Source organism: Malus sylvestris, chromosome 10 (genome assembly GCF_916048215.2).
Source record: "Malus sylvestris chromosome 10, drMalSylv7.2, whole genome shotgun sequence".
NCBI lineage: Eukaryota > Viridiplantae > Streptophyta > Magnoliopsida > Rosales > Rosaceae > Malus > Malus sylvestris.
Window position 1 is genome coordinate 22948906 of NC_062269.1, and position 126997 is coordinate 23075902.

The 126997-nt window shown below is 37.9% G+C and overlaps 8 protein-coding genes, 1 long non-coding RNA gene and 1 pseudogene across 20 annotated transcripts; 5 read left to right on the forward strand and 5 right to left on the reverse strand.

Moving 5' to 3' along the window:
* Positions 1-6160: 6160 nt before the first annotated feature.
* LOC126586620 (probable protein phosphatase 2C 60) lies at positions 6161-10867 on the forward strand. Its single transcript, XM_050251527.1, has 5 exons — positions 6161-6505; positions 6984-7422; positions 7863-8230; positions 8983-9219; positions 10258-10867. Exons 2-5 carry the CDS (start codon positions 7104-7106, stop codon positions 10525-10527), a joined length of 1194 nt encoding a protein of 397 aa, XP_050107484.1. The 5' UTR covers positions 6161-6505; positions 6984-7103; the 3' UTR covers positions 10528-10867.
* Positions 10868-35260: 24393 nt separating this feature from the next.
* Positions 35261-39066, reverse strand: LOC126584327 (uncharacterized; annotated as a pseudogene).
* A 2354-nt stretch (positions 39067-41420) lies between these two features.
* Positions 41421-45798, forward strand: LOC126587648 (protein ALTERED PHOSPHATE STARVATION RESPONSE 1-like). The gene is made up of 4 exons (XM_050252736.1): positions 41421-42909; positions 44127-44353; positions 44444-44661; positions 44757-45798. Exons 1-4 carry the CDS (start codon positions 41997-41999, stop codon positions 45598-45600), a joined length of 2202 nt encoding a protein of 733 aa, XP_050108693.1. The 5' UTR covers positions 41421-41996; the 3' UTR covers positions 45601-45798.
* A 744-nt stretch (positions 45799-46542) lies between these two features.
* LOC126587649 (protein CHAPERONE-LIKE PROTEIN OF POR1, chloroplastic-like) lies at positions 46543-48577 on the reverse strand. The gene is made up of 3 exons (XM_050252738.1): positions 48140-48577; positions 47262-47622; positions 46543-46858 (listed from the first exon to the last, which is right to left on the reverse strand). Exons 1-3 carry the CDS (start codon positions 48467-48469, stop codon positions 46683-46685), a joined length of 867 nt encoding a protein of 288 aa, XP_050108695.1. The 5' UTR covers positions 48470-48577; the 3' UTR covers positions 46543-46682.
* Positions 48578-49430: 853 nt separating this feature from the next.
* Positions 49431-51428, reverse strand: LOC126587920 (uncharacterized). 2 transcript variants are annotated; one of them, XR_007611263.1, is made up of 5 exons: positions 51292-51428; positions 51006-51164; positions 50647-50745; positions 50482-50548; positions 49431-49628 (listed from the first exon to the last, which is right to left on the reverse strand). It is a non-coding gene; the product is annotated as an uncharacterized LOC126587920 (long non-coding RNA). The 2 variants fall into 2 exon arrangements; XR_007611262.1 differs by lacking the exon at positions 50647-50745.
* A 26877-nt stretch (positions 51429-78305) lies between these two features.
* On the forward strand, positions 78306-83609 carry LOC126585809 (V-type proton ATPase subunit B2-like). Of its 2 annotated transcripts, none has more exons than XM_050250343.1 (15): positions 78306-78464; positions 79155-79219; positions 79479-79534; positions 79643-79741; positions 79926-79985; positions 80112-80223; positions 80311-80525; positions 81043-81171; positions 81291-81428; positions 81636-81786; positions 81878-81960; positions 82432-82479; positions 82579-82632; positions 82726-82809; positions 82911-83609. In XM_050250343.1, exons 2-15 carry the CDS (start codon positions 79162-79164, stop codon positions 83094-83096), a joined length of 1473 nt encoding a protein of 490 aa, XP_050106300.1. In that variant the 5' UTR covers positions 78306-78464; positions 79155-79161; the 3' UTR covers positions 83097-83609. The 2 variants fall into 2 exon arrangements, with proteins under 2 accessions (XP_050106300.1, XP_050106301.1); XM_050250344.1 differs by having other exon boundaries at positions 78312-78460.
* A 383-nt stretch (positions 83610-83992) lies between these two features.
* LOC126585808 (probable hexosyltransferase MUCI70) lies at positions 83993-88104 on the reverse strand. 2 transcript variants are annotated; one of them, XM_050250341.1, is made up of 8 exons: positions 87940-88104; positions 87278-87384; positions 86941-87117; positions 86239-86316; positions 85951-86150; positions 85225-85640; positions 84953-85137; positions 83993-84775 (listed from the first exon to the last, which is right to left on the reverse strand). In XM_050250341.1, exons 2-8 carry the CDS (start codon positions 87357-87359, stop codon positions 84357-84359), a joined length of 1557 nt encoding a protein of 518 aa, XP_050106298.1. In that variant the 5' UTR covers positions 87360-87384; positions 87940-88104; the 3' UTR covers positions 83993-84356. The 2 variants fall into 2 exon arrangements, with proteins under 2 accessions (XP_050106298.1, XP_050106299.1); XM_050250342.1 differs by lacking the exon at positions 87278-87384 and having other exon boundaries at positions 87940-88101.
* A 1193-nt stretch (positions 88105-89297) lies between these two features.
* Positions 89298-92296, forward strand: LOC126587332 (uncharacterized). Of its 2 annotated transcripts, none has more exons than XM_050252370.1 (5): positions 89298-89461; positions 89740-90436; positions 90531-90713; positions 91160-91243; positions 91952-92296. In XM_050252370.1, the coding sequence occupies exons 2-4, from the start codon at positions 89765-89767 to the stop codon at positions 91178-91180; spliced, it is 876 nt and encodes a 291-aa protein (XP_050108327.1). In that variant the 5' UTR covers positions 89298-89461; positions 89740-89764; the 3' UTR covers positions 91181-91243; positions 91952-92296. The 2 variants fall into 2 exon arrangements, with proteins under 2 accessions (XP_050108327.1, XP_050108328.1); XM_050252371.1 differs by having other exon boundaries at positions 89299-89461; positions 89756-90436.
* Positions 92297-94281: 1985 nt separating this feature from the next.
* LOC126585970 (transportin-1-like) lies at positions 94282-106846 on the forward strand. 4 transcript variants are annotated; one of them, XM_050250602.1, is made up of 29 exons: positions 94284-94645; positions 95159-95446; positions 96161-96250; positions 96495-96572; positions 96661-96741; positions 96988-97038; positions 97388-97473; positions 98284-98350; positions 98452-98508; positions 98600-98629; positions 98719-98778; positions 98941-99054; positions 99712-99825; positions 100465-100563; positions 101346-101471; positions 101562-101636; positions 101751-101822; positions 101911-102021; positions 102517-102612; positions 103554-103661; positions 104001-104102; positions 104318-104380; positions 104461-104535; positions 105085-105156; positions 105238-105362; positions 105632-105683; positions 105776-105844; positions 105931-105990; positions 106211-106846. In XM_050250602.1, the coding sequence occupies exons 1-29, from the start codon at positions 94460-94462 to the stop codon at positions 106298-106300; spliced, it is 2697 nt and encodes an 898-aa protein (XP_050106559.1). In that variant the 5' UTR covers positions 94284-94459; the 3' UTR covers positions 106301-106846. The 4 variants fall into 4 exon arrangements, 2 of the variants coding, with proteins under 2 accessions (XP_050106560.1, XP_050106559.1); XR_007610710.1 differs by lacking the exons at positions 105632-105683; positions 105776-105844; positions 105931-105990; positions 106211-106846 and having other exon boundaries at positions 94282-94645; positions 104492-104535; positions 105238-105314; XR_007610711.1 differs by lacking the exons at positions 105238-105362; positions 105632-105683; positions 105776-105844; positions 105931-105990; positions 106211-106846 and having other exon boundaries at positions 94282-94645; positions 104492-104581; positions 104624-105157.
* A 793-nt stretch (positions 106847-107639) lies between these two features.
* On the reverse strand, positions 107640-110038 carry LOC126585971 (uncharacterized). Of its 5 annotated transcripts, none has more exons than XM_050250605.1 (7): positions 109871-110031; positions 109479-109550; positions 108964-109004; positions 108763-108866; positions 108517-108671; positions 108283-108364; positions 107640-108106 (listed from the first exon to the last, which is right to left on the reverse strand). In XM_050250605.1, exons 3-7 carry the CDS (start codon positions 109001-109003, stop codon positions 107993-107995), a joined length of 495 nt encoding a protein of 164 aa, XP_050106562.1. In that variant the 5' UTR covers position 109004; positions 109479-109550; positions 109871-110031; the 3' UTR covers positions 107640-107992. The 5 variants fall into 5 exon arrangements, with proteins under 5 accessions (XP_050106562.1, XP_050106563.1, XP_050106561.1 ...); XM_050250606.1 differs by lacking the exon at positions 109871-110031 and adding an exon at positions 109328-109374 and having other exon boundaries at positions 109479-109556; XM_050250604.1 differs by lacking the exon at positions 109479-109550 and having other exon boundaries at positions 109871-110030.
* Positions 110039-126997: the final 16959 nt, after the last annotated feature.

Below are 126997 nucleotides of genomic sequence, written 5' to 3' on the forward strand. Positions count from 1 at the left end.
ATCCTCTAGCTTTATCTCTTTCTTGTAGGGATAAATAATTACCCTCCGAAGTTGATTTAATCCCCTATTTAAGGTAGGCTTAAATAGGCTTTGGAGACGATTTATTTCCCTTTCCTAGAAGAATCTAATTCCAAGTCCAAGAGAGAATCTGCATCAAAATTGGAGATCTCTACACATGTTGCCCTTTCCTACGAGCAGCCTAGCAAGTGTGGGGGCATTTGTGGAGCAAAAAATAATCAAGAGACGACAAGTGGATTTTTGGGCAGAAATGACACAATTACCCTTGAGGAGCACCAGAATTCCCATGCGCGAGCAATGGACAATCATCCTATAATCAAAAAGTGCCCAAAATAGGTATTTATTCAAAACCTATTTCATCCATCTTCTCCACAAGGTAACCCCCAAAACATTCCTTTTAAATTATGTTAATTATCTAATTAATAGATTTATTACCTAATTAATCTATTAATGGCTAATTAAACTACCAATTAACTACAAAATACAATAAAAAACACCACAAAGGGACGGCCACCTTCTCCCCCAAGGAGGCCCGCCATGCCCTATATATACTACCCCATTTTCTCTAAAAACCTAGGTCTACACTCTTGCTAAATACTCAAAATTCTCCAAACACTTTTCCATCAAAATTCTAAATTTGGCATCGGAGATTCTGCCCTCCCCCCTCAAAATTCATTGTGGGCGTATGAGGCTATTGGCCTTGACCTAAGGTGTTATTTGTTTTATAGGTGCAATTTTGTCCAAGAGTAAGGAGGAAGAAATTTGCATCCACAATTACTTCTTCGGTACTCCTTCCACTAGCTCCCAAGCTGCCCTTCCACAGAGTGCATGCTTTGTTGATAATCTTCCACAGATTGTAAACACCACCACATTCTTTCGGTTGGTGTTGGAGTTGGAATTGAACTTGTCAAAAATTTTAGTTCACAAGACCTTTTTATTTTGATTTGTGCTGCCAACACCATATTCGTGAATAGAAACCCATACGAAGCACAAAGCGATATCTTCATCATTTGAGCAATTAGGTCCTATAATTTGATATGTTGCCATCTTGAAAATTTTGAAAATGGACAAAATAGTTTTGGAAGTGGGCAGAAATAGTTTTGAAAGTGGGAAGAATGTATTTATAAACTGTTTTTGCCATCTTGAAATTTTTTAATAATATATATTTTTTAAATTGCTATAGCTGTTGGATTTAGTTTTGGGCACTTGATCTTATGCGATTTCAGCTGTCGAATTTAATATATTTATGAATTAGATTTAAAAAATAGTAATTTGAATATGGACTATTTGTTGTTGGTCCAATCATGTGAGCCGTTAGATGAAAAACTAGTCGTTGGACTTGGTTTGGGTGATCGATAAAGCTGTCAACGTGGATCCCACCCGCTGCAACTCTGTTGCATGCACGCGAATTGGGTGTGTTAGTATGCCGAGTGTGGTTTTCAGGCATGTGCGTTCATGCACATTTGTGGGCCAACAGCTTAACCTTGGTTGGTATTTTGGTTGGAATTTAACCCTAGAACAAATTTTAGGTTTTACCCAAAATTTAGCCCAATGATTAGAAGAGCCTTGGGGGTGTTTAAAATTTAAATTTTAACCCAACCATTGCACTAGGTCTTACAACATCAAACAAACTTTAATACGAACCTCACATCAAGAGCATCATTAAAAAATTCAAAAGAAAATTAAAAGTAAAAAAGTAAAAAGATCTAAAAGTTTGACGAGAGAAGAGTAATTGTACACGTGTGTGCAAAGAGGGAGAGAAAATTTATACGTACTTGAGATGTCACGATATCAACATTCCAAACAAAAGAGGGTTGTCGAACGCTGAGAACTTCAACCCTAAAATAGCTTCTATGTGAAGCAAGTGGTAGGGCAAGAAATATGAGGTCCAAAAAAAGATGGTCATTAACGCCAAGGGTGAAGTGGGTTTTACCTTAGCAAGAATTCAAGACCAAGATTGGTCTTGAGATTTTAGAGACCCTTCCAAATAGGGGTCCTATGCCCGTGGCACTACTTGAATACCCTCAAGGTCAGCTCTATCCAAGACTTTGGTCCATTTTATTATAGGACATTGTTCAATATGTGTATGTGTAAGACAATGCCCAAAAATTAGGCTTAGGACAGCGTTCGATATGTGCATGTGGACAATGCCCAAAAATTAGGCTTTGCAACGACCACGTCCACACAAATGATACATAAAGCAATTCATATGAGTGCAAAGAATTCACCAATAACTTACAAATGCACTTACCTCCAGAGAGAAAAGAGAAAGTAACAAGTACCCACCTCAATTACAACCACATGCAATCACTTTTGGACTGTCACCGATGTACGTAAGAAAATGATCATACATTATACGTGTTCGTATAGCCTAAACTTCTCTGTATATAAATGCCGTAGGCATGTTACGCATGAATTTCTAAGAATAATTACAAGGATGCCGGCAGTATGGACAAAAATGGGGGAAGAGGTTTATGAAATGTGCATTATTTGTGGGGAACTGGTTATGAGAGAAAGATATGACCCTAAAGTTCCATAGTTAAATGCCTCTCACATTAGATAGCCCTGATGTATGTTATTACCCAAGATATGTGATTCACTAGCGGTAAGAATCAAATCAAAGATGTGTCATGTGAAATATGGGCCTAAAATTTGTCTCCAACCATTGAGTCACCCCATGGTGGTTGACGTATGTTATTATTGACACCGTATTGGTTGGCTTCCCACATCCCTCGTAGTCACGCATGTAGAGGATAAAAACTTGTTATGGGTTGGACTTCAACGAAACTCGGATGAAGGCGTGTAAGTAACCAAATTCATGAAGTAAAAGTAAATACATGATGTTCGATAATTACAAATTTCCGTCCAAATTCATTGGACTGAAAGAGGTTTCATTTGTTAACCAAATTCATTTGGTTGGATCAAAAGAGTTCTGTTTTGGAAATCAATGAATAAAATTCATTTTTAACTAAATCATACATACTTTAATTTGATTTGTAAATTTGATAAATTTATTAATATTCTCGCTAGAAGCATGTTAAGTGATAGTTAAATTGGTATCATTGTATTTATAGTGCTTTTTGAAAATTGTTATTGGCACTTGAAAATTTTATTTTGCACTTCTCATAAGTGTTTTTTTTTTTTAATATAGAAAGTTTACAATGCAAATTGAGAATTTTATAGTGCTAATAACAATTCTCTACTTTTTTTTGTTGGAAAATTAGATGCTTTATTTTTATTTTTTTTAGTACATCGATATTTTTACATTAAAAGTAGGAGGAGTTCGGTTAAGCCACACAATGAGCAGTCTAGTTTGGTATCGATTTTTTCATTTACGATATTTAAACCTAAGACCTCTCACTTCCAAGTGAAGAGGAATACCATCAGACCGTAGTACTGAGTGGCAATTAGATGCTTTATTAAAAACACCATAAAATCATACAATGGAAGACCAATCCAAAGAAAGAATTTTCAATGTGCCTGGAATATAAGGTGGTACACCACATGTCACAATACAAGTGGTGAGATATTTGTGTTAAAAAATTAACAAATTTAAATTTAAAACTTCTCTCTATTTATATAATGACACGTGGTGACCTGTATTCTAAACACAATGAAAAATTTCTCTAATCTAAAACTCAATGTAATTATCGAGAAAAAAAGCTACTATTTTGTTTAGGGAACTGTTATAGCACTCCAAAAATCTCATTCTACATTCCTTACAAATGTATTTTTCTTTCTAATTATAGAAAGTTTGGAGTGCCAAATGAGATTTTAGGAGTGCTAATAACAATTCCTTTGTTTATAGTAGGAAAGAAATATCAACAACAAAAATATGGAAAATATTATCTACATTGTATATTAATAATAATGCTATTTTGTTCATTATTTTATTAAAAAATGATTTAAAACCTACATTCAAATTAGAATATTGATTTCTTTAACCAAATCGTATACAATTTTGGATAACCACCCAATCTTTAAGAGTGATTCTAAGTTAATCATAATATTTTAAAACATTCTAAATAACTTTCTAACATTTTGAAAAATATATAATTGTTAGGTTCACTATCATTAAGTGATGATGTAGACAATTAGTTGTTGGAGTTTAGATTGTTATTAGTTATCTTGCGGGCCAATGATTAGTTACTTGCCCATTAAGTATTTGTTTTTGTCTAGGATTTGTTTTAGGGTTTTAGTCTTCTTTCTCTATATAAAGGCCTCTTTGTATTTGGTATTTTTTATCAATCAATAAACATGGTTTTTCCGGTATAAAATTCAACTTGGTATCAAGAGCAAGGTCATTATCTCGGGAACCACCGTGCTGTCCACCTAATTAGCCCACCACCGTACTAGATCACTCCACACCGCTGCATCTATATGGACCCCTCCGACTGCAACCTACTTGCACCGGTTTGAATTTGTACCTACTTGAAACGCTGCAACCATCGCAGCCACGTTGATGAACTGGATTACCGACACACCACTTCACCGTACTCACAATCTTTGATTTTGCATCTTTGCACCTGCATCAGTCTGCATCTACATCAATATACATAACCAGATAAAACTCGTTTGTTCAAGTCGCCTGCTTGCTATTAGGTATCTTGTTCCTTAGTGTTGTCATGGCATCTGCAAAGGATGATTCCTTACAAGTTATCGGTGTGAAATTGAATGAAAATAATGTGTATTGGGCATATGTGATGAAGAATTTTTTTATTGGAAAAGGTTTGTGGGGCTATGTTTCTGGAATGATTTCTATTCCAAATAACCCCAAAGATGAGAAACATGTTGAATTGTTAGCTGCATGGGAGATGAATAATTCGAAGATTATTACTTGGATTAATAATTCTGTTGATTTGACTATTGGAATGCAACTTGCTAAGTTTTCAACGTCTAAGGAAGTTTGAGATCACTTGGCAAAGTTGTATACCAAGGCCAATTTTGCTAAGAGGTGTCAATTAGAAATAAAGATTCGTGCAATCCACTAGGGTGATAAGAGTATTCAAGTTTTTTATAATGAAATGACCAATCTTTGGGACCAACTTGCATTGATTGAGCCTAAAGAACTTGGCATTATCGAGCTCTATTGTCAATATAAAGAAGAACAACGTCTTGTTCAGTCTCTAATGCCTCTGCGGGATGAGTTCAAGAGACTCCATACCTCCATCCTTCATCGAACTCCTCTTCCATCTGTTGATTATGTTCTTAATGAGTTATAAGCCGAAGAAGTTCGTGTGCAGTCGCATAGGCTATCTTCATCTTTGTCAAACACTTCAGCATTGGCTGTGGCAAGATCTTGTATTAGAATTAGGGTTGCTATAGATGATTGTTCTTATTGGAAAGGGAAAGGGCATTGGAAATCCTAATGTCCGAAGAGATCTCAGCAACATGAATTTCCACAGAAGTCACCACTTGGAACAACAGCAGCTTCTGTTTTGCATATTGCAACTAATTCAAAATCTGAATCTAGGAAAGATGATTGGACATGGTAGCTTGAAGTCGGCATTGACATTGGCATTAGCACTGGAATTTGGAGTCTTGCATCCACATCTACTTTGGCAAACTCATGTCTGTGTTCCGCCATGAGTTTGACCGGGGGGTGTTGGAGTTTAGATTGTTATTAGTTATCTTGCAGGCCAAGGATTAGTTACTTGCCCATTAAGTATTTATTTTTGTCTAGGATTTGTTTTAGGGTTTTAGTCTAAGGTTTGCTTTAGTCTTTCTCTATATAAAGGCCTTTTTGTATTTGGTATTTTTATCAATCAATAAACATGGTTTTTCCGGTATAAAATTCAACTTTAGTAAAACCATGTTTTACTCTTAGCCATCTATGAAGTTTTGAATCTCCCGATTGACATAGTTTAACTACATAAATTTACAGCTTAATTTGGCTAAAAGGGGTTGATTTGATGAATTATAGCTCTAAGCTTTGAATCCCCCGATATCCATCTCTTTCTCCCCTCTTCCACGTGTCAGCACATAAGTTGCAGTTCATGGAATGCCCAATATACCGTCTTACACATTATCACTGTCTAAAATATTATCTTCATTGACTCTCTTCCTTTCTCCTTCTACCCCTATGTGGCATATAGTGGTGTGGAGCCCATAGCTGGACCTTTGCTTTGCTGGATTCAAGCTCTCCATTGTTGGTCTTTTATGGGGCTTGTCTGCTGAAGAGAGAGAGAGAGAAGGAGCGAGTTTTCATTTTTTTTTTCACTTTTGCCCAATTTTTTCCTCCTCAAAGATTCTTCCTTTTAGAATACTCCCGTTCACTTTCTCCACTTGTTCAACAATCTCATCATCTTCCACATTCTTTATTTAAATACATAAACCAAAATTCTGCTCCTTGTGTTTGATTTTATGGATCCACAGATCTAATGGTTCCGTACCCACAGGAGCTTCTACTCTCTTCAAGATCTTCCTCCACTTCAGCTGTAGCAAAAAGCTGGTTTCAACAAGCAGAAGCAATCAAATTAGGAATTGGGTAAGTCTCCTTTTGCCTTCTAGGTCCTGATATTTGAGAAAGAAAGGTGCTTTTTGTATTCTGATTATTTGGGTGCTTTTGGAATTTGTGAAAACTGAAGATTCATTTTTAGCAATGTGAAGATGTAGACCTTCTGGAATTTCAAATGGCTTGACCAAGCTCTTTGTTGACAAAAAAAAAGGGACCTTTTTTTCAAACCTCCCATTGAGTTTTATTGATTTTTTCTCAATAAACCAGCGGCTTTTGTGGATGGATATTTTGTTTTAAATGGAAACCCAGATGGGTTTTTTGGAATATTGAGTCCTAACTCCTAATTTCTCTGTTTTGTGCAATCCCCAACTGAAATTAACTGTAAAGGTGGCTGCTTTATGTTGTTTTCTTGATCTGTTGGGTCCTGATTGTTCAGCTCTGATTGAATGAAAGAAACACAGTTTCAATTTGTGCAGTTATTGACTTGTTCTGTGGATGTGTTTTGCAGTGTATAGTGGCTCAGCTGAGAAATAAGGGCAATACTAGCTGTTCTGGGTTGGAATTTGTGTTTTTAAAAAGTTATTCTTACATGTGGAGGTTTTGGAGGGTTGTTTGGATGAGATGAGGGATGTTATCAGAGTTGATGAACTACTTGAAGTTCTGTTTTCGGCCGAGGTCGAATCGGTACGTTCATACCGGTGCCGATTCTGGGGGTCGCCAAGACGGGCTCCTGTGGTACAAAGACACGGGCCAGCACATAAATGGTGATTTCTCAATGGCTGTAGTTCAGGCTAACAATTTACTTGAGGATCAAAGTCAGCTTGAATCGGGTAGTTTGAGCACACATGAATCTGGCCCCTATGGTACTTTTGTTGGTGTTTATGACGGCCATGGGGGGCCGGAGACGTCACGCTATATCAATGATCACCTCTTTCAACATCTCAAGAGTAAGTGAGTTTAGCTTTTCTAATGAGATTTGGAACATTTTGGAATTCCTTCAGAAAGCTTTGTTGGCCTTGTTGCTTTTGGTTTGAAATTCTGTATGGCCTTTATATTGGTGAGGAATTTGAGGGGAAGAAATTCACAATATAGGGCATGATTTAGCGATTTGGTGCATTAATTTGGATTTGGAACCTTGTTGAATTGTAAAGAAGAGCACCTTGTGAATGCAGTTTTTATTATGTTTTTAGAGTTAAAAATTACGAGTCGCCCTTAATTAAGTTGAGTATGTGCCATAAAGGCAGGTTCAAGTGAAGGATTTTGCATATCAGCATCTAATGGTATAGTGCACGGAATACGAACTTTACATTTCAATTATTGCATTTGGGCTTTAGATTTTGTAGACAAACTTCCTGTTGTAAATTTTGAGTTTCTGTGTAATATGCAGGATTTAGTTCGGAGCAGCAGTCAATGTCTGTGGATGTAATACGAAAAGCATTTCAAGCAACAGAAGAGGGTTTTCTTAACGTAGTTACTAGGCAGTGGCCTATGAAACCACAGATTGCAGCAGTAGGATCGTGCTGCCTTGTCGGTGTTATTTGTAATGAAACTCTTTATATCGCCAACTGTGGTGATTCCCGTGCTGTTTTGGGGAGAATAGTGAAGGCAACAGGGGAGGTGCTCTCTATTCAGTTGTCACAAGAGCACAATGCCTGTATAGAATCTGTGAGACAGGAGCTGCAGTCTTTGCACCCTGATGATCCACATATCGTTGTTTTGAAGCATAATGTATGGCGTGTGAAAGGCCTAATACAGGTAACTCTTTTACAGTATCAGGAAATGGTTAATGATATCAGCTCTTTGGAGTTAGACTTTGTTAATAACTTCTCTACTTTCTTTGCATCAAGCCCTAGTGGCTGTAAATACTTGTGTTCAGTGGTAATCAAATAGTCAACAGTGCATGCTGGAAAGTTCCTAATGGCTGTAATTTAACTATACTTCTCCAACTCCGTTCCTCAAAGAGAGTATATTGGTTTCGTTTATGTTTTCCGGATGACTTCATCTATGGTGCGTTGGTTATTTTATAAGTTATATGGGATTATAAGCACGATCAAGTTTTCTTCTCATGCTCTTTCCAAGTTTGTTTTGCTTTCTTGTAATTGCTTAAGCAAGAATGAGGGAAGTCTCACACTAGATCGCGTACTTCACAAAGCTAAAAAATAATCTGGAATTTTTACTGATCTAGATTGCTTTTGGCTATGTGTGAAGGAATAATGAAGTTCACACATTCATGTTTAGGGAAAATATTGTATGGTAGGTATGGTTTCACATCTTAATACTAGTGATAGCTCTGATAGATCATTACTCAAATCTTGATAAATATCAGTCCCTGGAGGAACAAGATGTGTGATCACATATAGGAGGCATCTTATCATATATGAAGACAAACTCCGTGGACAATATTTGGTTATTTTCAGTTTTCGAATGTTACACAATAGATGATTTGACTTGATACAGCTTATCATTTCTATGATGTGAAACTGATTTGGTAATCTTATATCTTGCAGATATCTAGATCTATTGGTGATGTGTATTTGAAAAAGGCTGAATTTAACAGGGAGCCTTTGTATTCCAAGTTTCGTCTTCGGGACCCTATCAAAAGACCAATTTTGAGCGCTGATCCAGCAATTTCAGTGATCCAATTGCAGCCACACGATCAATTTATTATATTTGCATCTGATGGGCTATGGGAACACCTCACCAATCAGGAAGCAGTGGACATAGTTCAAAAACATCCACGAAGTGTAAGATTTATTGTTGAATAGTATACTGGTACTCTAACGATAAAGTGATTATATTTCTTAAAAAAGATTTAACTATTCTTATGTTGGAAAGTAGAATCAGGGAGCAGTTGACATGTTAAACTTATTGCTAGTGTAAGCCTCGTATCTCCATATTTTGTTTTGCTAAAGAGAGACAATATTGGGGAAGAAAATAATTTTCCACCACACAAACCTACCTGGTATCCCAAATAGAACTTTGGTTCACAAAAAGTAAAGTTGGTATTTTAAGATCATAGGATTGCCTTGTAAGTCTGGGTCTAGGATGGTTGTTGCTTCGTTGTTTGGCTTTAGCCTCCACATAAAAGGAGAAAAGGATTGCCTTTATAAGTCCCTGTTAGCATGAAGTTACGTCTTTCTGCAAGTTATCAAAATTCTAAGGTGTTTGGTACGTTGAATTGAATGAAAGCTGGTTTGTGTATTGAATGTGTGTGCATTCCAAAATTTGCACATGTATCAGTTGACAGTAGGATCTATCTATCAGAGTGGAGCCAGCTCCCTCAGCTGATTATATGGAGAAATGACTTGTGAGATACTTGAAATGATCCTCTATGGAGTCATTGTTTCAGATTTCGTTAAGCCCATGGTTTTGTAGGATTTGGTTCAAACTGCTTTTAGATATCATGCTGCAGGCGGTGCATATTGATAGAGTAGAGCAATCAACTGGGTTCTAGAAACCCAAATTTTCGGACATTTTAGCTGCATTGGTTCTTGTACTTTTAGACAGAATATCACTCTATAATGTGCATAGTCGATCAAAATCAACATTTTCCATTGTGCCTCTTGTCCTTGATGAATAACTGACCTATAAGTTTTAGCTGTTTCATAACTTCGGGTTTGTGGGGGAGAAAGATAAATCCACCTATATTTTAAGTCTGTTTCATTTCTGTATGTCTTGTTGGTCAACCCCTTCTGATTATATGTTGCTCACAAGTCAGTCTTCTATGGAAACTCCTTCCTTTATGGCAGAGAATTTAACTTTTGTTTTCCAACCTCATGCAGGGAAGTGCAAAAAGGCTGGTGAAAACCGCCCTGCAAGAAGCAGCAAAAAAGAGAGAAATGAGGTATTCGGACTTGAAGAAGATTGACCGCGGGGTTCGCCGCCATTTCCATGATGACATAACCGTGATTGTTGTGTTTCTTGACTCGAACCTTGTGAGCAAGGCTAGTTCTGTCAAGGGCCCAAATCTATCGGTGAGAGGAGGTGGAATCAACCTGCCTCCTAACACTCTGGCTCCATACGCCTCGGCAACGGAAGCTGGCAATACCTGATTAAACTGTATCTCTCATGTGTGTTCTGTTGCACCATCATCCTGTGTTAATACTAGGTAGCTTCCGAACCAAGAACATTTCCGACGAGGAGCCGGCCTTCGATTCTTTAATGTACACTGTAACTTTTAACTGGAAATCTAATACTTGCATTTAGCTTCTGTGCCAACAACAAAAAAGGAACTGGGAGAAGACAACAAGGTGACAGTAATCGCAGCTTTATTTTCTTCGCAATGTTCTTATCCTTTCGTCTTTCTTTTTCTCTCTCTTTGATTTCCCTTGGAATTTCAGATCTGTAAATTTGTATGAGATGGCCAATTAAGTTTTTTTGCTTCTCTTTTTATTTATTCATTTTTAGTTTTTAATAATTTATCTTTACTAGTATAAATAGTCGTTATGCATTGATCACTTACTTTATTTTCTACATTGGATAAGAGTACATAATTACTATTGGATAGTGCTAATTACACACTCCCTACTTTTCACATCCCGTTATTCATTTTTTGTCATTGATCTTCTTTAATCGATTCGTTTTAATGGCAAAAAATTAAAAGAATGTGTTAAGAAGTAAAAATAAGTGTGTAAATAGCACTTCCCTTACTGTTTTGGAGTACTAATAACATTTCATCTAAGTTGTAGTCTTTGAATTGCGGCAATTGAGAAACTGCGGTCATGCTTGAGATGCGCAAAACGACTAGATTTAGAGAAGAGGTTGATGGCTAAAACTAATCCCACTAATCATCTTTAAAAACGGAGAGATCGGGATAACATCTATATTAATTCCCTGATTGTACATGAAATCTAGTCCAGTCTAGCCTTCATATCAAACATCGACCATATCTATTCTATATAAAGAGAATGGAAAAGGTGAATAGTGATTTGGTGTCACCATGCTTCAACAAAATATTTAGACAAAAATGCCCCCAAAACAAAAAAAATCAAAGGCATTCCAAAATAAAACATCAAATAAGGTTGGGGTATTTTTGTCATTTTAACAATATTTCGTTAATAATTTACTTTTTGGTGCTTATTTTTTTAATTAGTACCTCAAAATAAATTAACAATAATGTAATTCAATTTCTTTATTTTTAAACACGTTCAAAACATCTTAAGAGGATTGTAGTACTGGTTATAAAAAAGGTTTTTCGCACGTTGATAACAATGTGATTAAATAAGTTATCAAATGATTGTTTTTTTTTTAATAAACGATATTATCTGCATTAAGGAGTAGAGACTTAGCCTCACAATGAGCTAGTGATAATATGATTCAATTAGTTATTTATTAACTATTATTTTCTCTATTTTTAACACATTTAAAACATCTTAAGAGGTGCGTAATGCCAGTTATAAAAAATGTATTTCGCACATGGATAATAATGTGATTAAATTAATTGTCAAATTATTATTTTTTAAATAAAAGATATTATCTACATTAAGAGGGAGGGGCTGGGCTTAGTCTCACAATAGGCTAGCAATAATATAATTCAATCAATTGTTTATTAAATATTATTTTCTCTATTCTTAATGTAAATTCTATAGAGACCGATTTTATTATATGAATTCAGCTGCTTTAATTGGTTTATTATCTTAATGTAAGTTGCGAGTACCACATCGTGATTCAAAAAATGCATTCTGCACGTACATGATCGGGTGCATGAAATCTAGTTATTAATAACGTGACATAATTGGTACTGCATGCATGGACTAAAAATGAAACTTCATTTAATTTATGAAATTCACAATTTCAGTTTTTTTTATTTATTTTTTATTTTTTATTTTAACAAACGATATTATCTACGGTAGAATGAATGTTGTAGGCTTAGCTTCACAATGGATTAATAATAATGTGGTTTAAATTTGTTTTTAATATATAAGGTCCCTAACTTAAATTCAAGGAAGAAAATATCGGTAATATCGGAAATATCGGTAGTCCGAAAACACGGAAATATCGATGGAAATATCGGGATAATATCGATATCGATAAAAATTACATGGAAACCACGGAAATTGTAAGAAAAACTTAGAAATTTTTATTGAAACTTTGCAGGATGTTTATTTAGTCAATTATCTATTAGTTTATCACAAAAAATTAGAATGAAATGCATTGCATGATGGATTTAACTGATTTAAGTTGATTATATAGCGAGCTGTCAAATATTGTGAGTGTAGAAAATATGTAGTAATTAATGAAAGAAGTTTAAACACACCATAATCATTTATATATAATGAATTAGTACAATATTTTACACTTTATACATTGCATGGTAAGATACATGAGTGACTAAGTACCACATAGAGTTCCTATGAGGTTCAAAATTTTCACTATCTTCATCATCTCTATGTGTAGAGTAAGTGTATTGTGAAGAGTAGTCAGCAACCATGACAATGACTTTCAAGAACCGAAACCCAAAAGTCAATAGGAAACCGAATACTTCGGTATTTTTCGGGATTTCGGGATTACCAAACAAATGGGATTTGGAAACCAATCCCATATCGAAAATTTCGGTATTTTTCGGGATGGTTTTGGTTTGGGACTTTTTCGGTTTGGTTTGGGATTTTTGAGAATTTTTTCCAACCATACATGTAAGTGACCAAATAAAAAATAGAAAAATTAAAAACCACATGCCATTGACTAAGTAATTAATTGACACAATTTAAAATATAATACCACAAAAAATTTGGAATATGTGCAAATTTGTTTCTTGCAAAAAGAATTCAAAACAAAACCATATATATAAATAGTTTAGCATGTTTTCACAAAAACGTAAGTGGTATAGTGGTCAAGGCGCTGAAGGAGTTAGATGGGAGGAGTTCGAATCCCTTTATGTGCATGTTTGAGACTTTTCAGAAATTTTCAAATATTTTTAGGTTCATCTCGTGATATTATCTATAATATCGCGATACTATCGATATTTTCGCGATAATATCGATATTATTGCGATATTATAGCGATAATTAAAGAAATACTCGCGAAATATCGTTATATGAAAAAAACGATAATATCGGCGAAATCGCCGATATTATCGATATTTTCATCTATGCTTAAATTCACAATTTCAATTAGATCTCACTAAAAGCAAAATGTAGAAGGGCATGAATGCAAGAGGATTTTTAGTATACTCTGCATACGAGTCAGTACATCAGATATTGGAATACAAGTGGAGTGACATTAAACATATCACCTCTTCACTTATATTATAACATATAATGTACCATTTTGTGTTTTGAGTACACTAAAAAAATCTCTTTATACAGTTTAATGCGAAACATGATGAAAGTATCCGTGCCTACTATGTACTTGTGATTGGTCGCTTTCATCATTAAACTGTAATAAAACCATAATCTGCACTGCAGTCTCTGAGAGGTTTTGCTTGTAGCTGTAGCGCTATGACTTGTACAAATAATGTGCTATAGACACATTATTTCTATCTTTTGTACATTTTTTTTAATTTTTGATTTTCGAATAAAAAATATTGAAAATAACTAAAATACAAAAATTAACAAAATGTGTTTCTAGTAAAAAAATGTGTGGATAGCAACTGACACACCCCGACCCGGAATGTCTACTAGGACTCCGAATTGAGCTGTGCTGGCCATCACCTGGAAGGTGACGAAGCCATAAAGTGTGATGATGTGGAAATATTGTGACTAAGTTTAAACCTAAAAGTGCCTAAATACCAAAGTGCACTGGTGAGCGGGAATGAACCCACTTCACACATGATGTTAGAGTATAAGCAGGTACAGAAGAGTGAATTAAGAATCGTACCCTCGAATAATCTTCAATACTAAGAATCGCCACGATTCCTCAACGATAAGAAAACTCAACTAAGAAGACCTGGGGGGTGAAGACAAGACAAAGGTGAGTGGCCCAGTAATTAAAATTTTAATAGAAATTATATAAATTGTTATAATCCCTCGCTACGACACCTGTATAATTTCCAGATTTAGAATATAAAAATATACATTTTTATATACATATATTTATTCAAGTCATGCTTCACATATTTAATCATATGTTAACTTATCGCATATTCATCACGTCTACTAGCTCATCACGTATTCACCACATATGGTAGCTCATCACATATATTCATTATATATACTAGCATGTAAGTCGGAGTCACCTCTAGTGACCTATACGACAGATTCATATCTCATCACATATCTCATCAATCATGGCTAGCATATAAGTCAGAGTCACCTTTAGTGACCTATACGACATATTGATATCTCCTCACATATCTCATTAGTTATGGCTAGCATATAATAGTCGGAGTCACCTCTAGTGACCTATACGACATATTCATATCTCATCACATAGCTCATCAATTATCTGATACCGTATACTTACTTGAGTTTACCTAAACTTACTTGAACTTACCTGAACTTACATGTGTGTCCTGCATTCACCTTTGCACTTCAGAGCGTTCACAACACCACAATTATATATATATATATATATGCAACCAATTCAACTCATCGTTTATGTATTATTCAATAGGCATGGCATTTTTAAAGCATAATTCATATAATTGCATTTTTTGGGAAAAACATCAAGTGTATACATATATACTTAAAACCAAAAGTCCACACACATTGCTCAATTCCTTAAACAAGGCTATGGTCTCAACTATTTAATCTCATTTCTTATATGGTTGCATCTAACGTCTCGTTAGACTGCCTACGTACCCTAAACAGGGATCAAGCCATTCATAGTTCGCAACAATCATTTATAGTAATACGCATATGGATAGTCACAATGAAATCTAACTCAACCATCTCATAGTATTTTATAACATATAAATATATATATATATATATGTATATATAAATATATAAATATATATATATATGTATATATAAATATATAAATATATATATATATATATATATATATATGTCATGGCATAAGTTCTCAGTTTTATTTAAAAGCATTTATAGAATTATCAATCATGAAACATAAGATGAGCAAGGAAAGATCCACTCACCTGGAGTCCGCACTACAACTTCCTAGCACGAACATCGAGGCGTCATAAACGATCGGCGCCTGTGACCAATTATCAAACCATATCTCAGAATTCTCATTGATACAATACATAACTTACATCGTACATAAGTCTACGCAATTCCGTCCAAAAGATCTACAAATCAAATCTCTGATTCGTAACTTTCAAGGATCCACGTTATGCTTTTAGAATAACAAACTAAAGTTTTGGAACGATCCAACGGTCAGATCTCCACCAATTGCCAAAACCAAGTGGTGGTTAACATTTTATTTTATGAACTTACAAATCCAATTCGAGGAGATCCACACGTCGGATTTCCAATCCGTAAGTTCCTATATTCCTTAAATATTATGAATAATAACCTATTAAAGTTTGATAACGATCCAACGGTCAGATCGTCAATTCACATAATGGCCTATTAACGTATCTTAGAGAATTTTGGTTCTAACAATCAATCTACGTCATTCAATTCTCAAAAATGAATTCAACGAATCTTATATAGCCTAAAAATAGCATTGGCGGCCCTCGGGCCACGCACCGCCACACTCGCCGTCCAAACTCGCCGGAAAAATCAACTATTTCTAAAAATTACCAAAATTTGTAGATTTGAAGATCTCAATGAGTAGAACAACTTTCATACCTGTGACCAAGGCCAATTTGGCCTGGAAAGGCTCCAATTTCATCAAAACCCGTCAAAACCCTAGAAATGGGTGTGTTTCAATTTGACCTCCAAACGTGTTCCGATGCCTCCACCACTCTTGGGCTTTGTTCCTGGGTTCAAGGGGGGGGGGGGGGCTAATGGTAGTGGTAATTGAAGGAAGACGTTTCACAAGTGGTGGATTTCGAGCAATGTTCCCCCACGGCACCCACTTTCGGTTTTTGAATAAATTACCACCAAATTCCTTCTAATTTTAAATGGGAAAGGAAGAGGGAATGCTAGGAAGTTGTTTCTAGGTGGTGGTTTGCTTTGATTTTCTGGAAAAATACCAGAAAAATGACGGAATCTCCCCGGGTCGCGCGGGTCAACCTGTTTCTTCTTCTTCATCATCTCTCATTTCCTCTCCTTTCCTTCTTTCTAATTGGCCATCATCTCCTTCTCTCTTCTCCTGATTCGTTGGACTCTTTCTACTGTCCCTCATGTTCTCTTCCTCTCTCTTTTCTCCGATTGGGCAGTTCTACCCATTCCATTTTCTCTTTTTTTTTTTCTTTTCTTTTCCCCCTTTCCCGTCACATACACACACACTCCCACTCACACAAAGACACTTGTCCTCATAATTACTATGCTATAATATAATATAATTAGAAAGGTTATTTTTTCAAAATACTTTCGGTTCGTCATTCCAAATTCACTTCTGCTGGTGCATACTCGATCGTATCGTCGATTACCTCAAGAATACGCTAAAATAATATTTAGTACAGCTCACAATTCGCTAGTCAATGAAAGTCAAAACCTTCGTCTCTAGGTTGTTTTCGTAATTTCACATTTTAAAATTTAAAAATTAATAAAATCTGGGACAGGTTGTCACAGCAGCGCCCAAACAAAGATACATCTATCATGCTTCATCCAAATAATACATCAAATCTAATAAAATTCTAATAAGGTCCTACAAGAATTTTGAAAATTAAATTATGAGAAAAATGGAAGTTGAGAATTATGAGGTGAGAGAGGGAGAGTTTTAACTCTCACCTGTCACTTGTCAGACACTATCAGGGCATTATTCCTGCACCACCTCCAATACACACACAAAAAACACTTAATTAGTTTGACCTAATCACCAATTAATTATTTTAATGGTGTACTTTAATCTAACCCTAGACAGAGGCACAACACTCAATGCCACTATTCCTAATGTCCTTTTGGATTGACCTATCCATCAAATGAAGTAGGATTTTTCCATCTTCTTTCATCCTCTCATCTTACATTCTCTACTTTGTCTTTCTCTTTCTATAAAAAAAAATTAATATAAGATGTTGATGTGGTTTAACCGTGACCGTTCAAATAAGAGAGGAGGGAAGGAGGGGAAAAAGAGAGGAGATAATCCTACTCCCTCTGAAATTGTGGAAGTCAGATTTCAAAACATTTCCTTTAAAAACAAAGAAGACGACGAGAAACCAATGCATGGAGCACTAGTTTGATGCCTAAATTTGGATCGATTGGGGCGACTGAGAGAATCGAAAGAGATATGAAAACAAAGAGAGAGTGACATATGGCTTATTGCGCTAGTTGGTTGCTGCCAATTGTGTTATGAACATACTACTTCTTGAATTTATACCTTTTTATTGAAAAGCGACGATATAGGATTTCATTGATTAAAAAGGCAGTGTACAAAATAAGTAAACAGAGAGAGGTGATGTGGTAGAAACTAACACACAAATTAAACTCATAAATTATGCAATCGTAGTACGAGAAAGTAGGGATCATTCTATTTTGGGGATTAGAAGGGATGCTAACCAACACAAATTAAACTTAATAAACTAAAAGTTAAGTTAAACTAACAACAAAACAATGACTAGGGGGATTTTGGACGAATTTAATTAAAACAAAAGTAAATGGCAACAAGTAAATTAAGTTGTGAATGAAATATGGATGAAAGGATAGCTAAAGGATTCTTCTCCACACATGAATCATATGCATACAAATCGATTTCCAATTATTCTTCCTATAAACCATGAATGACAATGCCCCAAATTAACTGTGAATAGTACTAATTAACTCCCTAAGTTCATTGAATTGGACTCAGCGACGCAACCAAATTGTTCTTTTCAAGTTCCCTAACGATGAAAAGCATGATAGAGATACATCTCAAAGATCATTAAGTTCTGTGAAAATCATAAGCATTGACAAAACATTCATAACTATGAAAAGCATGATACTCTAGCCAAGAATTTATTTAACTCAATCATGACTAGTGATTTTTACAACTTACAAATATAAGTTCATACCAATTAGGTGAAATTCCCTTACATTCTAGCATCAAATCCCTGCATGCAAACTAAGTGTGCACCCTTAATAAACATACTAGAATAAGTTCTCTATAAAGCAAATAAGTAAATCGCATTCATGTCTTATGAAACAATAACTGGATGTAATCAATCTATATAAAACATATGATCATGGCTTCGAATTCACTTTTAGCTAAAAAGAAACTTAGTTACACATGTTCATCATAACTGAAAAGCAATCTAAAATAAACATTGAAACTTAAAACAAAGAGAGAAAGAACTCTGAAAACTCCAGCAACTTCAATGGATGAATGGCAAGTGCAACACACCCTAAATTGCTGCATGAATTTCATATATATATATATATATATATATATATATATATATATATATATAGGGGAAACGGCTGAATCCAAGGAGGAAAAGGTTTTGGCGTTTTGAATTACTTTAGAACTCTAAGAATCAGGTGGAGAGTGATAAGATAAGATAATATAATATTCTTCTCCAACTAGGATTCTTCTTTCTTGTGTAATTCCTTGCCTTCTAAGCCTCAACTTTAATTTCTCCATATTTTTGCACATGTCTAACGCCTTTTAAACACCAAAAACGTCCAGCCCATATGCCATCCACGCCTGTTATCCAATCCAAATCCAAAACTGCTCCAAATTGCTCCATTTTGCTATTTATTATCATCTTTACCAACTGGACCTCAATAATAGGAAAATAACTTAAATTACTACAATAAATGGAAATTAACTAAGTAAATGCAAAGAAATAAGATAACAAAGTTGCATAAATATGCTCATATCAAGAGGAGGGAGACCTCCCCTCACCAACAGTTAACAACCATTACATTCCAAAACAAGAAGATCAACCATGAGATCCGGTGGTTCCTCGAACGAAGATCAGAGAGTTTCGCAGTGTGGGGAGAATTTTGCAAGGTGGTGGGCCATCTCGTTGGCCTGTCATCGAACATGGGCAGAAAAACCTCCAATGATTGTAGACAACAGAACTTTAGCATCTATAATAATAGGACCAATGATTGATCTATTGATTAAAGACTCACGTAAAGCCATCATAATCTGAAGGCCATCACTCTCTAAAACGGAATTTTGGTATCCGCTTTCAATACACAATGACATACCCTCCCTAGCCGACAAAGCCTCAATATGTGCCGGGGAGTGCACATCATCAAAGCGAGCCACTCGAGCTGCAACAAAAACCCCATAACAATTACTAACGATGATTCCAACACCGCCACACTTGGAAGAACAATCCCATGACCTATCCACATTCACCTTAAGCTTCCCCGCAGGTGGATGCATCCAACTGGCAGTCACTAGACAAGTAGTGGAAGAAGTGTCAAACTGATCCTTGACGAACTCTGCTAACCAACTGAGAGCCTTTGTTGCCACCGTCCCAGGGTGTTTCATGTTCCCCCTCCATAAGCGGTTGTTACGAGCACTCTAGGTTGCCCACCAAAGTATCAGGCAGATCTCGAAGTCAGATTGCTCAAGAGAGGTAGTCAAGAATAGAGCCCAATCCTCTATTGAGCCAATGTTCAATCCCCTAGGGTGCAGACCTAGCTGGGAAGCCATCTAAACATAAGTAACAAATGGGTAATCTTGCAACACGTGGATAAATGATTCCCCAAAAAAACCCACAAAGAACACAAGACTTTTCCACCCCCAAATGTCTTTTAACCAAAGCTTGACGGGTGGGGAAGATGCTCCTGTAGGCGCACCAAGCAAAGATCTTCACCTTAGGGGGGATACAAACATCCTAAATTGACCTCCAAATTAGCAAAGAGAGTTGGTTCCAGTGAAGGGCGAAGCCATACCAAAGTCATCCAATACCCACCCTAAAGCGATATGATACCTACTTTTAACCGAGAATGCGCCATTTTTGTTGAAAAGCCAAATTAAGCAGTTAGAGGGACGATGGGTACTGAGGGGCAATGAACGGATGCAGTCAACCTCCTCCGTCGAGCAAATCGACTGAATGAGAGGCAAGTTTGAATGGTGATGATTTTCCTCGATCAGCTCTTAGACAAAAACCAAATCACAACTAGTCAGCTTAGGAGAGAAGATGTGGAAGGTGGAAGGCATGGGGATCCATTTATCCTCCCATATATGAATTAATTCTCCCAACCCCACCTGTCATTTGGAACCCCAAGTCAAGATAGTTCTTGCAGCACACATGCTCTTCCAATAGTACGAACCACTGGGATTAACCGGGGCCTCAAGAAAGGAAGATAAATGGTGACATTTAGCTTTGAAAACCTTCGCCACAAGGGAGTTCAGGTCATAAATGAGACGCCACCCCTGCTTTGCCAACAAAGCCAAGTTAAAGGCGTGCATATTACGGAAACTTAAACCTTTCTCACATTTTGGGGTCAAAGACTCTCCCAATTCAACTAGTGCACTTTCCTCCCATCATCCGAGCCATTCCACAAGAATTTAGCAACCATCCGATTCAGATCATCACAAAGGTATTTTCGTAGGAGGTTATAACATACAAGGGAATAGTCTGCGCGACAACCTTGATCAGCAGTTCCCGGCCAGCAGCACTAAGCAGTTTTTCCCGCCAACTCTGGAAGCGCTTCCACAATCGTTCCTTGATGTAGGCGAAACATTCCCCCTTGTTTCTCCCAACTAGAGTTGGCATACCAAGGTATTTTTCATGTCTCTCCACCCTCGTAACCCCTAATTGCAATGTCAGCGCACCTTGATCCCATCGCTTGCAAGTTTACCATCTGACTCAATACTCTTTCATATTCAGCCAAAATATCACAAACCTGGCCGTATTCAACCGAGGTGGCCCGGAAAAAAAAAAAACCATCGTCTACAAATCACAGGTGGTTTATGGATGGAGCACCACCACCAATAGAGACTCCTTGTAATTTACCATCCTTTTTCCTTTCTAGCAATTAAATCCAAGAGACCTTCGACACAAAAGAGGAAGAGATATGGAGACAATGGGTCCCTTTGGCAGAGACCACGCGTAGGATGTAAATATCCCCAGGGAGAGCCGTTGATCAGAAAGGAATAGGTAACAGAGGACATGCAACACATCAACTGACATACCCCGACCTAAATCAAGGCATGCTGGCCGTCAACGTCGGCACACTAAGGGGGATGGATTGTAACATCCCACATCGCCCAGGGGAGTGGATCCTGTATGCCTTATATGTATATTCTTATCTCTACCTAGCACGAGGCCTTTTGGGAGCTCACTGGTTTCGGGTTCCATCGGAACTCCAAAGTTAAGCGAGTTCATGCGAGAGCAATCCCATGATGGGTGACCCACTGGGAAGTTCTCGTGTGAGTTCCCAGAAACAAAACCGTGAGGGCGTGGTCGAGCCCAAAGCGGACAATATCATGCTACAGTGGAGTCGAGCCCAGGATGTGGTGGGGACCCGGGCCGGGATGTGACATCAGCAGCTCGATCCAGTTACGGAGGAAGCCCAATTTCTTAGGACCGTAGCCAGGTAACTCCATTCGATTCTATCATAGGCTTTACTCATATCAAGTTTAAGCACAATAAAACCCTTCTTCCCCCGTCTACGCTTAGCCATAAAATTAGAGATTTCATTCGTTAAGATAACGTTGTCTAAAATTAAGTGCCCAGGTACAAAAGCACTTTGGTGGTGGGAGATCATATTTGGCATAATCAATTTCAAGCGATTAGTCAACACCTTAGACACGATCTTATAAAGGATGTTGCATAAGCTTATAGGTCTAAAGTGAACCATTTCTTTAGGGCTACCATCCTTCGGAATAAGCGCCACATGTGTGAAATTAACCTTCCTCAACAGTTTCCCCAATGAGAGGACAGACAAGATAGCATCAGTAATATCTTGGCCAATAATACCCCAATACTTTTGAAAGAAAAGGGGTGGCATACCATCAGGGTTGGGGGACTTGGAGGGGTGCATTTGGAACATAGCGGCTTTGACCTCCCCACCCGTAAAAGCCTCGTTTAGAGTATCAAGCATATCCAGCAAGATACGTCTATCCAGAGCATCCAGGATTTCTCCTTCTTCCATAGAGCATTGTGAAGTAGCTTAGAACCACCCTCTTAATCAGTTTCAATTTGGTCATCAAATTAAATATTGGACTCGATGGTCTTATACGTCAACTCAGTTAAGAACTATGAATTTGAATCCTAGTTTCAATTTCGTTATCAAACTCTATAATTAGATTCGTTAATGCTTTCGAAATCCCAACATAGATAGTAGTACTACTAATCCTAAAGTTAACTCGGTTGAAAATTTTGTTAATGTGCTGCATAGCATGGATGCGAGTCTAAAATTAACGATGCGAGTCACGCATAATCTAATCAAGGTTTAGACCAGATTTATTCATGGAAGTACACTTTTTGGTATAAAAATTCATGAATAAAAAGTGTCAAGTCTTTGATTATTTGGTATAACAAATTAGAGTCAAGGTTTTAGGATGTTTGGAACTCCAGGGGAAACTTTGAGGTAATCCCTAGAATCTCGGCTGTCATTCTCACATGCATCTCCTCTAATTCTTTGGAGTTGTTTTATTATATTCCACAGTCAAATGTTGTGGTGAAATATTAGATTATTAGTGAATAATGTAAGAATATTGTCAACATTTGCCCCCTGAGAAAAAGAATATAGTCAACATTTTCCCCAGAAAAGACAAGAATATTGTAACATTTACCAGAACTAAATTGGAAAAGCCAAACTATTAACCATCCAACTTTTTGACATATCAACTTCTCTTTAGTTTAGTGGTAGTTATTTTCATTTGTTTAGAAAATGTCTTAAGTTTGACTCGTTGATCGAATATGTACATATTTATAGTCGGTTTAATTGCTAATCATCCAATCTGATGTATGTAGAAGGTTAATCGTCAATCCAATTATTACATTATGTTCCGACTAAGTATGAATTCGTAATGTTGAATAGTCATGTAAGTTAGTACTTAAAAAAAAAAAATTAATTGCAAATTATTATAATGTTTTGCAGGTTTTTATTATCGCACGTCACAATGATATGATATATTTCGACCAATCAAATGATGTAGTAAACCATTTGAACAGATGGTGAGAATAATTTAGTTTTGAACCGGTCGTCTTCAATCCAGTAAAATGATGACAACATTTTGATGTGTTCAATCTAATAATTTTTCGTTTATACAACGATATATTTACACTAAGAAATTATGAGAATAATTTAGTTTCGAACTGGTCATCTATGAGATTTGAATGTAATACCTCTTACATGTGAAAAGAAATATCTCAAGTTTCATCTCCTCCTCTCACATTCTTTATTTTATCTTTCTTTTTCTATAAAAATCAATATAAAATATTAACATAACTTAACCATAACTAGAAGGAGAATGAATGAAATGAAACAAAAAAAAGAGAAAGAATCCTACTTCGACCTGCAAAGTTCATGTGGAATTGAGATCTCAGCTGCGGCAGGGTATACTCATTGCACAAATGGTACCACCAGATGGACCAAACAGGAAACTTCTTTTTCTTGATGTCATAACACTTCAAATCCTTGCAAAATCCAAGTGCAATAGACTTCACTTCCAAGGGGTAGATTTGTCTTTCACGGCAAGACAATGACAGTTGAGACTTTCACAACCTAAAATCCTCGTGCATGCTTAATTGAATGGAGCATGATTCTTTCTCCTCCTATTCTCATCTTATTCTTTCTCTTCTTCTCACACTATGCTTTTTAGTCTTAGTATCTTTATAAAAAAATCAATATAAGATATTGATGCGATTTAATTGTAACCATTCAAGTAGGAGAGAGGGAAGTAGAGAGAGATTAGGAGAGGAGAAAATCATCTTCCAAATAGAATTCAGTTTCTATTTGTACCAATTGAAATGTAGTTTTCAACAACCTTTCAAATTTGATCCCTAAACGAGTAAATATTACGAGAGGGTCAAACCTCAAGTGCAAGAGCAAATACTTGACACTCTTAATCTAGCGATAATAATAATTTGAGAAGTGATTTTCACACATTATTTTTAGTTCTTACGTACTCTTATTAATTTGAGCCTTTAATTTTGAGATGGAGGATAATTCGAGTGCAATGACGATGACCACATTCACTCAATTGAGCTACTCGTTGTGTATATTGGATATAAATTAACTTTGAGGGAAGGGATGGACACCAAAGTCCTTCTCTTTCACATTAATGCATATTATACATTGACTACGAGATATTACATATACACCCATTTAACTCTAAACATTTAAGCGCACATATAACTGTTAAATTTATCCATATCTAGTAAATCTACAAATAGGCAACCAATTTCCTCGACCTCTCTCTTTCACATTGTTTAGGTTAATATTTAATGTTGGGCTTTATGTTAGTATGGCCCAAGGATGCCAAGGTAAAATGGAAGCTTGCCCGAAGCCCAATCGACATGCTTAAAGCAAATTGAAGCCACTTCTGCTAAGGCATAGGCCATGTGCTTATGATTGAAGTGATGAGTGACAGAGACCAACTCACTATCAGCCAAAAAGCACTTTCTAGGGGCATGATAAGTAAATAGATGATGACTCACTGCCCTCCTGAAGCCATCAGCTAGAAGCAAAGCTCAGGGGATCGGGCCAAATTGTATATAAAAGGGGAAAGAGCCATCAGAGGCAAAGACACTCAAACAACCAATCAAAGGACATACAAACTCTGCTCTCAAGCTAGTTTGTACCCAGAAAAGCTTAAACTTGTCCAGATTCAGTCCTTTTAGCTATAGTTCCTTTAGAAAAGCTATCTTTTGTCTAGTGTAAAAGCTCTGCTACCTTTCCTTAGTATTGTAGTATCGATTCCTTCATGTAAAACCTGTTTACTTTCCATAATTTTTAGCATACAGCCTCTGTAAACCCAAAGAAAAATGGTTGCAAGAAGTTCAACCTTGCCCGACAAGGTGAAATCTTGTCCGTGTCTCTTTGTTTATACTTTCGTTTAGTAGATCTGACACTTAATGTACTTCCCAACATGTATTCAAGTTATTTTCAACTGTTTTCGACTTAAAAGCCATATTGACTTTCGAATTTGGTTAAGTTATTAAACCTGGTTTCATTAAAAGCGAATTGTGATCAAGGAAGTGGTTGAAAGGGGCTTGAACTTCCTTTGTTTTGGACATACAAGATTATGAACTAAAAGTCCTTGTTTACTAGGCAAGAAAAAGAACTTAATGCAAACTTAACCCATCTGTGACAATCCTTTGATAACAAGAAGTTGGAGTAAATAGGGCGCAAGTAATCAACTTAAATCACACATATTCAACAATATGTTATAATAAGATAACAATGGCACACCTAAATTGTTAGTTTTGATTGCGATCCTCAAGGCCTACACCAAAGGTCTTACAAAGGCACCTTTCAAACTAACTACAAACTCTCCTTGCAACACACCAAGTAGCAAGAGATCGCCCGGCAACCAACCAAGTGCCACCTCTTTGAGGAGATATGTGAGGGAAATCTTTGCTTGAACATAGTTTTGGCATGCCCGGTGGGATCGAAATAGTCTTGTATGCCAAGAAAAAGAAGGAAGGAGCGAACTTTCAGGTGGACAATAGAATACGGGCAACCCTTTTGTCCAACAAGATCAGACATAACAGATCACCCGAAGGATTTTCCATCCCTACAAAGACCTGCTATTTTGGAGAGCCCAACTTCTTCTGAGAAGTCGGTTGGAAAAGTTACAAATGAAGACTTGCAAGCCACCATGGTATAAGTTTTGAGAAGTATGGAAAATATCACCCTGGAGACCAGAGGAGAAGTTAGCATACTCTGTTCTTTAACATGAACTCTGCAGAGAAAGTTGGAGTTAGAGTACTCCACGCCAATAGATGGTTATGCTAGGGAGGTAATCAGGGAAGCAAGCCCTGAGAAAGAGCTAGTGATTCCTCTGTTTCCCTTGCTCGAGGAAAAGAATGATAAGAGGAAGAAAAATGAGGATGTCAGAGTTAGTCAACCAGAGGAAGAAGAGATCCAGGAAACAAGTTTCCCGACCCTCTGCTATTCTCACTAGATAAAATAGGGCATATCAGGCTGGAAGGAAGGAAGTTTGGAATGACTCAACAAGTTGAAGAGTCCAGTGGAAAAGGTGTGCCTACAACTCCAGGCAAACCCCCTTAAAAGCCACCACCGTTGGCTAATAAGGGAGGGGAGGCTAGGTGGAGGCAACCAGAACCACAGAGGGAAGCTTTTTCAAGAAATAAGTATAGCCTGAAGTAGGGACCTTCTTATACCCCCACACAACAATGCATCTAACTAGCAACTTAGAAATGAGTTGGCTGAGCTGAGAATGATGGTGGTCCAGAATGCTCAACCATAAGCTCGCCCGCTGTTCAGAATCACGTATCAGAAGCCCTACCTTGAATACATTGATGAGCATAACCTTTTCCCCTCAACTTCAAGATGCCCGTGTTCCCAACCTTTAGTGGGGAAGATTGTAATATGTCTTCCAGAGACCATATTTTCAAATTTTCCAACTACAGTGTGGCAGTTAAAGACAATCCTAACTACAAGTTGAGATTGTTTTGGAATTCGTTAGTTGGCTTAGCATCTCAGTGGTACTCTCTATTACCCCCTAATTTCATTGACAACTGGGGGCAAATGGAGATAACCTTCCATGAACAGTTCTATAGGGTGGAGCCCAAGATGACCATTAATGATCTAGTGGAGGTGAAACAGTATGAACATGAGTTTACAGAAGACTTAATGATGAGGTTTAGAATGACAAGGATAAGGTGCTAGTTTCTAATCAATCATGCCCAGCTCATAGCCATTGCCCAAAAGGCTCTAAGGCTACCTTTTGAGGAAAAAGTTTTATGATGTACGGTTTAATGAACTTCAAGAGTTGGTGATTACTGCTACCAAGTACGAGAAGTTGTTAACCGAGGAACATCAAGTGAAGCACTCATCCAAGGTGCCCTCGTTCTACAAGAACAAAGCTTTAATACACCAATTGGAGTTCAAAAGTTTAGAACCATGAGAGAATGACAGCAATGTAGGAGAAGGAATTGAGTTGTGCGCAACAGAGATGACCACCCCCTTTAAACCTTTGATGATGAAGGGATTGGTCCAGCTTTTCAAAGATCAGAAGGTTGTTATAAATGATGGAGGTTTTGTGCCTATAAAGCCCTCGAAGTACCAGACTTATTCATTTGATTTGACCAAGGTTGCTGACATTTATGAAGAGTTAGTGAGGGCTAGGGTAATCTTGCCTGACATCACCAAAAAGATGCCTAAACCAGAAGAGTTGGGAGGGAAAAAGTATTGCAAACTTCATTACACCTTCAACCATTCCATAGCCAACTGTGTGCAGTTTAAAGATTGGATCTAAGATTTCATAGTCAAGGGGAAATTGTTGTTAGAAAAACCCCAAGCCAATATGATGATTAACACAGATCCCTTCCTAGAAGCCCCCATCAACATGATCAACCTTAACTAGGTTGAGAAAGGAAATGGAATGGCTAATTGGAAAGAGAGGGGTGAGAAAAGGCAAGATGTTAGGCCATCTCCAACCGAAGGGTCTAGAGGGCCAGAGGGCCGAAAAACCCTGAAAACCGTCTCCTACCGAAGGCTAGGCCAGATGGCTCATGGCCCCCACGGAATCTGAAAAGGCCAAAAGGCCAAAGGGTTGGCCCAATCCAGCCAGCTAGCCCGGGGCTGGGCAGAAATGTGAGCATTCCTGTCGGTTATATCTGATAGGAATGCTAGGCCAAATTTTCAAATGCAACGGCTAGCTGATTATTTTTTTTTACAATTTTTAAAATTTAATTTACAAAAAAATAATTCCTATAACTTCTATTTTAAATTCTATTTTTTTCTATAACTTCATACAACTTCTATTTTACAAAATTTGTTTCATATTTTTTTCCTATAATTTCTATTTTACAAAATTTGTTTCATTTTTTTCAAATTCCATTTTTATCCAATAACTTTTATTTTACAAAATTTGTTTCATATTTTTTTTAAATTCTATTTTTTTCTATAACTTCCTAAGCCATTATACAACATTAAATTAAATTAAGTAACATGAAACAACATTAAATAACATTAAATTTAAATAATAAATTATGTTTGGCCCTATGGCCTTTTGACCCTAGGTTCGAGACGGTTTTTTGTGACAAGGCTAAAACGAGCCCTATGGCTCTTTGGCCCTCGGTTGGAGATGGCCTTAGACCATCTGAAGGTGTTAGAAGATTGCCCAACAGACCATAAGTGGCTATGATTAAGGGAGTGGTCTTATGTAGTAAATGTCAATATGAAAGTGAATTAGAAGTGCCAGCATCGAGCGCCATTATTGATCGAGAGTTAGTAAGGAGAAGAAAGATAGAAAAAAATGATGTTTGCAGAAGTGTTATTTGTGCAGCAGAGAAGGAAACTTCCAATGGATGGTGATTATTTGGCACCAGAACCAATGATGGCATTTGTTAGTGTTGAAGAAGTTGGGAAAGAGAAATCAAGCATGGCAGGCATGCTCGAACTTGCACGAAATGAGTCCGAGAGGGTGTATTCTAGCCAAATGGTGTTCAATAAACCGAGCTTAACCTTGGCCAACCATCTCAAGCCTATATATGTGACAGCTCATCTAGAGGGAGTACCCAATAGAGTGTTGATAGATGGTGGAGTAGTGGTCAATGTACTTCCACTTAAACAAATGAAGAGGCTGTGTAGAAGTGATGAAGACCTTATTCCCACTGATCTAATAGTCTCTAGTTTTTCTAAAGCCATCACCAAAACACATGGGATATTGTCGTTGGAAGTTGACTTGGGGTCCAAGCAAATCATGTTGGCTTTCTTTGTGGTGGATATCAGTTCTACTTATGGAGCATTGTTAGGCAGAAATTGGATTCACCAAAGTCTGTCTATGCCATCCATTTTACATCAACAAGTTGTTGTCAACCATGAGTCTAGCACCGAGGAACCAGGATTTTGGGAGATTGTGGAGGCTGAGTCACAGCCATTTCTCCCCACAGCCAATGTTGCAGAGGCAAACTTTTACAACCCTAATATTGGAATCTTGTAGTGTTTAAGAGCTGATGAGAATGGTCACCCAACCAATGTGATAACCCAAAAGCTTTTAGAACAAGGATTGTCTCTCACTAAGGAGGAATGGGACAGGCCTCACATTGTCCTAGCCTACCAACACCATGAAGGAAATTTTGTGAAAAACATGTTCATTTGAGCAACATCTATGGCCGCAATTAACATTTAAAGGCGGAATCATGCTTGTATGCACTCAAACACAAAACATTACCCATGAAATTCAAAGCCTAGTAGAAAGGTGAACCAAGACTCAACTCAAGAACAAAGTGAGTTGAGATATTTTATACCTTTGTTGATTCCTCTTTGCATAAGCAAAGGCTAATCACCCAAGGAGAGGGCCTTCATTCCTTGCTTCTTAGTTCCATCGATTTCTTGGAGGAGGATGGTAGAAAAGATTCTCCAAGTTCCCAAAATTGAGAACCTATAATTTTTCCACACCAATGAGGGACTTGAAGAAGAAATAAGTGACCTTGGAGGAGGAAAGATTGCTAGCTAATCTCCTCCAAGGGGCCGGCCTCCTAGAGAGAAAGGGAGAGACATGTTCTCTCCAATTTTCTCTAAAAGAAAACCCTAATGATGAAATGGCTATAAAGTTGCCTTTATACCACCTCACAATGAAGTGGCAAACTTTCAATTAAAGCAAGTTCACTACCCTCCTCTATTTGGCCGGCCTTAAGGGTTTATTAGGCTTTCAAGCCCTTTGTTTATTCAAGTTGTCATACAAGTTGAGTTAATGGGCTTGACATTCAAATCCCATTGGGCCTTGCAGCCCCAAACTAACCCAAGGTCTTTAACGAACTTTATTCGTTTGATTAATTAACATATTAATTAATCCTTGCCATAAATAATTAAACCATTTAATTATCCTTACTCATCATCTCCGTTGTTTCTTCAATCTCTACCTTACACGGTGTACGATCCATTAGGTTCCTTTTAGCGAGGCAGTGGGCGATTAGAACTCTCCCTTTAGTGATTATACACGTTTAGGGCTTCCACAAACCATGAGTGACACCTAGCAGTATGTCATGGTTACCCAAGCTAATCAGAAGAGGTGGAGAACCTATTCAGTTTAGGATTACAATGCAATACGGTCTTTCTCTAATACAATACTCTTGACCACATTGTTTGGTTTGATAGTTTAATCATGTCTACTATCCAATGTGATTCATTTACTTATATGATTACCTTGAATGTGATTTGGAACGACTTCCTAAATCTCATTCATACTCTGGCCAGAGATTCTTAATCATATCATAGAGTATTCTCCCTCAAACGGTTTGAAGGTTAGAGATCCCTTGTTGCGCATTCACTTGCCTCCATGGCTAAGTGACTTAACCCCAACTATGTTGTGGACACCCTCTGACAGAGTGACTTTGACATAGTCAAAGATCAAGGACCTAACCACAAGACAACTATGATGCCTCAGGTCAAATGACTACTTTGCATTATCCCAACCATGAGTTCTCATGTGACATGAGTATGAGAACTCCTCGTTGATCGTGTTTAGTGGACTCATTCTCTATTGAGCACCTACATGCTTGTCTTGGTGTCAATCACACCAATGACTTGAGACCAGTCACTCTCCCTGAGAGAAGACACAACACGTACTGATCTTAACGGACTGTCAATGCCCAATTGGCAATCCTATGATCAGGAATGTTTACGATATGTATACGAAAGAGAATGGTCTCATGAATCTAACTTCTTTAAATTACATTCTCCTAATTACATATTCCTTGGACTTATCGTTTAAGCATATAACATTTATATGAGACGGCTTAAAACAATAATCTTTGCCCTTGATATTAAACTATATTAGTTTAACATGTGAAATGTCCGTAAAGTATCATCATATGATTGGTTTTAGGGCACATTTCCAACACACCAATGATGTCATAACAAATGAGGAAGGACCAGGTGATTGCAGTAAGGTCCTTGATCAAGAGACTGCTAGTGTATGGGAGAAAGAGAAGAGAAGTAAGATAAAGCTCAACCAAGGAGGAGGCTGAGTGGGAGTATGAGGCTTCAAGCACCAAGAACGGAAAGGAAGAAAAGTTTTTGGGAGAAGAAATAAAGGCAACCATTCACATGGCTGAGTGTATATATGACTTGGACTGGCCAGATGATGTGTCGAAAGGTCCAAAGTCAATTGAATTTTTATGTACAGAAATTTATAGATTAGCACCAAAAGTATAAGACCCCTTGGAAACCATTAGTTTGGGGACTGCTTGGAAACTATTAATTTGGAGACTGAGGAAGATCCAAGGCCAATACAACTCAGTGTTCTGTTGGAAGCTGGAGATCGGGCAAATATAGTTGACCCTTTGCATGAATTCAAAGATTGCTTTTCATGACATTACACTAAAATGCCTAGATTAGACCCCAGTTTAGTAGAGCACAAAATGCCTATCAAGGAAGGGTACAATCCTGTGAAACAAGCACCAAGGAGAATGTCGAAGGAAATAAAAGAGAAGGTCAAAGAAAAGATCGAAAGCCTAGTGAAGGCAGGATTTATTAGGCCTGCCAAGTATGTCAAGTGGTTGGCCAACATTATACATGTATTAAAAGTTGTAACTAATGTCATTCGATGTTATGTCAACTATAGAAACATTAATGAAGCCATGCCTAAAGATCAATACCCTATGCCTATGGCTAACCTATCTATAGACACAGTTGCAAAACACAAAGTTCTATCTTTCATGGATGGAAATGTTGGTTATAATCAAATAAAAATGGCTAAAGATGACATACATAAGATAGCTTTTAAGTGCTTAGGACATGTTGGAGCATATGAATATGTAGTCATGTCATTCGGGCTTTAAAATGCTGGTGTATCTTATCAGAGAGCAATGAATGTCATTTTTCACGATTTGATCTGGCATAGCATGGAAGTATACATTGATGACATTGTGGTGAAGTCTAATACTGAAGAGCAACACTTAGAAAACCTCAGACAAGCCTTAGTGAGGATGATGACCCACAAGTTAAAAATGAATCCTTAGAAATGTGCTTTTGGAGTAAGATCGGGCAACTTTTTGGGATTCCTTGTTCATTAGAAAGGTGTGGAGATAGACAAAAAATAAGGCTCGGGCTATAATGGATTTACCTTCCCCTACCAACAAAGTACAATTGCAAAGGCTACTGGGGAAAATCAACTTCTTAAGGAGATTTATTGCTAATCTGGCGGGCAAAATCCAACCATTAACTCCTTTACTAAGACTGAAGAATCAAGAAGAGTTTGAATGGGGGCCACAACACCAAGAGGCTTTTGATAAAGTGAAAGCCTGCCTAGCCTTTCCACCAGTACTCATGCCCCCTCAAAGGGGGAAACCTTTGAAGCTCTATATTTCTACCTCTAAAAAATCAATAGGAAGCTTACTGGCCCAGAACAATGAAGGGAGAAAGAAGCAAGCAATATATTACCTCAACAAGATTCTTACTGAGGTAGAAGCAAGATATACCCCAATTGAGAAGCTATGTTTAACCTTATACTTCACTACCTACAAGTTAAGGCATTACATGTTGCCTTGCCATATCCATATCATTGCCAAGACTGATGTGATCAAATACATGCTTTCTAAGCCAATGCTAACAGGAAGAATTGGGAAATGGATTTTAGCACTTTCAGAGTTCAGTTTTCAATATGTGCCTCAAAAAGCAATAAAGGGCAAGCAATTGTATACTTCTTGACCGAGCACCAAGAATCACAGGATGAACTTGTCAACATCCCAAGAACTCTGGAAGTGGCCAGTCTTTGGGTTCCACCCAGTAACGATCACTCAGGCAAGGAAGAATGGATACATCAAAGGTAAAAAGAATAACCAGCCTATGGATCACTCATTTGAGGTTATATTTGGATGGGCCGTGTACTCAACATGATGTTGGAGCTAGGATTGTCATCATTTGATCCCAATGGAGTTCAACATTGCTACTTATTCCTTCTAGATTATCAAGATACCACTAACAATCGAGCAGAGTACGAGGCATTGATAATTGACTTAGAAATTCTAACAGAGTTAGGGGCAACTGAAGTTGAGGTGCTTGGTGATTCAGAGTTGGTGATTAATTAGTTGAATGGAGATTACAAGTGCAGACACATCACAATGGTAGGTTATTATTTGGCAGCCACTCAGTTGTTGATTTATTAGGGTACTGAAGTATTAGTCAATCATATTCCCAGATAAGCAAATTTAATTGCTAATGAGATGGCACAATTGGCTTTTGGAGCACAAGTTCAAGAGAGAAGGTTTGAGGTGAATGTGGAGGTACAAAGAAGGAATATTTCTTCTATCTTTAAGAGAGGATTCAGCCTAGATGTAATGACTAAAGAACCTAAGATAGAAGACTAGAGAAAATCAATCATTCAATACTTGAAAGACCCTTCTTGCCTCACAAGTAAGAAGATTAGGTAGCAAGCAACTAAGTTTGTCATGTGGGACAAAACATTGTTAATGAAAACTCCAAATGGACTCCTATTGAAATGCTTAGGCTTGGAAAAGTCAATGAGAGTGATGGCTGAAATACATGAAGGTATTTGTGGAGCACATCAAGCTAAGACCAAGATGAGGTGGTTGTTAAGAAGGTATGGCTACTTTTGGCCCGACATGGAAAAAGATTGTAAAGCTTATGCCAGAGGTTATGAAGAATGTCAAAAGCATAGACCCCTTCAGCATATACCCTCAGTACCCTTAAATCTAGTGGTGAAGCCTTAGCCTTTCAGATGATGGGCAATGGACTTCATCGAACAGATTTACCGAGTTTCTAGCAAAGGGCATACCTTCATAATTGTTGCAACATACTACTTTACCAAATGGGTGGAAGCTTTAGCTGTGAATACTATTACTTCAACTGTTGTCAATAGATTCATTGAAACCAAGATCTTACACAGATATGGGGTAACCAAGACGATTGTCACAGACAGAATGCCATTTTTATCTCGAAAGAAGTAGAGGAATTTGCAAACAAGTTCAAAATAAAGATGATCCAGTATAGCCTTTATTATCCCAATCAAATGGCTAAGCAGAAGCTAGCAATAAGGTCTTGGTGAATATTATGAAGAGAATGATGGCAGATAGCCCAGAAAGATGACATGAGAAGTTGGGAGATACTCTTTGGGCTTACAGAACCTTAAAGAGAGCAGAAACTATGACCACCCTTTATGCCTTAACCTTCGGGCAAAATGTTGTGCTCCCTATGGAAATCAATATACGTTATGTAAGGCTTTAAAACCAGTTTAGTCTACGTAATGAGAAATACATTCAGGCCATATGTCAAGGGATTGAAGATTTGGATAGAGCTCAAATTGAAACCTTGAACAAAATCCAAGAAGGAAATAGGGTTGTTGCCTAAGCATACAACAAGAAAGTAAAATTGAAAACCTTCAAGGATAGAGAGTTGGTATGGAAGGCAGTTTTACCCTTGGGTGCCAAGTTAGAGGTTTTGGGAAGTGGAGTCTCACTTGGGAGGGTCCTTTCATCATCAACCAAGTGTTAGACCGATAAGGCTATTACTTGGCAGATTTGGAAGAAAACTTGCAAAGATATCCAGTCAATGCCAAGTTTTTAAAGAAGTATCACCCAACTCTGTAGGATGTTAAAGATTGTTATACCGAGGAGGCCTAAACGTTGCAATGAGTGTTGGAACCATTTTATGCATTTAACACAGTTTAGCCTAAAAGCTGTGAATAAGTCAGTTTCATTTCATTTCATCAAAGGAAGAAGATACAAAGACTTTAGCCTAACAGTTTTACATATTTAGCTAATGCAGCTATCCTAGAGTGATAGGTTTGCATGATTGTGAAAATTCGGCCTGGCTCTTCTAAGGCAATGTTACTGTTAGGTAATTGGGCTTCAACATCCTCCACTTCCAGATTAACCTTCTTCACTTCTTCAATTTTCTGGTAAAGTTTGCTCGAGAGAGTCATCTGCTCAGCCTTCAGTGCTGAAAACTGCTTTTCCAACTTCTGGATTTCAGAAGTCACCATCATGATCATGTCCTCTATGGCTGACCCTTCTTCCACTAGATGCTACAGAGAAGTATAAGTCCTGGTATGCTTCTCTTTGTAGCACTTGACCCGGTTTGCTTGCCTCTCTGCACGAAGGTGGTGATCCCTCAAGGCCTTCAAGTTCTCGAAAAATGAGATGAAGGACTCGTACTAGACCTTCGACATTTGTTGAGCCTTGAATAACTCAGTCAGAGGATTCTCAGCTTCTTGGAGAACCTTCAGGCTGAAGAAAGCAGTGAAGTCCCTTTGCATCCACTCCTTAAAGATCCGGCGTTGATCTTGGAGGTTTTGAGGCTTAGAGGGAAACCTTAGAGACCTCAGCCTTTTCCTAATTTTCCTGAACTCTCTGACCAGTTTGGGCAAGGAGTTTGTTGAGGGAATGGATGCAAGAGGTGGAGACATCACTCCAATTCCCCCAGAGGCAGCAACAGTGGAGTTAGCTTCAGTAGAGATGGGAATAATAGACCCAGACACAGAAGTAACATTAACAGCTTTCTTGGGCTAAGGGATGGGAACCCCTATGACCCCAAAGGCATTGGGAGGCATTGGGAGGCCTGGGAATGCCAAGGAAACTTGCCCGAGCCCTTACCAAAAGCCTGTTTTTACATAAGACAAATAATGAGTTAGAGATTGAGTCATACTTAAGTTAAAAAAAGAAGTAGAAATGAGAAGACTTTTATACTTGAACTGGCCCTTGAGTTTTGGGATGAGGCGCCTATGTGGTCACAGCTGCCTTGGGAAATGCAGATGGGCTAGCCCGAGAAACAGTTTGAGGAGTCCGCGGGCTAGTCACTTCTGAGGCCACAAATATCTCAGGGACTATTAGCTCCCTAAATATTGTTGGTGGTTGCTTTGTGGCTTCATGCACTGGAGAAGACTGAGAGAAGGCATAACTAAGTATAAGTACAAGTTAACGGATAACTTAAAAGGAAATTCATAAAGGATTGAGGAAAAAAGTACTTATTGAAGTGCTATCATCTTCCATGAAGTGCAACATCTCCTCAATTATTGGATTAAACTGGGAAGTGGGAGTCATCACCATGGCTGGAGGAGGAGCAGCAGAAAAGTTAGGGACTGAAGATTACCCAACCTGATAAGCAAATACCCTAACCTTAGCCTAGTAAATGAGAAAAATGGATGTTAGTTTCGAAACTTCAAAAATCATAAGCTTAACCAGGAATGAGATAGAAGTATGCCTTTGAGGGCTTGGCCCGACGAGGGAAAAAATGTGCTGCTCGGGCTGGAGGAAATGAAGGCTCGTGCTGGGAGATCCTTTTGCCTCGGATATCCTATTACAAGCAAATAAGCAAAGAATTAGCACAAGGGTCAAAGAAAGTGAACTTCAAAAATAACTTCATGCTTAAGAAATAAAGGTCATACCTTTAACTCCTCGAGGATCGTGTCGATGACCTCCTTGTCTTCCTGTCGTACTTCTGCGCCTGACTGCGATCCTTGGGAAGTGGGGATAGGTTTCTTAGTAGCAAGAGGCCATAATTACAAAAGATGAGGAGTGTTAGTTCAAACTTGGGGAAAGTTGGAACTGAAAAAAGAAGACTAAGGCTAAAATCACTTACTAGAGAATTTTTGCTTATTTCTGCCTGTTTCAATTGGATAGGCAGATGAGGGCTTTGAGGACTGAAAAGTCTGTGACCTGGTCCTCTTTTTTGTGAGAGTTGTCTTTGAGATAGGAAGAGCAAGTCAAGGCTGGGGCATCTCCTTGGGCTCATACTCTGAAGTCTCCAATACGGTCGGCCCTGCCAGCCGAGGTGCCCGCTTATCCACCTCAGGCCCAACCTCGGCCTCTGATTCGATGAAGAGTTCAGAAATGTTTCCAACATTTTTAATTGCTTGGCTAGACCCTACCCCTTACCTTGCTGCCTTAGCAACAGCCTCCTCAAGAACCAGAGCATCTGCAACTTCTTCTTTTGGCCCGATATCCACTTCAGTGTTGCCTTGGGCTGCAAGACCAAAATAAAAGTTAGTAAATGACGGATTATGGAAGCATCACCAAAAGAAGCAAAATAGAAGTAGCAAGGTGTACCTATGAGAATAAGCTAGTTCTTTTGGTTAATTGCCCCCTTCCAGCTCTCAAGTTCATCTTTTTTCTGGAAGGATTTGAAAAAGAATTGCCCGAATAGGCGATTGTGTGCCTCTCTGATATCATCATCATACTTTTTTGACCACTTGGCCTTCCACCAAGTGGCAAAGAATGGAGTACACTCAAAATTGAGGGCCACATGCTTGTGTGTTATACAGCTTATCACTTTCAAACTGCGCCGAGCAACCCGAAATGTCACGTCGACGGGAAAGCGGAGGCAGAAGGAAGTCACACAACGCATAAAGTCAAAGTAGAGCATTGGGATGGCCTACTTAAATCCCAGGTGCCTACCACAGAAATTAGGGTGGTAGACTTCTAGCTCGCGCTCGTAGCCCATGCGATCGTTTCGAACTCCTCAAGCCAGGTCCCATTGTTGGATACAGCTCACAAATTTCTCCTTGCAATAGCCAATGGCATCCTCTCCAAAAACATCTTGGAAGATCTGGTCCAAGAACCATGGGTACCTCCTAAGCACAAGAAGCACATCACTCCAAGTCTGCCTGAGTTCGACAGACTCTAAAGAAGTATAAGTAGGTACGGGTCGAATGGTTCATAAAAGACACATCTACCATAATACGGGCTGAAGCTACTCCTTCAATGAACTCCAAGTTTGGCGCCCGAAACTCAGAGAAATATCACTGAAGCCATAACTGGAGCACCTAGGTTGGCCAGTTAAAGTTGGTCTCGAATGGCTCGCCTCTAGTCATTTCGTAGAGAATGTGGTAGAGGTGTGCTAGGAGAAAAGACCCCGTGGCCACATCATAAAAGGAGTGTAAGGCCTCCACCAGTGGGATCTACTCCAGCTTCACTCATTTGGATTTGTTCAGAAACACATGTTTGTTCAACCAATATATGAGGAAATACATGTGTTCCTGAGCCCTATCTGCAGTGGAGGATGGAGGCCTGGAAATCTTTTTGGTAAACAGGATGAAGCTTGCAAATGACGTCTTATAGCTTTTGAATGTTGAAGAGTTTATACTCCAGACGAGTGATGGACTCAGATGCGCCCGATCTTTCAGCAATCGGGTAAGAAGGGGATGACCAATCATGAGTGATGTCCATGCACCTGCCGAGGGCCTTAGTCTGAATACTTGAGCCATGTCTAGAGCTGTAGGAGACATGAGACTCATTCCAAAGTCGAATGTGTTGGTCCCATTGGTCCCATTGATCCTTATTTAACATAATTTTTCACCGATTGACCAAAATGATTGATGGTGGACAATCTCAAGAACCACTTCTATTGATTTCAAATCTCAGGGACCAAAATGAGGAGTTAGGCAAATCTCATTTTGGCCAAAAAGCCTTAAAAGAATTTAAAAAAAAATTAACATTCTATTAATATAGCACTAGCACCCTTCTCTCTTCCATCTTCCTCCGCCGCCTCAGTCTGCAATACCAAAAACCAAGCATTTTCTGACTCAGGAGTCACCTCCATCTACACCAAAACATCTATCCTCCACCTAACAACCATATCATGCTCCACCCTTCATCACTCAACTAAAATCTCGATTTGGCACCATCATCTTCTGTCATGTTGCTTCATCATCATGATTTGAGTTTTTCATGGATATGCTATTATTTCCTTTAATTTTTTGTTTCTTTGGTTTTTTTTTTAAAACCTCTGTGCAGATCACTGGTTTTGGGATTTAGCTAATCGAGTCTTTCAGTGGCATATAGGGCGCTCACGACGGAGGTGGAGTCGTTGATTCAATGGGAAGAGGACATGGTGGGGCCGAATCTAGGGCGGCAATGGTTTTTGTAGAGGGCTCGGAGGAATCGGAGGGAGAGGAAGGCAGGGGAAAGGGTGATGAGAATGAGGCATATTTTTTAAAAATAAAATATTCGTTTATTGATTGTATAAAGGAATAAACTATTTAAATTTAGTAGGGCAGATGGCGTTACTTGATTGGAAGGGAACACCACCTGCTAATGATGGGGTGGGGTTCAGATTGTTCGAAAAATTCATCTACTCACATTATTATAGGATAGTTTGGAATTGTGGTGCTTTTAATAAAAACAGCTTAATAAAATATCAGGAACATTAAATGTGTTTGGTAAAACAAAAAAAAATGTTTTTTTTTTAAACTGTTGTTTATGTCAGTAGAAAAGCATAAAAACACAAAACAAGGCATACCATGCTTCTAAAAAAAAGTTTTTTTTTTTTTTTTTTCCAAAGCATAGTAATCAGTGCTTATTTAATAAAATTTTCGAATAACAAGTATACCCATATATTTTACAAAATTACAATCATCGCCACTACATTATTCTCTATGACAATTATTATATCACATTAAATACCATATCTCTAGTCATTTAGTATATCCACAACAATTTGTATAAAAAAATTTCGAAACACTCAAACACTGCTTTTTTTTTTTGTTAAAAATACTTTTACAAAAAGAAGTTTCTCAAACACTCAACAACTATATTTTACAGCTTTTTATTCTCACATCACAGTAGAAGTAGTTTTTTTAAGAGGTGTGATATCCATACACTCCCTTTTACTTCTTAGACAACCCTTGTTAATTTATATCATTTCATTTTGGCTAAATCGTTAAAATGGTCCCTGAGATTTACATAACTCATCACTTTGGTCCATGAGATTCCAAATCAATGAAAGTGGTCCCTGAGATTGTCCACCATCCAACATTTTGGTCCTTCCGTTAAAAATTTCGTTAAGTGTCCCGGAGCTCTTAGCCGGAAGTTTGGGCAATTTTCAAAGCTTCGTAACTCAATCTTTTCTTAACCAAATTCGACCCATAATATATCAAAATGAAGATAGGAAAGTGTAGAATAAGATTATATCTATTTCTAAGCCCAATAGTTACCGGAGATGGCCGGAAAATAGCCTCAAAGTTGACTGGTCTGAATAAAAACTTGAAAACTCATCGGAAACTGGGTCAAACCAAGTCGAAAAAGGTAACATTAAACATTCATAATTTCTTCAATACTTAACGAAATAAAGTGATTCAAAAACGAAAATCATACTTCTCTACAAGAAGACGAGAATGGTACCTTTGTCAACTTGGTTTGGCCGGAAAACGGCTCGAAAGTGGCTGTCTTGATCTCGAGTTAGCCACTTTGGAGCCGTTTTCTGGCCAAACCACAACGAGTTAGCCATAAAAAAAAGTACCATTCTCTTCTTCTCGTCGAGAAGTATGATTTTCGTTTTTCGTTGAGTATTGAAGAAGTTATGAATGTTTAAAGTTTACCCAGTTTTCGGCGAGTTTTCAAGTTTTCACTTGGACCAGTCAACTTTGAGGCTATTTTCCGGCCATCTCCGGCAACCATTGGGCTTATAAATAGGTATAATCTTATTCTACACTTTCCTATCTTCATTTTGATATATTATGGATCGAATTTGGTTAAGAAACGATTGAGTTACGAAACTTTGAAAATTGCCCAAATTTTCGGTTAAGAGTTTCAGGACACTTAACGGAGTTTTTAACGGAATGACCAAAATGATGGATGGTGGACAATCTCAGGGACCATTTTTATCGATTTGGAATCTTAGGGTCCAAAGTTATGAGTTATGCAAATCTCAATGACCATTTTGACGATTTACCCTTTTATTTTCTTTAATTCATTTCATCCGACGGTCATAATAAAAAATATGTGTGAAAAGTATAAAAGAGGGTAAATAACACATCTCCTTTTAAAAACATAACAATGCCATACTAGCCTAATAAGTATAACACGTAAAACTATTATCTTAGCGCGATCCCGCTCAAGGATATCTCAAATTACCAAACACAACATACCTAAAATAAAACACTCTAGCTCTCTCTCGCTCGCTCCATCTTTCTCTCTCTCTTTCTCGAGCCCCTACCTTCTTTCCCTCCTCCTAGGGTTCTGCCTGGCCTTTACTCTGTCTCTCTGTGCATACATGTTTAGCAACTCGTAAGTTGGTCAAGGTTACCTGGTTAAGGGAAATAGAGGAGATAAAAATCTGTCCTAGAAACCGCAAACACCACTCTGTTCAACGGTCCTTTTTAGCAGAAAAATTAAATATTTCCTTCCCAAAACCACAAAAATAAAGTATAACAACACACTCTCCTGTCTCCTCTGCTCTGCTCCCCCATCTCCTCTCTCTCTCTCTCTCTCTCTCTCTCTGTTTTCTGTGCTAGGAAATGAACTGGACTTCTGCTCTCAGAGAGCTGGATTCCTAATTTTCTCTCACATTTCTCCAAAAGCTACATATTTTACATAAAATTTCAGAGAAGCACATTGCCATTTTTGTCAAGAACCCACCTCCTTTTTATTTAAAAGAAGCCACAGATTCCTCCAACAAATCACCTTTCTCACTTTTACCCCCAATTTTTTACTTCCCAAAGGCAGAAGGGCTCAAACTTTAGCAAGAGAGAGATGGGGGGATGTGTTGCCTCCAAGCTGGGGGAAGAAGGAGGAGTTGTGACAATTTGTAGGGAGAGAAAGCGGCAGCTGAAGCTGGCGGTGGAGAAAAGGTACGCTCTTGCGGAGGCGCATTGTAAGTACTGCCATGCTTTGTTTGCGGTGGCTGCCGCCGTGGACTTCTTTGTTGCAGGCTACTCTTCCCCTCCTAAACCTTACCTCATCACATTTTCACCGCACTCTACTCCGGCGGCAGAGGCGGAGGTGGCGGCTCCGCTTCCGATCACTGAAAATGTAATAACCAACCCAATGTTCCTTCAGCATAGGCCGTCTGAGTCGACCCATGAGTCCATTGCTTGTCACTCACGTGGTTCTTCAACGTCCTCAGACTCCTCTGAGGAGGAGAGAGAAGAAGAGGTGCAAAAAACAGAAGAGAGAGAAGAACATGGATGTGGGTACTTTTATATGGAAATGCCACCAGCAATGCTGTCACCACAGAGAGATTTTGGGTGGGATTTCTTCAACCCGTTCGATGCCGTGAGGCCGGAGGTTATAAGCGGGTACAGGCGGAGCTCCGACGAGGATCTGAGGGTGGTGAGGGAGGAGGAAGGGATACCCGAACTAGAAGAGGAAGAAGAGGAGAGTCAGGTAGAAAACAAGGCAGTGGTGGTGGAAGATAACGGCGGAATAGAGCAGCATGACGGCGGAGCTGAGGTGGTGAAGGTGGTTGATGAGGGGGATAATGTGAGGGAGGGGGAGCAAAAGGGGCTTGCTGTGATTGATACACCAGCTGAAGGGAGGGAGCTGTTGGAAGCATTGAAGGACATTGTGGACCTTTTTTCTAGGGCTTCTGATTCTGCAAAGGACGTGTCCAGGATGCTTGATGCTAATAAACTGCAAATGCAGTCTGGTTTGGAGGAAATTAAAGGTGGGTTTTTTTTTTTTTTTTTTTCAAAACTTGAAAATTTTAATATTTATTTCCTTCTGTTGCTGCATAATTTATAAACTCATTTGCAAAGGGTTTTGGTGATAAATATATATGCCATAATTAATTTGTTTTTTTATTTTTTATTATTAGGTTCTTGATCCTTTTGTGATTTCTTTTGTATTCTTGTGTTTGTGTGTCCTGCTTCTAACCACAATCTGGTTGCTAATAAGTTAGTTTGAAATGTTGAGAAATATGTTGTATATTAAGTGAAGGGAGCTGTTATTGGAGTTCCAAAATAGTCATCCGGCAGTCTTTTGGGCTCTCGCCCTGATGAGTATTGTTGAGTGTCAATAACAATTCCCTTGCATGACTCCTTTTTTACTTAAATGTCCAAAACCTTCCTCCCAAATTGCTGCTGACTAACCAATGATTTGGGTTATGGACCTCAACATCTTTTCTTTATCTCACAAAGTTGGAATATTCTTGCACACAGTGGCGGAGCTAGCATGGGGTCATTGGTTGTCATTGACCCCAATAACTTCAAAAACCCCATCTATATTTGTTTGTATATTGTATTTGACTCCTATAAATAGTTAAGTCAAACTAAATTACAACATCCTCTTCCTACTTCTTCTATTTTCTTCTATCATATTGTATTCCTTTTCTCTCTTCTTGTATGAAATATTTCTTCTAACATTATCCATTGTAACTTGTATCCACTCTCGACAAGCCTCTACAAGTAATAGTAGTTGTCAACATATGCTGGCATAAGCTTTCGGCATATGTTGACAAGAATTAGTAGGTACTTACTAAGTGCTCGACGAAATGGCCCAATGAAGTTTTTTGGTTTATATTACGACCCAATTATTTGAAAATCCTGACTACGCCACTACTTGCACATGTTCTTCCTTTTAATATTAGGGGAGGAAAAAACTTGGTTCCTTAACGATAAGGAGTCATTCATCTTTGCAGACAAATCACAGTTTGACATGTGTGTAAAAGCTTTTCTTTTGTGATTTCAACGAGTTACATCACGTGCCAAACTGTGATTTACATGTGACACTTTCCACGTGAGGAGTTAAACAATGTTCACCTAATAAACACTCGGTTTCTGTAGCAATAATGACTCCATATATGATGTGTTTCCTTAGTCCTTCATGTGCTCTATCTGTTGCTATTCTTGAGTCTCTTTGTTTCTATATCCTATTTTACTGCAGAGAACTCAACAAAGCTAATTGAAGCTATAACATGGCATAACTCGACTTCATCGTCTAAGCTTTCGTCATGTAAGAGTCTTGTGGCATCGAGATCTAAGGGTTCGTCAACATGGACGGAATTTAAGAATGATCTTTTCGATGATTATGGTGGAATGGATTCAGGAAGTCATTCACTTACTCTGGAAAGGCTATATGCCTGGGAAAAGAAGCTCTATGAACAAGTTAAGGTAAGCTATTTTCGCACCGTCTCCACGAGTGATCTAGTTCCTTAACTTTACTAATATGGTCTGATGACTTGACATTTGCATTGCCTCTAGGCCGGAGATATGACACGGAAACTTTATGAGAAAAAATGCTCGCGACTTAAACACCACGACATAGGAGACAACGAGACCATGGACAAAACTCGAGCAGCAGTAAAGGATTTATACGCCAGAATCTTAATTGCAATTCAGAGTGCCGAGTCAATTTCCAAGAGAATCCAGATACTGAGAGATGATGAACTGCAGCCTCAAATTGTTGAGTTGTTGAAAGGGTATGGAAGTTTAACAGATTGAACTTAAAGCAGTCGTCCAAATTAGTTTTCGTTGCGGGTTTCATCAGTTTACATTTTCCTTGTATCTTGTGCAGCTTAATGCGCACCTGGAAAATTATGTTGGAATCTCATGAAACCCAACACAAGATCCTTTTCGAGGTGAAATCTTTTGCTGGCTCTGCGTATGGAAAGTTCAGCAACAACTCTCACATGCGTGCTACGCTTCAGCTTCTTGTCGAGCTTCAGAATTGGCATGCGTGCTTTAGGGAGTACGTCGCTGCACAAAAAGCATATGTTGAAACTCTCCACGGTTGGCTAATTAAGTTTGTGGTCCCTGAGGAGGAATTATACTCCAGGAGCAGGAGTTCAGCTGCTCCGTATGGGGTTAATGGCCCCCCGTTGCTCTTGATCTGCCATGATTGGTTATCTTCCATGGAGAAATTACCGGATACTTTGGTGACCATTGCCTTGAGAAGCTTTACAAAGGACGTGAGGGCTCTGTTGAATCAGCAAGGGGAAGAGCAGAAACAAAAACGGAAAGTTGACAGCCTAGCCAAAGAGCTCGACCGAAGAATTCGTGCATTCCAGAAGACAGAGAGCAGGTTTCTCGAGCCAAAGCTCGTGGAACAGAAATGCGAGACAGATATTGAACATAAGACCGAGTCCTTGACAGAAAGAAAGGAGCAGATAGACATGTTCAGAAGAAAGGTGGACATGGAGAGGGAAAAACACCAAAACTACGTGCAGGAAACTCAAAGGGTCACATTAAACGTAATCCAGACTGGGTTTTGTTCAGTTTTCGAGTCCTTAGCGGAGTTCTCCAGGGCTTCACAGAAACTGTACGGCGATCTCGTGACCTGCAGCGAAAATGCAGATAAAGCTGGGAACCCAGCGTATATAGAAGGCGGCACCAAGGATGACGAAAATGGCAGCAGGTGACATGGGTCGTTTGAGAATTGGGGATTTGTGGATTTGTATTTGTGTACATATATTGTGTCAAAGCAGCTCGCTGGGACACAATTATTGTGGTGATGTTGTAGCAAGTAGTGACGAATTCCTATATGTTGATTCAATTATTTAAGTTTATGGGGGTGGTGGTGATGCAGCACTCTCATGGTAGACTTCTTTCCTTCCAAATGAACAGATCTTTCTCCAAATTTTCATGCTCGTCTGACTTCTCAGAACATCAAAATTGCAGTTCCTCTACTCTCGGATGGTTACGGAGTAGAGAAACTTAAGTGCAATCGGATTTTGAGGATCCTACATGCATCAATGATCAGAAATCATAAAGGTGAATGACCATAACACAACTCAAACCATTAAAGATGAAAAACTTTGTGATCTCTTCATGCTCCTCTTGCAACTCAAAAATCATCCCCGTCCTATTCATGGATAGCATTCCAACATGGTTAGCATTTCCACAATTATGCAAACACGAGTCATTTAGGGTGATGATTTTCACACCCATATTTAGCCGTCAAATTGAACAAGTCAAATGAAAACGGCAACCAACATTAAACATGGTACGTTAAAGTTTAAAAATGTGTGTTTATCATTTCCCTTCATTTATAGAATAACCCAACTCAATAAACAACCTTTCCACCCCCCTAAAAGCCAATAAATCAGAACTTGTCCCACCATCCTACTCCACTATGTTTTTGGTTCGGCCACGTTTTCTCTACTGGCCAAAGACGTCAAGCTCAAAGATCTAACAACAATCAACACACTTGGCTTCCATCACCGTCCTTTTTAATCTCTAACTCACAGCAGCAAATGAATGACTTTGGACGGAGAATTTGAAGTTATAAAGTTATAAACAGACTCCCAAATCCACAGTAGAACAAGGAAAAGACCAAGGTGAAACAGAGGAAGAGAGAGAAAGGGTGAACGAGAAGTTTCACTACTTTCTATTGTTAGTTTTGTACAACATGCAGTGGTATACATCCTAAGTAGAGCTCGATATGATCTTGCCAATGAATAATTACAGATTTCACCATTCAAGTCATATATACAATGTTCTTTTACTTTAAATATAAGGAGACCACTAATTGCAAAAAAATTATAAATTCGCTTACTACGGCAACAGGAGAGTGAATACCAAGAAACGGAACAATGTCTACTTGCAGAAAATTCTCTACTGCTGAACCCACCACGGCACCAGCAACAAGCCCCCCTACTGTTATGATAGTCGCCTTCCCTACAAAGATGAACAGAAAATTACTCCGAAGCTTAATCCCTAATATCAGATTTAGAAAAACAAACCAAGAATCTATGGAGCCTGAACTGCATTAAATAAATGCACTTGTCCACATACCAGATGCGGAAAATTTCAGGTTAGACATACCCTTTTATTAACCAATCAATACTTGTCAAACATTTTCTTATATAGTGGTTACGGACAAATGGATAAACTGTTATTAAAGGTGGAGGTAGATAACCAACCTAACTAAACAAAATCATGACTCTCATTCATGATTGACAAAATTATGCTAAACGGTAAGACAAAAAAACGAATAGAGGATTTATGACAGAAATTAATACCTTCCGAACATCTAATAAGCGACAATAAAGAAATGCTTTTACATAAGAAAACTCCATACCTAACTTAATATTCTTTTTGGTCATGAAGTACAAGGAAGCTCCAAAGCTACCAGCCAGGATCAGTCCAGGAATATCAGCCCCTCCATATGGCCCCGAAGAAGAACCGGAAGCTCCATTGACATAGGTTAAGGCCATCAAAGCTCCATAAACACCAACTTGTACACCCAGATCACTCGTCGAGGGCGTTTCCACTGCAATGGGTGGATTCTTCACGGTAGCCTGCAGCCACTGAGGCACTGATCCAATCCCAGAAGCACTCACTGGCTTTACATCAGCATAACGAACACTGCTATTCACAACTTTCCCCGCCCGTCGCTGAGTTAAGCTTCTCATAAGCAACATGTCGTATGCCGCCTCAACCTAAACTAATAAACATTAGTAATAAGGAAATCATAATCATGACATTACAAAATTCCAAACCAAAAGTTGAAACCACCATAATAAATTCTTGTGTATCTACAAACCCATCATCCAAAATTACCCAAAAAAAAAACACCTATCATTCGTAGCTTGCAAGCAATAAGTTGAGTCTTATGCAAATTTGTGGTCCTAAATCAAATATGAGTAAAACAGATTAATTTATTAACTGCACAAATCATAAACAGTCAAAATAATATATTAATTAGAAAATAATTATTTAAATAAACAAATTTACATGAACTAGAGCTTAAACTTATACAGATTTCAATAGACTCAACATAAAAAAAGGACCCTTAAACATTCAAATCTCTGCTATTTTTCAAAAATTAATTAGTTCAACTTCAACCCACATTTGTTCGTACAAAACCCAGAAAAAATATCAAAACGAGATTGGCATAAATTTCAGAAAGTCGAAAACTTATACGAATTCGAATGGAAAATGAGGAGATGCAATAACCTGTGCAATCGCCTCCTGGTCATCTTTACAAGCCGCGACAATCGAGTTCTTGGCGCGAAGAATTTCATCGAACGACGCGCCGTCTGAGACGCCGAGAAGCTTGAGGGCGTTCTCGACCGACATCTCGAAAGGCGCGTTGTCGTCGGCCCTGGAGCCGGCCGTGGCGGCCCAGGTTAATGTGCGGCGGGGGTGGACGATGGAGCCCCTCCAAGGCACAAATTGCATGGGAGGCTTTCGGATTCCGGGCGGGCCGGGGAGGCGGACTGGCGGGCGGGGGAAGGAGGAGCCGGCGGAGAGGCGGTGGGGCCGGACGGAGAGAGTGACTGCCATGTGTTCGAAGAAATATGAGGCTGGATTTGGTGCGAAAGAAGCGTGCGTGGCGATATGGGGGCTAATGAAAAGTAAAAAATCGGTTTCGTTTCAGGTTCTGGGGAGTTGTGTAGTAATGGACTGTCTTTGCCGGGGAGTGGGTCATCTATAATTGTGGACCGTTGATGGACAAGTCATCGTATTAGCAGGATCAACAATAACTAATTACTGTAAACAAGCTTAGCCAAACCGAATATTATTAAGGAAAACTAATGAAAAGAGCTTGAAAACTTTGAGTTTTAATGATAAGGACAAAATAAAGGGTAAAGTGAATAGTATCAGGATTGACTTTTTAGTGTAAAAATGTGGTTTTTCGTTAAAGTGAACAATACCGGATACTTTTCGTTAAAGTTTCCATATTGTTACGCTCTTGTTTAGTTTGTTCAAATTTTTTTTCAAGCTCAAGCTAGGCCTAGCTTGCTTCTTATATGACCTGCGCTAGAGCGGAGCTTAAAATTTTCGAGCTTGAGCGAAGCTAAAAAAATTTCAAGTCCAATACTGAGCTCAAACTGTTTCGAACTATTTCTTATAATGAATTAATTCGGGTGTGTTTAAACAAAATATATAAAATATAAAAATGCAACACAAAATTTTCAAACACAATGCCTTATAATAGAAAACATAATTGCAAGTGGCCCTTTACCACAGTGGTTGAAAGGTGTTGTGCCCTTACATGATGCGTGGGTTCAAACTCCGTCGGTGGCTAATCTAACATTTAACTTACTAACGATATCGTTGCACTAAAAAAAAATAGAAAATATAATTTAGTTTTTATAGATGGAATTCAATGAGATTAAAGGCTAGTTTTGACACACCCCGATCGAGATCAAGGCATGATGGCCGTCACGTGAGGGTGACGTAGCCATGTGCACTGTGCGGAAGCAATAAAGATAAAGAATATATGAATAATTAAAAACCGGAGTACTAGAGTGCACTAATAAACAGGAAGTGTTAGGAGTAAGATACAAAAGTAAATACTCCTAATCAGAGCATAGCAAGTCTAGGTGCAATCCAGTAGGACAAGTACTAGTTGTACAGTACTATAAGATGTCCTACAATTATTTTGATGTGTCAGAACACCGTAATCCTTGTGCCCAGCAACTGCAAGCTTACCTAAAACCTGGAGGGGCGCAAAACAGAAAACGTAAGTGGGCAAAAACAAATGTTTTACAAAACCATTTCATTTCTCAACATTTCTAACCCCTCGCTGTAAAACATGTATAATATTTCCCAGAATCAGAATATAAGCATATACATAATTATATATGTAAATATATCAATTTAAATCATGCTTCACATAATCATATTAATGTGTATGCCATGCCAAGATATAACAAAGTAAGTAATTCAGGTGAGAATAACTTATAGAAATATAACATATTAGCCGGAACCCCTGTGGTAGTCTGTACGACTGAATTCATAACTCAAAAGTCAATCTAGCTGGAGTCACTACAATGACCTATACGGCACTATGCTGCACAAGAGTCAGAACCAAATGAAAAAGTTTGTACGACAATACTGGGTGTAATATAATTATGCTCAATACTACTCTCACATAACAACTGGGTGATAAATTGCTAGTCACCTACGAGTCGGAATCATAAATAAGGTATGTACGACAAGACTGTGCACCTAAATTAGATCCAATATGAGCATATGGTGCGGGAGGTGACATTATAAATAGGCATGTGCCATATCTCTTGCTAAATCACAATCATCCTAGGTGCAGTTTTATGAGCTCAACGTTATTCAATCACATATCACATTATCGATAATTCACATAACCAAACATAACTCACCTGAGCTTACCTGAGCATCCACAGCACCACAATTATATAATGCATCATATACCAATTCATATACAAAATATAAATTCATATGCATGGCATTTAAGGCATACTTTCATTTAAACACATATTTCTGGGAAAATATCAAGTATATAAATATATACTGAAAACCAAAAGCCCACTCACTGGTATGTCAAAGGGTCGTAGCCCCCGAGTCGCCCTTGAACACGCTCGTCCTCGGGATAAGTCTCACCTATATTCGAATTAAATATAAAAATGTTATTTAAAGCACATAGACAAAACTAGCTAATAACTTCTCATACAATGCTCAAATGGGGTGTTTGAATATACCAACGTGATCTACACAACCTGACGAACATCCCCATATTTTTAGAATAATTTTCCGACCACCCACGTGCCGCCACGCGCCGTCCACTCACAGGCACGTGCCTGGCACACCCACGGCAACAGTGACGTCGTTAGGAATATTCCGTTATATAGTAACAGAAACAGTTAAAGTTAACTAACGCCGTTGGAATATTTCGTCAAAGTTGACGGAATATTCCGTCATCCCCAACCTTAAACCTCCGGCAACCGTCATCGGCACCGGAAACTGGGTAATTTTAAAACCTTGATATCTCGATCGATTTTCATCCAAATTTCATGAAATTAGTGCCAAATTAATCTTAACTTGTAGAACATTCCCATACCTGTTTTAAGACCTAAATCTCACGGAATCTCGCAGGAGAATTTCGAGAAAACCGGCCAAGCTTGAAACTGACGATCCCGATGTCCAATTGCTTGGTTTTTCTTCTCCGAGCTTCGTAGGGATGTCTAAAGCTTCCTACAAGCTTCAAATCACCTGAAACCTTCACATTTACATGTGCATGAACAGTGCACCAAATCGGAGGTTATGGTTTCTCGGGTTTTTCAAGGTTTCACGTTCTAAAAATAGTATAGATGTACTCAGGAGCTTGCAAGGAACAAGAATATTACCTTTTTAATGTCGATCTGTGCCTGAAATGGATACTTGAAGCTTGTCCGTACGAGAGGGGAGGAGAGAGAGAGAGAGTGAGTCCGAGGGTGAAAGAAAGCACAGGAGGGAAGAGAGAGAAGGGTACTTTTTGGGTGTGTGTGTGGTGCTCACACTAACACATCATCAACAACATTACACCATACAAATCATAAATTATTTAGGTCTAAGCTTGACCAAAATAAACTAGGGCAACAAAACAAATCGAATGCCTGCCCAATTCCAACGACTCGATATATTCCTCAAGGGTTGTCTCGTCAATTCACATCATTGAGAATATAATACAATAAATCCAAGGATGGGCTATGACGAGTTTGGTATTGTTTTTCTTTTTAAAAAAAAATTGCTTAGGTTGTAGTGTGACGGCCCGTCCCGAATGTATATATTATTTTATCCTCGATAGCGTGGAAATTTCCTTTATACCCTTAGGCGTTGAGTTATATTGTGTGGTGGTGTGGTTTAAGCTTAGGTTTTGGAATGATTTAATTTATTCCTAAGCTTGTGGAACTTAAGTTTTAGTTATTTTTGGTTTGGTTGGCCAAACCTAGACCACACACACACACCAACCAATCCCGTTGACCCTCTTTCTTCTCTACCTCTCGAATTTCTTTCCATTTCCGTACAATTGTACGGACAAATTTCAAACCAACCTTTGCAAGCACAAATTGACGTCGAAGAAGTGATTTTTGTGTTCCTTATGAGCTCAGGACTCGATCTATACCTTTGGTTGGTCGTGAAAGCTTCGAAAACTCGAGAACCGAAAACCCCCGATGAGATGCATTGTTCACTCAACGTGATCGCGAGTGTTTCTTGAAGTTTTGAGCTTTTTGGAAGTCTTAGATCGTCTTCACGAAGCTTTTAGAAGAATTTTGGAAGGTTTTGAACGTCGGGAAACTCCGGTCCGTTGAGTTGCAAAGGTGGCCCTCTCATCTCAAGCTTCATTTTTGTTCCTCTCATCTCAAGCTTCATTTTGTTATATAATTCATGAATTTTAGTTGAGAAATGAAGAAGATATGAAGTTTTAAAGATTTTTCCAGAAACCGGCGATCGCAGCTGCACCGGCGAACCAAGGAAGAAGGAGGAGAATATTTCATCAAAGTTGACAGAATATTCTAACGCTGTCAGGTAATTATAACGGCATATGCTGATTTTTAATGGAATATTCCCTAACGCCGTTAGGGAATCCGTTTGGTGTGCCAGGCACGTGCCTGTGCGTGGGCCGCGCATTTGGCCATGCTTTGGCCGGTGCATGGGTGCTCGGAAAAATTTTCTAAAAATATGGGGATGTTCCTGAGGTTGAGTAGGTCTCAGTGGTATATTCAATTACCCCAATTGAGCAATGTATGAGAAGTTATTACCTAGTTTTGTGTATGTGCTTTAAAATAACGTTTATATAGTTGTTTCGCATATAGGTGAGACCTATCCTGAGGACGAGTGCAATCAAGCGAGACTCAGGGGCTACGACCCTTCCACATATCAGTGAGTGGGCTTTTGGTTTTCAGTATATACTTATATACTTGGTATTTTTCCCAGAAAATGAGTTTTAAATGAAATTTATGTTTTGAAATGTCATGCCTATTGTATCATGCTTAGACTATGAATTAGTTTAGTATGCATAAATGTGATTTGACGCTGTGGATGCTCAGGTAAGTACCAAGTAAGTTGTAGACTGTTTATATGAATTGATGATTATGTGAGATGTGTTGAGAGCTCATAAACCTGCACCCCGGTGTTAGTGTTCCCGCTCGTGGTTAGGGGCACAGTCCTTCACATGATGTTCACCTCCCACACCATACGCTCACCTTGGATCCAAGTTAGGTGCACAGTCATGTCGTACAGACTACTTTAGGTGGTTCCAACTCGTAGGTAATCCATGATTATTCGTATAGTCTTTACGTGATTGTAGCACTAGAGCTTATTTATTTATACCCAATCCTGTCGTACAGACCACTATAGGTGGTTTCGACTCCTGTGCAAGCATACTTGTTGAGCTATAGACCCAGCCGTACAGGCCACTTTAGGTGGATCCGACTGATATGTTATTTCTCATGAGTTTATTTCACCTAAGTTACTTATTCTGTTATTTTGAGATATTTGGCATGGCATACTTATGAATATCGTTTTCTGAGCATGGTGTTGAGACATGTATATATTCTATTTTCTGGGAAATTATACAAGTTTTACGGCCAGGGGTTAGAACTTTTGATAAATGAAATGGCTTTGAAAAGCTTTGTTTTTGCCCACTCACACTTTCTGTTTTGTGCCCCTCCAGGTTTTAGGTAAGAGTGTTGGTTGGTGGCTTATGAGGAACTCACGACAGCTCTGACAGATTATCACTAATGTAGGATTCCCTTTTTGTGTTGTATAATTAGTATTTGTCCTGCTGGACTGCACTTAGGTTACTTATGCTCTGATTGTAAACTCACACTCACTATCACACTTGCACCTTACCTCATATAGTACTCCGGTTGGTTTGGTTTTTGTTTACTCGCATTTCCTATATTAATATTGCTTCCGCACTATGCACATGGCTACGTCACCCTCAAGTGACGGCCAGCATGCCTCGATCCAAGTCGGGGTGTGTCATGTAGCCTGAAAATTAAGAGCTGTAAAATAAAGCAATTGAGTGTTTGATAAACTACAATTGTTAAATCTTCACACCTGTAAAGTCGTTAATTCCCTCTTAAAGATTTTAAGTAAGATACAATGGCCGTATGTGTTACCTTTTTTTTGTACCGCAACTAGAACTCCTATTTTACTATTTGTACTTAAGAAAGAAAAAAACCCTACTAAACTATCCTTTTAATATGGGTAAAAATGTATCCCATTTTGGTTTTTATTTTATTTTGTTTTGTTAATTGAATTAGTTGGACTTTGAGCCACCACATACGTATCGAGCAAGAGTTGAGTATAAGTATTTCTTTCATACATACTATTAGGTATCGGGCTTGAATGATCGAGCCAAGCTCAAGCCTACCTCGAGTTGTTTCGCAAAAAAATTGAGTTGCTCACAAGCTTATGAGCTAAACATATTAGTGTTCAAGCTCGGCTTGTTTCTTAATCGAGTCAAATTATGCTTGGCTTGGTTTTTTCACGAGCCAAGCACAAGCCGAACCCAATGCAAGCTCGGACATTTTTGAGCCAATTTACAGCCCTAATTATACTAGAGTGCTGCTAGATCCACCCATTGTCTTATTTCTCCACCCAGATTATAATCCTACCCACTATTAAAAAGTTTTAAAAAATTAAAATCCTATTTCCCCATGCACTATATTCCTAAAATACCTTTACCAGAGCACCACACCTCCATTGTCCTACTTCCACTACCAGTCCCTCGAACTTCCTTTAGCAACAAAATATGTTAATTGGTAGCCATGGGTGCAAGTTAAGATGACAAAGTAGAGAAGAAAGAGTAGCCCATGAAGGACACCTAACCTTCTTTCTCCTTAAAGTGTGATTGTGTAAATCTTAGATTAGATTTGATACTAGTTATTCATCTCTATTAGGACTTGTATTCCTTGGAAGAGAAAGATTCTTCCCTCCTTTATTACTATAAATAAAGGCTCTGCATAGGGGAATAACACATCATGTACACAACCCTACAAACACATCTCTCCTTACTCTCTTTGTTGTCGCGCCTCCCTCTCTCCCTTGTCAAATAAAATAAGCCACAACATGTTATTAGCACACTCCTACAAATGCGCTTAGGAATCTAATGTGGAAGTTTTATGCATCAGACCAGTTCATCAATATCATCACGTAATCAGGTTCTTCCAAAACAACGATTTTTATCCCGATATTTTTGCAGCTCTGATATCATGAACATTCACCATAATGCATGACCCAACTTTATGTTTTTCGAATTTTAGATTCTACATAAATTATGTATGCATTATATTCATAATTGTTGAATTATGTGAATTGATATTGCCATGAATTCCATCAAATATCTATTCATGTATTGAATTATATGTTGAATATGCATGAAATTATATTAAATTATAATATGGATTTGAATAAAAATTGAAAATTGAAAATTAGGGTTTCGGTGAAAACCCAGCATGCAGCGGCTCTAAGCCGCACCGTCGAGCTATCCTTGAGCCGCGATCCCACAAGCCGGAGCCATAAACTTCAGGTTTGAAACCCAGAAAACCTGACGCCTTCCATGGTGTCCCCACTGTCGCAGGCTAGCCTGCAACCAAGCCATGCCCACGAGTCACTATCCTAACAATCTGCTGTTCATCCCCGACTTCGTTTAACCGAGATTCGTTCGAATCCCATCAGATTTTTCAAAATTTCGATTTAATTTTTCAAGGGTTTTTAAAATATTGAGAGCTTTTCACTCTCCGTTTACCTTTATGGGTCATCGTCGAACCCACGACCTTTCACAATGATTTTTATGCCACAACACGGCCTTTCACAGTGATTTTTGTGCCACAACATAGCCTTTCACACCTTTATAGGTGATGGTCTTCTTCTCTGGCGAGATCACCCAGCTTGAACTAGGGTGTCTGGTTGGAAACCCAAGCCCACATAGGTTTGGCCTGTTCTTGGTGAGCACTAGCCTTTTGGATTTTAGAGCTCTTCTCGGCCCAACATTGGCCTTCTTAGCCATAATGTTCCTATGTACCACGCCGCAATAAAACCCAACTCGCGTGGCTGTTATGGATTCCATGCACTTCATCGCACCGGATCCCAGCCCATGTGCTAGTTCATCTGGGTCCACGTATCACCAAATCTAAGCTCATTTGGGTCTTTATCTTTGCGCTTACACCTACAACCCATTTTTCTATGATGCTGGGCCTGCCTACAGTTAAGCCTGTGCCTACCCCAGCCCAATTTTAGGCCTGGACCTCACAACACCAGTTTACTCAACCCATTCTTGGGCTTTGCCCCAATGTTTTTGGCTCTGAATTTTAAACATCTATTTTTCTTAGGTACTTTGGGTTTATAATTTTTCTTCCAACCTTTACTTTTGGCCCAGAGTCCAAATAATTAATTTAATTATAATCATAGGCCACGAAGACCTATTTGCATATTTTTTTGTTGCATATTTCTGTGTATATATTTGTGTTTATCTGTGAGAACATATGAACCTGAAGTTCATAATTCTTTCAAAACCCGAAGTTTTTCGAAACATGCCTTGTTTGAAAATCTAAAGTTTTTCTTAAAACATCACTCATAAAACCCGAAGTTTTTTCATGTAACTTTAAACCAATAAATGTCTATTAGAACTTTAATGTTCTACTCCTATGTGAATGGATTGATTTGTCTCCATGACACTAACCACATTCTTGTCCATTTATTTTGTGACAGGGACATGTCGAATTTGAACAAACTCGACTTCACCGCTTTAGAAGTGTCCGGAAGAAACTACCTCAAGTGGGTCCAAGATGTGAAACTTCACCTCACCATAAAGAATTTGCACCCAACTACTGAAGTTCAGACAGATAACCTGGTGGGAAAGCTGAGAAAGCCACTGCCATGATCTTCATCCGAAGACATATTCATGATGCACTGCAAACTGAGTACCTTGCTAAGGAAGATCCACGAGCACTTTGGGTCGGTTTGGCCAATCGTTTCAATCACCAAAAGGGCATCTTATTGCCTGAAGTAAGACACGACATGTAGCATTTGCGCTTCCAAGATTTTAAGTTTGTGAATGAATACAATTCTGAAGTTTGTCGAATCCGATCACTTCTCAAGTTCTGTAACGAGTACTTAACCGAAGAGGATCTCCTAAAGAAGACCTATTCGACCTTTTCTGCTACCAATATTATCCTGCATTAACTATATAAGGCTCAGAAGTTCACTAAGTTTTCAGATTTGATTTCTATCTTACTTCTTAATGAAAAGCAGAATCAGCTATTGCTGAAGAATCATCAAGCTCGTCCTATAGCACAAACCAACACCTAAAATGCAAACACCCATCTAAGGGGGAAATCGAGCCCAAAGCATTCTAACCTCACTTCAAATGCCTCGAACTTCAAGAATAAGGGCAAAGCCCCCTGACATTATGGATGCGGATATGTGTTACCATTGTGGTTCAAAAGACCATTGGTCCTGTGTTTGCCGTGCTCCCCTGAAGGTTGTAGCTGAATATCATTCTTGTTGAACAAAGTTTGAATCAAACTTTATGCAAATGGATGAACCAGAGAGTACCAAGATGGAGGTTTCTGATTTTCAAGAGGCCGTTTACCCCCTATGGAAGATTAGAATCTTATACATAGACCATTTTTTTAGTTGAATTTTTAGACCCCTGGGGCCGAATTCCACTAAGTGGCCAAACCTTCCCTTTTTTTTTTCTTTTTTTTTGGTTTAAGTTTGAATAATTTTCCTTTATATTTGGATTATTTGTTGGTGATTTGTTTTAATTTTGGATATTAAGTTTTTTAATTACCATCCTCAAATACTTAAATTATTTTGAATGGATATTTGTTTTTAAAACTTTTATGCATGTGACCGATTCAAAATTAATTTTATTTATAGGTATGACTAGTGGGAAAGTTAGTTGTTTGGCAAATAGTGTAACCACACACACCATTTTGTATGAACGAATCTATTTCACTAACTTCATACCTAAGAATGTACCTAAGAATGCACATTTGACAACCCTCACAGGCCCATCCAACCTAATCGAAGGATACGTTAAGACACGTATAATATTGTCCAAGGGTACAATCTTGACCATTGATGAGGCACTTTATTCTCCACGTTCCAGAAGAACGTTGTTAAGCTTCAAAGACGTTCGAGACAATAATTACCACGCTGAAACCTATGTAGAAAACTTAGTTGACTTTCTACTAATATGGCCAGAAGCATATTTTAGAGAAGATAGACCGTATCCTGAGTGGTTTGTATACTACAACCATACGCCCTATAGAGAGTCACTATGTGGCCAGCCCTACCTCAATGACTGCGCACGAAATTACACTTTGGCGTGATCGTTTGGGACACCCTGGACGAACAGCGATGCACCGTATCCTCAAATCTTCACACAGGCATCCACTAAACCAAAGCTTATTCAACGAATCTTATGTTAAACTTGTTCTATGGGAAAGCTTATCATTAAGCCTTCTTATTACAAGATTCGCTCGAATCTTCATACTTTTCTGCAAAGGATTCATAGGGACATCTGTCGACCGATTCACCCTCCATGTAGACCATTTAAATATTTTTTGGTATTGGTTAACGCTCTCACACGTTGGTCACATGTGTGCTTGTTGTCCACAAGGAATGCTGCCTTTTCTAAATTGTTGGCTTAGGTTATCAAGCTCAGGGCTCACCACCTTGATTATCCAATCAAATCTATTCGATTGGATAATGCTGGAGAATTCACATCTATAACTTTTGATGACTATTGCATGTTGGTTGAGGTTAAAGTTGAACATCATGTACTCCATGTTTACACCCATAATGGCTGGCAGAGGCATTTATTAAGTGTTTACAAATAATTGCTCAATCATTGGTCATACGTACCAAGTTCCTGATTGTTGCATGAAGCCATGCAATATTGCATGTAGCCATGTTAGTCCGCTTGAGGTCTATTGCGACCCAACCATATAGAGCCCTTCAGTTGGTTATCGGATATGAACCGGACATAACGCATTTGCGCATTTTTGGTTGTGTGGTCTATGTGCCGAATTCGCCGTCCTTACGTATAAAAATGAGGCCTCAACAAATGATGAGAATATATGTTGGATATAATTCTCCTTCAATTATTCGTTACTTAGAAAATTTGATAGATATTATTTTTACCCCTCGTTTTGCAAATTGTCACTTCTATGAGACAGTCATCTCATTGCTAGAGGAAATAAGAACGTCACCATTCCTGGAGAACGATGCGAATTATCATGGACGACTTTCACTTTGTTCATTTAGATTCGCACACCGCTCAGTCTGAAACTGAAGTGCAACGCATATTAGATCTTTAGAGCATGCCAAATGCTTTCACAAATCTAGCTCGAGTGACAAGATCACATATTCCAGCTGCAAATGTGCTTGCAAATATGGATGTACCAAATGTATGACGGATTTCCCTTATGGAGGCCTAGGACGCCACTTCGGCCAATCCACGTACATTATCAGTTAGTCCTCTGCCCTTTCACAAAAGCGTGGCAGACCTCTTGGTTTAAATGATTCACACCACCGGAAGAGGAAACCCATGGCACAGGCTGTTAAACCTACCGTGAATTTGACTATCGCCTACTCATTCTATCCAACTCATAAGGAAGTTTTAGATTACTGAAGCTTTCTTGAAGAGATGAATCCATCTCCCGAGAATCGCCAGATTTTGGTTCATTACGCTAGCTTGGATGATGTTTGCAGTAGCTACTGAGATCATATTGTGCGATGACATTGAAACACATTTCATTGATGAATGTTGACGTAGAATTGGTTTGTCAAATTAGAAACAAGCAATACAAGTCGAACTCAATTTGATTGCGAAATGTAAAGTATTTGGACCTCTAGCTTCTACTCCTCCACATGTGAAGTTGCCTACAAGTGGGTTTTCATTCAGAAGCGTAATGAGAAGAACAAAATTGTGTTTTATAAAGCTCATCTTGTTGTGCAAGGCTTCTCACAACGCCCTGGGATTGACTATGACGAAACTTATTGACCCTGACGAAACTTATTGACCCGTTATGGATGTGATTACATTTCGCTACCTTGTCAGTTTGGTAGTTTCCGAAAAACTGAGTATGCAGCTTATGGACGTAGTAAATGCGTCTCTCTATGGGGATCTTAATATGGAAATTTATATGAAAGTTCCCTAATGACTTACTTTAACTGGATCAAATAGTTCTAGACCTCGGAACACGCTTTCAATTCGGCTGAGGCATTCACTCTACGGTTTGAAGCAATTCGAAAGAATGTGATATAACTGTTTGAGTGAGTATTTGACTAGTTAGGGATATATGAACAACGAACTATGCCCTTACGTGTTCATTAAGAAGTCACATTCCAGTTTTGCGATTGTTGTAGTTTATGTAGACGACATGAACCTTACTAGAACTCCTAAAGAGCTCGACAGAATTGTCGCGCACCTCAAGTCAGAATTTAAGATGAAACATTTAGGAAAGATTCGATACTGTCTCGGTCTCAAGATAAAGCACGGTTCGGATGGAATCTTAGTACATCAATCGCACCCAGAAGGTGTTGCACCGCTTTGACGAGGATAAAGCAAAGGCTTCGATTGCTCATCTGGTCGTTTGATCGCTAAATGCAAAATGAGATCCCTTCCATCTGAATAAGGATGAAGAAGAGATTTTAGAACCAGAAGTTCCTTATCTAAGTGTGATAGGCGCTTTATTGTACTTAGCTCAATGCACTGGACCCGACATCTCATTTGCTATTAATCTTTTGGCAAGATACAGTAATGTACTAACATGCAAACACTAGAATGATGTTAAAGACATCTTCCATTACCTTTAAGGTACTTGATTTGGGCCTATTATATCCATACGGATCCTCAAGTGATGCCGCAACCCTCACGGTTCTTGAGTCAATTCCCCCCTTGTTAACTATGTTGGCGCGGGTTACTTATCTAACCCGCACAAGGCTCGCTCTTAAACGGGTTACATCTTTACCGTTTGAGGCACTGTAATATCTTGGAGGTCAACCAAAGAGACCTTAGTTGCCACTTCGTCTAACCATGCTAAAATACTCACCTCACATGAAGCTACTCGGGAATGCTTCTGGCTGAGAGCAGTTGTGGGTAGACTTCGTAATTTCTTACACAACACGAAAATAACGAGTTTCAAGTCAACACGATAACTAATCGGGTCGTTATCGAGTCACACGATAAGAACCCATTAATAACGGGTCCTTAACAAGTTTACACGAAGGTGACACGCATGTAACTTGTTTCGACACATTAAGAAAAAAGTTATTTTGATGATTTGAATTTTTTTTTAAATTGCTAAAAAAACTTACTATAAAATACAGTAGCTATAATGTATAGGGTTATTTTATTCACTTTCTTTTGGGTAGTATGCACTCTCTTTTGGGCCCTCGGGAAAACGTCTTCTTCTGCCTAGATGCACAGAGAAGTGTTTATTCCCGACTCGGCTCACGAGTCAGTGTGCATTCGAGGTTGGGTCCATACTCCGATGAGTTTTCAGGACATTTCAGGTGAAGTGTCCACTCGAGGCTAGACCCACAAGGAGATCCTCCTACGAGGCACTGGAGTAAGCAGCCACATTGCGAACTAAAAAGAGCATAAAGGCAGTCCAACTCAAGTTCCACTGGCAACCTCAGCCAAGTGTGACGGCAAGAGGCACGGAATGAACCATGTGCACCACGACCGAGGCACAAACAAGCAGGACATGCCAAAGAGCAATATGGACCAGGTCAGCACCAGGGGTAGCAAGAGGCTTCTCTGCCCCACTAGGCTTCTCTCCGTTGGGGATCAATCCCTGTGCCAAGTTCTTAGTCCTGATCAACCAAATCTTTCGTGACCTCAAGGACAAGCCGTGGTTCAAGTCGTTGCCACCACCCATGAGAGGGGACACCTCCAAGATAGACCAGATCAACCAAATCTTTCATGATCAACCAAATGGAGAGAGGCACAACGCCTAAGATGTACACCAAGTTCTCAGCCCAACGGAGAGAGGCACAACGCCTAAGATGTACACCAAGTTCTCAGTCCTGATCAACCAAATCTTTCGTGACCTCAAGGACAAGCCGTGGTTCAAGCCGTTGCCACCACCCATGAGAGGGGACACCTCTAAGATAGACCAGACAAAATACTGCGCATTCCACACAGTTCCCGAGCACACGACCAACGATTGCACCACATGGATGAAGTACCTTGAAAAACTCATGGAGGAAGGCAAGTGCAACCAGTATATTGATAGGCTAGCTGCCCAAGCAAATGTCGATGACGAACCCTCAGCCAAAATGATCTGAATCAACAAAATCTTTGTTGAATCCGAGCATTTGGGGGCCACCAACAGTTCTAAAAAGAAGAAGATCCAGCAGACGAGATCGGTAGTTTAGGTTCAAGCCATAGATGTTGTACTTAGACCAATCGTCAGTTTCACTGTGCAAGACATTAAAGGAGTAGACTTTCCCCATGACAACGCCTTGATGATTTCCGTTCAACTGACCCATGCCATCGTTGACGAAATTATAGTGGATAACGACAGCTTAATCAATATCCTACAACTATCAGCCATCCAAAAGCTGAGCCTGGAAAACAAGATCAGACGCAAAGCGAAAATCTTGATTAGATTCAACAGACTTACCTCGACTGTCATTGGCACCATCACACTCGACGTAACCAGCCCACCGATTGTCTCATTCCAGACCTTTATGATCGTCAGCGACCTATCTCCTTATAATGGGATATTGGGTCGACCCTGGCTAGTGAAGATTGAAGCTGTGACCTCGATCGAGTATCAAAAAATCTGATTTCGCATTCCGGGATGAGCAATCGAAGAGATCAAATACAACTAAGCCATGTATTTGAGGTGCACAATACAAGTTCTTAAGGAGTTAAAGAATAAGTCTTTTGCCCCAGCAGTAGCAGCTGAAATGCAGAAAGATGATTCTACCTCCACCAAATAGCAATTACAGCAGGCAGGTCAAGAAGATGGCGTCAAGGTTGACAATGTCCTAGAAGATGAATCAAGATGGAAACCCGAAGATGACATCGAAAATATTATTCTTGACCCCCACTAGCTGGAGAAAATGGCTAGAATTGGCTCACGTCTGAGCCCGACGGAAAAGGAAGAACTCATGGTTTTCTTTAGGGAAAATCGTGATGTTTTCGCATAGTTATCCTCTGAAATGCCCGTTATTGATCCAACGATAGCTTGCCACAAGCTACACGTCAATCCCACTGCCAAACATGTGATCCAGAAAATGCAACATTTCATACCTAAGCGAGTAGCAATTATCGAGGCAGAGATTGACAAGTTACTAAAGGCAAGATTCATTGAGGAAGTGGCGCACTCAACATCATTGGCCAACGTCATGCTAGTGATGAAAAAAGACAAGGGCAAATAAATAGTATATGTAGATTAAACCGACCTCAACAAGGCGTGCCCTAAAGACAATTACCCGGTTCCCCAAATCGACTTGCTCGTTGACTCAACATCTAGGAACCAGCTGCTCAACTTATTAGATGCATACTCAGGCTACAATCAAATTGCCATGCACAAACATGACAAGGAGAAAATCGCATTCGTGATCAAGCGAGGCACATACTGCTACAAGGTCATGCCGTTTGCCTTCAAGAACGCATTAGCAACCTACCAACGACTCGTTAACACGATGTTCAAAAAGTATATAAGGGTAACCATGGAAGTCTACATCAATGACATTATGGTGAAAGGCAAATAGCGATCAAACCACATCAGCAACTTGGCTTCAGATCATGGGCTAGGACAAAAGAAAGAAAACAATTGATCCAGTATCAACGATCAGTACCAGTGAAAAGACAAGAAGACTTTTGACATCCTCCGAGAGTACAAAATGAAGTTTAACCTAGCCAAGTGCACTTTTGGCATCTTCTCAAGTCGATTCTTAGAGTTCCTTGTAACCCAGCGAGGAATCAAGGCTCATCCAAGGCAGATCAGAGTGATCTTAGACATAAAGGCTCCCACAACTCTGAAGGAGATCCAATGTCTGACCGGACGAGTAGCTGCACTCAATCGTTTCCTCTCGCAATCCACCGACCGATGCAAGCCTTTCTTCAAGGTAATCAAAAAGGCGCAGAAGGACAAATAGGACGACGAGTACGAGAAAGCATTTCAAGACCTGAAGCAGTACCTGACGTCACCTATACTACTATCCAAGCCAGAAGCAGCGGAGAACCTTTACATCTATCTGGCAGTATCAAAAGTAGCAATAAGCTCTGCCCTTATACTAGAAAAGTTGTAGGCCTAACTACCTGTATTCTATACATCCAAAGCTCTCTTCGATTCATAAACCAAATACCCGAAGATTCAAAAGCTAATTTTGGCGCTAGTTGTTGCAACTCGAAAGCTCAGACCTTACTTTCAAAGGCATCCGGTCATCGTCATAACCTTATACCCACTGCAAGCAGTTTTGCATAGTCTAGATGTTTCTCAACAAATGATGAAGTGGGTGTTAGAACTTGGCTAATACAGCTTAGCATACCAACCCCACACGGCAATAAAGGCCCAAGCATTGGCGGACTTAGTAGTAGAGTTCACCCCAAGCCTGAAGGACTCAGCAACTTATCTCGAAATCGCCCTAGAGGCAGCTGAGCACGCCGTAGCCGCACTAGCCCCATCTACAGGAGATTTCTGGCATTTGCACTGGAGAATGCCAAGTTCTCACTACCTCGAACGGTTCAATACTCGAGCAGGCGATCACTCTTAGCTTCAAGGCTTCAAACAATGAAACAGAGTATGAAGCCCTACTAGCAAGTTTCCGATTGGCAAAAGATCTAACGGTGAAGAAGCCTGCGATCTATTCCGATTCCCAGCTGATCACCAACCAAACCTCAGATGAGTAAGCAGCAAACCATCCAAGGATGGCCCGATACCTCGAGAAGGTACGAGAGCAGCTAGCTACGTTTCAAGCGTACACACTCATTCAGATTCCACGAGCAAAAAATGCCCATGCAGACGCACCAGCAATCGGGGTGGCCCAAATCAACACAACTTCAAGTTAGTAAAATCCCATCATCGACTACATAATCAACGGAATGCTTCCCGTAAATAAATTGGAGTCTAGAAAGCTCCAGATAAAGGCACTATGCTACTATATGTGAAATGACATTCTCGTTCGAAGATCATTTTCAGGACCACATCTCCGCTGCCTATCGCCTCTCGACGACCTGAAGATTCTTAGCTCAATCCACGAAGGCTTTTGTTGAAACCACTTTGGTGGCTGCTCCCTAGCGTAAAAAGCTCTTAACGCTAGCTACTACTGGATAACCATGCATCAAGATGCCAAGAAGTATGTACAAAGGTGCAATAGCAACCATCGCTTCAAGCCCGTGCCCGTATAACCTGCCAGCGAACTTCATCCCCAAACGAACCATTGGTCATTCATGCAATGGGCGATTGACCTGGTAAGACCAATGTTGCCTGCCACTAGGGGCAGAAGAATGATTATCGTAGCGACAGACTACTTCACAAAATGGGTTGAAGCTGAACCTATAACTACGACTACCCAAACAGACATATAGCATTTCATATGGAAGAACATCATCTGCCACTTCGGCATCCCTTACTTCATCGTCACAGACAATGGTCCGTAGTTCGTGGGCAAAGACTTGGTGATGTTCTTTGAAAAATAGAGCATCAAGCAACACATGTCCACGCCCTAGTATCCGCAAGGCAATGGGCAGGTTGAGGCGTCTAACAAGACCATCATCGACTGCCTCAAGAAGTCCCTCTTAGACAATAAGGGAAAGTGGACAGACGAGCTCCCCGGTGTTTTATGGGCATATCACACCACTAAGAGATGAGCAACTGGCGAAACTCCATTCTCCCTGGCATATAGCTCTTAGGCAATCATCCCTCCCAACATCATGGTGCCAAGCATTAGCATTGTACTGCAAAACTTGAAGCAAAACGAGAAGGAGATGGCCACAAATCTAGACTTGACAAAGGAAAATGGCGTGAAGGTTATCACCCGCATTGCAGCCTATCAGCAGCAGTTCTTCTCCAGCTATAACAAGAGGGCGAAGATCCGGCAGTTCCAGCCATGAGACTTAATCTTTAAAAAAACCTTCATCACTGTTCACCGGAAAGGCTCCAAAAAGATGGCTCCCATTTGGGAAGGTCCGTACAAAATCAGTCAAGTAAGCGAAAAAGGCAGCTACACCCTCACCCCTATAAGTGATAAAGAGATCGGAAAGCAGTGGAATGCCTACAATCTGAAAAAGTACTACGTGTGACCTCCCACTATTCCTTGGACCCTGTTCAAGACAAATAAAGTTCGAAGACTCAAGCAGCTCAACGAACAAGACCTCGCATGCCGAGGATTATCAATTGTTATTCTATTACCGCCTATAAGCAAAGTCAATACATTTCTCTATTTTCAATGAAAATTGAAGGAATTATTCACAAGCCTGGGCCAAATGCATAAACAAACTGACTATCCCTATGACAACAGAAGACACCCCTACCTTTACAGACATGGTGTGTGCTCCCCAATTAGGAAAGGTAAACTAATCCAGAATATCTAGACGTGCATGGGTTGTACGATTGCTCAGTTTCCCATGAACGCAGCAACAACATGAGCTGAAAGACTCCCAGAATTGGCCACAATAGTCATTCTCTTAGAAGACACTTAGCCGACTAAATGATTCAATTCTGCGGGAACCCGGGTCTTTAACCGGAAGATACGCTAAGTGTAGAATTCCTACCCATGAAAAAATTAGCATGACTAGATGGTCTGTCCTCGACGTGCAAGTTTTAATTAATGTAGCTTGGTTTTAAAGTGTTGTAATACTAGTTAAGCGACATGCGGAATCAAGTTATAACTCATAAAGATAAGGTTTCTGAGGCGCGATTCTGCCTACACCTTACTCCTAAAATGCCTCTAAGAGCCAGGGACGATGCCTGAAGTGGTCACGTGGGTCGTCTACTTCTGTAAGTAAGACGTCTGGCTGACAACCCAATGGTTGGCAATCCAAGGCAATCCGTAAGCCGAGACTTACACCTGCTATGACTACGCGGACTAGTTTGCTTATTTAAAAACAGCGGTTTCGGCCGATGGTCTACGGTTTAAGTTTTGCAGGGACTAAAGCTGAAATATACAACCATGGAGCCACACGGATTTCCTCTGTTTTCTACGAAAAGTAAGTGTTTGGCCGCCTTCTTCATAAGTTAAAAATTTCGCAACATGCCCCGAAAGAGCCAAGGCTCGAGAAGCCGCTAAAGTCGAAGTACAACTATAGCAGCTACACGAATTTCCTTTGCTTTTTACAAGAAGCAAATGTCCAACTGCCGACTCCATAAGTTAAAATTTTCACAACATACCCCCGGAGGGCCAAGGCTCAAGAGGCCGCTAAAGCCGAAGTACAACAATAATAGCTATACGAATTTCCTCTGCTTTCTACGAGAAGAAAGTGTCTAACCGCTGGCTCTATAAGTTAAAACTTCGCAACAAGCTCCAAGAGGGCTAAGGCTCGTGTAGCCGCTAAAGCTAAAATACAACTATAAGTAACTACGCGAACTCATCTGCTTTCTACGAGAAGCACTTGTCCGGCCGCCAACTCTATAAGTTAAAAGTTTCATAATACGCCCCGGGAGAGCCAAGGCTCGTGAGGCCATTTAAAGCTAAGATTTGCAACTATAGCAGCTACGCGGCCTCGCATGCTTCCTACAAAGGCAAAAAGTTCGACCGTCGACTCTATAAGTTAAAAATCTCGCATTTTTCCCTCTTACAGGTAAAGCTCCTTGAGCCCCAAAGCTGAAGCTAAAACCTAAGTAATGATGTGGGATCGACTGCTTCATTGAAGCAGCTCACTCAGTCGCGCATCCTACAGTAAAGTTTTGCAAAAGACGGCGAAATAGAATGATGAAGCGAAGCAAGGAAAGCTGTTTATTAAATTTTTAGCAAATTGATAAACAGACTCGAAGGCCAACAAGGTTCAAATAAAGCAGAACAAAAATGAAAAGAAGAAAATTCCTAAGTCTAAGCAAAAAGACTACTCGTTGGTAACATACACAACCACTGGTCCCTCGACTGCCAAGTCTTTAGTAGCCGCATTACTCTTAGCAACCAAAGCTTCCATCAGCTCATCCTCAACCGTCCCTACCTGGACTACCTGACCTTCAGCTACTCCATCAAAGGCAGCCTCAAACGAGAAATCAAGCAAATCAACTGGAGAAATAGAGAAAACCTTGAAGTCCTTATCGAAAAACTCATAATCCAACGGCCTACCCTGAAGATGGTCTGCATAGCCAAGCTCTTAGAAATCGGCCTGACAAGAACCAAACTCCACTTCGTGACTAGCTTTCTCATTCTTCAATTGCACATTCTCCTCAACAAGCCTAGTGTGAGCTATCTACAGCTTATCCAGTTCCTTTTTCAAGTTCTCGCTAGCAAACAACATACCTTGTAAATCCACTTCCTTGGACTCAAGCTTATTGGCAACATTCTTGAGATGAGACATTTCAACATTTCAACATTTCAACATGCATGAAGACAAGCTCCTCGTCCTTGGCAAAACAAGCAGATCGTAGTTTTGAATTGACACACTCAAGGTTCTTGACCATCAGTGAAACATGACTGACTTCCTTCTCTGCAACTTCCAATATCGCCTAAGTCGCACTAAGCTTAGCCTTTAAATGGGCAACCTTCTGATGAGCGGTCTCAAACTACACAAAAGTGGGGCAAAGACATCAGACCCCTTCAAAACAGCAAGTTCAGATTCGAGCTTCTCGATCTTTTTAACAGCCAAGTGAAACTGAGCCATCAATGCCACTTCGGCCTCCTTAGCACACTTAACGGCATCCTAGTTAACATGCATAGACTCAGCTACTAGGATTAAAGTCTTGTGTATTATCACCTTAGCAGAAAAATCCACCATCCCGCTCTTCATAGCGGCGAACCCCTCAGAAGCTGAACCGGACTTAGCTCCCAACGCGCGCTTCGACACGAACCCAAACACTAGGGGCACCATTAAACCTTTTTGCTGGGTAATCCTTTCAATAATGGTTGTGGCCATCTTCGGAGTAGTATGTTTCATAGGCTCAAACTCAACAAACTTTTTCGCCCCCTTTAGATAAGTCCAATCGATCACAAGCTTCTCAACAACTGATAAGCCCCCACAAGCAGCAGAAGAAGTCATTGGCTTCTTCTCAGTCGAAGGCTCACAAGCAGGTGAGGAAGACCTCTTCTTTCCACCTTTATTGGCAGCAGGCTCTACAGCAGCGATCGGACGAGCAAACGCCTCATCCTTTATCCATTTTATCTTTTCCTTCGGAGGCAGCCCGCCTTTCTCCCAACGAAGATGACTGAGCAGCCAGCACCACTCACGCTACTCAACAAAAATGCCTAAGACGATGTGCACTTTCTTCATATCCATTGAAGTTCTTTAAATTGAGCCAAATTTCAAATCTACACAAAATAAGAAAGACGATTAATAAACTGAAGTCATGAAGCAGCTCAACAAAAATTCAAGGAGGTTAGGAACGAAGCAGTTCATTTACCATTGATAAAGAGTCAGACTCGCACTATCCACCAATCTTCAAAGTGTCTCTCGCCCACTCATGGTCACCTTTGCAGGAAGCCTCAAGCAGTCTATGGCGAGACCTCAGTTGACCCACGCCTTCCTTGTGGTTAATTTCGAAGAAGTACCAAAACTCATTGATGGTCAAACCAAGATCAAAGAACTTGCCCAAGTTCAAGAACCCCACCATCGCACGAACTGCATTCGGGGAGCACTGAGCAGGTGCGTATTTCATTCAACATATCACCTCTTGGAAAAGATGCGGCATGGGAAAAGTAAACCCCAACACGAAGTAATACGGATGGAATTTGATAGCCCTCTTCCTAGCGTGGTACCTTCCTAGCAGTGGAATTTGATAGCCCTCTTCCTATCATCCTTCATCCCCTTGATGCGAACCCCTGACGAAATCACATGCTTGTATGCCTCAAGAAAATCCCGAAACAACTCATCGGAATTGATCTTGACATGTGCAACCTTGAAGTAGCCCACCTTGCTGGAAAAACCACTATAGACATGTAAATTTTGTTGCATACAAATGACATATCACAAAGCTCCACATGGCATATAACTCAACACAAATGGACAAGTCATCAATGACATGTGGCACAAACCAAGCAAAGAAAGTGTAAAACATTCCCAAAATTCAGCAGAAAGGAGAAAATCCCCCTTAAAATTGGCAAGGGGCCCAAAATCTCTCAAAACCGGAAAGAAAGCCAAAGTATCTTCACAAAACATGCCTAAATTCTCCCATGGACGAATCAAGACACAAATCAAAGCCAAATCCTTCCAAAGGCATGGCTTTGGAAATCTATAAATACAAGAACTTCAATGTTGCCAAAGGGTCGAAAATGGCACATTGAGAAGAACCTCTGCACAAATTTTTGAAGACTAATATGCTGCCAAAGCTCTCTTCGAAGAATGCACAACCAAAGCCAAAGTTTTTTGTCGACCAAAGCCAAAGCACTCCTTGAAGAATCAACAAGCACTTGTGTCGATTCCTTCAAGACTTTGTTGCAAGCTCAAAATTTGTAACGATGTTCGATTCAAGATCAAGTCGCCAATGCCCTTGAATTAATGAAATTCTACATCAACGCTCCCCTTGCCGTAGCTCTAAACTTGAGGTGAAGATTATCTACGCATTGTTTCAAGCTCAAAACTTGAAGCAATCGTTCAATCGTTCATCCAAGATCAAGTCATTGCACCCTTGGATCAACAACTGATATGATTAAAACACACCACAAAGTAGCACACAAATGTCCTATTGATTTTCCTTATTAAAGCTAAGATTTGTCACTTGTAGCATATGAAAATAAAAGTCTTTCCCGCAGAAGATTGTTTTATTTAACTATTTAAAATGTCACAAAAACTAGGTTGTTGTCCCTACTGACCAGTCACCGGAAAATAATTATTAGACCAAATTACACTAATTTAAAGTCTACGAAATTTTATATAAAGACACTAGACACACAGAGCTACACTCACACAAATATTTGGGATTTTTTGAGTTGATTTGCTATTTAAATTAAATAGAACAAGAACAGGACAGAAACAAATTTTAAGTAGTTCACAAATTAAGAAAAACGAGTTAGGGGAATCATGCAAACATGTTATGTTCATTCAAATTCCTTTTATTTCTGGATGAAGATGCTTAAGTTGGCTCAATGTTAGAACTCAATCTATTACTCTTTCTTATGTAGTATGTTAAGAGAATGGTGTTTTCAACTTAACTTAGTCTCTAGCATACAATCTAGAATGGCGTGTTCATAGATTTAACAAGTAGAAATCATTAAGAATGAAAAGAGCTTGAGTCAACACAAGGCATCGTAAGTACTAGAGTTGTCTCACTTATCCTAGAAATTAGTTCACATGTTAATCACAATTAACAAGTACTACTCTAGAACATATGTAGGTCCTCATTTGACAAGGGCAGGCACACACATATTCATAACATTAGAATCCTAAATATGCTTACTAAGTATGCATCCGTAGAAAACACATAAAGAATTCATCAATGAGACAAGTAGTGAACTAATTTTCATCCATTCATAAAAGTAATTCAAACGAAATGTCATAACAAACTTGCAATCATATTCGGCCTTGAAAACAGCCCCTAACTTCTAAAAATTAGTTACACATAATTCTCAAATAAAACCAAAAGAAAGACATGAGTTTGAGAAGATAAAACCAAGAGAAGAGAATGATAAGATTTCCTCCTTTATTTTCTTCATTCCCTAAAGCTGCTACCTTGCCTTTTCTTTCTGTTCTATTTTTTTTTTCTCCTCATCTTTGCCGCTGCAACCTACAGCCTTTTTGTTCTTGCTTGCTACCCCAGTTTCTTCTCCATAACTCACCTTACTAACAGCCATTTAGTGATGACAATAAGTGAGAACTGTGAACACGAAAATTCCTGAAACAAATGAAACAAGAACACATGTACAAAATAATATTTTGTATTGATGATTTTGGGGTTACAATCTCTCTCAAAATTGATCCTCTGATTCGATCTCTGTAAGGTGTTGATTTGTGGATGTGTGATTGATCCAAGGGCCGTCGAGGCTCAATCTTGGATGAACGGTTGAAAGTTTTCTTCAAGGGCCGTTGGGGCTTAATCTTGAAGGTTGAGGGAAGTTTCTTCAAGGGCCTTTGGGCTTGATCTTGAAGGTTGATGGATGAACGGATCTTCAAGGCTTTTGGGCTTGATCTTGAAGAACTGTTGATGAACGGATCTTCAAAGGCCTTTGGGGCTTGATCTTGATGAACAGGTGATGAATGGATCTTCAAGGGCTTTTGGGCTTTATCTTGAAGAACGGTTAGATATGTGGATTTGTTGATGTTGTTGATCCAAAGAGTCGTTGGGGCTTGATCTTAGGATGAACGGATGATGAACGATGAACACTTTCTTCAAGGGCCGTCAGGGTTTGATCTTGAATTGGTGGAAGTTCTTCAAGGGCCGTCGGGGCTTGGTCTTGAAGGAGGATTTGACAAAGAACGAAGAGGGCTTTCTTGATCTTTCGGGATTTCTTGGGAATTTAAGAGGCTGGATGCTTGAAAGCTTTAGAACTTCAAAGCTTCAAGGATTTAGGGAATTCTCTTCCAATTTGGGAGTAGAGAAATGTATATGTGAATTCCTTCTTCAATCCCCTCAAATGAAGGAAATGGCTTCTATTTATAGAATTTTCCAAGGCCTAATTTTGAATATAATATTTAGATGAAATAAATCGTTTCTGCCAGGTGTTAACACGTGTCCTGTTTGATGACTTTTCCGATTTATTTTGATTTTTTCGTTTAGTCACACGCTATGTGTAAAATTTATGTGACACGTGAACATTGAAATTGTAACTATTGGTCAACATTTATTTCACCAAAATTTTGATATCTACAAGAACCTACAGCCTTTTTGTTCTTGCTTGCTGCCCCTGTTTCTTCTCCATAACTCACCCTACTAAGAACCATTTAGTGATGACAAAAAGTGAAAGGAAATGGTAAAACAATTGTAACTCTTTAGGTAGCCTTTATGCCCATTACTCCCACTTAATTCTCATCTTTATTTCCATTTCCTCTGATATTTGAATAGGTGTCAGCTGACTTGTTCTTGGCTACATCAGTTTTTGCTACTAGATTTATTGGATTTATTGCTGTCAATGCCTTCTTGTTAGTTACAAACTGCTCAACCTCTTGGGAACCTTTCAGTGCTAAAATGGCCATTACTTCTTCTAGAAAATTGATATTACAATCCGTGAAATGCTCCAGAAAATGGACATCCGTAGCTTTCCAAGCATTTAAGGTTCATTCTCTAATTCATTCTGAGCTGTTCTAAACTTGCTTTCAAAGTCAGCTGACCTGCACAGGCAGTTTTGACGAATTTGTTACTTAAAATCCCACTTGTGCTATTTTTTTTTCTTTGCTTGACAAATCCTACAAAACACAAAAACAAAGTAAATAGCTCAAAAATATAAGGAACGAACTAAGAAGTGAATTTGATGTAAAATATATATAAATGTGAGCTTATCAACAACCTACGCATCTACATCAAATTTGAAGACTGAATCAGAAGAAAATTGTAAACAGAGATTGTAACCCTACAAATTCAAATCAATACAAATATACTTTGTAAATGTGTTCTCATTTCATTCGTTATGGAATTTTCGTGTTTACAACCACATTGACGGTACAAAGGTGGAGGATACTTGTCACTTTTGCGATCGGAGGAAGAAATCTCAAAATCTCTACAAAAAGTACAAAGAAAAATATTTAGAAGGTAGCTCGCGAGAAAAGAGACAAAATATATATATGAAGGATCGTAAGCCCAGCACCCTAGAGCCAGGCCCTACTGCCCAGCTCACAACCCTCACTCTCTCTCCTTCATGTGGCCCAAACCATTTCAGCCCAAAGTGGAAAGAGGTCCATGCCTCCTTCATCCCCTTCTCTCTCGAACGCAAGCCCAAATAGATTGAGCCATCTCGGCCTAGGCCACCAAGACCCCAAAGCCAGACCACGCCAGTCTCGCCTACTCTTTCACCTCTTGCCTACATGGACCTGTGCCCAACAGCCTTGATGGCCTGGCCCAAGCCGGCTTCCCTGCACCCCAGCGTCTAGCCATATCAGCCTAAGTTGAGCTGATCACCTGGCCCACGCCAGCGGTTCCCGCACCGCATTACCATGCACAGCAGCCCCATGGCACATTTGCCACATGTTTCACACATCATCGGCCTTTGCCGAGCCAATTCTTCAATCCCAAGACTCCCAAAAAATTCAAGAAGAATAAAATTCAAATTTTCTTACCTTGGTAAATCATGGAGAGGAAGAACAACAACAAGAGACAACTCTTTGCATGGGCAAGAGAAGAAGAAAGCTAAGGGAGGGGGGAATTTTCCTCTGCCTTCTCTCTTCCATGTTGGAATGATGATTGTTCTCCAAATTTATTTGATCCCCTACTTAAGACAGAATTAAATAGGTATTGGGGGCAATTGGTTTCCTTTTCCTAGAAGAAGTTTATCTCCAAATCAAGAAAAGAGATCAAGTTCAAATTGGGAAACAACTTTACAAGCCTAAGCAGCTTGGGATTTCTACACCTACTATCATTTTCCTGTATGTAGCCCAGTAGGTGTGGGGGCATTTGTGAAGCCTAAAATAATCCTAAAAATTCTAGAGGCAACACGTGGACTTTTTCTTAAGAAAGACAAAATTGTCCTCATTAAATGGGCAGGTTCCTCGGATACTACCACTCGAAACTCACACCCCTGAAGGTCTTAGCAGCTGAATACGACTGCCTACAGCTCACCTGTCTTTGGCAAGGAAAAGTCAAAGCATTAAAGATAATGATTAATTACCCAAATCTTATCTTTAATACATTCCCAATTGAATTGACTCCAATCAAGTAAGTAATCCTAATTTAAATCAATTAGGGATAGTTACACCACTATCTCAAGATATTATTTCCTATTTAATGTCTTGAGAATATTTCTCCATAAACATTGGCCAATAGGATGGCGTCATGTGTAGGGTAAAACCCCAGCATTATGGCCGGCCCTATCCCCTATAAATACCCCGTATTCTACCAAATTTCAAAAGCTTTTGCTACCCTAAAAAAGCCCTCAACATTTTACTCTCTTAGATAAACTAACTTAGGCATCGAAGATCCATTGGCCTAACCCCCCCCCACCTCGTGGGTGCGTGAAGCTTAGGTCTTTGATCAAAGGTCCTGATTGTTTTGTAGGTGCATTTTCGTCATCTCTAAGATTGCATCGACAAGAGTTACTAAGATTGCATGGATGATGGTGCTTGAAGCTTGGAGTAGACTCAACGGTTTCTGACACGACACGAAAATGACACGAAAATAACAGGTTTCGGGTCAACACGATAACTTATCGTGTCATTATCGGATGACCCGTTAACGGGTTCTTAACGGGTATACACATGGGTAACCCGTTTCGACCCGTTAAGAAAAAAAATATTTTGATAATTTTAAAATTTAATTACTAAAATAATTTATTATAAAATACAATAGCCATATTAATATATACAATATATTCTATATTAAATATATAGTTTTGTATTACTATTCTATATAAGTTTAAAAAAAAAAAAAGTTTTAGTCATTATTTATTTTTATTATGAGAGTTCCTTATTATCATTACTAGGATAAATTTTACTTAACATGTTGTTATCCAAAATTAAAATAAACTAATATAGTATTTGTATAGGCAAGAACTAAGAAGACATACATACAAGTATTAAAAATGTGAAAGAATATATAAACACATGTGATTCATCATTATTCCTCCATGAGTAGATAATGGTTACACTTACATTATCGTTTAGATTTTTAAAATCCTCCAAACCTTCATGAATAATGTTTTTTATTTGAGGGCAAAATTAATAAAATTAATAATAATTATTGTAGAAGTGTAAAAATTGTAAAAAAAAATATATACAATCATTCATATGACAAACTTTACAACTTTCATGAAGGGGTCAGCTTCGAAATCCAACACGATAATTCATAAACCTTAAATTTATATTTAACCGTCGATTGCCATTTACGCTTTATTCTTTTTACTGAATTTCATTTTTTCAATTTTCTTTTTTGAAAACATGATCATCTGGCAGATGTAAGAAGATGAACGGTTCAGATCTTTGATATCACGTTTCAATATTTATGGTTAATTGAAATATGAATCGATGTTATATAGTTTGTAGAAACTTTATAAATATCAAGCAATATTTTCACTAACCGTAAAACTCTGAATATAATATCAACAATCCAAACCGTTCATCTTCCTGCATCCTCTAATAGATTAAGTTTTCAAAAAAGAAAATCTGAAAAAAACAAAATTTGATGAGAACAATGAAGCGTAAATGTAAACAACAATCAACGGTTAAATTTTGATCTTTGATTTATATGATTATAGTGGTGAATTTCGAAGTTAAGCTCTTCATGAAAGTTGTCAAGCTTGTCATTACGAGCGTTTATATATTTTTTTTCTATATTTTTTTACACTTCTACATTAATTAAAAAATTATTAAAGACTTTAGGTAAGTGAAAATATACTTAAAAGAAAATTGTGTTTTTATGTTTTGGATGTGACAATATGGTATGTATATATATTTTTTCCTTAACGGGTAACGGGTCGGGTCATATTACTTGTTAATATTATGGGGTCGATTTCGGGTCGGGTCATTTTACTCGTTTATTTTAACAGATGTTACACGACACGACCCGTTAAGATATTGGGTATGACACGAAAACGACACAAACACGGAAAACACGACACGAATGCCACGTCTAGCTTGGAGTATGCTTCTAGGCTAAATGGAACTCTCTGGGTTTCTTCTGGGTGGTTCTCTCTCACTACTTCATCTCTATCTTTCTCTTTGTGTTCTTCCAATTCCCCTATGTGTTATTCTTCAAAAATCTCCTTTGTGTTACTCCTCTAAAATTTCCCATTTTATGGCTTCTCTCCCTCATTTTGTAGATGAAAGGTTCTTCTCTAGGTTTTAAAGGAATCTCCCTTTGTGGGTTAGTCTTCCCCTCCTTTCTCCCTAGCCCTCATATTATTCTCATTTTGGTGTAAGATAGATGCACTGTTGAGACCTACAGTTTGCTTCTTCCCGAGATGCAGCTTTTCCAGGGCGGCCTTCCGCAAGCGCTACTTCTGGTAGCACGCTTCATGGCTTTCGCGCATTGGTTGTTTGTGCAGGATAGGAAAGGAAAGTCAACATTAAATGTCTGCCTTGTTGGACTTAACATGCATTTAATGCAAGAATCTAGTTTTGTCCTAACTACGGGAGTTGGCTTGATAGGGAAAGGGGTAAACTAGGCTAATTCTCTCTCAATGATGCTTGCGTGAGATACAAATGGTGTTTCTTGGATCTCTGGGCTCCCAAGCAACCCAAAGTCTTCCATGACCCCTATTCCACATAAGCCCAATAATTTTCCATAACTATCCACACCGCAATCCACTTGACAAGCCCCGAATATATGACTTGGTCTTAGCATGGCAGTTATTAGCATGAGGAAGCATGCCGTGATGAATAGGTATAAGCATGGTGTGACTATCTGGCTTAATCACCGTAGCATGGCATGTTTGTAAATATATTCCTCATTGATTTCATGCCTTGGCATGTATTTGGGCTTGAATGTAGGCGTTGTAAGACTTAGTTGGATTGGTGTGTGACATTTTTGGGCCCCAACACTTGGAAACTCTCCCTAGTCTCCCACTTCCTCCCACTTCCTCCCGATCCTTTTCTTCTTCTTTATTCCTTGCTATGCTACTTTGAGAAAATTCAATTCGGAGCCTGACCTCAAAGCTCGTTCCAATTTGAAACTGAAATTTCGGCGTTGAAAGACTGAAACTTCTTAAGACGAGGGTGATGAGCTAGGCAAGATGTTTCCAGCGACGATTCCAAGAAAGCCCCGGCGCGGGCAATGGTCAAAGATTACGTGCATGAGTTACTCGATTGAACGTTTACTTCGATAAGAGAGCATAACCCAAAAATTGCTACTGACATCAGCATTGCGTCACATGGCCTAAGGGCTAGGCAATGGTTACTTGCCTGGCTGAAGAATTGGCCTCCACCAAACCGCAATGGATTGCAAGGGCTGGATGTGCTTTTGGGGAAGGGGAGGGGAATAAATCCACTATCCCATAGATGATTTATAGAGAGGTGGAAATGCTCTTATAGAAAGTTGAAGTGCAAAATAAAAATTTTGAAATGTCAATAACAATTTTATAAAAAAAACAATTATTAATTGCAACGTGGTGTTTAAGAAGATATTAATTTATCCATTGTCATTCGTAATTAATTTTCATAATCATTCCTGTGTCACTGATTTTCTATTTTTTTTTTTTGTTTAGTCAATCAGATATTTAGATCTCACTCTTTTTTATTCGTCTTCCTCTTCTCCCTTTCTGCTCCTCTCTCTCTCTTTCTTCCGCTTGGCTCCGCGCGCTACAGATCGAAAAGTAGGTATGCTTTCAGATCCCTACGCAATTCTCAGCCGCTTGATCGCAGTTTCCTTGATTCAATTTGATTGTAACCATCTGATCGTCGACTGCAGAGGGCGCGAACTTCACGTGATTGAAGTCCGCGTCCATCGAATTGTTGTTGCAGATCCAAATTTGGTTAATTTTAACCAAGTATTGGAATCAGCAATTGGATTTGTTTTTTTTCTTATTATCTTTAGTTTTGATTTGTTTGAATCAACTTTGAGACTTGTTTGGTTTCCGAGAAAATTGAAGGCAATGAAGAAGAGCGGAATGTCAAAGATCATAGTTTTCGTTGTTAACTAAACTGTGTTAAGTATTTAGACAAGTTGAATTAATGCAATTCAGTGATTTATTCTGTTTTTCTGATTTTTTTTTTCCTATTGTTACATTTATTTTCCCAGTGGCCATACAGAAAGTAAAAGACTTTGAAAAGTATGATTTTTGGACAATTTATGTTCTCATTAATCTGTGTGCCACTTGATGATAATTAAGCACAATTGTATTGCGATGATCTAAATCTTCACTCATTTGATTGGATTAATTGGAAATTTAGCCTCAAGAAGTGGTATTAGTTGTCATCTTACAGATTGGTTTCAGAATTTGTAGTTGATTTGGATGACTTCTACTGGTTTTTGTCTGTAATTTTGATAATTTTTCTTTTTTCATGAAGCTTGCAAATGGCTGTTTCACAAAACAATCACGACATGGACGAGGGAAACCTAGAGGTCGGAATGGGTAAGTTTTGGACTGGTTTATTTCATATTTTTGTGGTGGAAGGTGAAGTAAATTGGTGAGGTAATAGCTATAGTGGGCATGCAGTTTTGTGTCAAAACTCATTAGTCGTAATGGAATCAGTATGAGAATCAATATGAGTCGATATCAAACTCTTCAAATATGTCCTGCTAGAAAGTGTTAGCATTGCAATGATTGTTTGATGGAGTGTTACATTAATGGTGTCATGTTTGACATTTTTCCCTTTACATTGACATTGCAGAGTACAGAACTGTGTCTGGTGTGGCCGGACCTCTGGTTATCCTTGAAAAAGTTAAGGTAGGTTATCCGCTCTCTTTCTCATTTAAAATGTTGTTAAGCTTTCTCAATGAGGATTCTTATCCTCTTCAGAACCCAAAACTAATATATTCTCTTAAACTGCCCCAGGGACCTAAGTTTCAGGAGATTGTTAATATTCGTTTGGGAGATGGAACAACTAGACGCGGTCAAGTCCTGGAAGTTGATGGAGAGAAAGCTATTGTTCAGGTGACTGCTGTGTAGCATTGTTTGTTGGTTTCTTGTGGTTTTGCTGTGTACTTGCATAGGTGCATAATTTTGAGAATTTGTAGTTTTGGGGCTTTGTGTGCATCTTCTGGGACAGCGTCATTAGGTTTTCTGGAATGTGCTTATTATTTTTACCGTGTACATAATCGATTTATTTGCTGCCCAGGTTTTCGAAGGAACATCTGGAATTGACAACAAGTACACTACTGTGCAATTTACAGGAGAGGTATTAAACCTTTTAATTATATTCTTCATTCGTTGTATTCCAGAATCAAGAATAACATATATTTTCTGACATGAACACAAAGAACCAGTTATGCTGTTTTAACTCTTCCCCTTTCATATTTGTCAGGTTTTGAAAACTCCAGTCTCACTGGACATGCTTGGGCGAATCTTTAATGGCTCTGGGAAGCCCATTGATAATGGCCCCCCTATCTTGCCTGAGGCTTACCTAGACATATCTGGTGCGTTATTTGTTTCAATGATAATAAGTTCTGCTCCATGTTTCATTGCATTAACATGTGTGTCAATCTATTGTATGCCATTTCCAGGGAGTTCTATTAATCCTAGTGAGAGAACATATCCTGAAGAAATGATTCAGACTGGAATTTCTACAATTGATGTCATGAACTCCATTGCTAGAGGACAAAAAATCCCACTTTTCTCTGCTGCTGGTCTTCCTCATAATGAAATAGCTGCTCAGATATGTCGCCAGGCTGGTTTGGTCAAGCGGTTGGAGAAATCTGAAAGTCTTCTTGATGCTGGGGTACACTTTATACTAAATATTTGTTAGCCTGCAGAGCTCACATATATCTACTATTTTCATGTCTGACAGTCTTCAACGCATGTGCAACATTATTTTGCAAATTGCCAAAATGTTATGGCAAAATATCTTTGATTTCAAAATGAAATTCATTTACATTTAGTCATTTGATAAGATAGTAATCTTGATGATGCTAGCACATTGGAATTCCTAGTTAAATGAGTAAGTACTAGAGAAGAGCCTGCGCAGCTTGCTCGAAATAGTTTGAGTCCTTCACTGGGAATTTTGATTTGGGCTTCTTTGTGTTTTTAGGTTTCGTATTTTCATAGAAATTTGTAAAAAGTAATTGCAAACAAAACAAACCAACAGTGAGAAAATAAGTAAGAGTAATAGGTTCCTTTTGCGTTTGAAGTTAATGATTATTTGTACATGGATAGGTGCTTGATTTGTCATGTATTAGTATTGTCTTCTTGATATACCTCTAGCATTCAGGTGACTAACCTACATTGTGAAATTACAGGACATAGAAGACGACAACTTTGCCATTGTGTTTGCAGCTATGGGAGTAAATATGGAGACTGCGCAGTTCTTTAAACGGGATTTTGAGGAAAATGGCTCAATGGAGAGAGTGACCCTCTTTCTGAATCTGGTATATTTTGAAGTGAACATATGGAGCATTTCATAAATGTTTTGTGGATTTATTCCTTTTCAAATATCTTGTGAGATTTCTCTTTACCCTAAATGTGTTTTTTACCATTTTTTCTACAGGCAAATGACCCTACAATTGAACGTATTATTACTCCTCGTATTGCTCTTACTACTGCAGAATATTTGGCATATGAATGTGGGAAGCACGTTCTTGTCATTCTCACAGATATGAGTTCTTATGCTGATGCTCTTCGTGAGGTAACGTGAAAATGTTTCTAATTATGAATTCACAAATTACATGCCTCAATTTCATCTTCTTTCTTATTGTGATTGTTTGCAGATATATAAGATGTGCAGAAACTTAATAGGACTTCAATGTTATATGAACTTGAAAAACATTGTTGCTTTGTTATACTACTTTTCAGAATAATTTCCATAACAAAAACTACTGTATTGCTACTGCAGGTATCCGCTGCCCGAGAGGAAGTGCCTGGAAGGCGTGGATACCCCGGGTACATGTATACTGATCTGGCACAAATCTATGAGCGTGCTGGACGAATTGAAGGGCGAAAAGGCTCTATTACACAAATTCCAATTTTAACTATGCCAAATGATGGTAATGCTTGTTGTCACACATTGATGGTCTCACATATCATGCATCCAAGTGATATTCCTTAACACAATCTTCGATTTCTTTATCTGGCCAGATATTACCCACCCCACTCCTGATCTTACGGGATATATTACCGAGGGACAGATATACATTGACAGGCAGCTCCACAACAGACAGGTAACTAAACTTCTATCATGTGTTATTGGATTATTCAGTGTTATGATCTTAGGATGGGTCTGTTACAGTATTAACTTAATAAACAAGAAGGTCTTGAGTATCTGCTTATGGCCATGGTAACATAGACACTACCATGTCCATGCATTCAGCATGCAAAACACAATACAACATGCGGCATGGTTTAATTTAAGGGAAGTTACCATGGTTTTAATCGTTTGTCTTTGCCTTTCCATGGCCTTTGGACTTCTTTCATCAAGCTTTAATTTGATGAAATTGTTGGTTGTGGTTGCTGTATCAATCCATTAATAAAAAAGACACCGATTTAACTTGATGCTTCATCAAGGTAGTTAATAATGCGTTTAGAAAGTTGGATCTCTATGTTTAGACAACGTGCAAAGAAGTGGTAACGATCAGATGTGTGGAGTTTATAAATGAATTGAAAGTAACCATTAAGTTCTTTAACCTGTGCAGATATACCCACCAATCAATGTCCTCCCATCACTGTCTCGTCTGATGAAGGTAATATGATACTTTGAGTTCAACTCTAAAGATTGAGAGGGGGTTTTCATCCTACTACATTCATGGGGGTTTAAGTAAAATTGTTGGCTATAATTGCAGAGTGCTATTGGTGAAGGGATGACTCGCCGGGATCATTCTGATGTATCAAATCAGGTTTGTTTGGGATTCCATTGTAGTATCATTTTTTAATCTGTCTTCACATAACGTCATCTAATGTTTCCCACTTGTGCATTGTTTAACTTTCAGTTATATGCAAATTATGCTATTGGGAAGGATGTCCAGGCAATGAAAGCTGTGGTTGGAGAAGAAGCACTTTCTTCGGAGGACCTGGTCTCTTACCTTTCCTTTTTCTTATTAAGAGTGCTTCTGTTTATTAACAATCAGCCTAATGGAAGAAATTGATGTGATTTTTTCATTTGAATGAAACACAGCTATACCTGGAGTTTTTGGACAAATTTGAGAAGAAGTTTGTGTCCCAAGGAGCTTATGACACCCGTAACATCTTCCAGTCCCTTGATTTGGCATGGACATTGCTGCGGATCTTCCCTCGTGAGCTTCTCCACCGTATACCTGCAAAGACCCTTGACCTGTTCTACAGCAGAGACACCGCTAATTGATGGAGTTCATAGATCCTTGTTTGTCGAAGTTCTTCAGCCTATTTAGCCATCAATGAGCTCTGCAATTCGTTTATTGATTCTCTGCCTGCCTAGGTTGCATCTCTTCTTTACCGGCATACATAATAAAGGTTGCGGTCTGTTCGAGTCCCTAAAAGTTCTCGACTAGTCCAGAATTCTTTCAATGAGGACGTTTGGAGATCTTGTAGGGCTTTGTATTTTCGCTTCTCATTTGTTAGCTTGTCACCCGGTTGTGGTTTGATTATGCTTCTTCTCTCCCGAAGCGAAAGTTTCAGGAACGGTCGGGGCCATCTAGGATCTAAAGACCCCCTTACACTTGCAGGAGTATATATTTGTGTTGTTTCAAGACCGTTATTTATTTTGTAATCTGTCATTTTAGGCTTTCTATTTAATATATTCTTCAGACTTTATGGTCTGTCTTGTGTATTTTGACATGCGAACATGCTCAAGTTTGGTTCAATTATATCTGAAATAAAATGAGAGTTCTTGTATTCATTGCACCTTTGTTAAGATCCTACCAAATCAATACAAGGTTGTTGGTCTTCTTCCCCATTACAACAAAGTTCTGTCGCAGATGTGAGTTAGGCTAGTTGGCAGGCGTGTGTGTGTGTATGACTCCTTGAACCCAAGTTCATAACCCCGTAAATTAGAGTTACGATGTTATTGCCTTGCTGAGAGAAAAAGAAAATTCTAGCAAAAGTGCTTGTAAGCAGAAGCCGTTACGCAGAGCAGTTATAACAGTACTACAAAAGACGAGAACCTGGGTAGTATGGAAGTTACATATTCTCCACTGGTGCAAGACTAATGCCTTCCAAGACAAGAAAACAAAGGGAACAAGGCAAAATTTGGTAGATGCTCAGATACGAACTCACGTCAGATGCACCATAACGAATCAATCTTGCATTTTTTTATATTTCTCATACAAAATAAAACAATATAAATATACTCCTCTAATCTGTTTTCTCCTTCCGTTTCTACCATCGGAACTTAAAAAATGGTATCAAATGAGTACACACTATACTTCCGGTATGAGTCTTAGTGGTACCGAAAAGGTTGCTGCACATTTCCCTGTTAATCATCTCTATAACGTTCCAAAAATTTAGAAGACCGACGCATCTATTCTTCTTCCACTTCCTCTGCTTTCTGTATACTGTTCGAGTCTCTTCTGGGATGACAGAAAAAATAGAACCAGGAAGAGCTCCTAAAAATAAGTTCACAAGACCAAATGGATCCATTGACCCCTCAGCCAGCTTTTGATGTTCTTGCTACCGGGGGTAGGACCACTGAATCAAGATTTGCAGGGTAAGGAGTCCACAAGCCTAAGCCTCCCCTACTCTCTACCAAACCATTTTTCGCACTGGCTTGGTCCCAATCTTTACCCTTATTTGAAATAGATCCATTCCCCTTGAGCTGATTCCAACTTGTTACCCACTCTATACGAGAAGAATGCTCCCTTATGTGTGGATGCAACACAAACAGGGAATTGTACTCACAATTCGGAAACATAAAGAACTTAAACAACCCCCCTAACCGGTACACAATATAACCAAAACTCAGTTGGTCTCTTGGTGTGAAGAGGTGGACCTCATTGAACCACAAGCAGCTAAATAAATTACTCATCGCAGTATGTTCCCGTACGATAATGGCACCCTCTGGTACATCTGCATACAATAGTTTCCATCAATACTTTTAACAAATAGTGTTGTACCAATATATATGTAGATAATATTAGGCATTAACTTTGTTGGCAATGTGCCTGTAACTTGAAGCGGAGGAGAAACAAATAAACAGAACTAACAAATTACACAACTCAAAAAATCTACGGTGTTCCTTCTTACCACTAACGGTTTTCTTGGTTGGATCCCATGCCTCCAAACCCTCATAACGATAAATTTTCATGTGTAGATCGATAAGAGGTCGAGCATATCGCTTCCTCCGCTTGTTTGCATCAGCCTCCTCGTATATACTGCGGTGGTGCTTGTGCTGAGAAATGGCAAATGTATGCTTCCCACGCCATAAATATCTGCACATCAAATTTAGTTTCCTCGATTATAGCTATATGTGCACAAACAAATATGTAGAATGAGAAAGATAAAAGTCGATTTATTACCTTTCTAAAATTTGCAATGGATCAACCATGAGCTCCATTTTACCATCGATCCAAATGCTGTACTGGGTGTTAGGGAACATGCGGTGGGTTAATATCTTGGGGACCTTCCCGTTCCTTCTTGGCTCATCGTAAGGCGGATGCTTCAACAAAACAAGACGCCAGATACCAACCCATTTTCCCCCATCATTATCCTCTCTGACTGTCACATTTCCCTTGATAAATTCAAGAGATGTTTCATCGACCGCCATGAGAAAGCAGAAGAGCTTCTTAGAACGAGGACTTAAATTTGAAGGTTGATGGGGTACATCATAACCATCAAAAATGCCTGATGCAACCACAAACCTACATTTTTTGGCATAGTTGATGTCTGCAGGAGCCATTTCAGCACCACCGTTTCGAATAAAACCACAGTGCAACTGCAGGATATAAACATTAACCAACTCACAATGGAGAATGGAAAAAGTAACACCCCTTAAACAGACAGAAAAAGAACATTTCTATACATGGGAAAGGGAAACACAACATTAAGTGGACAATTTTCTCCATATCCACCACCATTATTTTCAATTATTTTAACATACTCTAAACATGTTGTAAACCATAGTTTATTTATAAGAAGGTGCTAGGGAAGTCGGGCCCCATTACTCCTTTACTTCTGATACGAAAACAAATAATTAAAGAACATGCTTTGACTGAAGTTAACAGAGTATTGATGTTTGCCCTTACCTTCATGTCAGATTTTAGTCTAAAACTCTCCTCTCTCTGAGCCCAATTTTGATGTCCTCCGAATAGTGGGGATGACAGAGTTCCGTCAGGCAAAATCTCATCATCTAAAACGTATGTTAAGTTTTTGACAATTTCATCAGGAGTTCTTCCTTTTGGAATTTTTATCTTATCAGGATCACTGACAACAGGAATCGGACAGCCTATTTGAGATGAAAACAAAACAACATTATTACATAAAACTAAATAAGTTATCGATAATTCAATGAAAATATATTTTAGTGTTCTTACGGTGTTGCGATTGTCCTTTTGGTACAAACCCAAGGGAGTCTAACATGGAGAAGACCTTGCTCTCTTTGTTACACATAGCTGCAATTCAAGTGGATCAAACTACTAAGAACATGTATCTGTTTACCTCAAATTAAATAACAGACACCCTATTTACCAAGCATGCGCTAACAATATTATAAAATTGTATTTAGCACCTATTGCAAGTTGTACTAATAAATATTGACAATATTTCCTTACTACATTGGGAACTATTTGATACTCACAAGTTGACAACCACAACCCCTCATACTGCAGGAAAGTTTAAACCAACAATAATGATACTTTCAGCATTTGTTCGTGTATTTCAAGCCAGACCTTTACAGGCTTACTAAAATATGTTATCCCTGACTCACATAATTAAGTTTTAATTAAAAAAATTATAATAAAAATGTTTTATCACCTATTGTAGGCAAAGAATACCTAAAATCCACTGTTCAGTATCGATAAGATGTATATGAATACCAAAAACAGTAAATTTAAACACAGGACTTTTCATTTTTTGGAACAAGATGCACCAATCTACTAACCTACTTCAAAAATGGGGCATCAGGGCTGAGCCAAACGGCAACGAAAAACATATAAGGCTCTGTATTTATAAAGCATGAACTCAACCAAAGAACCCAAGGAACTTCATGCATAGTTCCATAAGAAAAATTACGATACCTGAGAAGAAAGAGATAGAAGACTGGCAGGACCAAACATGAAATAATGACGCGAGGAGAATTAGTAGCATCCACAAAATGCCACCTACAAGAACCAATCGAATAAAGCCCTTCTTCCAAACAATCTTCATGGGATAATCCTGTGTCACCCTTCCCAGAGGGAATCCCTCTTCAACATCTGCACCACCAAACAACTTATTCACATTTTTCGTGCTAAACAAAATATCTATTTCATCGATACGAAAATCAATGCTACACCAAAAACCCACATCATTATCTTTAGCCTCAATATCTAACATGATACAATTCACAATGGGGCGACGGTAGGCTTTGTTTACCTTTACTATGTTGGTTTAAATTACTCCTTTCGCCTCTACGATGTGTGCGAAAAGAAATAGACCGCGGACTCTCTTTATCCATAATCAACCACTACAACTTCTCATAACTGCAGCACAATGCATACATTACTACGTTTTATATCCAAAGTAAGAACCACAATCAAACACTATCCCAATATTGACAAGCATTTATATTATACTTCCCAGAAACCCTCAAAACACGAATTAAGATTAACAAACATATTGCAAATAAATTGGTGAACACAAATCGAATCCAAGCGAATTCCAGATCTGGGTTACTCACGAAATTTGTCTGATATCTAAACCCTAAAATAATAGTGATCAACGTCGACATCCATATCTAAACCCTAAAATAACAGTATTCTGTTAGGGTAAGAAAAGACAGCAATCAGTAAATATGTCTAATAATTCATAAAAATAAAAAATAAATTAGAAAAATTTACACCAACGGAATTGGGGTTTTTGCACTAAACCCTAATATATTATATATAAGGAGCTAGAAGAACAGTTTCCAGCAGAAGGCAATTGGATCAAAAATCGAGGTCAAACAAGTAAAATCGAAGGCATGAAAAACCACAGAAAATGAACAGAAAGATTTCAGAAGCAGCAATTTCTTTCAAACACTTAGTTTAGAAGTTTACCTTTACCGAACGCGTTTCGAATTGGAAATCGGAGCGCTCTCCTCCGACCTCTTCCTTCAATGGTTGAAATCCCCAATTTTACTTTCAGCTAGAAAATCCAAACCCTAATTTGCCTTTTTCCTCTCAGTTCAATTGTGCGCGTGTCGTGACTCGTGAGTGCGTAATGAACGTGTAAGTTCTTACTTTTAATCTGAGCCGCCCATCAAGAGTGTATCTGTGTAAGGCGTGACGGAATGAACTTGAGCCATGAATTATGTAATGAACCGGATCGATTTGGGATTTTGATCCGTCCGGTTCTTGGCTTTGCCACTAGAAAGTTGAAAATTGACAGGTTATATGATGTCTTTATTAGAGAGATGCAATATATAATTTTCATCTTTCGGTGGATATGAATAATTTATATTTCCGATTGTCAAGCTTTTTTGCCCAAAAAAAAAAGCTGATATTGCTTTGAACCAGAAAATTTAAGTTTATTAAGGAATTTAAGATATTTTAAGATATTTTGCATCTTCTAATATATTCTTCGAATATAAAATATTTTCTTTTCTCGTATCTAACATGTCTCAATTCTCAACCCTTCTTACGAACTTTATAATCTCACATCCTCACCTACACTTTCAATAATCGTTTTCTCTTTGAGTTTATTGATGGATTCGTTGATGGATTTGCATACAACGATGGAGTTTGAGGCTTGAATTGAAGCGATGATGAGACATACTCAAACCAAATAAAAATGATGGGACTAAACTAAACTTAACCGAGAATGACTATTTTATTAAGTTTGGTTTTTCACTTTGGGGTGAAATTGTGTAGAGCATCCAAGTATCATTAGTATGGAATTCTCACCCAAAAAAAAAAAAAAAAAAGCTCTCTCCCTCTTTCTTTACTTTCACGTTCTCTCTAACTCTCTTCCTCTCTACTTCAATTTTAACAACCAAAGGACAATTTTCACACTTTGTATGTGAGCATATACTATTTTAGATTAGCCAAACAAGAAAATTCACAAATTGTTAAAAAAAATGTTATTTCTATTTCTGTAAATTCCTTAATAAACTTAAATTTTCTGGTTCAAAGCAATATCAGCTTTTTTTTTTGGGCAAAAAAGCTTGACAATCAGAAATATAAATTATTCATATCCACCGAAAGATGAAAATTATATATTGCATCTCTCTAATAAAGACATCATATAACCCGTCAATTTTCAACTTTCTAGTGGCAAAGCCAAGAACCGGACGGATCAAAATCCCAAATCGATCCGGTTCATTACATAATTCATGGCTCAAGTTCATTCCGTCACGCCTTACACAGATACACTCTTGATGGGCGGCTCAGATTAAAAGTAAGAACTTACACGTTCATTACGCGCTCACGAGTCTCGACACGCGCACAATTGAACTGAGAGGAAAAAGGCAAATTAGGGTTTGGATTTTCTAGCTGAAAGTAAAATTGGGGATTTCAACCATTGAAGGAAGAGGTCGGAGGAGAGCGCTCCGATTTCCAATTCGAAACGCGTTCGGTAAAGGTAAACTTCTAAACTAAGTGTTTGAAAGAAATTGCTGCTTCTGAAATCTTTCTGTTCATTTTCTGTGGTTTTTCATGCCTTCGATTTTACTTGTTTGACCTCGATTTTTGATCCAATTGCCTTCTGCTGGAAACTGTTCTTCTAGCTCCTTATATATAATATATTAGGGTTTAGTGCAAAAACCCCAATTCCGTTGGTGTAAATTTTTCTAATTTATTTTGTATTTTTATAAATTATCAGACATATTTACTGATTGCTGTCTTTTCTTACCCTAACAGAATACTGTGATTTTAGGGTTTAGATATGGATGTCGACGTTGATCACTATAAGGTTCTTGGTTTACCTTCCGGCGAGGAAGGCTCCAAGCTTACAGAGAATGATATTAAAAAGGCATATCGAGCGAAGGCTTTGGTGTTGCACCCCGACAAGAGGCCCGATGATCCTGATGCCCCGGCCAACTTCCAGAGTCTCATGTCATCCTATGAGATACTCAAGGATGAGAAGGCCAGGAAACTGTTTGATGATTTACTCAGAGTTAAGAGAGACCAGCAGCGCCGCCATTTGGAACGCGATTCCAAGCGACAGAGGATGGTCTCTGATCTTGAAGCAAGAGAACGATCTGCCTTTGCTCCGGATGCGGCTGCCAGAGATAGAGCAGAGGAGGAGAGAATCGCTAGGAAGCTTAAAGAAGAGATTGAGAGAATACGCAAGGAGCATGCAAAGAAAGGGGCGGCAACTGATTCTGCTCCCAAGAGAGAGACTGGTGGAGTTGGCAACGGAAATGTGAGTGGTGCAAAGATGGGGTTGGATGAGGAGAAGATGCTTAAAGTTTCGTGGGAAAATGTTGGTGAAGGCTATACGGCAGAGAGGTTGAGAGGTTTGTTCTCGGTGTTCGGCGAGGTTGAAGATATTGTCATCAGGGGCAAGAAGAAGAGAGGTTCGGCTCTTGTTGTGATGGCGACTAAAGATGCAGCTGTGAGAATGCTACGATTTTTTTATTTGCCCTTTTTAATTTGAACATTTATTTTCTTAATGTGCTAGTTACTTATGATGGGTTTACTATTTGTAGGTTGCTGCAACGGGAAATGTGTTAGGTGATCTTTCTAATCCATTGCTGGTTATACCTCTTAAACCAGTTTCAGTGACTGATGCTCCACCAGTTCAGAGGCCTGAGGAACCTGATCGACTTAACCATTTGGTTGGGACTGGATATCAATCGTTCGAAGATTCTGTTTTGCAGAAACTCAAAAAGGTTTGACTCGGGTCAACTTTTCTTTATACCTAATCTAAAGATTGCTATTATCATGATGAGACTTGATAAAATGTCACTTGCCATGTTAATGTGACATTAAGACCGTGCATCCAAAAGCTTGGATATAACCTCTTTTCTTTACTTGTCGAAAAGAAAAGTTACCTCTCTTATCTTTTGATTGTACTGTCGCTGCTGTTGTATTTTTGTTATTAGATGTTTTTGTTATACAATTTTGCATCTTATCAATTTGAAGCAGAATATATGTGAATTAACTGGATCATTCACGGGCTATTATACTGCATGTAGTTGTAGTGTTAAAAGGACAATTAAGTTGCAGATGCTCACTTCTCTGACAGCGGTTTTATATTTGATTTATTATTTTTAAATCGCAACCTGCACTTTCTATTACATCAGTTCTGAGTCTTTGTCTCGTTTCTCTGATGTAGGCTGGGCAGAAGCAAAAATAGTATTCATAAGCATGGAAGTGTGATGATCCCAAAAGCACTACAAGGTTCATGATCTCGCAAATGGTAAGAACCACCTATAATTTCCATTAACTCATATATCTTCCAGTTCGAGCCCGGTTTCTATTTTCGTTTCTTTATTTTCTGAAAATAGATTATGCTTTCCAAATACATTTTTTAAGGTGCATGACAAGCAATTTCTAATCATATATATATATATATATATAGGAGCAATATGCTTTTGCCTACGGATCCACGTACCACATGGCAAGGGAAAGCTTATCATTCCCCCTATGATTGGAGCAAAGGTTGCTCAAGGCATTTGAAACTTATATATATATATATATATAGGAGCAATATGCTTTTGCCTACGGATCCACGTACCACATGGCAAGGGAAAGCTTATCATTCCCCCTATTATTGGAGCAAAGGTTGCTCAAGGCATTTGAAACTTATATATATATATATATAGGAGCAATATGCTTTTGCCTACGGATCCACGTACCACATGGCAAGGGAAAGCTTATCATTCCCCCTATTATTGGAGCAAAGGTTGCTCAAGGCATTTGAAACTTATATATATATATATATAGGAGCAATATGCTTTTGCCTACGGATCCACGTACCACATGGCAAGGGAAAGCTTATCATTCCCCCTATTATTGGAGCAAAGGTTGCTCAAGGCATTTGAAACCGGTTGTTTGGGCCTGCATTTCTCTTAACCAAAATCTATTTGTGAAAACTTACAAATAGGGAACTCTTACATGCCTGCAGGCTAATATACTATAATTATTGGATTTGCGGGGAAGTCGTGGGGAGTCCTCAAGTCTCAAGATTGTGCAAGAGAAGTGTATTAACTGGTGTGCTGCTGTTGTAATAAATCGCATGAGTTACTGAGAGCTCGGGACTAGCGTTGAAGTTTGTGCTTGTATACTAACATTCTACTTCCTCAAGGTTAGGACAGAATTATATGTCGCCATTGTGAATTGGGTGGGGGGTTAATTATCGGAGATATGCCTTTCGATTCACTTCAACAGAGTTTGAGGTTTCATGTTGTGCCATTTCACAAATCGTTGTACACTTTGTACTGTATCAATTCATGGTTCACTTTGGTTTCCATTTGTTTCACTGTTTTTCGTTTCTATTCAACACTATGAGATTTGCATTCAGAACCTCCTCAAATAACGTGAAGATTAAGTGTCGTTAGACCAAATGATTTGCAATCGTACTTTTCACTGCTAATCCTCCGCTACTGTATATTCCTTGTTCGTTAAGCAGAGTTGAATGTTTTATATTTTGTGGGAAAAGTCATTGCTTAATACGATTACATTTATTTCCTGATGATTGAAGGACAGGTGTGTGAGAGTTGGTGGTGCTTGGCATGTAACCATGTAGATTCAACTCTCCTTAGGTTTAACACCTCCACAAAAACACTGGAACTTCATTCATTCATAATTGTTGCAAAATCAAAAAGTCATATTAGAGAAGTACGATCATTTAAAAAGCGTGATTCTGAAAATTCCGACCCTTCTCAAAGAAACAGATTTGGACCTTTCTATTTTCTTATATGTTTCCCAAAACGATAGTGATATGTGGGAGGACAAATCGAACTCAAAAACACTGCTATGGGGGTCAATGCTCTTAATCAGTTGAATTACGAACTCTTTACTTGTTTTTTTACGGAATCATTAATTGTGCTTATTGTCGCGAATTGCAATTTTACGGGAAGAGCACAAGTTAGTATTACTACTATTGTGATAGAATATTTTGCTCTTAAAAGTGAGCATTTGACATCGTGTTTCTCAAGCAAGCTAGCATAACTCCTTTCAAGATATTTCTTTCAAACACGTTGTCATGGAAGTGAACCTCTTACCAGCTTTTCGAGCGAAGATGTTTGACGACTCACGATAATTTTTTTTTACGAAGGATGAAATAATTTACACTAAATTTTGATAAATTATGGGAGGGATATTCAAACACGAGACCTCGAATGTATGAGTGATGGTCTTAAATAACTGAGTTACTTACAAGCCACTTGTGAAGACTTAAGAATTAGATGGTATATTTTCTTTGAGAGTAATTCACAAGCAGTGTCGGCCTTGAGAGTTTGGGGGCCCTAGGAGACCTGTCTAATTGGGGTCCTAGAGTTTGCTGACGTCCAACTCTTTATACATTGATATATATAAAAAAAAAGGTTTCGGTAAATACATGAAAATCTCAATTTCTACATCAAATATCATTAAAAATTAATATGAAAAGAAGAAAGATATACAAATATTACTTAACAATTACATGTCTCGCGTTTTTACACACAAATGTACTAATTAAGTTTACATAACCTAATTTTTCAACCAATTTGTTTTTTCAATTGGTAAAATAACTAATCCATTCAATTTTTCTTGTGGCATAGTTGATCAAAGATAAGATTTGATCTTTAATTTTGAAATACTTCTTTTATAGAGGCAACTGTAATTGATGTGGGTAACAAAATTTTATAAGCAACTGATGCATTCGAGAAACAATCATTCAGTTTTCTCAGATATTTCAACACTTCCATTGCCTGATTTATTTCCTTCGCTAAAGTTTCTCTCTAGATTCTTAGCTCTAGAAATAAGTATTTACTTTGGTATAGTTTCTCTCAAGATTTTGTTTTGTGGAAATTATTGTTGCCTATGGTTTTATTTTTTGATATTTTTATTAAATTTGAATTGTAAAATTATATACATATATGTATTTAAAAAAAAATTGGGGCCCTTCCAAAGTGAGGATCCTAGGTGGGCGCCTACTTCAACTACCCTGAGGACCAGTCTTGTTCACAAGTGAAAAAATGCATTGAGCTGTGAGCAATCATGGCTTGCTATTCAATTTAAATTTTATCGGAACAAGATGAGTAATAAAAAGATGATTTTTACACATTATTTTTAATTTTTACATATTTATTTATGATCATTAAATTAAACAAATGAAACGAGAACAACAAAATGTGTGCAAGTGAAAAGTTTTTTTTTTTTTTGGACAAAGTGCAAGTGAAAAGTTAAAAACGACGTAGAAAAGAACTTTTTTTCAAAACTGAAAAGAAAATGATTAAATAATTATATGATAATTTAGTGTATTATTACTTGACCAGAGATCATCGTCCTTTGCCACGCCTCCGCCCACCAAAACCCCCCAAAGCTGTCCTAAAATCCCATTTTCTTCTTCTCTCTGCTCAAAACCCCCAGAGCCTGCGTGCGCTTCCAAATTCCAGGTTCCAGAAAACCAAAACCTTCTCTCTCGATTTCAATGGCGGCGACCGCCCCATGGCAGCCCAAGGAAGAAGGATTCGCGGCGATCTGCGGGCTGCTGGAGCAGCAGATTTCGCATTCGGCTTCCTCCGCTGACAAGTCTCAGATTTGGCAGCAGCTCCAACACTACTCTCAGTTCCCCGATTTCAATAACTACCTTGCGTTCATTCTTGCACGTGCGGAGGTATGCTCCCCCTCCCTCCACTTCCCCCCAATTGTGTATTCATTTCCAATTTGAATCAGTAGGGTTTGTGTTAGTGTGTTTTCAATTTTAATTTTGTTTGATTTGATTTGAATGGATATTGGGTCTGATTGGATTGCATACTTAGAAATCGATAGTCGTTTTTTGAGATAATGGGGGAATTGTGGCTTTGGGTCTGATGGAAGTTACGGGTGCTGAACATTAGGGGTTAGAATGTTTACTTCGCAATTCTGATTGTATTTGGTTTCTGTTCTCTTGGTTTCGACAGTGGTTTTAAGCTGGCGAGACCAGAAAAGCCTTGGAAACTTCAGATGTTTGTCCACAAATCCTTGTTTATGTAGAAACTGTTTGCTGTGATAAAATAGTTGGATAGTTTACAATCCTGTTGCATGGTAACATGTGTTGTTCATGTTTATGGTTGTTGGTTAACATAGCATGACAGTTTTCAGTTTCTATGTGCTGATGGAACTTTAAATTTGGGTAAATTATGGACAGGGTAAATCAGTGGAGGTTCGACAGGCGGCGGGATTGCTTTTGAAGAATAATCTTAAAAATGCTTATACTTCCATGGCTCCTGCATACCAGCAATATATAAAATCGGAATTATTGCCTTGCTTAGGAGTAGCAGACCGACACATCAGGTGTACAGTTGGGACCATAATAAGCGTTGTTGTTCAGCTAGGGGGAATTTTGGGGTGGCCTGAACTATTGCAAGCTCTTGTAAGTTGTTTAGACACTAATGACCTAAATCACATGGAAGGTGCTATGGACGCATTATCCAAGGTAAACACAATGATTACATTCATTTCCTGTGCATATTTCCCCAAAGTTCCTTTAGTGTGGAGATACATCAGTGTTCTTTTCTCGTTGTTCTGCTGTGATCAACTCTGCCTATGGGTTCATGATTGATCAAGAATTTTGGGTGAAGGATAAGCAAATGTTTTCCAGCTAGTTGCTTGTATGCATATCTTGATACATTTGTAGCTTTCTGTTTGAGGAAAAAAAAATTCTGCCAGGTGCAGCATTTTGTTTTTCAATTGGCCTTTCTTGCAAGAAGTGCTATTAACTTAAACATCACACAGTAATTTAAGTGCTGTAATGCTATTATCTTTTCCCTATAAAGAGGTTCTATTATCTTGAATCATCTCACGCTGGGAGAATAGGTTTCAATAGGACCCTGCTCTAAGTCTACAAGGGGCTAATTGTTTCCGGTATGAGAGAGTATCCTTTCTTATTGTCAGTGGTTTTGAAAGGATTCTGTGCTCTAGCTTTTGTGTGCATCAAACCCTCTGTTTTTTATCTTCACCCCTTACCAGATTAAATTCAATGAAGTTATTTATAGAGACCATTTATGTTATTTTGGTATCACCTTCTGATAGCATCTAACAAGAACAGATATTGTAACAACTGTAGTAGCTCCTAACTGTAGCTCTTAATACTGATGGCACAATCAGAACCTATTTATTTTTATGACATTGATGTTGTGATGTATTACAGATATGTGAGGATATACCTCAAGTGCTTGATTCAGATGTACCTGGATTGCCTGAACGTCCCATCAACGTATTCCTTCCGAGATTACTTAAGGTAAAAATAAGATTGCTGTATTGTGTTAGAACTTCTTGGTTTTTATCCATTATAAATGAATATTCTAGCATTTGACCCCGTACCACCAAAAGTTTTGGTCGCAAAGGACTTTAAAGTTCATACTTTATGCCTCCCATCCCCCTTTCTCTCTGAACTTATATTATATACGAACTTTTACTGATAATCTTTTTTTTTTTTTTTTTCTTTTGGCCTGGTTGGCTCAACCTGCCTTCCCTTTACACAGTTTTTCCAATCACCACATGCATCGCTTAGAAAGCTTTCCTTGGGTTCTGTAAATCAATACATTATGTTGTTGCCAGCTGTAAGTATATCTCAAATCTCTTGGTACCTTTTCAACCTTTTTCTGATGATTGGGCGTGGTAGAAGCTATGTGTTCTATTTGATTTCAGGCTTTGCATGCATCCATGGATCAGTATCTTCAAGGTTTGTTTATCCTTGCTAATGACCCGTCTTCAGAAGTGAGGAAATTGGTGAGTGCATAAGCATTGATTTATCTTATCTGGGTTAATTCTGAAGCTAAGGTATTGCATGGAAGTTGAATTAGCAGTTCCACATTTCAGATCAAAAAAATTTCCTTCAAAGTTAACTACTATTTACGATTTAATTTACTTGCTATTCAGTCTTACAATCAAAGAACGCTACTATAATGGATTTACAATGTTGCTTTCATAATTTGTCTTTGTTCTCATCTGCTTTTCGTTTTCTGTGTTCAACAGGTTAGTGCAGCATTTGTCCAGCTAATTGAAGTCCGTCCAGCATTCTTGGAGGTGACATATTGCTCTGTCATTATAGTCTTGCCCTAGTTTGTGTTATTTCCATTATGTCTGTGCTACATGCATATGTTGTGTATAACAATAACATGGTATAGAACAAAATTGTATTAATCCGGTATGTATTCTATCAGGCATCTTACTTTATACTTCTATCTGTAATATTTTGGTTTGGTATGTATGTATATACATGTGTGTGTTAATATGCTCACAAACACATCACACCACATACACACATATATAACCTTCCTTTTGATCCTTTTCTCATATTTCTTTGATCATGGTTTTCTTATTGTCATCCATTGTCCTTATCATACTTTGACGTGACTCTTACCTGGTACTGCAGCCACATTTAAGGAATGTAATTGAATACATGCTGCAAGTCAACAACGACACTGAGGAAGAAGTGGCTCTTGAAGCCTGTGAATTTTGGTACTCTCTTAATTGAATATTTTCAGCATGAGCTTATGATTCATTGGATATATTTCATAAATTGAGTGAAAAAGTTGGTTTGGTTACGAGGGTCAGTTCATTAGGTTTTGTTTAGTCTTGATGTATGTTTGATAGCCTTTTCACGTCTCTAATAATTCTGCTTTCTATTTAGTCTTAATGCATGTGTCAGCCTTTTGGTGTCTCTAATAATTCTGCTCCCAAGAAATAAGAGTTACTATTAGAATTGACAACATTTCGATCATTTGCATGACATTGATGTCATTACCATACCAATATACACTAGGTTTCAAGCATCAACTTAGTAATTAGTACCTATTCATTCACACACCAAGTTATTTGCCTCTTTACTCCCTCTATTTAAGCGCAGAACTTGCTAATTGTTAATATCAATACTAGGTCGAGGTAGTGGTGAGAAATAGTATTGGTGGTGGAGAATCGAATGTGGTGGTCTATTATGGTTGGTGAGCTAAGGAGGTAGTTTTTTGACGAGGAAGAAGAGTGATGTTTGATATTTGTAAAAATACCACATTTCAGATTGGAGATGAAATTCCATGAGTGATGATGGAAGAGCATGATATGACTACCTTATATGTAAAATGGCATTTCCACAACTATCAAAATGTTGGATTCCATAGCTTTATCTTTTTATCGTTTTTCGTGAATCCTGGAGATACTTTTCTTGCTTATATATTGTTATTATTACTTGAAAGATCTCTTCTAGTGGTTGGCATGTACTCAACCTATGTTATTGTATATTATTTTCATTTGACATTCAGTGGTTTGACACAGGTCTGCATATTGTGAAGCTCAGTTACCGTCTGAGAACTTAAGAGAGTTTTTGCCACGCCTAATTCCGGTATGGCTAATAGTTTGTTGAACTTATCAAGTTTTGATAAATCATACTTACTATGGAGTCTTTGGAATGATTTTTTAACACACGTGGTACAACTTCTGCAGATTTTGTTATCAAACATGGTTTATTCTGACGATGATGAGTCCCTTGCTGATGCTGAGGTTATTTCTGGGTTAATTTATGTTTTTGGGTAATTTTGAAGCGGCATTTGTTGTAGTTTGATATTTATTTGGCAACACTTCATTGTTGCAGGAGGATGGATCTGTCCCAGACCGTGATCAGGTTCATACAGACGTATTTTGATTGTTTTATATTTTTTTTGGTATCTTAAGTTGTACCCTTGATTTATGGAGCTAATATTTGCACTGCAGGATATCAAACCTCGGTTTCATTCATCACGACTTCATGGATCTGAGAACGGGGAAGATGATGTAATTTGCCACACCATTATTTGCTGTTTCTTATTAAAATTGTTTGTTAGATTACTTGGACTCCATTAAATAGTACTCAAAATTTTCCACTTTATGTTGGGTTTAAGTATGAGGGCAGCGAGTAGAATATCTTTTAAATGACATGATTTTGGATAATGACAGGATGATAATATTGTTGGTATATGGAATTTACGCAAATGCAGTGCAGCAGCTCTCGATATCCTGTCAAATGTGTTTGGCGATGAGATTCTCCCAACGCTGATGCCCTTTGTTCAGGTTAGTGATTTGTTTAGCGTTAAACTAAAATAATTACTTGTGAAGATTTTATTCTTTTTTTCCTATAAAAATAATTTTATTTTTTCAATCTCCCATTTTTTTCTTAAAGAATTGGATGATTTAGAAAATAATTTGGATGGTTCTCTTCATTAGAGGATTACACAGATCCTTAAATTGGAAAGTTACTCAGTTCCCCTCCGAAAAATGCAGGTTCCAGTAATCTTTGATTTTCTTAGGTCATACATGCATGTTCACGTTTATTTTTCTCCGTAATCTCTTCGAGAAGTAATGTGAAAATTATGCTCCAAGTTTCTATTATGTGAAATGCACTGGCAGGACTTGTGTTGTATTTGGGTAGGGGATGATTAAGTAAGTTGAAGAAGATATTCAAATAGATTGCCAACTTGCAACAAGAATGAATTAAAGTTGTACAGCTTCTCTATTGCCGTATGGGTTGGCCTTGCCAATTAGTTATAATATTGGAAAATAGACATGTATAAAATAGGGCTATCTGGACCTGCTTTTCATCAAATGGAAATGAAGGAAGCAGATTCATTGCCTTGTAAGGTTTTGAATAAGGGGTAGCTAAAATTGTTCTCACTTTTCTAATGAATACTCCTGTTTAAATACATGTTTTAACATCTCAAACATTTGCAGGCCAAGTTGGCCACCAGTGGTGATGAAACCTGGAAAGGAAGGGAAGCTGCTGTTTTGGCTCTTGGTGCCATAGCTGAAGGTTGCATCAGTGGTCTTTATCCTCATTTGAATGAGGTAATACCATCTGGCCTGATTTTTTTCCTTTGTTGAGAAGAGAATTAAATGTTACCATAAGCTTCAATCAACACAAGAATTTCACTTATAAATACACCCCAATAAAAACAAAAGTTTTATTTAAAGTTTTGAAGCTGATGCGATGACTTGTTACTTACAGAGTGGAGCTTCAGACCAGTTTGTCCTATTCTTTTGGCATTGCTTTTGAGATTTTCTTGATTTGTGTGCTTGCTATCCATTGGCTTCCTTTTACCACTCTTCCTGGAGAAGATTAGTTTCGAGCCACACCTGCTTATCCGTTTTCCATACTTAAAGCATTTTAAAATTTCAAAAGAGTAGTCATCTTTATTTGTTATATATGTAGATGTAGATCAATGTTCTCTTTCTAGATATGCCTGCAACATTGCATTCTAGGTGCCGCACTGAATTTGGACTACATTTTTAAATAAGAATCTCCCCTATCAATTGTTCAGTTTGACAATTTGAAAACTGTCTAGTATGAGAAAACATTTCCACAAATATGCAAGCTGTTCGTTTACCCAAATAAGAAGAAACTAAAACTGTATGTTCTATTAGATTGCTCTGTGTACACATTCTTGATTACTGAACTGCTCAAGTGCAAATTGATTTCCATTGCAGATTGTTGCATTTTTAATCCCCCTTTTAGACGATAAATTTCCACTTATAAGGAGTATTTCTTGTTGGACACTTTCTCGTTTCAGCAAGTTCATTGTTCAGGTATGTAAATATACCTATGCTTTAACTTTCTTGTTCTGGTATATCTGTCAGTTTTGCTATTTCTAGTATTTTGAAAAAGGAAATCTGGAGAGCGCATGTTTTCCTTTGCAGATTTTCATGCATTGAAATTTATTCCACTAATTCGTACTTGAATTTTTTATGTTTAAAATGATCTCTTTATCTGAATATATATCAGTTAAAAAAAAAAAAAAAAAAAACTAGTTTTAAGACTAAGATAGGCGGTTATGGGCGGGGCTATGAAGAAAACGACTTTGCCCAGTGGGAATGGGCTATAGACTAGCCCAAATGCCTAGGCTATCGCCTCAGGCGCCTAGGTGTCCTGGGCGTCAAAATTTATTTATTTATTTTTTTAAAAAAAAAAACAGCCCAAACCCATAAAAAGGTCGTTTTGAGCAGGTTTTTTTTTTTTTTTTTTTAATTTTTAATTATTTTTTTTAAATTTATTTATTATAAAATTCATGCTAATTTTATGTTTCTAACTTAGTTTATATTAGTTTACTTTACTATGATTTTATGATGTGAATTCAAGAAGTAATAATAATAGTCAAATATTTGATTGCTTGATGCTTTTACAAATTATTATATTTTATATATATTCCTCATGCCTCGAGGCTTTCGCCTAGGCGAGGGTATCCATGAAATGCCTTGGCTTTGCTTTTGCCTTTTGAAACATTGATATGTATTTATGAATCATATAGTTTTTGCCTAATTGTAGATATTGTACTTGAAATTTGGCATTTACCCATTTTTTCCTGTCTCAGAGTGCTGGACATCAAAAAGGTTATGAGCAATTTGACAAGGCTCTTGTGGGTCTATTAAGAAGAATACTAGATAATAACAAGCGGGTGCAAGAGGCCGCGTGCTCTGCTTTTGCAACTCTAGAAGAGGTTCTTATAGAAATGTAGTCCAGTTCTTCCAATAATGTTGTTTAGCTATTATTTATCTGGTTTTAAGTAATGATTATTTATAACCTGCAGGAGGCAGCAGAAGAGTTGGCACCGCGTTTGGAAATGATTTTACAACACCTTATGTGTGCTTTTGGGAAATATCAGGTTTCTTCCTGACCTGTACCATAGAGTTTCTACAATTTGGATGTGAAGAGATTAAACACTGATTTTTCCCATTCCATAGTTGATTATATATAACATTTCCGTATTGTTATTCAGAGGAGGAACCTCAGAATTGTATACGATGCTATTGGAACTCTAGCAGATGCTGTTGGTGGAGAGTTGAATCAGGTATTTTGAATGATGAGTTATTAAGTTTATCAAATGCAAATGATTGTGGTGAAAGATTGTGCCAATTGACCATAGTATTGCTCTGCAGCCCACTTATCTTGAAATTCTGATGCCACCATTAATTGCAAAGTGGCAACAACTTTCAAATTCAGATAAAGATCTGTTTCCATTGCTAGAGTGCTTTACTTCTATATCACAGGTACATATCGTTGTTTCTCAGTTGTCTTTTGATTGTTTGCTTTTTTTATTCCGTTTGTTTTTTAGGTGTCATTTAACCCACTACATGTGTATACATGTACAATGAAAGAAAACTAATTTGTATTACTCTTTATTAGTGGTTACTGGTTAGTAGATGGAATCACGAAGTTTGTATAGAGAATATGACTAGGGACTACTTGTTTAAAATGTCATTGCCATGAATAATAACTTTTTCGCCCTTGGTGCTAAAAAAAAAAAGAACAAATCTCTTGGTTCTAGGAGCATTATCTGCCTGGGAAGTAACTGAAGTGCATTTTATTGTTACTCTTGTTATTGTCTTTTGTACATGTGACATGTATGTCCATAGATATTAATTTTTCTCATTTTAATAACGAGTACTCCATGAGCTAACAGCCTGAAGTAACATTGATTTGAAAAATAACAGTAAGTGTTAAATCTCGTGGGTACAAAGCTTGATTTATTTACTTATTTACAGGCATTGGGTGCCGGGTTCTCTCAGTTTGCTGAACCTGTATTTCAGAGATGCATAAGCATCATTCAGTCCCAACAACTTGCAAAGGTTCAGGCAAAGGTTCATTCCTGATCTTTTGATTGTACGTGAATTACGTGATAAGAATGACCCTTTCACTAATTAAATATCTGGCTGTTTTCTTATGTAGATAACTTCTGTTTCTTTTACTAGGTTGACATTATATCTGTTTATTTCTACCATGTGCTTTCTACAAGTGACTTCTAGGCCATCTTAGTAGTGTCAAATGTCCATCTTAATGTGTTCCTTTTCTAGTTTGAAAAAGATGGCTATGTGGAATGTCTCATATATTGTAGGGTTACATATACACACCATAATATGATGTTCTATTAGAAAGTATATCTTGACTGCCTCAGTATATCTGGACTGCCTCTTAATGTTTTCAAAGGGGGGAGTAATGGCGTTCTTGCTTTCAAGTCATAGCTTAATTTGTATCTCTTGAAATTGGGGAAATTTGTATGTGTTGATTCCTAAATAGCTCGTCATGCATATGTGACATCAAAAGGCATAATATTTATCCTGTGATTCATAACTTTATTTGAGCATTCAGAGAAATCACTTTATACGCAATTACCTCAATACATCTGTCTGGAAACTGTGGAAGCCCCAAATGTTCTCAAGTCTCACTACATTCTGTATGCGCCACCTTTGGTATCTCTAGTATAAGTGGTTTTTTATTTTCTTTTCCTTTAGGTGGTGGTAGGAAACATAAACTTTTAAAAATGAGAAGGGTTCAAAGCAAAACCTTTATCAAACCCTAGTAAGTATCAAGTTACGCTAACTCAAAACACTTGCTACACTAAAGGTCCTTAGATAGATGTCTTTGATCCTTGTAAATGTCTCACTAGTTTTTAAAGTTTGTATGTAGTCCCTCGGGTGCCTTTAATATATTTCTACACGAAATGCTTGATTCATGAAAAATATGTACATTGGTGGTTCAACTTGCAAGTTCACATGAGAAATGTTTTGGCCTTCTTTTGCAGGTCAATACTGTATCCTCCGGGGTCCTGTATGATAAAGAATTTATTGTTTGCTCTCTTGATCTGCTTTCTGGACTTGCGGAAGGTCTTGGCAGTGGGATAGAGAGTTTGGTATTCTTCTTTTTCCAAGTTTCTTTATCAAGAATAAATATGGGATAATGGTACTTTTCATTATTAAGGTTCTCTGCCTTAATTCTTTCTTTTCAGAATTTTATATATTTGGTTCCTAGAAAGGAATTTGCCAAATGTTTTCCCAGGGTTTGTGCATCGACCTCTCTATAGTGTTTCAAAACTAATGCAGCATCTCCTTTGAAAATTACATGGATCCACTCTTATTCAGTAGTCCATATTACTTCCCCTTTTAATGCTTTAGTCTGTTCATTTGTTCAATTACAATATAGCTTGCGCGTAGAAATGGAATTTCATGTTTTCTCATTTGCTCTGCTCCAGGTTTCACAAAGCAATTTGAGGGACCTGCTTTTGCAATGTTGCACGGATGAGGCTTCGGATGTCCGACAGAGTGGATTTGCACTACTTGGGGATCTTGCAAGAGTAAGTTGAGAATATATCTACCCAATTTCTTCAGGTTGGGTTTCTGCCGCATCCGTGTGCATAATTTGAGAACTTAGATCTAGTAACTTCCCCTAGGAGGAAACTACTAAATAGCATAGGCTGCAAGGCTACTGTAGTGGAAGATACCAATAGCTGTTAATTTATCTGTGAATGTATTTTTTAATGCCTAACCATTGTGTCTATGATTTGAATAGGTATGCCCAGTTCATTTGCAACCTCGTTTGCCAGAATTTCTTGATGTCGCAGCCAAGCAACTGGTATGTAAAAATTACCCGATGGTTGTTACTATTGCTCTTGGTAGTCATGACTCATGATTAATTGATATATTGTGGTATAGAATACTCCTAAGCTGCAAGAAACTGTTTCAGTTGCAAACAATGCATGTTGGGCCATTGGAGAGTTAGCAGTTAAGGTAAACATTTCCATTCATACTGGAGTATTCCCGATACCACATTAAAGTCTGGTTGTACGGTCATGCCATGATGTTGGGTAGATATTAGATTTAGATTGTAAAGCTTCAGCTGAGATTTTTTGCAATTTAATGACATGAAAATTTGTGGTTGATTGCATTCTTTTTAGATGATCATTATAAGTGCATAATGTTATCACATCTATGGGAGGTTATGACGTCTGCCATCATATTCCCATGCTTTGGTAAACGGGCACAGAACTTTTTCAGCTTTGTGTATATATATCTACTTTAGACAAGCAGAGAGAGCTCTACGTAAATAGTGCTGTATGTTTAACACACGCTGGTCGTTTATTTTTCTAGGTGTAATGATAGACGGGGGGGATTTTATTAAATTATGTATTCTTTTCTAAATATAAGCAAGGTGATTCCGTGCACAAACACATGGTTTGAAGTTCTGAGCAAACTTTTGTTATCAACACACACACATACACATTGCATGTGTCTGTTCGTATAGTCGGGTTGGTTTTCTTAAGTTTCTTTGAATTTCAGGTTCGTCAAGAAATTTCTCCAATTGTTCTGACAGTTATTTCCTGCTTAGTTCAAATCCTTCAACACGCAGAGGTGATTTATTTTCCATTATAATTGCAATATGTACCATGGAGGATGTGCCATCTTATAATTGAATCTCTTGATGCTGAGCAGGAGCTGAACAAGTCACTAATTGAAAACAGTGCTATCACCCTTGGGAGGATTGCGTGGGTCTGTCCAGAGCTTGTGGCTCCCCATATGGAGCATTTCATGCAACGATGGTGCATTGCTTTGTCAATGTGAGTTCTATACATCTACATATGGCATATTAATCACAGCACTCAAGTAGCGCAGCACCAGTAGTAGTAATATAGATTATTATAAGTATAGTGTATTGTCCAGTTTGACGATTGGGCAATGGACAATATACTTTCTCATATTGAAGTTAAGAGACAAGATGAATGCTTGAGAAACTATATTGTCCACTTTTCTTTGAAAATGTGGCAGTGACTCAAGTATTATGTCATAACAATGGTCTGCTTCTGACATGCAAAAGTGTTTGTAACAGGATACGGGATGATATAGAAAAGGAGGATGCCTTCCGAGGTCTATGTGCTTTGGTATGCATCTGCTTTTCTCGATTTTTCTTTTCCATGTATATGCCACATAGATTTCTATTTACACTTTAGCTTGGATTTCATTAATTTTTCAGGTTAGAACCAATCCATCCGGAGCATTGAATTCACTCATTTATCTTTGCAATGCTATTGCAAGTTGGCATGTAAGAACGTTACTATTCTCATCTTAGATGTATGAGTGTTTGTGTATTTGTACAAGCTCAAAGTTGTAATTTGTTATGTTGTGTAGGAAATAAAGAGCGAAGAGCTTCATAATGAAGTTCACCAGGTGTTGCATGGTTATAAGCAGGTTAGTGTTGCTTTTTGAGATTATGAAATTGAATTGTTATTTACTTTTTTTTTTTTTTTTTTTTTTTTTTTTTTTTGTGGAAATAAACACAAACAATATGAAACCTCGCCAAAAATATTTTAGTTTCATATAGGGAGTGAAAATTTTCATTTTGGAGATAAATGATGCAGAATAAGCCCAATATATTTTGATTATTTGTTTCAATTATATAATCGGGCAGATGCTTGTGAATGGCGGAGCGTGGGACCAGTGTATGTCTGCCTTGGAGCCACCAGTGAGGGAAAAGCTTTCAAAAATATACCAAGTGTAGTAGTGTACGCATAGCTGATGTCTTGTACCGCCTGGCTCTCTCTTATCAGATCTCACCAGAGCTCTGTATTGCGTCCAAACTGTTGGTTTTGTGCATCACGATTGCCTTGTGGTCATGATTTTTGAGTCCCATATTTTTGTGAAAGTTTTGTTGTTGACTCAAATGAAAGCTTGAAGTTAGCCTGGAATTGGTCCGTACAGCGCATGGCTGGACAAATGAATCTGCATAGGCTTCAGACGATGTGGTGTACAGGGGTGCAGCTGTCCGAGCTGAAGGTGTGTTTGTTCTTCTTGTCTTGTATTTAAAGAAAGGCAAGAAGTATCTCGTTCCTGTCTTGGATTAATAGATTTTACATGTTAGATTTAGAGTTTTGCACAATTCTGGAGGTTAGGGTTTGTGTCGGTGATTCCCGCAGATTTTGTACAAGGGGGGTTTTCACATTTAGCTATTAGAATTTTGCATTAAAGTTTTCCATTGTTTCGTATATTGTTCAGAAAGCTGTAAACTTTATATGTGAGGATGGAACACAGTTTATTCTTGCGTTTAGATTTGAGTGTGTTGTTTGTTTGGATTCGACATTCATCATATTCTTCATTTCATCTAAATTTTACGTGTTATAATATCGGCAAGGTTTCTAGATGGAGGTACCTCGTTTGAGTTACAAAGTAAAATGCATCAACGGCAAGAGTCTAGGTTATGGTTTCTGTGATGCAAATTTTGGTGAAGCGCATACTAGAACTCATTTGGAAATGCTTTTATAACAATTCTATGGTCACAATTTCAGGGTCTGTCTAGAGAAGCACTTTTTGGATCATGAAAGAGATCTACTTCACAACTTCAAAACATCTAGGTCAAATACACTTTTAATTTGCAATAAAAATTCAACATGTTTCTAATGAAAGCACCTATGGCATAAGTGTTCATGAAAGCATTGGAAGCAAGTTACGAGTCATTTAGATTGGACCTGTTTGGAAGTGCCATGTCTAAACTAAAAGCATTAAAAGTGTTTTTTGACGATGTTTAGTCAAGAAATTTAAGACGAACATGGATTACAAAAGCACTTTTATATTAAGGACTTAATAACGTCTTTCCATTTTTTTTTTCTTTCTTTTGTTTCCTTTTGAGGAAGACTAATCCATGGTCCATTATGTGACTATTAGCTCCAAAAATATAGACGATGAATGCGATAACTGGAAAGTAGAAAACATGTAAATCTATAAAAACCTAGCTAACTCTGGAGGAAGCTCCAATTCAAAACCAATAAAGAACAAAAAATAGTGAGGATAGATGATGAATCCCAGAAACAAAACAACACAAAAAAAAGAGACAAATAAACCACTAAACCAAATAGGTCATCGGCTGGTTGAAATTGCTCGTTTGGGTTTTCACCAATAAAATTAGCTTATAATGATTCAATTAGCAACATTTAAACCCTCCTTGCTACTAGACGCAAGCATACATAAAACAATAGTGAAGGTCTATCTTGTTTGATAAGTATCTCTAATTGCTAGAAGAACAGGGTACACTATGATAGTGTGCAAATTATGCTAAAACAACACTCACATAATTTGGTGTGTTGTTTCGATAGCACCACACCAAAGGGGCGATGTTCCATGGAATGTGCAATGTAGCGTCTACAACAAATGAGCTCAGTCAGAATTCTGGTATTGATACTTGGTGTACTTCTGGTGATCAGGGGGTTCGCCTGAGAATTAAAGCCAACAAATAGCTGAGGGCAGAGTCTGTTGATGAAAGTGCCACGATGAGTAGTGCCACAAGAACAAGTGTAAATGTAGCAGTCTTAAGCTGCACAAAATCAATAAAACAACCTTAGATTTGAACTACCAGAAATAGTTTTCACTTTTGAACTCGACGAAAGATGGAGAAATAAGTATGCGCTGGTTGACTTTAAAACATTGCAAAGTCACAACGTAGGATTCAAAATTTTACACCTTTCAAGTGTTGTTTTGTTTGGTGCATACCGTGCTACGGAAGCCTGGCCATTCAATGTACTTCAGCTGACTAGGCTGCTCAACCAGAAAAACGAATAATGATCTCAACCCCCTAAAGGAAGTAGAAAAACATCCCCGATCAATTAACGATAATTGCAATGTTTTGTTTTTCACATATGATAATAGAACTTATGCAAGACCACCAATTTGTGCTCCTAGTTATAAAGGGCTATTGACAAATCTAAGATCTGAGAGGGGATTTACCGCACTGCTTCTTTGACAAGACTTAAAAAGTAGGGCTCCTGAGGTGAATCGTCATCAATTCTCAATTGACGATGATCCCTTCCCACAGATGCAGCACATATGGCGCCAACACGATGTGCAGTCAAAAATTGAATCCCTCTTCCTCCTCTAACAATCTGCGACAGAAAAGTTCTATCCTTAAATGCAAGCGTCCACAAGATAATTGGACACAACATAAAATCCAAAACAAAAAGAAGATAAAATTACCCATCTTGATGTTACTAAAACATCATTGCAGTTATTGATTTTGGCCCCATTACACTGTTTGATTCCAAACGGTAGTTTAGCATGACTGGAACGATGAACCAAACCTGTAATGTGGGAGATAAAGAAAGGAAAATGCAGATTCAGTAAAATTTCCAACCAATTAATATCCAAGAGAAACAAGGAGAGTCCAGGGATAGTAACCTGAACAGCAGCTTGCCACCGACTGTGAAGCAGCCGCCATCCTAGGTCAAATTTGTAACAAATTATGAGAAACAAAACACAAACTCACATCCATATACCAATGGCAGCAGTGCTTGCTTACACACACAATCACGCAATTTGAGTCCTAAAATCTACCATCAACAACAACACATGAAAAACCCACAACCCAAAATAATTAAAAACAAAACAACCCCCAAACAAATTTTCAATTGGGTTTCTTATTTATTTATTTATTTATTCAAATTTAATCTTGAAGCAAATTCTTAGCCACCCCATCCCCAAATACTCAATTTTCTTTCAAATGTAGAATTTTTAGGTAAAGAAAACCAGGAAGCCACTATACCTAACAAAATCTAAAATGTCACCAAATCTTCAATCAAAAATTGGTTTCTGGCAATCAAAATTAGGGCTGGTTAGGTATGGGATTCCGAACCAAAAATGGGATTCCGAATCCCGAATCGAACATTTTTTGGGACGAAAATCTGAAGAAATACCGTTTCGGGATTTCAATTCAATAGGAATTTGCTTTCTTGTTAATGATAGGCCGTGATTAATTCAATTCAAACCTGCAGAAATTGAACATACAAATCCATAAACCAAATAGGAGAAGTTGACCATGCAAATCCAGAAATCCAATCAATCAAATCCACAAAAAATTAATCCAAAAATCCAGAGAAAATTAATCTAGAAATCCAAATCAGAAATAATCAAAATCCCTAAATCATAAATCCCTAATTCAACAAGCATCCTAAATAGAAAATTAATCCCCAATTTGTAAATCCTCATTTGAACCCTAATTTAGAGAGAGCTTCAAAGAGGATAGAGAGGGAAATGGGTCGAGGCCAGAGACGAGAGAGCTTCGAAGGTTTGAGAGAGAGCTTCTTACAAAATGGGGTCTCGGCAGTAGCTCCTTCCTATCTCTGCTTCCCGCAGACTGCTTCTCCCTACCTCAACAATCAAAACCAAAACAGAAGGCCACACGCCTTATTTTTCTTCTTTGTGCTTTTCTCCCAAACCGACAAGGCATCACCATCACATGCCTTTTCCTTTTTATTTTATTTTTGTGCCCCTGCTAGTGCGACCGAGAAAGGCTCCTGTTTTTTTAATTTTTTTTTCTTTGTTCCTTTGTAGCGCTAGGAAGTAGGAACCAAAAGGACAAGTGCACTTTTAATGTTTTTTCGTGCCCTCTTGTTTTATGTGGTCACGATTAAGATACGTTAATATTTTATATTATTATTTATTTTTATTTTATTATCTCTATAAAAAAAATATAAAATGTTGACGTGGTTTAACCGTGACCACACAAAACAAGAGGGCACGGGAAGACACCAAAAGTGGGAGGGCATACAATCCTTGTCCAAACCAAAATCCTTGTCCGAACCAAAATTCAAAGGAAAGCAAAGATTTTGGGATTACCTAACAAATGAAATCTGGAAACCAATCCCATACCGAATATTTCGGTATTTTTCGGTATCGAATTATCAAAGTTCGGGATAGTTTCGGTTTATGGATTTTTTGGTTTGGGTTTGAGATTTTTTCGATTCGATTTGATTTGGAATTTTCGAGAATTTTTTTCAGCCCTAATCAAAATTTGAATTTCACAATAAATTCGCGAAGTACGCAAAAAGCCTCTTACAGTAGACCTGTAAACGGGTCAGGTTTACTGGATTTGGGTCAATGCAGATTTTGATATGGATGAGAAGGAAGTACTACTTAAGGAAGTTCATATTAAGGGCCAAATTGCAGTCACGCACTGATGCATTACCCAACAAATCCACTGAGAGTCTGAGATCCTCTTTATTGTCACGATCCATGCAATTGCGAAAAAGTGGTGCATTTCGAGGTAACAGCAAGGAAGAACTAGAGAAGGAAAGACAGAGATAGACAGAAATGGAGAGTGATTGGATTTCCTTCACTGATGACTTGCGGATAGATCTTGAATCCATCCGTCGGCGAGCAGAGAAAGTGGAGATGGAATTGAAATTGGAGAAGCAAATCACTGAAGAGTTGGATGACGCGCTTCATAGATCTATCCTTAGGCATGCTCGCATGGTTGAACACTATGCTGCACTACAAGATAAATACAATGACTTGGTTGCAAAGCACCGTGCAATCATGGCAGGAAGGGCAGAAGTGAAGAGGGCAGCAGCAAAGGCAAGAGCAAAAGGTCGTGGATCTCGCTTTTCCAAATCCCTGGCAACAGAGCTCTCAGTATTGAGAGTGGAGAGGGAGAGGGAGAGGGAGAGGGAGAGGGAACTTTTGAAGAAGGAAAACAAGAGTCTCAAGATTCAACTGAGAGATACTGCAGAAGCTGTTCATGCTGCCGGAGAACTCCTTGTTAGGCTTAGGGAAGCTGAACATTCAGCATCAGTTGCAGAGGTAACTCATATTTCACCCTTAAACATAAACATATTTCTTGGTGCTCTAGATATAGCATACTTTGGAAAAGCCTAACATTCGGTATTTTTGTGATCAAGTAGTTACCATTTGGTTTGAGTATTTTACTATTAGAGTACTTTACAAAGTGCCTCAAGATAACTTGAAAACTTTTCCATGGGTCATGATTCAAAATTATTCAAGCTTAGAGACCACTCAAGTTAATGGTTGTTCCAAGTTTTTTGGATAGAAAGGCTTGAAGTTTGTTTGTGTCTCTCATTAATTGTTTTTGTCATTTGTTTTCCCATAAACACAGGAGAATTTTATGAATGTGCATCAAGAAAACGAAAAGTTGAAGAAGCAAATGGAGAAGCTTAAAAGAAAACACAAGATGGAGCTGATCACCATGAAGCAATACATGGCAGAGAGTAAACTACGAGAGTTTGCTTTGCAACCACTAAACCGGGAGGACTCTAACATTCCGCAGAGTCTGCTTTGCAACCACTAAACCGGGAGGACTCTGACATTCCGTAGAACACAATCATAGATGATAATCAGGCATGGAGAGCAGAATTCGAAGCCATATAACAAGAACATTACTGACTGGTCAAAATTTGAAACCAAAATGCAAATTGGAAACTTTTGGTCTGCTCACTGGTAGTGCAAGCATTCAACTACGGATTCATTTATCTGGTCTGCTCACTAGCAGTGCAAGCATTTAACTACCGATTTATCTGGATAAGACCCAACTTGGGTTCATGCAATAGACAACAGTATTATGAATTTGTTCCTTTTATTTTCTTTTACTGTGTGCAACATAAACTTTGAAATACAACAGTGTTATAAATTCATTATTTTAATTTCAATCCATATGATTAAGTGTTTGTTTTGAACCTATGTCTCGTAAATTTATTTTTCGGGATAATAATTAGACTCTGTAATCTATTGTCAATGATATAAGCTATGTCTCGTAAATTTATTTTTCGGGATACTAATTAGACTCTGTAATCTCCGTAGGAGTCCTACGGAGCGAACCCTAGTAAGATAGCACCTGAAACACACCGTTTTGCTCTACCTAAGTGAGAGAGAAGAGGTGGTGCTTACCTGCTCTACCCGGTCGATCTGGTTTGCGCGCATGCACATACTGTCGTTAGTTGTTTAGATAGAGAAGGACGATATAAAAAAAAAAGACAATCGGACTGCCACAGTTTTGTTTCACCTTTTGCCAACGTGCATCGTTGTAGCTAGTTGACGAGTAAATTAGGATATCAAATTTAAGACTCATTTGACTAGTGCTTTTAAACAACGAAAAATATATTTAGATAAAATATTTTTGGAACCAAACGTTAGTAAACTGCAAGTTAATTTTGAAAAAGTTCTTGAAGTGCTTCCAATAATGAGCGCATAACTAATACTTTTAGCAGGAAGCACTTCAAGTGTTTTTGAAATCTAAAAATATTTTCTCTAAAAACGTTTTTCAGTCATTTCAAAGCACTTGCAAACAAACCATTAGTGAATAGTTTGGTTTGAAATTTTTGATAAATAGTAGCATTAGTGGGTGAAATTTCATGTACAATTTAATTTGAAATCAAGTTTGATAAAAACTAACTTTGGGGGAATGTTGCTTTTGTAGGTATTAGGATTGTTTTAGGTTTGATTATGAGCTAGTTTGTATTGTTGTGATTTTTAAAAAGAAATTGTTTTTGTTGTTTTGTGAGAATAAATAACTGTAAAATAAAGTTGAGTGTTTGTCAAACTTTTTTATTTTTTTTTATTTTTTGTAAAAGTGCTTAAAAAAGGTGTTTGAGTGTTTAATAAACTTTTATATAAATGATGTGATATGTTAAATGACTAAAAATGATATTGTATTTAATGTAATATAATTATTGTCAAGAAAATAATGTAGGGGTTAAGATTGTAATTTTGTAAAATATGTGGTTGTATACTTGTCATTTGAAAAGTTCATTAAACGGGCACTGATCACCGTGCTTTGAAAAAAAAAACACTTGTTTTAGAAGCATGGTAGACCCTTCTATACTATTCTACTATCATTGACAACAGTTTTTTAAAAAGCAATTTTTTGTTTATTTTACCAAACATATTTAATTTTTCAAATTTTTTAATAAGCTTTTTTTATTTTTTTATATTTTAAGCACCACAATTCCAAACCAGCTATATGTATTAGTTAAAATTGAGGGAATGTGATTTTTGTGTATATTAAGTTGATTATGTATTATAAAAATTCAAGTTGTGCATGCATTTACTTAATATATTCATTATCTAACTATCATATATAATATTCTCTCCTCTTAGTTGCAAATATGATCGATAGATGATCAATGTATGAAATAAATGCACATGTACCGTGATTAATCTTGAAATTTTATTTGAATATGTGATCTCAATTGAAAATTGTCAAAAAAAATAATAATAATGTTTCATTGAAAGTCCTAACTTCGATTCGTCTTTTTTCTTATGTATACAATGCTTACGAATAACCAGTTATGTGCTTCTTTGCAGAAAGCACTTCAAGTGCGTTTCGAAGATTAACTTGCAATTCCACTAAGGTTTGATTTTAAAATATTTTCTCTAAAAACGTTTTCAGTCATTTAAAAGGACTTTCTAAACGATGAGAAAGAGTGAGCAAGAGTGGAAAAATTGTTATTAATATAGGGTGTGCTATCTACATACCTCTTTTTATTTGTCTTACACATTTTTAATTTCCAACCATCAGATCAAATGAATTGAAAAGATCAAATGACAGAAATTAAAAAGAGATGTGTGAGAAGTAAAAAGCTGTGTGTGGTTATCACACACACACACACACACATACACACACACACACACACACACACACTAGAAATATGGCCCGCACGTTGCTGCAGGATTAGAAACTGTATGAAAAAATAAGTTTCAAAGCTATAATATATTGTTACAAAATGTTAATGTTATCTACACTGAAAGATGTTTGAGCTTTTTGAAAGATTTTTTACATGAAGAGCATAAATTGAGTGAATGAAGCTCTTGGAATTCTTTGAACCACTCTATGAATAGCATTACATGTGAATGATTGATTGTGTAACAAAAATTAGTAAAAGAGTGTAACAGATGAAACTTTCATATGCATAATTCAAACTTCTACACATTTATCCATATTTACCAATTGTTAGAAACTGCTAAGATAACAATTGGTATGACATAATTGGTATGCTAAGATAACAATTGGTATCATATAATTGGTATGCTATTAACATAATGAATTCCGTTAAGCAAAAAAATGATATGCAATTTTAACTAACGATGCTAAAGAAACTCTATAAGAGTAGCCGGGTCCTCTGTGCTTTATCCATCAAAGGCATTGCAACTATAGATCCTGAAAACTATAAAAATTCCATCTAGTCAAGAGACAAAATTCAATAGTTATGGATAAGGTGAATATGGAATCACAAATGTAAGATATACTTGACAAATTTGCAAATTCATTACAATTTCATAAAAAATACTAAAACTCAAGATCTTAAAATCATAAAATATCCAAACTTTGATAAGTTTGTCAAAATAAGTATTGATCACAACAATAGCATTAAAATTGAGTTCTTTTGTTGCCAATATTTTTCTAACAACCAAACAGATGAAAGTATAGATAATGAAACAATCAATTCAATCAACGACATTGAAATCAATCTCTATGACAACAAAGAAGACAAATAATTGATATCGTTGTAGGTGATTTTAAATGAAATGAAGAACGTTGTCTTACATAGTTGGAAACGGGTGATACGAAATCCATCATCTATGTATCCTGCACAATATTACGGAAGTAGAAAAAATCAATCCTCATAGATGACAGTAAAATAATAAGAAGCAGTAGCCTATTGTCAAGTAAGAATTTCAGTTTATACAACTTCAATTAGGCGCATGTTTAAAGTATTGAAGCAGCCAGTGGTTCATATAAATCTTCTTGTCCATCACTTTCAAGTTTCAATCAGCTATGCTTCACCACATTTTGGCCATTAAATATGGGTAAACATTATTATGCCCTAAATTTAGTTAACCGGGTCATTTTTATCATCTACACTCTTGAATGGCACATGGAATTGAGTTTCAAATAGCCTACACAAATTTTCAATTAAGAAATCTTCACTTGTAAGTTGTAACACCTTCAATTAAGAGACAACAGTTATTAAAAAACTATCGCGGTGAATTCTTAAATGGTTTTGAAAAGAATTTTTCCTTCATCCAAGCTAGCACCTAAGTTCCAGTCTTGCACCCAGGTTGAAAAAAACAATAATGGTTGAGGTGCATTTTAGCAGAAGTTAAAGAAAATTGTAGTACCTAAAATAACAGATGCATGGTTCAGTACAAATAATCACATAGATTAGCAGTCCCATAAGGAATCATTTAAAAATTATATCATATAATTACCCATCTTGATGTTACTGAAACATCATTGCAGTTATCAATTTTGGCCCCATTACACTGTCTGATTCCAAACGATAGTTTAGCATGACTGGAACGATGAACCAAACCTGTAATGTGGTAGATAAAGAAAGGAAAATGCAGATTCAGTAAAATTTCCAACCAATTAGTATCCAAGAGAAACAAGGAGAGTCCAAGGATAGTAGCCTGAACAGCAGTGCCACCAATTGCGAAGCAGCCGCCATCCTAGGTCAAATTTGAAACAAATTATGAGAAACAAAACACAAACTCACATCCATACACCAATGGCAACAGTGCTTGCTTACACACATAATCACGCAATTTGAGTCCTAAAATCTACCATTAACAACAACACGTGAAAAACCCACAACCCAAAATAATTAAAAGCATAACAACCCCTAAACAAATTTTCAATTGGGTTTCTTATTTATTTATTTATTCAAATTTAATCTTGTATCAAATTCTTAGCCACCCCATCCCCATATACTCAATTTTCTTTCAAATGTAGAATTTTTAGGTAAAGAAAACCAGAAAGCTACTGTACCTAACAAAATCTAAAATGTCACCAAATCTTCAATCAAAAATTGGTTTTTGGCAATCAAAATTTGAATTTCACAATAAATTCGCCAAGTAAGCAGAAAGTCTCCTACTGAGCGAACCCTAGTAAGATAGCACCTGAAACACACCGTTTTGCTCTACCTAAGTAAGAGAGAAGAGGTGGTGCTTACCTACTTGACTCTGACGATCTAGTTCGCGCATGCGCCCACTGTCGTTAGTTGTATAGATAGAGAATGACGATATCAAAAAAATGAACGACAATCGAATTGCCACCGTTTTGTTTCGACTTCTGCCAATGCGCATCGTTGTAACTAGTTATTGAGTAAAATAGGATATCAAATTTAGAACTTGTTTGACAAGTGATTTTAAACGACGAAAAGCGTTTTTAGATAAAATATTTTTGGAACCAAACGTTAGTAAACTACAAGTTAATTTTGAAAAAGTTCTTGAAGTATTTCCAACAATAAGCACATAACTAATACTTTTAGCAGGAAGTACTTCAAGTACTTTTGGAATCTAAAAATATTTTCTCTAAAAACGCTTTTCTGTCATTTCAAAGCACTTGCAAACAAACCATTAGTGAATAGTTTGGTTTGAAATTTTTGATGAATAATAGCATTAGTGGGTGAAATTTCATGTACAATTTAATTTGAAATCAAATTTGATAAAAACTAACTTTGGGGGAATGTTGCTTTTGTATGTATTAGGATTGTTTTAGGTTTGATTATGAGCTAGTTTGGTATTATTGTGATTTTAAAAATAAATTGTTTTTGTTGTTTTGTGAGAATAAACAGCTATAAAATAAAGTTATTAAGTGTTTGTCAAACTACTTTTTTTTTTTGTAATAGTGCTTAAAAAAAGTGTCTGAGTGTTTACTAAACTTTTATATAAATGTTGTGATATGTTAAATGACTAAAAATGATATTGTATTTAATGTAATATAATTATTGTCAAGAAAATAATGTAGGGGTTAAGATTGTAATTTTGTAAATTATGTGGTTGTATACTTGCCATTTGAAAAGTTCATTAAATGGGCACTGATCACTATGCTTTGAAAAATAAAAACACTTGTTTTAGAAGCATGGTAGACCCTTCTATACTTTTCTACTGTCATTGACAACAGTTGTTAAAAAGCAATTTTTTGTTTGTTTTACCAAACATATTTGATGTTTCAAAATTTTTAATAAGCTTTTTTTTTTTAAGCACCACAATCCCAAACCAGCTATATGTATTAGTTAAAATTGAGGGAATGTGATTTTTGTGAATATTAAGTTGATTATGTATTATTAAAATTCAAGTTGTGCATCATTTACTTAATATATTCATCATCTAACTATCATATATAATATTCTCTCCTCTTAGTTGCAAACATGATCGATAGATGACGAATGTATGAAATAAATGCACATGTACCGTGATTAATCTTGAATTTTTATTTGAATATGTGATCTCAATTGAAAATTGTCAAAAAAAAATTATAATAATGTTTCATTGAAAGTCCCGACTTCGATTCGTCTTTTTCCTTATGTATACAATGCTTACAAATAACCGGTTATGTGCTTCTTGTAGAAAGCACTTCAGGTGCTTTTCGAAGATTAACTTGCAATTCCACTAAGGTTTGATTTTAAAATATTTTCTCTAAAAACGCTTTCAGTCATTAAAAGGACTTTCTAAACAATGAGAAAGAGCGAGCAAGAGTGGAAAAATTGTTATTAATATAGGGGGTGCTATCCACATACCCCTTTTTACTTCTCTTATACATTTTTGATTTCCAACCATCGGATCGAATGAATTAAAGAAGATCAAATAACAGAAATTAATAAGAGATGTGTGAGAAGTAAAAAAGTGTGTGTGGATATCACACACATTAATATAATCATGTGTTCAATCCTAATGTAACCTTCACTTATTTATTCAGGAGAGATTTTCCAACCAAAACCTAAAGAGCATGAGCAAATTTTAGGCATGTTTCAAAGGCTTATAGAGGAGAGTCGAATTTGAAACCTCTTCTATCAAAAGAACACACACACACACACACACACACACACACACACTAGAAATATGGCCCGTGCGCTGCTGCGGGGATTAGAAACCGTATGGAAAAATATATTTCAAAGCTATAATATATTGTTATAAAATGTTAATGTTATCTATGCTGAAAGATGTTTGAGCTTTTTGAAAGAATTTTTACATGAAGAGCATAAATTGAGTGAATGAAGCTCTTGGAATTCTTTGAACCACTCTATGAATAGCATTACCTATGAATGATTGATTGTGTAACAAAAATTAGTAAAAGAGTGTAATAGATGAAACTTTCATATGTATAATTCAAACTTCTACACATTTATCCATATTTACCAATTGTTAGAAACTGCTAAGATGACAATTGGTATCACATAATTGGTATGCTAAGATTACAATTGGTATCATATAGTTGGTATGCTATTAAATTAATGAATTCCGTTACGCAAAAAAAAATGATATGCAATTTTAACTTACGATGCTAAAGAAGCTCTATAAGAGTAGCCGGGTCCTATATGCTTTATCCATTGAAGGCATTGCAACTATAGATCCTAAAAACTATAAAAATCCATCTAGTCAAGAGGCAAATATGGAATCACGAATGTAAGATATACTTGACAAATTTACAAATTCATTACAATTTCATAAAAAACACTAAAACTCAAGATCTTAAATTCACAAAATATCCAAAATTTGATAAGTTTGTCAAAATAAGTATTGATCACAACAATAGCATTGAAATTGAGTTCTTTTGTTGCCAATATTTTTCGAACAACCAAACAGATGAAAGTATAGATAATGAAACAATCAATTCAATCAGCGACATTGAATTCAATCTCTATGACAACAAAGAAGACAAACAATTGATATTGTTGTAGGTGATTTTAAATGAAACGAAGAATGTTGTCTTACATAGTTGGAAACAGGTGATACAAAATCCATCATCTATGTATCTTGCACAATATTACGGAAGTAGCAAAATCCAATCCTCATAGATGACAATAAAATAATAAGAAGCAGCAGCCTAATGTTAAGTAAGAATTTCAATTCATACAACTTCAATCAAGCACATGCTTAAAGTATAGAAGCATCCAGTGGTTCATATAAATCTTCTTTTCGTCACTTTCAAGTTTCAATCAGCTATGCTTCACCACATTTTAGCCATGAAATATGGGTAAACATTATTATGCCTTAACTTTAGTTAACCGGGTCATTTTTATCATCTACACTCTTGAATGGCACATGGAATTGAGTTTCAAATAGCCTACACAAAATTTCAATTCAGAAATCTTCACTTGTAAGTTGTAACACCTTCAATTAAGAGACAACAGTTATTAAAAAACTATCGCGGTGAATTCTTAAATGGTTTTGAAAATAATTTTCCCTTCATCCAAGCTAGGACCTAAGTTCCAGTCTTGCACCCAGGTTGAAAAAAAACCATAATGGTTGAGGTGCATTTTAGCAGAAGTTATAGAACCTAAAATAACAGATGCATGGTTTAGTACAAATATTAACATAGATCAGCAGTCCCATACGGAATCATTTAAAAATTATATTATATAATTGAAATTGCAGAACTGGAAGTAAACCCTTGCTTGACGAAGCTCATATATTTTCCAGGAATAGCTGATTTGAAATCTCTTCCAATGCTAGCACTTGTGCTTTCATGTTTCTGATATCTATGTAACCTGTTGATGCACAAAATCAGTGAGGACTTTGGTACAACAGAAAGTATTAAGTTTGTGACCTTCGCTAGATTGCTCTGGTCACTAGTGTGGATAAGTATGTAAATGGATAAAGATAGGGAAGCAAACACAAGATGTAAGCGGTTCACTTAGATTGGCTACGTCCACATAGTAGATGAGTTCTCATTAATTGTGAAGGGTTTACTCAAGTACATAGGTTCAAGCTCTCATTTTGTGAGAACTAGTGAATGATTTAGTACAAATAACATTAGGAAATATTGTGGGAGAATGATCTCCTTTTATAAAAGAGAGTTTCTAGCTTTGTTCTGACATTGACACGTATTGTGTTGTGATTGGCTTCTAATGTTGACACGTGTCACGCTATGATTGGCTTCTGATGTCGACACCTGTCGCATTATGATTGGCCTCCTAGTTGGAGGGAAACTCTTCTAGATCCTTGATGGTATAACGTTGACCGATGCTCAATAGTTTCGGGATTGGTCAAGTATGGTACAAACAGTGCTCCCCTAAGTTCTCGAGTGAGGGAAGCTCTTCGGTTGGGGACTTGCAACATCCAAGCTGCTGAATAATCATAAAACTTATAAGTACCAAAGTGTGGTATCGTCTTCACTTGCCTTATTTGTCTCATAGGTAGATGTGGCATCTTCTCTGGAAGTACTTTTTCACCATCCAGGGGTGGTATCTTTAACCGGTGGAGATGCACAAGGTAATGTATCAATTTGACTTGAAGCTTACTTGTAGTTTCAGGCTTGGTCAAGCGCGATACAAACCGTGTAGTAGGAGTTCCCCAAGTCGCCAAGCTAGGAGATTTGCCGAAAGAGGTGACAAACAAGGTAAGCAATCAGAGTTCCAAGTAATCAGTCCCAGATCAAAAGTTTGATTTCGAGTTCCGGCTGATTGTTCTCATTCTCCCCATCTTGCAGGCAGCAAGAAGGATAAAGAGAAGAAAAAAGAGAAGAGATGATATGAGATACTTTTGCTTTTGAAGAAGTAACTTTCCACAGGCTTATTCTTGAACTGGGCTGGATGGTTTTCTGGTTTCCTCCAGAGTATAAGGCCGACTCAAGAATTTGAGGGTCAAAACAAGTCCATCAAATCTAGAGTACGTTCGACCCTGATGATATGAGATACTTTTGTTGTTGACAAAGTAGTGGATGTATCGGCACGTGTTTTGTTACGCTTGTCTCCACATGCTTCCCTATATCCTTCTCACTTGCCCTATCTGTTCTTCAGGCAGATGTGGTATCTTCTTTAGAAGTATAAGATGTTGAAGATGAGTACTCGAGAGCAATGTCAGGTAAGTAATCAGGCAAGGAGTTCCAAGAAGTCAGTTCCTGACTGGAAGCTTGATTTCAAGTGCTGATTGATTGCTCTTTTTCTCCTTGTCTTGCAGGTAAGAATAAGGTCAAAGGAAAAGACAGGGACAAAGCATGATATGGGATATCTTGTTTTTAACCTTGATGATATGAGATACTCTTGCTTTGGTGTGGCTTGTTTGTAGAGGTATTATCGTTAGGGCTGAGTATTTCGAGAGACTCTGTTGAGAGTGCATATTCGATGTGAAGAAAAGTTGAGCATTTTTTTTTATTTGCAGGTCTACCTGGCTGTGGAGGATGAAGGTCGACATATATAGGAATTGTCTCAACAGCGAGTGGTAACACTATTTTTTACCCTTCTCGATCATAGCAATGTAGTGGAAGCTGCAAGCTTCACGTGTTTTGACTTTTTCAGAGCGCTTTGAAAAAGCGGTCTGTGGTATCTGGAAAGCTGATGTTGCGTGTGAAGATTGCAGACAAATTTTATCCAAGGAAATCTGGCTTTCGAAGTTCAGAGAGCGGTGCCTCTTCGGTTTTCGAACAAGCAATCATGTTGAGGATCTAGCTCTCGAGATTTAGAAAGCGTTGCCTCTTCGATTTTTGAACAAGCAATCCTATTGGCAATTGATGCGAAATATATAAGCACACAAATTAAACCCTCTTTTTATCAATTGTAGTAAAGTATGTAAGTAGGGATCGTTCTAAGCCGGGGATTAGGAGGGATTGCTAAATCACTTGGAAACTGACTTGAAAACGTAAAAACAAAGTTTAAAACACTAACTAGACTCAAAGAATGCAAAACTATACTTTAAAACATTAAAACAAACCAAAAGACTCAAAACAACCCCTAAACACTCAAAACTACCTTAAACACACAATCTGGGCAGTTTTGGGACTCTAACACAAACTTGGACGAATTTTGGTTTTCTAATGAACTAGAACACTTAAAAACATAATCTAAGACAAGTTCTAATTAATATGACTCAAAGAAATAAGATGGGGTTGATTTTGGACGAAAATAATTAAATTAAGACAAGAACAAAGTAAACAAATTCTTAGACAAATTTAAGTGAATCAAAACAGATTGTAAAATGAATTTGAATGAAACTTATGGATGGAAGGCTAGCTAGGAGGTTCTTCTCCACACATGTCACACTTGCATACAAAACGATTTCCAGTTGCTTTTTGATAAGCTATGAATACTCAACGCCCCAAATTAACCGTGAATTGCACTAATTAACCCTCAGTTTTTCCACAAGTTATTGGATTGGATGATTGCATACGACAACCCAAAACATTCCCTACAAGTTCCCTACATGAATTGCATAATAGAGATACAAGCAAGAATCATTAAGTTCTATGAAAAACATAAGCATTGACGAGGCACTCGTTACTATGATTTGCATGAAACTTATGCCAAGAATTTACTTAACGTGATTGTGACTAGCAACCTTCACTACTTGTGAATATAAGTTCATAACGATTAGGTGAAACTCCCTTATATTCTAGCGTTAAATTCATGCATGAAAATTAAGCGTGCACTCTCAACCAACATACACAAATCATTTTTTATACGATCGGATAAGTAAATTGAATTCACAACTTATGAATCACAACTGGATGTAATCAAATCATATTGCAAGTATGAACATGGTTTCGAATCACCCCATAACTAAGAGGGGTTTAGTTCCTCATACTCACAAAGCAAAGATACATAAAATTAGACATTAAAATTAAAGAAAAGAAAACACCTAAAATGCTCCAACTTGGGTAGCAAGTGCATCCAAGAATTCTCCTTTGCTTGCTTGCGGCAGATTGCTTTGTGGACGGATTTTTGGGTAGTTTTATGATGTAGAATGGATGGGGAATGGTATGGAAAGGTTTAGGGTAAGTGTGGAGGAGTGTTTGAGGGTTGGAGGGTGGTGGAGAGCTAGGCAAAGAGGGTGGAAGAAGGTGGAGTGGCTGTTATGTTTTCTAGGCACTAATGGTGTTTTTGGGGTGTTTTGCTACCTAGGGTGAGTATGGACGAATTTCTGTGATGAATGGTGAATATGAGAGTGTGAACCCTTTGCCAAGAGGTGTAAACATGTATATATAGGCCCCAAAAACCTTAGAGAATCAGGTTAGGCTAGGGAGAATGCATGGCAAAGAGTGTATGTGGTGTGCAATGGTCCAAGGGTGAAAATGAAGTGATGATGCAAAGTGTGAAGGGTAAAATGGAGTGGTTTTGAAGCTAGGGAGCATGAATGATTGTGTACATTGCATAGAGATGGAAAGGGAGGTGAAAATGTGTCAATAAATGGGTCAAAGGTGCAGCAACATGTGGTACACAAGGCATGAGATTCCAAATGTGAATGATGGAGCATCAATTGGTGCATGTTATGGTTGTGAAAGTTGTCTAAAATTTTGTGGGTGAAGGGAACAAGAGGTATCAAGCAATTAAGTGTAATAATTAAATGAATTGAAGCATTTAATTAGAAATTATGTAGGGGACAAGAGTGATCAAGCATGGCATGGGAATCCAAAGGGAATTCTATGTTGTTTTGCATGGCAATGAAGGCAAGTTGGGGTGACAAATTTTTGGGCTGAGTTCTTCATCTTTTGGACCATAATTCTTCACATTCTTGGCCTCTTTAGTTCTCAAATTCGTCCATCCACTTTGGCCCAAATATGTGACATGCATTCCAAGCTCCATTTTGCTCCAAAATGCTCCAAAATGCATCTTCTTGCCTACTTTGTCCATAAAATCTGAAAACACACGAAAATGACTTTAAACATTAAAATAACTAAGGAAACACGACATAAATGCACAAGAACAAGCCAACTAAGTCGCATAAATATGCTCCTATCAGCGATCTGGCTCTCGATATTTAAAGAGCAGTGCCTCTTCAATTTTTGAGAAGGCAATCCTGGTAGGAGTTTGGCTCTCGAGATTCGGATAGCGATGCCTTTTCGATTTTTGAGAAAGTAATCCTAGTGGGAGTCTGGCTCTTGAGATTTGGATAGCGGTGTCTCTTCGATTTTTGAGAAAGAAATCCTGGTGAGAGTCTGGCTCTCCAGATTCGGATAGCAGTGCCATTTTGATTTTTGAGAAAGCAATTCTGGTGAGAGTCTGGCTTTGGAGATTCAGGGAGCGGTGCCTCTTCGATTTTTGAGAAAGTAATCCTGTTGGGAGTGTTTTCTCGATGTGAGTAAAGGTTGGGCATTTTTGCCAGTCTGCATTACCACGGAGCATGGAGGTTGACACACATAGGGACTTTCCAGTTATCAAGCAATGGTGCTGTTCCTTTACCCTTATAGGTAATGGTAGGGTAGTTGGACCTTCAAAATTTATGTGTCTAAACTTTGTTAGAGATCTTTGGCAAAGTTATCTGTGGTACCCGAAGAGCTGATGTTGCGATTGGGGATTGTCGAAATATTTTAGTCAGGAAAATCTGCTTCTCGAAATCTGGAGAGTGGTGCCTCTTCGATTTTTGAACAAACGGCCCTGCTGCCTTTTTTTTATAGGAGCACCAATTGTGTGTAAGAAGTATGTTCAAAGAGTTATTGCTTGTAAGAATTTTCGCTTTATTTTCGTACTTAAGAGATTTATTGGATCTCATTTCTCCTTCATCATTTTTGAAAATGTCTAGCCCATCTGACCGTCGTTTTGACTTGAACTTTAGTGAAGAGGCAGCCATGCCTCCTCATGACAACATATGGTGCCCATCCTTCTTATCCCTTACTGGTCATCTTACCGTTGGGGACTCCGTGACGAAGAATGATATGACCGCTGTAGTGGTGTCCAAGAACATTCTCACTCTCAAAGATAACAGACTACTTTCCAAACGGTCTGATGAGTTGGCTGTTAAGGATTCTCTGGCTCTTAGTGTTCAGTGTGAAGGTTCTGTGTCTAATATGGCTCAACGCCTATTTGCTCGAACCCGCCAAGTTGAGTCATTGGCGACTAAAGTAACAAGTCTCAAATAGGAGATTAGAGGGCTCAAGCATGAGAATAAACAGTTGCACAGACTCACACATGACTATGCTACAAATATGAAGAGGAAGCTTGACCAAATGCAGGAATCTGATAGTCAAATTTTACTTGATCATCAGAGGTTTGTGGGTTTGTTCCAAAGGCATTTATTGCCTTTGTCTTTTGGGGCTGTACCATTAATGAAGCTTCAAATGATCAACCTCCGATGCCTCCTCCTTCTTGGGTTTTGTCCAGTACTAAGGCTTCGAATGATCACCCTTTAGTGCCTTCTCTTTCTGGGGCTCTGCCGACTGTTGAGACTTCTCCTAAGCAACCTTTGTGAAGGCTCCCTCTTGTTTGTTTATTTTGATTCATGTATATGTACATATTTGTAAATTATCGAGATATCAATAAATAAGCTTTGCTTCATTTCAACGTATTGTGTTAAATACACCAAAGCCTTCTTCACTAAGTTCTTTGAATTTTTTCTTTTGTTGAAGCTTGTATGTTGAACCTTTGTGTGTGAAGCATGTATGTTGAGGTAGTGCTCCCTTAATTTCCCAAGTGAGGAAAACTTCTCGATTGGAGACTTGAAAAATCCAAGTCACTGAGTGGTCGTGAGACTTTCGAGTATCAAGGTGCAGTAGCATATGGTAGGAGTCTCCTAAGTCTCCGGTCGAGGGAGTTGACGAAGGAGGGGTCTTGCTAGTAGCCAAGTTTCTAAAGTAACAAAACTTCACCATTTTCCTTTCTAAGTGGTAGCCCAAAACTCCTCCTTCATATATATATTTGTTAAGAAAGTTGTTAGGCCCAAAAAAGAATAGGCCTAGGCAAATTTTGTTTTCGTTTTTTAATTTCGATTTTTTTTTTCGAATTTTTGAATTTCCGAAAATATATATATATATATATATATATATATATTTTAAGCTTTGGTGTTGAAGCTTTGAGGTTGAAGCTTTGTTGGGTATCATGAATTGATTTTGCTTTACACTATCTTGATCAAGAGTGTGTGAAGCTTTTGTAGGTGAAGCTTTTGTGGTGGGTGAAGCTTTTGTAGTAGGTGAAGCTTTTGTGGGTGAAGCTTTGGAGTTGAAGCTTTTGTTGGGTACTATGAATTGATTTTGCTTCAAACTATCTTGTTCAAGATAGTATGAAGCTTTTGAGAATTTGTAGTTGTCATCCATTGATAAAGCTTTGTTGAATTTCCCAATTTCGTTTTTTTTTTGTTTTTTTGTTTTTTTTGTGAAAATTTGAAATTTGAAAATGTGGGAGAGACAACATATACAAATTTTGCTTCCACACTGTTGAACAAGAGATTGTGATGCAAGCCACACTTTGTAGTAGTCGAAGGTTTGGATGAACCATATAAATTGAATTTGCTTCGAACAGTCTTGATCAAGAGTGTGTGAAGCTTTCTACGAGTTGTAGTTGCCCTTCATTGATGAAGCTTTTGTTGGCATTATAAATTGGTTTTGCTTCACATTGCCTTGATCAAGACTGTGTGAAGCTTTTGAGAATTGTGGTTGAAGTCTTTTGATGAAGCTCTTGTTCGCACCATAAATTGGTTTTGCTTCACACTGTTTTTTTTTTTTTTGGAAAAATTAGAAATTTGTTGAATTTCCCAATTTCCCTTCTTTTTT

What these genes read in the sequence shown, in the direction of transcription:
- LOC126586620 (XM_050251527.1), top strand. Translation starts at nt 7,104, where the DNA reads ATGTTATCAGAGTTGATGAACTACTTGAAGTTCTGTTTTCGGCCGAGG. An exon ending in CCTCTTTCAACATCTCAAGA is followed by an intron (nt 7,423 to 7,862) that starts GTAAGTGAGTTT and finishes TGTAATATGCAG; the next exon opens with GATTTAGTTCGGAGCAGCAG. An exon ending in TTCAAAAACATCCACGAAGT is followed by an intron (nt 9,220 to 10,257) that starts GTAAGATTTATT and finishes AACCTCATGCAG; the next exon opens with GGAAGTGCAAAAAGGCTGGT.
- LOC126587648 (XM_050252736.1), top strand. Translation starts at nt 41,997, where the DNA reads ATGGGGGGATGTGTTGCCTCCAAGCTGGGGGAAGAAGGAGGAGTTGTG. An exon ending in TGGTTTGGAGGAAATTAAAG is followed by an intron (nt 42,910 to 44,126) that starts GTGGGTTTTTTT and finishes ATTTTACTGCAG; the next exon opens with AGAACTCAACAAAGCTAATT. An exon ending in AGCTCTATGAACAAGTTAAG is followed by an intron (nt 44,354 to 44,443) that starts GTAAGCTATTTT and finishes CATTGCCTCTAG; the next exon opens with GCCGGAGATATGACACGGAA.
- LOC126587649 (XM_050252738.1), bottom strand. Translation starts at nt 48,469, where the DNA reads ATGGCAGTCACTCTCTCCGTCCGGCCCCACCGCCTCTCCGCCGGCTCC. An exon ending in ACCAGGAGGCGATTGCACAG is followed by an intron (nt 47,623 to 48,139) that starts GTTATTGCATCT and finishes TTATTAGTTTAG; the next exon opens with GTTGAGGCGGCATACGACAT. An exon ending in CAAAAAGAATATTAAGTTAG is followed by an intron (nt 46,859 to 47,261) that starts GTATGGAGTTTT and finishes TCATCTTTGTAG; the next exon opens with GGAAGGCGACTATCATAACA.
- LOC126585809 (XM_050250343.1), top strand. Translation starts at nt 79,162, where the DNA reads ATGGCTGTTTCACAAAACAATCACGACATGGACGAGGGAAACCTAGAG. An exon ending in TGACCCTCTTTCTGAATCTG is followed by an intron (nt 81,172 to 81,290) that starts GTATATTTTGAA and finishes TTTTTTCTACAG; the next exon opens with GCAAATGACCCTACAATTGA. An exon ending in CACTTTCTTCGGAGGACCTG is followed by an intron (nt 82,810 to 82,910) that starts GTCTCTTACCTT and finishes AATGAAACACAG; the next exon opens with CTATACCTGGAGTTTTTGGA.
- LOC126585808 (XM_050250341.1), bottom strand. Translation starts at nt 87,359, where the DNA reads ATGGATAAAGAGAGTCCGCGGTCTATTTCTTTTCGCACACATCGTAGA. An exon ending in TTTAAACCAACATAGTAAAG is followed by an intron (nt 87,118 to 87,277) that starts GTAAACAAAGCC and finishes TTGGTGGTGCAG; the next exon opens with ATGTTGAAGAGGGATTCCCT. An exon ending in AACCAAGAAAACCGTTAGTG is followed by an intron (nt 84,776 to 84,952) that starts GTAAGAAGGAAC and finishes TATTGTATGCAG; the next exon opens with ATGTACCAGAGGGTGCCATT.
- LOC126587332 (XM_050252370.1), top strand. Translation starts at nt 89,765, where the DNA reads ATGGATGTCGACGTTGATCACTATAAGGTTCTTGGTTTACCTTCCGGC. An exon ending in TGGCGACTAAAGATGCAGCT is followed by an intron (nt 90,437 to 90,530) that starts GTGAGAATGCTA and finishes TACTATTTGTAG; the next exon opens with GTTGCTGCAACGGGAAATGT. An exon ending in TTTTGCAGAAACTCAAAAAG is followed by an intron (nt 90,714 to 91,159) that starts GTTTGACTCGGG and finishes TCTCTGATGTAG; the next exon opens with GCTGGGCAGAAGCAAAAATA.
- LOC126585970 (XM_050250602.1), top strand. Translation starts at nt 94,460, where the DNA reads ATGGCGGCGACCGCCCCATGGCAGCCCAAGGAAGAAGGATTCGCGGCG. An exon ending in CTTGAAGCCTGTGAATTTTG is followed by an intron (nt 97,474 to 98,283) that starts GTACTCTCTTAA and finishes GGTTTGACACAG; the next exon opens with GTCTGCATATTGTGAAGCTC. An exon ending in TTTATCCTCATTTGAATGAG is followed by an intron (nt 99,826 to 100,464) that starts GTAATACCATCT and finishes TTTCCATTGCAG; the next exon opens with ATTGTTGCATTTTTAATCCC.
- LOC126585971 (XM_050250605.1), bottom strand. Translation starts at nt 109,003, where the DNA reads ATGGCGGCTGCTTCACAGTCGGTGGCAAGCTGCTGTTCAG. An exon ending in CTTGTCAAAGAAGCAGTGCG is followed by an intron (nt 108,365 to 108,516) that starts GTAAATCCCCTC and finishes TACTTCCTTTAG; the next exon opens with GGGGTTGAGATCATTATTCG. An exon ending in GGCCAGGCTTCCGTAGCACG is followed by an intron (nt 108,107 to 108,282) that starts GTATGCACCAAA and finishes GATTTTGTGCAG; the next exon opens with CTTAAGACTGCTACATTTAC.